Source organism: Saccostrea cucullata, unplaced genomic scaffold (genome assembly GCF_032062105.1).
Source record: "Saccostrea cucullata isolate Sc308-1 unplaced genomic scaffold, CSIRO_AGI_Scuc_v1 ctg673, whole genome shotgun sequence".
Lineage (NCBI taxonomy): Eukaryota > Metazoa > Mollusca > Bivalvia > Ostreida > Ostreidae > Saccostrea > Saccostrea cuccullata.
Genome location: NW_026929332.1, coordinates 1 through 144,179, shown reverse-complemented (window position 1 = coordinate 144,179; position 144,179 = coordinate 1). Strand labels below are relative to the sequence as shown.

Below are 144,179 nucleotides of genomic sequence, written 5' to 3'. Positions count from 1 at the left end.
TTTTTAAAATTTCAAATTATCAATAGTTGCCATGGAAATAGGGGAAAAGTTTGGGGCGACATACGCTATTGCTTGCAATAGCAGACTCTTTAGTTTATTTTCCTTTTAGAGTTGAACGGGTATCACAGTACACAAATTATACAGCACACCTTTTTTTACAATCATTTGTTTGCTTTTATAATGAAAAATTATGGTTGCATAACCAAAAAGAACTACAATATATTGTGGGTAAATTATTATTTGATTAACAGAACTCAAATGGAAACACAAATTAGGCTAAACATATTGAATATATGGAACTTATGTGGTGAAAAAGGTGTCATAGGAATAAAATATCTCGTGACAAATTTTCGATAAAAATACGGTGGATGGGATAGGGATAATGAAATAATTAATTGATTTGAAAAGAATAATTTACAATACATCTTTTAATAGTAATAATTTTTTTGTCAAAATGACTTCACATTACCATCTGCGTGTTTAGAAATGCTTAAAATAGTGTTAAGGATGTTCTCATACCTCTATCAATGCAATTTGTATTTAGATATTCGACTTAACATGAATGTCAACTTAATTTATAGTGAATGTTACAGTGGTTGTTACATTCCATTACTGTACAGAATAGAAATGACATTTCTAGATGTAAATAACCGTGTTCGAATTAATTTGTTGGCAAAGAATTTAATTTTTCTTCAGATTTCTGATCTCCTTTTAACGACTTCTGTGAGGTTCACTGCACATGAGCCTACATTTTTCATAGTTATTTTTATAGAAAACAATCTTATTTTAAAAATGCAGGACGAACAAAACAATATGCATTTGTATTTAGATAATGGATAAAATCTTCCATATAGCAGCCAACCGTCTTTTTCACATTGACGTAATTCAACAATATCTTTCACATCCCAAAAACATAAAAATATAGTCATTTGAAACGTCTGTCTATTAACAAGAAGTTTTAGTGCAAGCTGATCTTTCTTTCCATGTATATATTATCATGGATCTTTGTTTAGAGAAAGAAAGAGGAACAAGATAAGAAAGAAGATAATGTAGTATATACTTTTCTGAAAATAGTTTTATCAATTAAAAATTTTTGTTGGTCTTTTCTTGTTTGTTTTTGCAATCAGCTTGGTAGTCTTTGGTAAGGCAGGAATTTCCAAAAGTACACACATCTTTGGCGTAAATTACTATTATGCTTATAAGTTTTATATATATAACGAATTTATTGTAATTCAACGAAAAATAATATCTGCTGTTGATATTAACTCAAATGTTATAAGAAAGTATTCCAAACATCACGTGTAAGAATCGATTTAATTTTATGATGTTAACATTTAAAAGTCCACATGCTTTTTAAATTAATTATCATTTCCCTTCCATATGATATGTCTTTAGTTGAATAGCTATCTAAGCAGTATCAGATTTAGTTTCCATCATGAATTTCACTACTGTTTAAAACATAATTAGTAATTATGTAGATAAACAATAGAGATGTCCATGGAGGAAAATTAATCTGCAGTTGCTTGAATAGCTTAGTAATTATGTAGATGGCATAAAAATAACATAAAAGGGTGTTCAGAAATTTTATTCCTCATTTCTCTTTCATTTTCCAAAGAAGATATTTAAAAATTGTCATATTTCACAGATCCTATTCTTGCATTTGATAAGGTTTTGAATCAGTAAGGGGAGGGCAGGTATTAAAACAGATGATGTCAGAGCAGAAAAATCAGGGATACGGCATATTTGTTACTCAAGTACTCAGGTAAATAAATCCTTTCAAATACTATGCAAAATTTATCAAGTCAGTGAAGAATGAATTATGATAAACATATTCTAACCTTACTGATACCAAGCTCATCAGTTCTGTATAATGCAAGATAAGCTGTGAAGAAACAAAAGTGAAAAAAAACTATATTTTCAAACAAAATGACCAGCATTTCTGTCATTTGGGTGCTTTCAAGAAGACAGAAAAACCCGATAACTTCCTGCTGGAAATGAATTGCTTAAAATCTAAAGCAGAATCATTTGATTTTGTCGGACTGAAAAAAATCATCTGTGTAGTAAAAAGTTACTTTTACATTTTCAAAAAATATTTCAATATGGAACGAACTTTCTTACCACCCCTAACAATGAAACTCTCAAAATTACTTCCCCTTTCTGAATAAAACACAGATACTTTGCCATGGATTGCTATGGATTGAATAGAAAACAGATGAAAACATCGGGTGCATGATATCTCCTTCATCAGTTCTATCTGTGCTGCTTTGCACAACAAACAACGGAATAGAATTGCCCATTCTTTATCATTAGCAGCTCATCATATTTTTTACCTAGCTGATGCCTCTCATGCTACAAATGATATCAAACCTTCATAAATAAAACAAATTATTCGGTACGCTATTCGATTTGCTATTTTTTTAATCTGATTCGATGCGATATTGTTCTACATACGAACAATTTCTAAAACGGGACAAGCTATTTACAAACGAGTTGACGAAGCAGAGATGTCAAAAGTTTTGTTTTCTAGGTCAATTAACATTTCGCAAATTCCATGGTCGACAAGATGTCCTTGTCAGCAAATATAGTAAATAGATAAGGAAATGCGAAATAATGTCATTTTAATTTTTTTTTCTCTTGATATCTTACATTATTTAACGCATCTTTGATAGATATCTTCGATATATAAATTTGAGTTATTGAATCTCATATGACAGAACCCATCAAAACTAAAAATGAAAATCTTATTTCATTCCTCGCGCTAATTTCATAATCATTTTATGATTTCACTTTCCTCTGTCTTGAGTATATCAGTTTTAATCATTTTAACAATGTCGGTATTTTAGCTGGAGGAGAGTCTCTTCAGCTTTCCGACGCCTTCAACTCCTAGCATCCAGTTTTTCCCAGTGTTTTTCGGTTAAAGAAAAAAGATTTAATGGAGGGCAGTCGAAAGAGTTGATGTGAATGTTTGGTAGAAAGGCTTTACAATCATGCGGTACGATGAGCCAGGTGAAATTTTGCTCAAAAATTAGATACAGGACACATGTATGCACGGATGGGACGAACAGTGACGTAAGGTTGAAAAGCCCACAAATCAAAATTGCGCATTTAGTTTAGTTTAGTTTATGCGTGAATGTAATAATTACAATTTCCGACTTTATTATTAGCGGTTTCAGTGATACTTTACAGGCGATTATACTTTAGGTAGGATGAATAGCCAATCATGACGTGACATTGTAACGCGCAAATTAAGCGTCATCGACACGGTATCTCTCTAATGACAAATAAGAAGTTCCACAGAACCTGAGATTTTCCTTTCCTTTACATAGGCAATGTATACTCCATGGAAATTTGGTCCGCTGTGCCTTAATTGAAAGAAATTCAAATTGTCTGTAAATGTTGAAAAACGATGCGTATACCTCCAGTGCATCAAATGGTGTTAAAAGATATGGTGATTAGACCTTCCTCATAGTTTGTCCCGTTTATTTTGCTTTTAACCACTTTCCCAACATGAGGTCATATATTTGATGGTTAAGTATTTAAGTGCACAGTAACCAAATTATCTCTATGACCAGTTTTCAAAATTTTCGACCAGACAGCAAACAATCTTAGCATATTTTGTTAACCTACATTTATTTTTCATTTCAGTATAAAATCTATCATTAAATCGAATGCTGAATGACGGTTTTCACAATCATTTAAAGGCAATTATTTACAAAGAGAGTAGTCTACCAATTTTTCGGTTTGTCCGAACACGACCAGGTGCACACCAAGCATGGGGATACATAATCCTGCATGGAACCTAATCCAAACTCTGATGTTTTTGTAGATCTTTGGTTTACCTGTACCCAATTTGCTCTGTATCAAAGGACTTTAAGGCCTGATAACAGTTCAAAATCTCCGTATGTCATTGATGCATTCCTACGGAAGTCCATTTAGGACCTATAAAAATATTTTTGAAATTTGATATAACGAATTGTCGAATTTGTTATAACGAATTTAATTCATTATAACAATTTCTTTTAATTTGTTATAACGATTTTAATCTATTATAACAGATTTGTTGAATTCATTATAACAAATTCTTTTATTTGTTATAACGAATAAAAAAATCGTTAAAACGATTTCAAAAATTTGTTATAACAAATTAAATTCGTTTAAACAAATTCTAAAGTTTGTTATAAAAAATTAAATTCGTTTAAACAAAATCCAAAGTTTGTTATAACGAATTGAATTCGTTTAATCAAATTTAATAATCAGGGCCTATAGAAAAATATATATGAATTCGATATAACGATTTGTCGAATTCGTTTTAACGAATTTAATTCGTTATATCAAATTATGGAATTCGTTTAAACGAGTTAAATTCGTTATAACAAGTTTTAGAATCTGTTAAAACGAGTTTAATTCGTTTTAACAAATTTTTGAATTCGTTATAACGAAATCAGCAAATTTATTATAACAGATTAAATTCATTATAACGAATTCAAAGAAATTGTTATAACGAATTAAATTCATTATAACAAATTCGACAATTCGTTATATCGGATTCAAAAATATTTTTTGATAGGTCCTAAATGGGCTTCCGTACATTCCACTTTCAAAGCGACAGTCTGATAAGTCTAAGAAAAAGAAAATACAAATTGTTAGATTTTTTCTACGGAAGCCCATTTAGGACCTATCGAAAAATGTTATTGAATCTGATATAACGAATTGTCGAATTTGTTATAACGAATTTAATTCGTTATAACAATTTCTATGCATTTATTACAACGATTTCAATATGTTATAACAAATTTGTTGAATTCATTATAAAGAATTCTTTAATTTGTTATAACGAATTAAATTCGTTAAAACGAATTCAAAAATTTGTTATAACGAATTAAATTCGTTTAAACAAATTCTTAATTTTGTTCATAAAAATTAAAATCGTTAAAACAAATTCCAAAGTTTTTGTTATCACGAATTAAATTCGTTTGATGGAATTCAATAATCAGGATCTGTAGAAAAATACATATGAATTCGATATTACGATTTTTCGAATTCGTTTTAACGAATTTAATTTGTTTTGAACATATTTTATTGTATAAACAAAAGGATTGGAAACAAGTTCTTTCAACTTACGAGTTCCTCTCCTTAAATATAACTATGTGTCATGCAATTAAAATACATGTAGTACATTGAGATATAAATACAAAAGAGATACAAGTGAAATATTTGTTCAGAAATATAACAATTTAAAATCTACAAGATTCGTCAATAAATTTATGCACAGCAGCAAAAATATATGTGTTTGTTTCTACAGGCAAATTTACATCAACACATAATAACAAATTTGTGTCAATATTGACCAATTCGTCAAGTAAAAATAGGCGATTAAAAAGATTATTCCTAGCGTTTGGATAATTTCTGCAGGCAAAAAAGAAATGATAAACATCTTCATACTTTCCACATGAACATAAAGGGCTATTAATAATATTTCTTTTGTGTAAATCATAATTAAGTATACAGTTGTGTCTAAGTTTAGTATGGATTATATTTGTATAACGTTTGCCAAATGAAAAATAGATTGGGGGATTTTTTACTTCTGTAGTTAAGTTTTTTCGAAACGCATTGAGTGAGATAGCTTCCCTTGTTTCTGTCTTCAATAAATTCCACTGTTTCACAGCGTCAGGAATAAAAGATCTTTTATATAATTCTAATCTGCATCTTGGGGCAGCGTATTGTTCCTTATTACGGGTATTATATTTTGAAATGTTTTCGCGCTTGTTTGGAACAATGTCATTCAAATATTCAGGTACACTACCATTATGAATTTTGTACATCGTGGTCATTTTTGCATTATAGCGCCTAACTTTCAATGTTTCCCAGCCAGTTTCAGAGTAAAGTATTTCTCTTGACACAAAAATTGGAAGTCCTGTAACAATTCTAGCTGCAGATAATTGAACTCTTTCAAGCTTTTCGGCATCATTATTAGAGCAGCCATCCCAAACAATTGAAGCGTATTCGAGCGAGGGTCTGATAAATGTGACATACAATTTTGAAAGATGTGTCCTACCGATTTTAAATTTAAGTTTTTTCAAAAGCCCAAGTTTCTTATAAGCATTGTTTACAATGCTATCAATGTATTCTGTCCAAGTAAGGTTTTGTGATAACAATAGACCTAAATGACGATGAGCAGGGACACATTCCAGTCTGTCACCTTTAAAAAATAATTTAGGCATAACAGAAATATTTTTCTTATTGAAAAAAATAACTTTCGTTTTGGAAGGGTTGAATTTTAGAAGCCACTGATTTGACCAAAGTTCCGGTATATGTAAATCATGATTTAAATTATATTCAATATCAAGTATGTTGTATGAAGAATGTTGAAGAGAATTGTCATCAGCAAAAAGTCTACACAATGTTAACATATTTACAGCAACATCATTTACATATATCAGAAATAAAAGGGGTCCTAAAACGGAACCTTGGGGTACACCTGCAAAAATATCTAGTTTTGATGATAACAGATCTTTATACATAACTTTTTGTGACCTTTTACACAAATAACTAGAAAACCACTGCAGAAGATCACCCGATATACCGTAAGTTTGTAATTTAAAAAGAAGTCCTTTATGCCAAACTCTGTCAAAAGCTTTTGAAAGATCGCAGAAGACCATACAACATGATTTACCTTCATCAATATTTTGAACAATACTATGATACGTTTCTAGTAATTGATAAACAGTTGAATGACCTGGTAAAAAACCCGCCTGATATCGATAAAACAAATTGTTACAATGGAAATAATTGTACATATGTTTAAAAATAATTCTCTCCATAATTTTACTAACACAAGATAGTAACGACACAGGTCTATAATTAGAAACTAAGGAGGGGTCATCGTTTTTAAACAAAGGAATAACATGAGCAGTTTTCCAAAAAACCGGAAACTTTTTTTCTGATAGGGACCTATTAAACAGCAGTGTAAGTGGTTTAGCAACAGTATAAATAGTGGATTTTAACATTTTGTGACTAATACAGTCAGGACCTATGGCTTTGTTCACATTAAGAATTGATATAATATCAATTACTTCTTTTTCCTCAATAACAATATTACTGAATGTGTCGCTACACAAACTGTACATGTTTGGCAAAGTTTCATTTGATTCGTCAATTGTCGAAATGGAAGAAAAATATGAATTTATTGCTTCAATCTTATCGATATCAGAATAAGCAAAGTATTTTTCGCCGTTATCATTATGTATTTGGACTAGTGGGATTTCGTTGGACATTTTCATGTTGAATGTGTCTTTCATTAACTTCCAGTAAAGTTTGTTGTTATTTTTGCTTGAATCCTCTAAAGATGTATCAATATTGTCGTAATAATTTGTTATTGCATATTTTTTCATATTGTTTACTGAATTTCGGACCTCTCTGTATGCGGCAAAATCGGAATCTTTTTTAGTTTTGTGTGCTTTCTTATGAAGTCGATTTCTAGTTCTCATTGTTTTCCTTAGAAGTGAATCAAACCATGGTTTGTCGCGAGGACGTATGGTTACCGTTTGTTCAGGAACACATTCGCGAGCACACGCAAGATATTCAGATGTAAAATTTTCCGTTGCTATATCTACTGACTGAGCCTCGTTTATCTTTTTATTCCAATCACAATTTTCAATTAAAGAATTTAGTTTAACAAAGTCAGCTCTTTTATAAGCCCAAACTTTTCTTTTGTAAGATCGATTGTAATTTATGTTAGAAGAAAGCGTTAAATAGGTAGCTCTGTGGTCACTTATGGAAGAGTCCATTACTAATGTACCCGATTCGCGAACTTGGATATCAACTGAAGTGAAAATTGGGTCAAGGAGCGTGCTCGACGTGTGTGTAATTCTTGTAGGTTGGTGGATATTATTAACAAGGTTATGTGTTGAGATAATTTCATGGATGATATGTGTTTGTGGAGTATTAAGGAGATCAACATTAATATCACCGACTAAAATTATTTTATCCGATTTTTCACTCATTTTGTCAACACACCATGAAAGTTTGGTCCAAAAAGCACTATCAGAGTTCGGAGGACGGTATACACAGCATAAAAAGATTTTAGAGGTATGGTTATCAATTTCAATACAAATACATTCAATGTCAGAGGGTTCAAAATCATAGTGTCTAATAACACGTATTTGACTAGAAAAATATATCATGACACCTCCCCCGAAACAATTCCCAGTGGCGGATTTAAGGGGGGGCGCACCCGGCGCGCGCCCCCCCTAAAATTTTCAAAGTTAGCGTAAATCAAATATGTTTACTTGGTAGACCTCATTTTCACCCTTCAAAATCTCTAGAATCCAGGAGCTTCCGGGGGCTTCGCCCCCTGGGCCCCCACCAGGGCTTTGGTAACATATTTTGTTGCATTTTTATTAAATTAAACTACACTGCCTCATTTAAACCCTTCAAAATCTTAAAATCCAGGAGCTTCCGGGGGCTTCGCCCCCCTGGGCCCCCACCAGGGCTTTGCCCTACCCATTGGGGGCCTCAAGGCGGCCCCCAGACCCCTTGCCTAATTTTGGCGCCCCCCCCTAACTCCAAAACCTGGATCCGCGCCTGATTCCTATCTTTTCGTATTATATTACAAAACCCATCCAAATATAAGTCATCATTATTTACCGTTTGGTCAAGATGGGTTTCGGTAAAACATAAAATATCGAAGTCATGAACGAAAGAGTTTAAGTGATCTAATTTGTGTCTAATACTACGAATATTAAGGTGTAGAATGTCAAGGACATTTTCAATCGGGCCCGGATTGACCTCAATATCGCCACATGCCAATAGAACAAATGTGAAAAATTGTAAATGAAAGTTGATGTACACAGATTTTAGTGTAATAGATGTCAAGCAATGAGCAAGTTTCTAAAAACATTTTTCATTAGTTGCAAAAAACATGCGCATGGAAAAAACGACCATAAACAGGTTTTTGATGTACATCTGCCAGATAAATAAAAAAGACCGATTGCAGCACGATATTGTTCAATGGAGTTACCCATTATCTACCTTGTGACAAAAGTATATTTTAAACAAAAAGCTGCAATCGGTAGCTGCTAAATTTATGACACATTCAAAAACTACAGTAGCTGAATACATATATTTGTTTGCATGACTAAGAAAGTTTGAATATAATGCATAGTTCAAAAAGTTAACAAAAAAATAATAGAAAGGATACATGTAACATAAACACAAAATAAACAGGAAAAACAAATGGAAAGCGAATATGTACATAGAGATAACGTGAATAGTAATATACTGTACACCTTTGTGAATAAAAGAACACAAAAATTGTGTAATTGTGTTGAAAAGGTTTAACATTGTGGTAAAACTGTAAAGGTACACATTAGTAGAAATGGTATCTTCACAAAAACAAGTTGCGGAGTGCATATTCAAAGTAACCAAAATGTATATACATTGAATAAACAAGAGATGCAAAAAATGCATAGGGTATAGGGAATTGAGAAGTTGTGGATAATGTTGGTATAATATGGATCATTAAAAAATAGATTAGATTGTAGCTTTTGTTATGATTGACATTTAATTTTTAAGGTCATATTGAAATACTTGTCAGAAAGGGTCGAACGTTTGTCATTAGAGGATTTTTAGGGAAAAACACCTACACAGCCTCCTGAATTTCATGTCCGAATTTGACTAAGTCTGATTCGTCTCTGATGTGATGGTACTTATCGCGATTGTCTTTGACAGTGATTTTTCCATTAGAGGATCGGGCACTTTTGAGGTGATTTTTACGGCACAGTTGTCGGCACAAAAAGAGCAGTCTGTCGCGAAATTTTGTCAAATCCTCGTTGACCGAAATTTGCATTGTTTCCTCGTTTTCGCGAAATTTGCTGGAGTTTCTAAGTACATGAAATTTAGTGTCAACAGATTTCAAGCGAGCTATAATTTGGCGCGAGCTATAATTCGTTATAACAAATTATGGAATTCGTTTAATTGAATTCAACTCGTTATAACAAGTTTTAGAATCTGTTAAAACGAGTTTAATTCGTCTTAACAAATTTTTGAATTCGTTATAACGAAATCAACAAATTTGTTATAACAGATTAAACTCATTATAACGAATTCAAAGAAATTGTTATAACGAATTAAATTCATTATAACAAATTCGACAATTCGTTATATCGGATTCAAATATATTTTTCGATAGGTCCTAAATGGGCTTCCGTATTTTTCTTTGTGCAATGGTAATAAATTGTAATTTATGTCATAATGTTAACTTTGTTTAAATACTAGTAATTTAAAGGGTAAACTTCCGAAAAAAACTACAGTGTAATCGTCTATTTGTTTGTATAAAGTCACCTTTGAGATTTTTCATGATCACTCAGGAGACGCAACCACTTGTCGGCGGAGGGCTACAAATTTTAGATTTATATATGGCACTAAGGCCATTCATAGGGGATCTTCTTCGTTTCAGCACCTACTGCAACACGGGACCTCGGTTTATACGGTCTTTTCCGAAGGACTGGAATCCACGTCAAGTAGAGGGATTCAAATCCGCACCGTAAGGATCACCTCCTCACTTCACCACCCTACAGCAAACAATCCAGCCACTGTGCCATATGGGAGAGTCAAGTATTCGTAAAATTAGTACAAATTTTAAAGAGTCAATTTGAAATGTCAATCTGAAAATTAAATTTATGATTACATTGGTCGGATTAATTACCTCTTCACCACCAAACAAGCTCATTTACTTCCAAGTGTTTTTTTTTAATTGATTATGGCTTTGAAAGAAATCTCGGAAAGTCAATTATAAAATCTCGCAAAATAGTGGCCTACCTGAATTAAAACACAGAGACAAAATCATGGACACTATACCATATATCTTGTTCAATGTACTCCGGTGTCTTAATTTCTTATGTTTTATGATGAAGAAGTGGGAAAGGAGGAAGGAGAAATGTTTTGAAACATTGTTTGACACGCAACAGAGATGTTATTTCAATTTGCTAATGTTTTCCAATGAAAATCCTGAAAAAAATATCTAATCAAGCAAATAGACATGTACTTTTAAAGGTTTTATTAAGTAATAACCAAATATGATTTGTTTTGTCTTAAACAAAAAATACAGCATGAATTTATCAATTTACAATATTCATTTTTAGCTCACCTTTATGAAGTTTATGCCTTCGGCATCGGTGTCCTAGATTTAAGTTTTTGATACAGTTTTCTTTTTAGGTGCTTCTATGCCCTACATTAATTAAAAATGGAAGATTATTCTAGTGTATTTCATTGTACTAGAAAATATTTCCAACGCTGTAATTTCAACAAAGGAATGACCAGGTTTGGAGTAGTTAAAGTTTTTTGTGCAAGTAAAAGTTCTGGCACAAGTCTCATTTTCCAGTAACCATCGTTGAAAGTTATCTTCATATCCAAAAAAGAAGCCCGCTTCCTCCCAACCTTCTTTTTTTTTTGCTGATTTCAGTCGTAATAAGGAGTGTTTTACCTTAATACACGAAGAGGCGAACCAGACAGGCGACTTCAAGCTTAACAACACCGGTTCAGCTTTTCTTATTATGTTTTATGATGAAGGAAGTAGTGCGAATGATGAGTAAAATATATAACGTTCTTTTACACGCGACAAAGGTGTTAGTTAAAACCACTCTTCGTTTTTAGATAATAAACTAAACTAAAATAGAAGTCGAACAAATAAAGATGATCGCTGGTTGATCTTGTCTGTTGAAGTTAGGGAAATCGAGAGCAGGTGACTTGTTAATATTTAATATAATTATATTAATTAAAAACGTTTGAAAACAACAAACAACATTTATTTGTTATAACAGTTTTAAAAATTGGCGTGATACATTCATTACCATAAGATATAAGTTCAGTTTATTCTCCCAAACCAAAATGTTGGTAAATGGGGTACATTAATAACATATATACACTTCAAATAAACAGGACAGAGGTATAAAAACTATAAATATACAATACAAAATATGGTCCAAAATTTAAAAAAAAAATGAAAAAGGGGTAAAACAAAGAAAGTAATATATTAAGGAGGATAGACAGTGTCATAAACTTTTAAAATAAACATGCATAATTTTTTTCAGGATTTTTTCGTTTTGAGTTGACATAAGTTACAATTATGGATCATAACATTGAATAGTGAACAAGTGATCAACAGATGAATCAGAAAAGAAGTACGGATTTCTGTTGTAATATAATATTTACTAAAACAAAACAATATGATTCAGTTATAACGTAAGTTCTTCCAACTTGCTGGATACTTTTAAAATAATATCTTCAAAATAAATACGAAAATTCGTCAAATATTTAAGAAGGTTGGGTGGATATGACTAATTTTAGACTATTAAAATTTGAAAAAAAAGAGATTTGCATAAAAAAGGAAATCAAAATTAAGATTTAGTGAGCTGGAAGCAACTACATTATCTACATGTATCATCATGCAAAGAATTTTATGGAAATACAATCAGAGAACGTTTGCTCCCGTTACGGTTTTTTTGTTATTAATTGTTAACTAGATGCTTTGATAGTATTTGACTATCACCCATTCTCAATATAAGGGCACAAATGCCTCTCTGATTTTTTAAAAAATGAAGTTCAAGATAACAATTTTTCTATCAAATACTTTTGAAAGAAAGTATCTGAAGATTTTGTTTCCAGATTTTTTTTCATCAAATTAGAATACAAGGAATAATGACAAGACGATAAAGTAGAGGGTGATTTTATTCAGAAATGTAGCTTGAAATGTACGTTACTCTTTCTTCAATGTCCAAAAAGATATGTCAAAAAAAATGTAGTCATTAAAATCACAATTGGAATATCTCATCTTAACACCGGCACATCCTACCAACTCTGTCAGCAACATATTTTCTCGGCATACGAACGTGCGTTTGATTTTTCCTTTTAAAAAAAAGGTTACTTTTTGATCCAGATGTATAAAAACATTTTTTAAATATATGCTTTAAATTCTTCTCTCTGTTTTGTTTAGAGCGATCAGTTTGGAATCTTGTCATTTTCCATAGATACTGGAACCTAACATGTACATTTAGTAAACTTCTATTTTGTAGTTACTGTCTTTTTTAACATATATCCATGCCGATTTAGAAAACTACGTAAATGAAACGTACATTTCAAGATATATTTCTGTTTAATAAAAAGCTTAAAATTCATCGTTTTGTTTCAGTTTATTCCAAACAATTCTCTATGTAATCACATTGTGTTATATGTCACAATCACCACTATAAAGACACGATTGCCTCAGAATATGAGTAGGTAACGTACATTTCAAGCTTGTAATAATATGTAAATTAGTAATAAGAAAATATTGAAAAAAAGCAATTATTGACATAAAAATCATTTCAATGAAGCGTTTTAAGGCAGTAATATAAGAAATCATAATATAACAAACGAGGTTATTTGTCATCAACTACATGAATGTCACGTCACTTCGGTAACGTTCATTTCACATATTATTGGGGAGTCTCCTCCACCTTAGTTGATTACCATTCTTTTGTGCTGTTTCGCTGAAATTGACACCGGTCATAGCCTAGTTACTTCTACCTGTGTGCAAGGGTACAGACAAAAAAAATATAAGAGTCAGACGTTTTTTGCTATGATCTAACAAATGTTCGTGTTTGGCCATTGAAACTTAACATAAATCTATTCCGAATATATCCATCGACAGTTTGTTAACAATTTCATTTAGTATGTTGCAACATCGTTTTTCAAAACACAAACATACGTGCTTTTCAGCAGATCTGGAAAAATATAACCCAAAATGCAATGATTCAAACAAAACTGAGTATCGTGTGCCTTTCAGTATTTGAAATGTACGTGACCGTCTTGTGTTCTGGGTTTATTTGTTCTGTTTCTATTTCTTTTTTCTTTCTTTTTTTTTTACCAATTATAAGCCTATGCATACCTTGTTTTAAATTATCAACAACAATTAAATTAATATTGACGAAAAGTCGCATATTAAAAGTAAACAAACTGCAAAAAGGTTGCCAAAGATGAATTTAAGACAATTAGAAATAAATTTTCTAGCATGTGGTAACCCCTAACAAAAAAATACTATAGTTAACTACAGTTAACTATAGTTTACTATAGTTAACTATAGTGATAACTTTGACACTTTGAAAACTTTGATTTACTTTTGTGATAACTTTGACACTTTGAAAAACTTTGAAAAACTTTGACGAAAACTTTGACACTTTGAAAGACTTTGGCGAAAACTTTGACACTTTGAAAAACTTTGACGAAAACTTTGACACTTTGAAAAACTTTGGCGAAAACTTTGACACTTTGAAAAACTTTGGCGAAAACTTTGACACTTTGAAAAACTTTGGCGAAAACTTTGACACTTTGAAAAACTTTGACAAAAACTTTGACAAAAACTTTGACACTTTGAAAAACTTTGACAAAAACTTTATCGAAAATTCTGATACTTTGAAGAACTTCGGCGAATACTTTGACACTTTGAAAAACTTTGACAAAAACTTTGACACTTTGAAAAACTTTGACAAAAACTTTGACACTTTGAAAAACTTTGGCGAAAACTTTGACACTTTGAAAAACTTTGGCGAAAACTTTGACACTTCGAAAAACTTTATCGAAAACTTTGATACTTCAAAAGACTTTATCGAAAACTTGGATACTTTGAAAAACTTTATTGAAAACTTGGATACTTCAGAAAACTTTATCGAAAACTTTGACACTTCGAAAAACTCTATCGAAAACTTGGATGCTTAAAAACTTTGAAAAAGTTTATTGAAAACTTTGACACTTTAAAATACTTTATCGAAAACTTTGATTCTTTGAGAAACTTTATCGAAAACTTTGACTTTCTGAAAAACATTATCGAAGTCTTTGATACTTTGTAAAACTTAATTGAAAACTTGGATACTTTGAAAAACTTTATCGAAAAATTTAACACTTTGAAGAACTTTGTCGAAAACTTGGATACTTTAACACTTCAAAAAACTTTATATTAAACTTTGACACTTTAAAAACTTTATCGAAAACTTTGAAAATTTAAAAAACTTTATCGAAAACTTGGATACTTTAACACATAGAAAAATTTTATCACCAACTTTGACACTTTAATAAACTTTATCGCCAACTTCGAAAATTTAAAAAACTTTATCGAAAACTTTGACACTTTGAAAAACTTTGGCGAAAACTTTGACACTTTGAAAAACTTTGGCGAAAACTTTGACACTTTGAAAAACTTTGACAAAAACTTTGACACTTTGAAAAACTTTGGCGAAAACTTTGACACTTTGAAAAACTTTGACGAAAACTTTGACACTTTGAAAAACTTTGGCGAAAACTTTGACACTTTGAAAAACTTTGACAAAAACTTTGATACTTTGAAAAACTTTGGCGAAAACTTTGACACTTTGAAAAACTTTGGCGAAAACTTTGACACTTTGAAAAACTTTGGCGAAAACTTTGATACTTTGAAAAACTTTGGCGAAAACTTTGACACTTTGAAAAACTTTGACGAAAACTTTGACACTTTGATTTACTATAGTTAACTATAGTAAACTATAGTTAACTATAGTTAACTATAGTATTTTTTGTTAGGGACAGTCTAAAACATTTACGAGGATTGGGGGTGCATTTAGATGGATTTATGTGGCCAGTTGTCAAATGGATTGTAACGATAATTTTGTTTCGCTCGTGTAAACGCAATTCATTGACTAAAGAAAAAAAATGTCAGTTAGAAATACGTAAAATGTACGTTACCATACGTAACGTACATTTCAAATATAAAAATCAATTCTCTTCCACAAGCGTACGTTAGACACACAATATATTGATACTATTTGAACTTGCATACCGGTATCAGAAGAAATGCATCATACAGGTTTCGTATTCAGAAATATATACCAGGTATCGAAATTATATTACATATAATTGACCTTAATATATTTTTTTTTCTTCAGCAGAAACGTTTCTTTTCAATAGTTTTGGGATTTAGCCGACCTCCAACCTTTGAAACTTTCCTTTGTGTACACATTCGAGTGTGTGAAAGTATGAGAATACATGAAAATTCGTGCGAGGTTCACTTAATTTGAATTTCATGGTAACGTACATTTCAGTCACGTACATTTCAAATGATCACTTTTCATGTAAAAAATAATTTTTAATTGTGTTAAGCAAAACGTCTTTGCCAGTTTACAGGATAAAAGGGGTTGCTTATTCAGAGTCGTCTCATATTTTCTACTTAATATATATTCTTAAAGGAAGAATATAGGTAACGTACATTTCTTTCTTATCTCTGCGATTGAAAATGTCTTTCATTCTGTAAACATATTTATGAAAGTTGCTTAAATTGTTCAATTTCATGTTACATTATCTAAGTAGGAGTAATTAATCCTTTGAAATTTCAAATTTAGCCCAGCAATAAATAAAGGAGAACAAAACTATCAGGTGCATAATCTTTGTGTTTGCTTCTAATGTGGTTGAAATAGAATTAAGCGACAGGGACATTGCACATTAAAAATTATTCATTATCACAAAGAAAATGTATTTATTGTTATGAAAAGAAATATATATGATACAAGGTTTAACTTATCAGAAAATTTTTACTTGAGAATCAAAACTATATATGACACAGAGGGGATTCAGAATAATATTTGCCTCGGCGACAGTAACGTACATTTCAAATAGGCTACTATATTTGAATTTGGAACTCCTTAAACACCCTTTCAGATCGATAATTATATGAATTCTTATTCATTGTTATATGACTATTTATAATGTTGATTTAAAAATTACATCAGTGGTATTTCTTTTAAATGAAAATGAGGCGACATTATTTGAGCCCTTATATTGAGAATGGGTGTATACAATACTTCGATCTCTTTTTCCTTTATTACAAAACATATTTATACCGTTAATACTTGAATCATGATATTAAACTTGGACATGTATATATATGTATTGACAAAGTCTAGCTGAGATTCTGGTTTGAGCTGACACAGGCGACCTATGCCGCTCTAGTCAAAGTACTTTAATTAACTGACTTTAATTGACTTTGGCTTTGTAAAATATACATGCCTGGACATAGTTTAAGTTCCTTATTTATTCACATGCTATAATAATATCTGAACATTAAATCAATATACATAAAATTTGTTATTAAATTTATTCTAGGATTATATTACTGTTTTATAAGACCTTTAGTAAAACGTCGACAAATATAATCAATTGATTTATCATTCAAATTTTCATTATGTCCGAGATAAACTATTTATGTACGCTTTTCACTTATATAACTATATGCTGTAATTTATCGAGTTAAAACTAAAGCAATTCTATTATAGTCCGAGATCGTGTCATTATTGTTCTAAGAAAACCTGTTTATTATTCCCAAACAAAATAAATCAATAATTAGGTAAATCTTTATCAAGTTTGTTTTCTGCTGTATCAAAATACTCCATATCTCGGGTGAAAATTAGATAGGGTCTTGAGATAAGTTACAATATTTTAGAAGAAGATTACCTATTCTCTTAGTTATTACACAAACCGTGTATATTTAATTTAATTGTCTGTTGCTTAACACCGAGTCATCATTACAGCGCCAAGTAAACATTTTTCGGCCAACCACAAAAACAATCTTTTGCGTGACAATGGGGTTGTAATCCTAAGAATTGCAACTGCTATTATGACAAAGAAGAGGTTAAAAAGTCAATTCAAGTCATTAGTGACAATGGGGTTATGATTTATGTTTTATTAGTTAAAATAGGTAATGAAAACTAACAATACAACTGAAAAAATCCATCATCAGTGTGAAATATATGAAGATAACGAACAGTATTAAAGCTCAAAAGTCCAATAAACAATACAAATCAGGAGCAGAGCAGACACGGACCCCTAAAACATCAAAATTTGGATCAGGTGCCATGGAGGAGTGAGCATGCCAATAGGTAACATCCTGGGTGTATTCCTTGTCATGAGCGATAAAAACGGAGAAAAATAGACAGTTCAGTGTGTAAAAATGGCATAAAAAATTATATGGGAATCGTCAGTCAGCTTTTGACTTAATGATAAATTGTATTTGCTGACAAGGTCGTTGTATCGACCATAGAACTTAGGAAATGATAATTTTAAACAAGACTGCTGATATCCTTTTTTTCATCAACTTGTTTGTCATTAATTTACCTCGTTTTAGAAATTGTTCATACGTAAAGCAAGCTCTTGTGTATCGAATCAACTGAGAGAAATCAACCCCGTATGCAGGAGATGAAGGTATATTCCTACATAAGTAAGGGCAGTTGACGATTGAAAAGTTAAAGTCATCACGTTTATCACAAAGCTTGGGTGTTAGATTACCATTTTGCTTCTTGTTTGAAACAAAGGAAAAATCAATTGAATTTAATATTTTCTGCAAATTTCAATTGATGCATGTCGTTTTAACCAATGTACTTTTCCTACAGATAAGCACTATGAATATACAAAAATTTAATATTCATAACACTAAAACAATTAGAATTGAATATTTTTCTGCTTTGGAAATTTGTTGAATGAAAACAAATAAAATAGATACTGACAATTTAAAAAAAACTACTTTCAAGATAGTTTGGAATTCATATTGATTCGCTGTGATTTTATCTCTCCTTTAGTGGAAATGGTGAAAATCACAACACTAGTTAATTTCAAACCCCGGCCCTTAAACAATAAAAATGAAAAAAGCGAACTAAACCCTTGAAAAAAGTGAGGTGGCTTTGGGTGTCTAGGAGATGTAAACTTCTCATATCGACCAGCCACGTAAATCGTAATCCTTTTGTATTGATCATGCAGGTAAACTGTATGACCCGTGGTTAAAACTTATATACCATTAACGGTCTTTGGAATGAAGGCACCAGTCAAAATTCGACTCCAAGTTAGGTTGTATTTGTAAACGATGTCATTATAGCGACTTCAGACTTTGATACCCCTTATTTGAATTCCTAAATTTAAAACTTGGTCATGCAGAAACATTAATTTTCTCGCATGGCGAATTAGTTTGAAGGCATATATATTAAATAAAGTTAGTAATGGAATTTTGCTAATATATAAAAATGAGAAGTTGAAAATAAAAACAATCGTCGCTTTGTTTTTTTTTATAGTAAAGTTATAATTTTGCTATTCACGTCTTTATTCAGTTAAACTCGAAATTTGAAACAGATGTACTAGACTCTGTGGAGTCTTCTATTTGAGTCACGGAGATAATACGATATTTATGAAAATATTACGTTTATTTATTAATAAAATGACACTGATATAACTAAATTTCAATTGAAGTGCACAGCATATTTTTCTCCTGTTGCCATTTTAGATAAAGGTCAATTGGGTATGCTAGTCGTCATAGAAACCTGATACTGCATCGGGAAATTCCAGGATTCTGAATTTTGTGCCTTCCTCACAGATTTGTATTGATTATAGATTATTTCTGTAAGATCGACCAGTGTTTGTATTTATCATCTTTTTCATTTTAAACATCGGACATATATCTCTGTCGGAGGAAAGTCGGTCTCCCACGATACTATTCGTTTGGTATATTCTATGAATTTGAAAAGATAAACAAATCTGGCTGACACGACGCCTTGTGTCAAAAGGTGTCATCGTGGGGAACCTATAAGGGGCTCAGAAACGGTGCCTCTCGGATTCTCCCTCGGGGTATTCACAAGTTATCATATACAGTTATTAGCACATAACCAGCTTTGGCTTAAACACACCATACCTTCACTAAAGAAAAGGATGAAGATAACGAACAGTGATCGGTCTCAACAAACCTTTGAATAATATAAATCTGTAAAGAAGGCATAAACACGAACCCCTTAAAACTCCCGAGGTGGGATCAAGTGTCTAAGCGGAGTGAGCATCCCTTGTCGACCGGTCACGTCTAACGTAAGCCCTGTGTACGTATATGAAACATTCCGTTGTCAAATTCAGTTTGAAAAGAAAGGCTTAACAAGTTCACGAAAAATTAAAGTCATCTCGTTTGTCATCAGAAAATCATTGTTAGTTGACTCTCGAACATTGCTTGTTGGTAAAAGGGAATTTTAAAATTCTTATCAGACAGATATATAAATAAGAAAGTTCAAACGATTAAGTAAAACTCACACACTTTGCAAAATTTTCAGATATGAAATTAAAAATACATTACTGCAAACTTTTGTTCTGTAAAAAAAATTCCAAATGCTTTGCGAAACATTTATTCAGTTAGAACCAAATAGAAAGCTGAATGTTTAACCTTTAATCTCATAAATGTATCAGGTGTTCAGTAATTATTTCAATGAATTTTATCCTCCAAAGGGAAAGAATTAGATAATAGAGAGCATAACAATTTATGGACGATTAGATGCTTTTCTCTGTGTGCAACAAAAATAAATCAATAATGTTACGATACTTTTGTGTAGTATAATTATATAATGCTATGAAAAATAACATCTAAATTTTTTTAACGTTTGTCCGATTGATACACAATTTTTACTTCAGGGTTGCATAAATTGCACGAGAATAGGAATACTAATTCCGAGATATCTGTTACAAGAGACAGACAGTTGGGAATGAAGATATAATGGAGTGTCGTTATTTATGTCAATTTTTAATTTTGAGCAATGAGTTCACTAAAAGATACCCGCCACCTCGCATATCGATATAATGGCCATTTTTTGTTCCGGGAGATCAAAAATAATTGTCAGATTAAAAATTAAATTGGAGGTGTACAGTGGCATTATGTAATAAAGAATCTGTGAAATTATTATTTAGTAGTTTAGAAGGAGTTGGTGATAAGAGATGGATACCCTTCAAAATTATAGAAAAACTGCCTGTGTTCATCTTTTGCTCTGGGAAACCCAAAACATGTGTTTGATCAAAAAGTAAAGTAGGAGGTGGATACTGGAACTATATTACAAAGATTCCGTGAAAGTCTCATTAAATTTCATTTAAGCATTGAATTCATATTTTGGATGTCTTCGGTCCTATAACACACCTGGCCGTGCCGACAAATTGAATACCGCGCGTTATAACACACCTGGCCGTGCCGACAAATTGAATACCGCGCGTTAGCGCGGTATTCAATTTGTCGGCACGGCCAGGTGTGTTATAGGACCGAAGACATCCAAAAATATGACTTCAATGCTTATATTTACATTCTCTAATTTTCCTTCTTCATAATTGTTATTTCGTTAATCTTTAATGTGAATTTAGCGCCCTTCTAAACTGCCATGGTTAATAGATGTAAGAGCCGTTTGTGACGTCAAATGACGTTAAATGACGTTGCAAAGTTAAATTACGCAGACAAACATTGCGATGAAAAAAGTGACAAATTAATTCTTAACGCACATTACGTTAATTTTTACGTTAATTTTGCAGGGTTATAGTTTTTCATTAAATTGAAATAAAAATTTCACATTTTGGTGTTCCTAGAGTATTGAAATTGCATATATAGTTCCTACTACGTATTCTAACGCGCGGTGACAAGGTTTGGCGTGTGTTATAGAAATTTGAACGTCATGGATTTCTAATGGATTTCATAAGGAAAATTACATTGAATGTAAATATTCGGTGGTAAAAGAGAAGTTGCGGATAAAAGACAGGTACCCCAAAGCGTATCAGACGGGGGTACAGACAAACATTGGACGGACATCCCGATCACTATATACCCTCCCGCTTTCCAAGAAGGGGTATAATGATCACGGAAATCTTTAAGTTAACAAGTAATAGTCTTGTTCTTTACAAAATGTAAACATATATATTTTCGGTAATATATTTTCGGTAATTGTCATAGTCCAAATATGTCAAAACGTAAACATCTAAGTGTTATGTCTTGAATCCCAACAACAGTTTTCTAGTTGCTTGCTTATCAATTTCAGCAATAACTATTACCCCGCTCTGTTGTAAAAAAAAAAAAAACTCTCTTAATGGAAATCTCGACTCATCATTAAACATGATCTCGAATCCCTTATAGAGGTACAGCTCTGTTTGGGTCCCTGCAACCAAAGATCTTGTTTCTGCACCACAATGGGTCCTTGTACATTTGTTTAATGTACACATCTTTAATACATGTATTATAAAAACGAAAAGTTGAAAAAAGTTTCATGTTTCTGAATGCAGAATATAGTAGGAAAACCTTTTTCAATGGGGAGAGGAAATCATTAGCCATGCCTTCAATTTCACATTTAGATGTATTGACGAAGTTTTGTCAATTATTGATAGTAATTTTCATTCATATGTCAAAGCAAAAAAAGGCAGATACAAATACGGGCTGCAGGCTACATATGGATGTTTAACTGACCATAAACGAAGGACAAGCTACATGTAACAACTAAAATGAATGACAAAGAATACGAGTTCAGCTTTTTTTGTCTTCACCTTTCCTCAATTATAAAGTAATATTCTACTTTCACCTCTTTAATGTGATTATGTCTTCGATTTTATTTCGAGTCAAGAGCTTGCTCTGAGTAATAAAATTGTCTTAAGCGAGACAGGCTACTAAAGGATAAGGATGATGCTTGCAGGGAATTCTACAATTTTGTAAATTCCTGGAGTTCAAATGACATTGTATGCTAATATAATCTCTCACTGGGTCGTACTTTCACGGACTTGTTTCATACTAAATGATACAAAGGCATTTGATTTCATTGTTGTTTTGACCAGATGTTCTTAGTCAATTCATAGCTAGTCAACAGGGAATCTTACTTCCCAAAGAGCACCTGATCCCACACCTGAAATTTCCAGGGGTGTTTCTGCCCTCTTTACCAATATTTATTGTTTTTTTAAAAATTTTTTTGGATTGATCACTTTTATCTTTACCCTTTTTTTTACCTACAATTCTAAAAAGTTCAGCTCTTTGTGAACTAAACAAAATTCTGTTCAATAAAAATGCAATTGTACATGCTCTAATTGAGTTGATTTTTTTTGGATATTTTATAACGTATAACAATTATTCTTTGAATCCTTCTTGAAGCTCTTCTTCAAGTTTAGGTATCCATGTATGTATACTCATCTATATATATGATTGTATATTGTTTAACGTACCTCTCTTTTTTCACTCATATGGAGACGCCACCACTTGCTGGTGGAGACATAAGTCCATATATAGAAGATTATGGCATATTTATTAAAATATTAAGAAATTGGGTCTTTAACTTTACATGAGTCGACGACTAACAATGCTAGAAACTTAGAGTGCAAGTCATTCTTAATTCTGCATTGTATCAAATTAAACTCATTCCTCTAGAACATAAAACATCAATAGTACTTGACATTTCCAGTCTTTAATTAAACGTTATCGTTACCGACGAAGGGCATTTTTAAATAGATTTGGAAAAAATAGAACACAAGAAAAAGAGGAAAAAAAACGTTTGTGAATATTTCCAAATATCTTTAGATCAGAATGTTTCCAATAAAATATATAATTGTCCTTGGCAAGAGAATTTATTTGAAGTATAAAGCTTGGAGCAACAGACTCCATGTCTTACCAAGTTGCATAATGCTAGATTTAAAAATACATCTTTGCTTATACATAAAAAGCTAATAACTCATTAACGAATGATAGTTCCTGTAACAGCTTTTGTAAAAATAGATGAAAATTATTAAACATTAAATAAAAACCTTAAATTTTTTTTCAGGAAAAATGTATTTAAAACTTTCACAAGCACAAGAAACCCTAGGAAAATGATTTCTTTTGTCTAGATTTTGCTTTTTTCCTAAGTGTACTACAAAATAGGCAGGTTGTTCCCTAGAAAATTATTTCAGACATATAGGAAAATTAACAGATCTTATAAATTCAAAGAATCTCATTCACTGAGTTGCTTTGAAATCTTCAATCTTTGGATATTCATATTCCTCTTTCACAATTGTCTGAGAATCGCAAAGGAAAAAAAATATTCTCGTGAAAGGATTGTTTTTTTATCTGTCCATGCATTAATTTTTCTGAAACTTAATACTAAGGTGTGTATGAAATTGATATGATAAATCACATTGTCATGAATTTAATAAGTCAGATTTCTACGCAACAATACAACAAATATAGCATATTGACATTATATGGTTTCTACATTTGAAGGGGAACAAAAAAACGCAATAGGCAAAGACAGGAATTGAGAGGTCCTCCACTTCGGTCAATCAATATTTAATTTACCTCGTGGTTTACAATGATGATTTGTAGGTATAGTTGCAAAGACATGAAAGGCACATAAAAGCTGAGACAATTTTGTCCTCATTGTATTCGACCACATTGTCTGTTCACTAAGCGTTTAATCATCTTCAATACTCTCTGATTACATGCTTTCAAAGTTTCTTTCCAAATTAGATGAAAAATTATCATCAACATTGTACTCCTGGTTTCTAATAACAAGAGGGAAAAATAGATGTCTCAAAGATGTTATCAAGGCTGATTGCAAATTTGTACCTTTCAAAATGTCACTAAAGCATTTCTAGTCATTAATTGTCTGTTTTTGAAAAAGAAAAGCTTATAAGAATCGCTTATTTAATATTATATGGCATGTCTTTTAAAAACAGACAAGTAAATTACCGAAGTGATAGAAGAAAATCATAGCTACCTTAGTACTTTTGTTAATTGAAATACAAAAATCACAAGGCTCAAAACCAGACAGAAAATTAGAAAAAAGGAATGGTTATAATAACATAGTCGTACTTTCAAGCTTTAGGTTGCAGAATATTGTCCATTAGAAAGCAATCCTTTATGCTTTCCAAATTTGCTTTGCTGTTATTTCACATGATATATATTTCATGTCTAAATTTACGAGAAAAAAAATTTGGCTGACTTTGTGTTTGTTAAAATTCAAGAAAAAAATATTTAAACATTTTATGAAATCGCCTTGTTGTTATGGCAATCAAGCAAGTACGAGGGTTTTCCATTAACTTCATGGACAAAGATTTTTTTTTTTAAAATAAAAGGTTCTATAAATACTTATCGTACACCAAAATATTTCTTATGAAATTCTAAGTCGGAATTGTTTAACATTTTTAATGAGATTTATTATTTTTGTGAAAATCGGGGTCTTTAAGGGTCTGTGGAAAGTTTTAAAAAAAGAAGCTATATTTAGATTTCTTGGAGTTTGGCTGTATGTAGACGATATGGAGAAGTGTAGTTACTAGCTCTTTTTTTTTTATTTTCAGCTAATCAGCATCCAGGAAGACTTTCAATGAACGAAAATGTTAGGAAAGAACGATCGATAGCTCAGAATCTTATGTAATGCCATAAGAAATACCCAAGTGAGATGTAAAATAAGCATTTTCCTAATTTCGCGATTTTCTACAAATGAAGTTCACATATGATGTCATTTAAGTTCTTGACCCTGCATACAAAATATCCCACGAAGAAGGTTAAAATAAAAAAAACACTGATCGATCTTTAAAAATCTCCACACAATAGAAATATTGAAGAAGGCACGGACGCCCGGAATCTTCAGAGGTGAGACAAGACACCCAGAAGGAGAACACCCGCCTTTACCTCATTGACCGGCCACATTCGTCATCAGGCTGAAGAATCATTCTGTAGTTAAATTCAGTAAAAAAAAACAAAACAAAGGCCCAACAACTGGCACAATTCACCCGGAACAGGATCCAATGAGAGGGTACATCTGTCAATAAGGCCATAATAACGACCACGGAACTTACCAAAACTGATCCCAAACGAGGTAGTTTGAAACCTGTGACATCAACCCATCCTTCAGTAGCCTGCATCAGTTTCGAAACTGATTGCAGTCTAAGCACTCTCACGAGCTGGAAGACGCAAGCACCTCATGCAGGTGACAGAGGGACAGTATCACACAAACACTTGCAATAAAATTCGAAAAAGTAAAGACTGGTCAACTCGTCTGACATGCAATTTAGTCATAAGCTGATCTTTATCGTCTATAATCAGTAGAGCATGCTAAAATGTAACAGATCTAACAGACTCTGTGTAACCTTTTACCTCACGATGATTGAAACATATCGAATAGTAATATCAATAGAAGTAACTGTTGTAAATTCATTATTCATCGTTGATATATAAAAATGTTGAGTTGAAGGCCACAGCAAATACCATTTTCTTCTCATGAAGAAGCTTTTGAAACATGTTGCTTCATGGGAAATTAAAAACAGTTTGGATAATAAAGAAGCGCAATTTGTGCTCATAGGAATTGTTTGAAGTAATGTTTTCCGAAGACAACAAAAGAGGAAAGCTAACTTTAAAAAAAAACAACTTCAGAGTAATTTGATGTAGATTGAAAGTGATTTTCACCAAAGCAATTATGTTGATGACAAATATAAAAGAAAAACTTCCATTTTTGTTGAAGAAGCAGTTGACAATGAAATCAAAAAGCGTAGTTTTAATTTTTTATGAGAAACAAGCGCAGGGGATAGCCGCACGTTTTCGTGTTACTGACTTTTGAAAATTTCTTTGGAGTTTTTAAGAATCATCATGTGATTTTTATCATTTCTAGATTGTGCTAGAGCACACTAATCTGAAGTTTCTACTTTAAAGCAAAATGTATGGAATAGAGATAGGGGCTTGGTAAAGACATTGCTATATATATATTATCATTTTAAACAAAATTTGAGTCTACATCAGGTAAAAAAAAATCCAAAGCAATCGAATAACCATTGTTTGAAGATTTCATTTAGAAAATCTACTTATGAAGGTATTTGAAATTTCATAATCATGAGCATTAGCATTAAAACATTTAGCACACACATTACTTAAATTTCGAAAAGTAAAATAATTCCATGGCATGAAAAAAAAGCTAAAATTATCTTAGTTTTTGTAATGTTTATATGCATCCTTATTGTTAAATATAAAAATCAATTTATAGATAAGATATTCTTAGGAATTATATTTTTCATAGAAATGCAAGAGAATTATTGAATTTATATTATAAGCTCAACATAAAGAAAGAAATTGGTGCAAAGAAAAAAGAATCTTTCTTTGAATAATTTTAATTAGTTGTTCTTCTAAAACTCACTTAATTGACGAAAAATTCAATATAACATTGAAATGAAAAAAGCTTTGATCTTGGGGGTAAATAAAGCTGATTTGAAGTAAATTGATTTATTTCAAGCGCATGAAAATATTAACAATACATAATCAATAAAGGACATTTTCTTAACGTTTGTTTTCCATCTCCATTTATCACAACCTCAACAGTGAAACGGTATTGTCAACACTGTAGATGTAAGAACTGCTTGATTCTTTCCTTTCATGATAAAGATTATGATAAAAAAACATTGATCGATATTTAAAAATCTACAAATAATAAAACACGGACCATCAGCATTTAAAGAGTTCAAGAAGGAGTAGGCATCCCTGTCACAGTCCAATATTAGAATGAAAAAGTCAGCTAAAATTCGTCCGAATGATGTTAAGAATGCTGAAAGAAGATCTCGAATTACAAAACGCTGACTTTAAACTTGGTTGTTACAATCCCTGAAATATCATTTTATCTGTCAGCAACCTGTCATTGGTTAATTTTTTTGGTGAGGATGCTTTAGAGAACCGAATAAGATAGGAGACGTTAACCCATTATGCAAGCGGAATATTACTACATAAATAAGGCGGAAAAAATATGGAAAACTGAGGTTTGTCATATTATTTAGATGTTAGATGACCTTTTCGGTCATATCACCTAAATATGAAATAAATGTGACAGACTTTATTATGTTTTTTAACATGCCCGAGTTCACTGGAATACAACAAATCATATGTATTGAAATTTCTATTTTTGGTTGATAAAACGCTGTCAGCATAACTGATTGTTGCTACAATATGTTTTCACCTTATGCATATGAAATAATATGTTGTATGTCAACGTTTGTTGGAAAACCTTTTTGCATAAATAATGTTGTCATTGAGGCATCGAACTTCCCATGAATATCATTTTTAGAGTACCCGAACAAACAATACATCAGTAGGAATAATAACATTCCTATCTATGGTCAATCTTATAATGACCTCTTTCAGTTTTATGATAGCATTTTCTACAAGTTGTAAATAACAAGTATGTATTGAAATTGTTATTTATTACTATATATTTGATTGATATTTTCGAAACGCTGTCAGCATAAAATGACTGTAAATCGGCTGTCTAGTTGAAGGCTACAATATTTTGTGAAAGGCTATTGTGATCAGTAATAGTGAACAGATTGTTGTCTGGGAATATTTTATTCGTGAAAATGATAATCGTTGCTGAAAAGACACAAGAAACACGTCCGAAGTTTGATGATAAAAAGTTGGAGGAATTTCGGTCGCTGGAAAGGGATGGATGGATCCGATAGGAATTTGCAATTTGATCAAAAATATTCCACGGTTTCAGTAACTAAAGGCATTTAATAAAACACTGAACACAATAATTGAACTACAAAACGCTGTTTTGGCAGCTGTTCATGTCTTTTCCAACCACATTTATCGTTAAAATTTAAAGATAAAATAAAAGTTTATCATGAAAATTTAACCAAAGGTCTATACAAAAAATAAGGATGAACGTTAGTGCAGCTGACAAAAGTGAAGAAAAATGTAAACAAACGCTAGGCTCCTAGTTTTCTCTATGTACACAGGTTGAATCGATTGCCCAAAAACTGTATGAAATACTTGTTTACATTTTAAATAAAATAATTATCATTTTACTTGCTTGTTTTGTTCATTTTTATACATGAAAAGCAAGTAGAGCAGGTCATTTTATAATTTATGTACCGGTAGATATTATTGCGCCGTGTGATTAGGTCACGCATTGACCTCTGACCTCTGACAAACTTCATACAGAAATGAAGATATTTTCTCTCTGTATGTTTATATAATGGAGAGATACCACAAATGTATATATGCATTGGTATTAAGGATATCCGATCCTCCAGGAAGGATAACTCCAAAAATCAATATTTTATTTGAAGATTGAAAATGAAATTTTTTCGTGCAACAATTTTCATGTTATTCATCTTTATAAGATTCAAGGTTTTTTAGAAGTCTTAGAAAAGGTCTTATAAAAGTTGACATTTGTACCCTATAAAAGGGAAAAAAATAAATACAGTTTTAGAGAAATAAGATTTTCTTGAATCCTGCCTTAGATATCAATGCTTATTAGCATGATATGAAAAAAGAAGTGTTTTGTGGTGTCTTGCAATGATAGCAAAAGCCTTTTACACTATGTATTATAGAGTACATGTCGGAAATAGAGGACAAAAAAAAACCCAAATAAGTATAAAAATCACGACAATTTCTCTGAATGCCTGGATACCTATCGTTTTTTAACCAAAAATATATTTGTTGATCAATTTGCAATTAGAAAATGCATTGCTGATATTCCAATTTGCTTTTCCTGCAAAAATATTGGAGATTTGACAATTTTCCCTATATAATATGATTAACTTTAATCTTTAACTTTAAACAAATAATGTGGATAAATTTACATTACTTTGTGGATTCAGAGATATTTTTATGAGTATTTTTGATTACTTAACTGCTAATTTTATAAACCTGAAGATCGGACTACCTTAATGAGATTTATCAGTAAACAGAACAAGAACAACAGAAATGACCCACATTGGATGCTTATTCCTCCGTGGCTCCTAATCTCGCATCTGACGATTCGATTTCAGAGTTTCTTAATTGTTCTATTTACAATGAGTTTGTTTTATTGGACTATTGAGGACTCTTTATATTCATATTTTATTTCTGAACTCTACGTTAAATGTTGATATGATGGTAACTGCAACTCACACAGCAAATGTTTGTGTACATTACCTTTACAGTCCTTTCTTGACATTTCATCTTATTCACAAAGCATGAAATGAAAATGGTGATAAGAAACAGAAATCAACGAGATACAATACAAAATGGGAGTAGAGCAAATTTACAGATTTGAAATATGTGTTATATTCAAGGTCAGAAGTTTCGAAGAAAGCCAAGACTATTCTTTCATAACGGATTAAAATAGCACTCCATTCGCAATGAAAAGAATTGCCCACGTGTCGCAGTGGTTAGAGCGTCCGCTCTCCTAGAGTCGCGAAGTAAAGAGTTTATCCTTACGTCACGGGTTCGCCAGAAAAAAATATCCCTCACTGCTCAATGGCCCTGACTGCGGAGCATTGGACAAAAATTTGCAGCTCTTTATCGGCAAGTGGTGGCGTCTCCATATGAGTGAAAAATTCTCGAGAGGGACGTTAAACAATACACAATCAAACAATCAGCAATGAAAGAAAACAACATTTAAATTGGTTAACTCGCCGAGTACCCTGTCCAAGAATCTGTATTTGGTTGATCAGATAATTTGGCTTAGTTTATTTTCAGGTCACATAATTTGGGATGATAATTGTCAAAATAATAATAAAAAAATAACTTGCATTGATGAACGATGGAGAGTAGGATCCAGAGGTCATTGGGGATTTTAGTTCCTCCCAGACATCGCACGATAATAAAGTTTATCTGATTCCAAATTACATCGTAGATTTTACTGTAGAATATTTCTTTTATAGCTTGATATTTTTGTTCAAATCTAATAATATCGTTAAATCCATCTGCAAAAGACAAGTAAACAACTAAATGCCACTTGCTGAGTTCCTGGGGACATTAACTGGTCTGTTATTGTCACGTTAAGGCTATATTTGGAAATTTAGTAAATGCTTATAAAATTATAGCAGGGGGTTTTAAGTGATAACTTAATTATAATTTTCTGTTTATGATATACACTCGTAATGCTGCATCTTATGACGTTTATGAATTATAATGTTCACCAATGTTAATTCGAGCTGAAATTAGCAGTGAAATGAGCCTGTGAAGTAATAAGCTGAGATTTTTCAATAACTTTTCTTTATTTTCTGAGATTTCATAACACAAGATCGCACAAAACAATACACCACAACGGTCTATGACGGATATGCTTTCCAAAACAGTTAAACAAACAACACACATCAAAAGACGTTTTTGTGGATTTCTTAAACAAACTCAAAAAGTTGAGGTTAGTCGATATATTTTATCAAGTTCCTCGCCTCGCCTACAACTGAAAAGAAATCTTACAATGAAAAATTCATGAAAATTACAACACAACTAGACAATATCATCCTAAAAAAACACTATCAAATGTGTTGAAGTCTCGTTAATGGACTTCATCTTGAAAAAACACAACACAAAATTTAACTGTGTAATCAGTAAAACAAAATAACAACTGTTTTGTTTTATCATGTATTATAAAATTGTTTAAAACAGAAGTTTTTCCCAGCTTTTACACGTCCTCTTGAAGAGTTTGACTCTCCTTATCGACGTATAACCCGTCTCCTTCATTTAAAGAACTGGCACTTCCGTTTTTTGGCTGGTGGTTGACATTTTCAGCGGTAGTAATCATAGTTGCCATCTCAAATTTTTCGGCTTTTTTCTTATCTTCTACCGATGTCTTCTTCTTTTGACTAGATTTGGGGAAAATGCTGTTCTCATGACAAAGGCTCTTATTTACATCATTTGATGACGCACACTGAAAAGCCTTCACAAAACTGCGACGAAAATTTTCACTCAGAAAAGCGTACAGAAGAGGATTAAGCATACTATTGGCGAATTGTAGCACAGTTAGTCCATTAAAAAGATAGATTTCCCATTCCTCTAGTTCACGTTTTAGGAACGTTAAATTTATCTGAAACACCCAGTATGGCAACCAGCACACTACATATACTGATATCACTGCTAAAACCATTCGTGTGACTTTTCTATGTGAGCGTTTTCGCTCCTTTGATTTGATGGCCGGTCCAACGTTTTGTAAACGTAATATGACGGATATATAGAGAACTGATATCAGGGAAACTGGTATAAGGAACCCCAATAGAAATGTGTACCACGTGAACGCTTTGTCTGCTGGAATAGCCTGACCTTCTGGCCACATTATGGTACAGGTCTGATGACTGGTGTCCGAGTTGGCGTATGTGTTCGAATATAGAATAATTGGGAGCATAATGATGAACGAGACGGACCACATAACAAGACATACAAGAAAAGCAATGGTTGTATTCCGATACCTGGAGGACCTCACTGGATGACATACGGCAAGGTATCGGTCAGCGCTTAACGCAGTAAGTTGAAATACACTCGCAAAGAAATTGATGGAAAATAACACAAAGTAAATTTTGCACATGGCTGTCCCAAAAATCCAGTGTTTTATGATTGTTGTCACAATAAGAAAAGGTAAACTAGCCAGAAACAATGCGTCCGAAACAGCAAGGTTCAGGATGTACAAATTAGTGACTGTCTTCATTTTGGCGAATCTTAGCACAACATATATAACAAGCCCGTTTCCTATTAACCCTACCACAAAAATTAAAGAATATGAAGTCACTAATATGACAGTCTTTGCAGTAATTGGAAAGATGCCAAATGAGGTGGTTCCATTTCTGGTATCATTGACGTCACAGTCATAGTTCCACTCCGGTGTAGTTGCATTAAGCATACTCTCTGTTGTTATGGATGATAACGTCTGCAATGTTTCAGCCATTTTGCATGGGTAATATTCACTATCATGAACTATACTTCTTTATCCATACTTCAAAAGATGCGAATGCAATCTTCTTTCTCGTCAAACTGTTTTGAAATTTATTGAAACAGGTTTATACGACTGGATAAGCGGTTGTTAGTTCGTGGCCTGCAATGTAAAAACAAAAGATACTTAAACAGTTGTCATAAATCATCATTGATAATAAATGCAATTCAGTCAAACAAAACCCATATTTTTTTAAATTTTAATTTCGAATAAGTGTATGTCATTGAAAAGTTATGTATACTACTCCTATGTGTAACTTATGCAATGTTTGAGTGGCACTCGATCATGAAATGCATTTCTTCTCTTTAATAAAATGCTATCCAGGAAAATCATAAAGGTTTGACAATGTTCTAACATTTCAAACTTCTGTGAGCAGGTATGAAAAGAGTTTCGTTCATCTCAAAACGCAATGTTACAAAATTGCGATTTAAAAGATTTTGAAATTGAAAAAAGTATTCTTGCAGCATAATGAAGTATGTATTTAATGCCACATTTAATTCTTCGTTATCTTTGTTACTTTCCTAGAAATGTGTTAATCTATGACACTTCCGTGCAGATTGCAGTAAACCGGTCATGTAGAATTATATGCTTCAATTTGCGTTCTCATAGTTATTAATACCTCAAGATAAGATTACCTGCCAACCTTTGAAGCTAATTCCATAGACATAATGATCGATAGTTCAAGTATATCACACAGATTAAGACAAAAAGGGAACTTATAATTATAAATCTAAGTAGGATTTATTACAACTACTGGATTTTTACCAGATATTGTGCAGGCACTGATAGAGTCTGGAATACTATACATAATAAAACTAAACTCATCATGGACTGACTGATTGTTTGCATGTTCATTTACGATTTTCACCAAAATGAAGACAGGTACATGTATGTACCGGTTAAAGGCATCAAATCTAGACTTTTACTCAGCTCTAAGGGACATTATGATTAACACTGAGGGCTCATTATCGTACCAACGCCTGTCGTGACACGGGACCCCCGTTTTTAAGGTCTCATCCAAAGGACCGCGACTTTCACTTAAAAGGAACTGTTGCTTCTTACTTTTCATCGACTTAGGTCAGTCGTGACTGAAGTTCGGACTTACGACCTTAAGACCATAGAGTAACTCATCAGTAATAAACATGTACATGAAAAGTCGATGATCTTGATTTATTTATATATTACTAGTTTTATGTAAATAAAGCTTATGTGAAATAAGGGCTTGATTGATAATATTTTTATTTTTCAATACACATAAAAATAGAGCTATGTATAGAAAATATTGTTCCGTGTGTTTCCATCACGATACTACCTCTAAGTCTTAGGAATTTTTACAAAATAAAATACTTAAACTTAGTTTTTAGTATAACATGACAAGAAAATGATATCAGTAAAGCAAATAAGTTTTAATGTGTTGTTTTTCTAGAAACTTGTCTGATTAATAGCTTTAGAAATATATACCAGTGATTGAAAAGATTTAAGAATCGAATTTTTTTTTTCAAATCGGAAAGTTAACTCGTAATATTTTTAGATTTTCTGTAATTTTACAAAATATGCTAGCCTTTTGCTTTATTGAATAATAGCCTGAAACTAAAAGGAAAAAAAACCGAAAGAAATTTTCTGCCTCAATTTATTTGGACATTATACTTTTTAAATATGCATCTAGTAGCTCATTTTACAGTAATTTTGCATAAAAAGGCAAGCGTGCATGATGAACTTGGTTTATGGAATACATCAATTTTGAAAGACTGTCAATTCTAACCCGTATTTTTCAAAATTTTCTTGCAGAATTTACATATGTTATTCATCAGCTGTTTCATTCAATTACCAGTCAAATTCTCATTGAATATAAATGAAACTTTTTCCATCATAAAGAGATATTTGACGGATAGGTTTCTAGTTAACTGTGAATTTTGTCATGTTTCAAGAATTATTTTCCTTTATTCTGTTGCATATCTCTTCGAACATAGTTTCAAGGAAGAAAAATATAAATAAATAAAAAGCGTTTTCTGAACACATTCAATTTTTAAACCGATGCAAGCTCCCGACAAATACGTTGATATCAGAGGGATTTCATTAGTTTCGATAAAGTCAGTATTTTGTAAATTTTATGTTCGTTTAAATGAACTTGTAAGGAAATGCAACTTTTCACTTGGCGGTATTTTACTTTAACATTTCACACAAATGTTAAGGCATTTTATTTTTAACTTAATTTGACTAAAGAGTGTTCATTTACCCGATCAATGCATAAGGTTTGTGGCGAGTGCGGCTAATCGACTAGAGATGCTTACTTCTCCTAGGTACTTGATGTCACCTTTTTCTATATTCTGTGATTCATGTCGTTTTTTGATGGATTCCTATTGTTTGAAAGATTTTTTTTTTTCAAAAACAACCCTGTTCATAATCTTCACTTATTTCATTATAAGAATCAATTATTTCAATGTTTGTTTTTTGTTCCAACAATAATCAAAATAATTACATCCAATGTAAATAATGTTCATGTTATTGGTATTGATACATCATGGTCAAGTATCGAATCTATCATTTGACTTTTCACTCATATTGAGACGTCATCACTTGCCAATGGAAGGCTGCAATTTTAGACCTAAACTCGACACCCGAGGCAATTGTGCAATGGGAGATCTTTATCGTACCAGCACCTAATGCGACACATATATCTCGTTTACTCGGTCTCATCCGAAGGACACATCTAAATTAAACATCCGGCAGAAATTTCGAACAGCTACGTAAGTGCTAGAACCACAGCGACTCGCAGGCAGGAATAAGAATTTCTACCATTTTAGATGCATATCCATTTGAAACGTAGACAATGAAAAATTCAGTGGTTAATATTAAGTCAACTCAGGTTTTGCTACACTAGTTTCGTAAAGCGTGATGAATTTCTTAATACAAAATCTGGAACAAACCTCTGCAGCACAATTGAAGGTTAGAAATACCAGAAAGCCCCAAAGGAGCAATTGAAAGTGAAAGTTTGCGAATTAATTTCCGATTGCTTCTAAAAAGCGAACTTATCAGGGCTTCCGAGTCTGTGAAGTTGCAGAACGAATACGTGTTTTCCCTTGATTAACAAGCCCATTTTGTTGCGATGCCTATCTGTTTGAATTTATCACCACTGTATAATTCTTTTAAGGCTCATCCTTTAAGAGCCCTTTGGGAACTTCTATTCAGTATTGAAAAAATGACAGGAAAGTATCAGTTGATTTAGATGCCCGTAGCTGTTTATCATAAAGAAAAAACATGAAGTCACCCAAAGATCAAAATAACATACAAACGACCTTTCATCACTTTGTTAATGTTTTGCCTGACAGGACAGCATTAGCTTTATTTGCAATTTTTGCAACAGTTTAAAAGGTATGAAGGTGTTATTTCGGAACGAAGTTAAGTTATAAATCATAACAATGTTAAATGATTTCTTTTGGTCACAGATGAAAAACTTAAAGGTCATCAGGCTGAGACGATAGTTTGTAAAATAATACTGATAAAAACTTGTTGGGAGACATTGTGATATTTTAAGAGGAAGTGAGGAGGACCAAACACTAATTCAAATTTTTTTTTGTAATTGTGTAAGATGACGTTCATGTATTTCAAGCATCTTAAACCAATCATCAATATCAATACTAAAATCTCCGGATTGTTTAAACAAAATTAAAAATTTGTTGCTTTAAATACTGTAAAGATATGAGGTTCCATAACAATATTTATCTAAAAAGTCATCTTTTTTTCATTAAAAATGGCAAAAAATAAAGCACTTTTATAAAATTTACATAAAATGAAAATTCTAAAAATGATTTCCTTACCGTATTAATTTTTTTTGAACCTCAATCGAAAAGATGTTACGTCCTCTCTAAATTAAGAACGCATACCATAAGACCAACTTTATTAGTAACATAACGGTTTAGTATCAGAGATACAACAAGCGGCGGTGTAAAATCGATTGCTATTTATAGTGGAGTAAAATGAAACAACAAGAAAAGGTTGCAATTGGTAGGCTAGCTATCTCATCTTCATTTTATTTTAATGAAAGCATTAATTCAAGTGAAAAAGTAAAGAACTAATGAATACAATTATTAGAGGCGCTCATACTAGTACTAATAAGAAACGTTAATGCTATTAAAGGTATAAGGTACATGTATTCTTTAAATGCAAAAAATCGTGAAAATTTTCAGTGGAGCAAAAACATATTGTTTGATTTTCATTGATTCACACACCTTTTTCAAAAAAACTACAACCCACAGATAATGGCTGGAGGGCTTAAAAAAGAAACTTAAGGACATTCACCATGAGTTCAACTTCGGATCAGAAATGTTATTTAACATGGCAAAATCCATTTTTTAGTATTTAGAATTTGTTTTGTGGATCTCTGCTGTTCTTAATAAACAAGAAAGTATATTATTCTAATAACTTCAATAATAATCATCTTAGACTTTGGTAGTTGGATTAATTTTTTTTTCTGTGATGATTGTATATGTCTCATTTATTTTCTCTTTATTTTACTCTTGATTGCGTTTTTGATACTGAATTTCGTCATAATATTTCAATATGTTCGTACTGAAATATTTAAGCTATTTGTATCTTAAGTAACAAAGACGAGTTCCTTCCGAGAATAAAAGAATCTTCTTTGTGTTCTCTGATCTTTTCTTTAAAATCAAAAGTAGGTGTTATTTAGCTGTTATTTATATATCATGAATGTGCTAATATAATAAATCAAAGGTTTCTGATTGTTTCCCTGCCATTGATTTCTTTATTGTTGTTGATGTATTTTAATTAGAATATCCTTTAAAACCAATAGGTGATAATTGATGATTACATAAAACCATTTTAGTAAAGTTCCATTAATCAACTCCTTCGAAAAATGCCATTTCAGATTGCTTGTTAGTTATCTTTAAATGTACAACATTTAACTTACTTGATTGCAAGTACCTTTATTTTACAGAAAAGGAAGAGAAGGGAAATCTGGATGTTTGCCACACTTCTCTTGTTTTTTTTTTTTTTACACTGTGACAAACATCACTTGTATTCAATAATGTGAAAGGCAAAGAAAGGAATAGTCATCGAACTTTTATCTTAAAACAATGCAAATATATGAAGAAAACATAAACACGGACCTCTAGAAATCCCAAAGCGTGGAATTCTAGAGATAGAATCAGGTGTCCAGGAGGAGTAAGCATTCCCTGTTGACCGGTCACACCCGACGTGAACCCTATGTTTTGACAAAGAGAAGGAAATTTATACATTTAAAAAAAAACGCCTAAAAATAGTTACGAAAAAAGTAAGCACAAATACGACCAAATGCTAGATAATATTTGCCGACAATATTTTTATAACGACCAACGGATTTACAAAAAATTGAGGTTATTTAAATCCCCGTAACATTAACTTATCAGTGAGTAGCATACTTCACTTTATAAGGTTATGGTACTCAGAGCAAGCTCATAAGTAGCGAATAAGATGGGAAACATAAACACCATAAGCAGGTAAATTAGGAAAGGAAATATGAAACCAGAAGTTATCTCATTGTGCAATTTAGTTGTTAGTAGGCCCTTATCGTTTATAGTCAATAAAATAACCAAATACGATACAGGCGTGGTAGACTCTGTGATGTTTTTTTCAAGTTCATTGGGATATATCAAGTCTATATATGAATAAAAATAACTATATACACATGTATATCTGATTAATAAAATATCGTCAATATAGCTGAATATCGTATGGAAGGCAAAAACAAGACTAGTGTTTTCTTCTTCTTATGTCAATTTTTTTTTTATTTTAATAAAATTATGCTTCAAAAGCATGTTTTAAAAACAGATCACCTAGTAAATGAACATAAGCACTGCCCATTGGAATTTCAACAGTTTGTTTGAAAACTTGGTTTGGGAAGAATAAGGATATTATTGTTGTCAATGAATAAAGCCAGCATCCTTTTGATACCAGATTCAAAGTAAAATCAGGATGTTTTTAACAGTGTAAATTTTTTGATTTCAAATCATAAGATGTGAAAATATTCTAAGTTTCGTTTTTATTGAAGAAGCAGTTGCCTATGATATCATTTTTCTAAAACGAGGTAAATTATTGACAAACAAGTTGATGAAACAAGAATATCAGCAGTCTCGTTTAAAATCATCATTTCGTAAGTTGTATGATCGATAGTATGATCGATACAATGACTTTGTCAGCAAATATAATTTATCATTGAGTCAAATGCTGACTGACGTTTTTCATACTAACTGTTAGTCCATTATTTAGACATTGAATTGACGACGGATTTTCCCGTTATTCCCGATCATGAAAAGGGGCACAAGGGGGGTGTGACCGGTAGGCTGGGGATGCTCACTCCTCCATGGCACTAGTGATCCCACCTCTGATGTTTTGGAGGTCCATGTTTGCTCTGCTCCTATTTTGTATTTTTAAATTTTTTTAAAACTAAACTTTTTATCTTGAATCCATTTGTTATTTCCATATGTTTCATCAAAGGTTTGATTTTAAGTTATCGCTAGGAATGCTTGTATAAAATATTAAAAATTTGTTAGTTTTGATATCATAGACTTTTGAAAAAATTGGTGATTTAAAATTTTTTTAAAGTTCTTTAGAATTATAGCAATTAATATTTTTGTAAGAAAAAAAGGGTATGGTAGATTATCTGCTTGACCTGTCAATGTATCTATGATAAAGTACATATATACACCGTTGAATCATAAATTGATATTACGCATGCGTTGAAGACGTGTGAAAGCCCTAAAATAAGAATGAAATACACAAAACAATTCCTCATTAAAATGATTCAATGATTCATTGTTATTATTATATTTGATTAACCTGTGGTTTTCCAATATATAAACAATGTTAGTATTTACTTAAGAAATATGGTATCATTTTTAAACATCCATCGGAATATAATTACACATTGGTCACGACATCAAAATTCCATAAAGCCCAAATGGCTTTATGGTGAATTTGAACTCGTATCAATCCGTATTTATAGCCTGATAGATGTTTTTAAAATGATACCTTATTGTAAACTTATATTTAGATTTGTGACTTATTCATATTTTATATTTGCCTGATTATGACTTTTATTGTGTGAAATGTATCATACTGTTATAGATACGCATTGCTTTCAGTAGTGTTACATGTGTATATAAAGGGAAACAATTGCATATGTAGATATAAGAGGAGAAATATTTATAAAAATATCCAAGTCAAATTCTGATCCATTTGTAAGATATAAACAATAACATTCCTTGGGATGACAATCTGTAATATCTAAAATGAACAGTTTCAAGCTTATTACCATTTACATAAAATAAGGTCGTTTTACGTTATGCAAAGAATCCTTAACAATCCATCAAATTTTCGCATAATTACAACTTTCATGGAACCTTCACTGAAGTTTAAAAAAATGATTGATAAGCCTGACCCGTTATTGTTCCTAGCCACAAAACGTAGCGTACACGCAAAACAAGAAAATCCTCACTGGTTATTATTTAATGAGACTCAGTGCTTTTGCCAAAGGAATCACAATTAAACTGGTTTCGGTCACAAGTTGATCGTCTTTGACGATACTGATTTTGCAGTCAGATTTAAACTTCAGAAAAAAAAATAAAGGGATCCATGTACGTTACAAAAACTTTTATTATTTCAGACTAAAGGAGATTAAGCTTTATTGTAAAAGCAACACAATGCAAACAGAAACGGATGTAATTACAGGATCCATCGGCGAAGAAAAGTGCAAATGCACTTAGGTAGTATTTATAGTAATTTAAAAACAATTGAATATCCACTTACGTAGTATTAGCAGAATGGCTGGAAATGTTGCGCGAGATACAATAAGCGTTCGGTATTTGAACTTTAAAATGTAACATCTTGCTAGGTTAAATATCTCCACCGGCAATTAGTGGCGTCTCCATATGAATGAAAAATTCTCCAGATGGACATCAAACAACAAACATTCAATCATATCGTATGGTATATAAAAGGGCCTTGTTCTGTAGGTCTCCTTGGTTGCCGTTTTTATATATATTGTTAGGCCATTATTTGTATGCTGTATATCTACATATAAATTCGTCTACACTATCTTCATGGATATCTTACGTTGGATGTGATCGACTGATTCGAGATGCAAACAGATATTATTGATACTTTTGTAACATCAACGTATTTTTCAATAGACTGCTTTGATTTAGGAATTAATTGTGTGCAAAATTGTGAAACAGCTAGGAGATATAATCACTATAAGGAAGTTAAAAACGTAAATACTACGTAAATAAATAAGGAAAATTGTAGATAGAAATGCTGAACTAAAACTCTACTTATGCAGCGATATACCTTCATACCCTCATACGGAGTTTATATATCTCAGTTGATTCGATACGCAAGGGCATGCTCTACGTATGAAAAATTTCTAAAACGATGTAAATTATTGACAAACAAGTTGATGAAACAAGAATATCAGCAGTCTCGTTTGAAAGCATCATTTCGTAAGTTGTATGATCTATACAATGACCTTGTCAGCAAATACAATTTATCATTGAGTCAAATGCTGACTGATGTTTTTATACTAATTGTTAGTCCATTATTTATACACTGAATTGACGACGGATTTTTTCCGTTATTTCCCGAACATGATAAGGAGTACACGGCGTGTGTGACCGGTCGGCATGAGATACCCACTCCTCCCACACCTGATCCCACCTCTGATGTTTTGGAGGTCCATGTTTGCTCTGCTCCTGTCGGACACTAAACAATTACGTGGATTTATGTTTCTGAAATTCTTATATTATTAACCTTTTTGCTAAAGCAATCTTATAATCGACAAAAATAAGATGGTAATGAAAAAAATGAAAAGAAATTTTAGACACTGATGTATATGGTTGGTTTGAATTTACAAATATCTGTGTTCAATTTGACGTTGTTTGGAGAGGTGTGTTGATTAAACAGGAAAAACTGTTCGCCATTCACACGTTTGGAGAACAGAAAAATAATTGGAGAAAACAAATTAAATAGATTTGCCAAATATAGTGAATTATAAAACATAGACTCATACTTGATTAAAGAGATTCTGTCAAACAATAAAGATACACAGAACTTGTATCAGTTTTTGACCTATATCTGTGTTTGTTCGTGTGTAAAAATCAATTCAGTAACATTTCTTTCAGTTTTACAAAAAAATATCACATCAAAATTCCAAATAAGATGAGCCAGATATTCCAAATAAGTTTATGCCTTTTCAGAAAATATAACAGTAATAAAAATATGACCATCAGATATGAATTGAAGGACTCCATAGCGATCCAGTTGAAAATAAATATTCATACTAGATTTGATACAATGTTCAATGTCAAAACATGTATTGCAAATGAAGTGATAGATAAATTAACTACTCACTTACGTGTCGTTCTCATTCAACTATCTATTAACAATTTTTTAAAGTTCCTAAATGAGAAAATTCACTTAACTTTTACTGTGTATGAGAAAATGGCATGTTTAAATATATTTCTGGAAAAAAATTCTACAAACTGAAAAACACCCTCGTAATGTTTAAAGGTCACGTTTTTGATGCTGCAAAAATGTGTATCGGACTGTCGGATGTTTTACTACTGCTATTTAGAGTGATTGAAATTATCTGAATCCAGAAAAACAACTTTATTTTGAAACTTGTAAAAACCTCAAATCAATCTATTGGGTGTTTTGCAGACATATCAAGTCTTCTATCCTGTTTATTATATTTCCCAGAAGATCTCTGTGATTTTTGCTCCTGTTATGGAGAAAATATAGACATGTATTATACATTAGAGGGACATCCTAAAAACGTTTTTCAATTTGTTGACAGCTTATTAGAAGTGTATTCCGGGATCTTTGTTACAAGCTGCAATCAGGCAATAGTAATTCGGTTTAAGCTCTTCGTAGAAATGCTATGCTATATCCTTAAAATAAGATTCAGGGAATGATTTCATTCGAATATAGCAATTAGTATGGTTGGAAAAAAATCGCTCAACAATCCATTAAAGGCAAGCTGATGAAGCGCAAAAATGAAACAAGGTTGTAATTAGAAACGCGGTAGAAAAGCCTATGGACATTTAGTCACATGTGAAATATCTGCCAGTATTTTTTTTTATCTCAATATCAATTTTAATATGATAGTTACGTAGTTTCAAGTTCTTCAAATTTTTGACAGAAAGTCATTGGATAATTTTCAATTGATATTGAAACCTGGAAACCTATTGGTAGGGACTTCGTTTGTGATAAGAAAGCATGGGCTGAACTCTTGTTAAAGACACCTCATTCAACCTTAAACATAAACAAAGGAAGTGAATTTTTCAATTTCAAGGAATCGAAATTAGAAGTGAAAATCAAATATTTTTCGGATGAGTCCTTACAAAAAGAACTCCCTAGGCCTTTCACTTTAGACTTTACATATAGTGCGAAATGTTTTTAAGATTTCAAGGCGTTTTTCACGATTTTTTGTATTTTACGTGCCAGCAATACGTCAGAAATTATCATTGAAATAATTAAACGCCATTATAAAAAAAAAATTACTCAATTTTTGATCCTGTAGATGAAATTGAAAATAAAACATGAACACAATGCATCTTGATCTCACAAATATCGCTTGAAAGAAAAAAATCACTCCAAATTCGATACAAACATCTCAGGAGAAATTTAAAATGCTTGAAATCAAAACAAGCCTAGATTGATAAAATGTTTTCTCCAGAAATCTTATATTATAAAATAACAATAAATCTTTCTTAAGGTGACTAGAAGTGCACTAGAAGCCTTTTTTTGTTGTTACATATAAAATAAGAATTTAAACATTAAATTCGGTTTACTTGATTCAAAATCGACCCGACATTGCCGACCCCAGCTGAAATAGGCGAATTAACATTGTGCATATTTTGGACTAGATGACATGCTAAAGAACTCTCACTGATGAATAGTACAATTTGAAGCCCTTGCACGATATATTGAGGTAACGTCTCTATATAAGTAAGGAATTCTTAAAAGGATCTTAAACAACACGGAATACAGTTCAATGTATAACGAATTTTCAAAGAACTCTTCGGATAATCTTCTTATCATAGAAAAGAAAGAATATATAATATTTTCATAAGAATTAATTTAGTCACAAAAACGTTATTCAGCATCAAACTCAATTACCGTATATAACTAATTTTTTAATGTAGTTTTTAATTCGTCGATTTATGGTAATAATCTCATACGTTAAAAGAAAACTCTTGCTGTGGCCTTCAACTCGACATTTAGATATATCGACGACGTATTCTCAGCAAATACAATTTATTATTGAGTAAAATGCTGACTGAAGTTTTTTCGCACTAATTTTTTGTCCATTATTTATACACAGAATTAATGACGCATTTTCCCGTTATTTCCCGATCATGACAAGAAGCACACGGCAGGTGTGACGGTCGGCAGGGGATAGTCACTCCTCCATGGCACCTGATTCCACCTCTGATGTTTTGGAGGTCCGTGTTTGCTCTGCTCCTATTTTGTATTGTTTTATGGACTTTTAATCTTGAATACTGTACGTTATATCCATATGTTTCATTCTTTTGAAAACTAATAAACCAGAAACGTATAAAGGTTCAATGAGTGCTTATTATTCGATTCGATGTGCATAAATTTTTTTTCACCCGAAATAAGAGCTTTTTGTCCTTATCTGATTGTAGTGCATTGACTACAATGCATTGTGTTTATTATTATGAAGCCAGATAATTATTGATGAATCTACTGGTAATCATGAGTGATATAAATAATAGTATCCTAACTTCAATTTTCACCAAGGCAAATTCATTTTGAAATTCAGTTTCTCAATTTCAAATATACGTTATTGGACGTTAGAAGTAGTTCATAAAGTAACTAAGAGGCTCAGTCTAATATAAAAAGCAAAGCACAAAGATATTAAACATCATAGACATCCTGTTCAGAGTTTCTGTAAAAATACATTAAGATTCCTCAAAGGACCCGCGGTGCTTTATTTTGCTTTTATGTTCACCAAAGGAGATAAATAATTGGAATGTCAGACAGTTCAAATATGAAAATAAACCCATAACAAAACACAGGAATGAAATAATAGAAGATCAGTCAAGAATGGTGATTTGCTTGTCTTAAAGTGTGGCCGAGAATTGCTGGAGATTTTTATCAAGGAAAAAGTTATTCCAACAAATTAAGCCCATTGCCATATCTGGATATTGATAGCAAAAAGAGCATAAAATGCAAATAAAATAGCAGTTGTTCCTCTCCTGGGTTTGACTCTCCTTTAACAAAAAAGTCGGGAAAAATGCCCCAAAACTATGTACGTCATTATTCTTTAATATTTCTTTAAATGCTAATGAATTAGAAATTTATCCAAATGACCAATTTAGGGACCATGGTGATATGAAATTGTATTTTCATTACTCCGCACTAATTCAAAATCTTTGAAATCATCAACAAAGATGCGGTACCAAAAATAAATTAAATTGAAAGAATGTAAACGGAGGAGATATGGCCATCATTAAATGACAAGTGAAACAAAGTTGAAAAATAAGCTTTAAATCGATAAGCCATGTTTTATTATCTTGTAAATTTAAGATATACAACACTACGTGATGTTTTGTAATTAATAAAGATTTATTTGTTAAGAAACTTTAAATATTATATAATTATAATCGATAATCAAGAGCATGCTCTACGTATGAACAATTTCTAAAAGGAGGTAAAGTTGATGAAACAAGAATATCAGCAGTGTCGTTTAAAGTCATCATTTAGTTAGTTGTATGGTCGATACAATTTATCATTGAGTCAAATGCTGACTGATGTTTTTCATACTAATTGTTAGTCTATTATATATACACTGAATTGACGACGGATTTTTCTGTTATTTCCCGATCGTGACAAAGAGCACACGGCGGGTGTGACCGGTCGGCAGGGGATGCTCACTCTTCCATGGCACCTGATCCCACCTCTGATGTTTTGGAGGTCCGTGTTTGCTCTGCTCCTATTTTGTATTGTTTTATGGACTTTGATATTGAATACTGTTCATTATCTCCATATCCTTCTCCGTCCTTTTTTTCTCGTCACCAGATGTAAAGTCGACAAAACAGTTTTCAATTTTCAATGTGAATATTCCTCCATTATAGAAAACAATGATAGTTTAATTAGATATAAATATTGACGATTAACAGAAATCATTGATAAACTTATTTTTATTTGCAAAGTCTTCATTTCAGTCATTTTTGAGACAAATGTTATCAAAAGTAGAATCATTATATTTATAACAAGAAATCCAACGAACTGTTTGCACACTTTCTAAAAACTTCAATAAGCAGAATGATGAAAAGGAAATTCATGCTATTTTTATTTTGGGCTATTTCAGTTTGGAGTTTTAAATCAAAATAACATGCATTTTTAATGAACTCTCTAAAGGTTAGAGTTTAAAGTTACACTGTACTAGAATACCTGGATATGTTAGTGCTTTACTATCGATTCCTATCACACCAATGCATATTTTAATTCCAGCATTGATATTAATTCAGATAATGAGCTACAAAATCTATTTGCAAGAACACGTTCAAACGATTTGAAAATGCCAGCAATTTTGATACTCTGTAATTTCAAGTCAATTTTTAATTTTTCTCTCTTTCTCTCTCTCACCAATTATCTAATTCGTTTCGGTTTTCCAAGGAAACATGACATTTTTCACTGGATTTGGAACCTATTTTCTATTACCAATCAATGAAATTCAAGTACCATTTCTAAAAAAAATACAATGCATTCTTTTTTCTAATTATAAACTAAAATTCACAACATCAATCCTCAGAGAATTGAATATCTAACAAAGTGTACAGACCATTAATTGTAGTGTCTTTCCCTCACGCAGGGCTAGATGTGTCGTAGTTAAAAACGAGACATGGTTAATGAGAAACTACTGGGAGTCGATGCACATTCTTATTCCTTGAAATGTAGTGCTATCTGGAAAAAAAAATAACCGAAGTGAATATTGAAATTGAAGATTTTACACCGCTTCAGGGACTTCAGCTATTAATTTGTAACACTGTAGTCCTGATGCTCTTTTTATATCTTCTTTATAATATTTATAACTTAAACAAATAAATTGTTATATCCTTATGAATGTAGCGGACACTAATTAATGATTGATTGCCTTTAAAAAACAAAACAGTTTTCATGAAAGTTTGAACACATTAAAATAGTTTTGATAATACAAAGAGAAAAAATACACATCTTAGACATATTTTTGATCATTGAAGCCTTTTATAAAACCTTTTTCAAACATGAGCTTTAACTTTATTACACCATCTCAACTTAACAAGTTAAAATTTGTGTACTTGAAAATTATCAAAATAAAAGTGAAAGCTAGTAGTGTTTTCCTCGAGTGACTAAGAAAAATGCAAAAACATGAGCTTCGTGTGGTACATTGAATGCAAGATTGTGCTGAAATGAAACTGTAAGGCTGAAAACATGAATGCTTTGTCAGTAATATGAGTATTTTTGTTTTTAAAAAAATGGCGATTATGACCTTAAAAATTCTAACAAATTAATTGTCTTAAACCTATTTCAGCAATTACTTTTTGTATTAAAAAAAGAGAAAAATCATAGTTAAAATGGATAAAACTACCAAAAGAAATGGGAATTGCAATATGTGAAGTAAATTCGAAGAACATGAGCTTTTGATAATGACTTGCAAAAAAGAAATAGTTCAGATGCATTATCACTCAAAGGCAGAAAGCATATAAGAGATAAAACAACACTTTTAAAAAAATGTTGATCACCATTGAGACAGAGACAATAATATTAAGATAATCACTATGAATTGAGATTTTACCAGATGTTTTGATTATGTTTGAATTTTCAGTTATCTACAAAGACAACATTAATACTAAATTTTGAATTCAAGAATATGTTAATAACCCATTCTTAATATTGAAATAAACTTGATCAATGATAAGAAAGTCGGTTGGTGATTAACATGCAATAAAACTTCTTTATTGTATGTACCGTGAAAAGTAATGAGAAGGGATTACTTTCCTGTTTATTAATTAGATAGCGAGATGAAAACATTATCCAAAGCTTTGTTGAGATTGATTTATTGTAAAAAAAATTATCATATACATGTCTCTACTTCTCAAATAGTATAATAGTTTTCAAAATCAATTTAAAGCTGAAGAAAAGAATGGTGGACATCCATAGTCATTTCTTAATTTCAGTTTATCCAAATAAGTTCAAATAATCAATGCAATACAGCAGAAATTTTCACTTTAAGTAAAAAAATAATTACAAAAAGTACATAGGAGAAAACATCCCCTTTTGACAGGTCACAGCCGCCACGAGCCTAAGTATTAATAAGGAAGTCGAAACTTTACGTAGTCAAATTCAGTACAAAAACAAAGGACTGGCCTTTTTCAAGTCTTTCAAGTCAGTAAAAATACGACACAGTGTTAGATTATTTTCGCGCACAATTCAATCATTATTTTATAATAATATCAATTTGGTATGTTTCAGAACTTAAATTGCGCTTCCTGAAGTTTTAACTTCTTTACTTAGTGATAGTAAGCGTAAAAGTTTAATACAATAATGTATTAGAATGTTCGTCAACAGTGAATTTGTCAAACAAAAATGTGTAGGCTTTGCAATTGATAACACTCATATATACATTTAGCACTTTCTAGAATATATCAGTTTGTTAATAGCTTAATGTCATACAGAAAGACAAACTTGGTATTTTAGGAAGATGAACTTGGAAACAAATTTGTCTTAGGAGCTACAGCTGTTGATTTGCGACACTTTGAGCATCTATACGTTTACAAGAACTTTACTTTGTACGTGTATTATAATTTCAGAATAAAAATTACATTTTCAGTAAAATAAAAGTGGTTGTGATATGGAAGACCTATGGTTACTGCATGTGAAAGCAATTCTGAGAAATTAAGCAAACTCGTCTCAATAGTGAAATTTACAATTAGAAAAAAATACTTGCCACAAAAATTAGTAAAGTTTAAGCACATTGAGTTAGTCTTAAAACAACTTAATTTTTCACCTCATCTCTCAGTATTTCGATAATAATTAATTCGTTTCTTACTTCATTAACCAGAAACGGTTCGCGACAGACAAAACTCTGACATATTGTTTGTTTTAAAAACTTGTTAGATGGCTAGAATCTTGATTAATGCTCCAGAGCATGTACATGAAAAGCGAAATCGAGATATCATTTGCATTTTGTTAGCTGTAATAATAATAAATAAAATTATATAGTGTACTTATGACTTAACCTCTACAGGGGATGCGTGCTCCTCAAATACACCTGATTCCAACTATGATATTATGAAAGGTACTCAGGATTAGTATTGATTCAATGGACTTTTAGTTGTTTACTGTTCGTTAACTTCATTTTTTATCTTATATGTTGTGATTTGTTTTAAGGTTTAATAATCATAATAGCCTCTTATGGCCTTCAAAAAATGTTTGATAAGAGAAATCAATCATTTGTCCTTCAATATACATGTGTCTTGATTGAGAAAAATCAATATACAAGTGGCTGGAGAAATTATCATTATTTTTAATGACAAGAATGTAACAGATACAGTTGAGTTTATCAATATGGAGCAAATGAAGTAATGATATTCAAATACACAGAGATTTGTACTTTTTAATTCAATCAAACATTTGGCTTATATTTCATCTGAAAATCTCATATTACTTCGTATATGATTAATTTATGATCTGGTGTTATCATGATTAACGAGATCCTCTACAGTGTAATATGTCACAATTTTTACCTGATTTTTTGTCGAAAATATGTACCGAAGACCTAAATTTTATCGAATAATATCTTAAGCAAAAGACATTTAAAGTCTGATTTACCATTTTTAACTGGCTTTCATAATTATTATAGAGTAGGAGATTTCTTTGATTTTGAAAGCATACTAACGTTTTCAACTAAATTATTTTGAAAAAAAAATATGTTAACCTATAGAAAACGATTGAAACTATTTTGTTTATTTTAAAAGTACAATTATTCACAAATATTAATAATACAGTTTGGATTTATTTTAGTTATTATGATAAGCATTAAATCTTTGATGTTCTAATCCCTATCACAACTCGTTCCTTGCTAAAATAATAAAATGCTCTTAAAGTAAATTCTGACGACAGTCAAAATTCTTAGAATGAAACATATGGAGACAACAAACAGTATTTAAGATGAAAAGTCCATTAAACAATACAAAATAGCAGCAATTAAAAGCTTTTTATATTGCACTAACAATCATGACTTAATATCACTAAATGGGTAAAATATGTCTTGAAATTATTTACTAGTTTTTGCGATGCATATGTGTCTCAAGTGTACACATAAAATTCACAAGATAATGGATAAAAATAAGTTCTTAATATGCAATTCCTCCACAGAATTGATTTCGAAAATATAGCCTTGATTTTTTCAAAATTTTGATAATAAAATATTAGCCAAGGTTCTGAATATGGTATAGAATAAATAAAATATTTAGAATGGTGAAAAACAGTCGGTTCCGCTCACTGACAGACCTCTTTCGTGTCGTTTGACTTTATTTATCTTTGATATCCTGGTCTTTTTTTGTACTTTTGTGAAAGACCGACTTCTGTTCGATCGGCCTCAAAATGCTTCAGAAAAACTTAAATTTTATTTATAGATATTTTATTCCTCTAGATCTGATGTACAGAGGACCAGGTAAAAGGGATCGCGATTTCTTATCCATACAATGTCATTTTACTAAAAAAAACAAATTAAAAAAATACGTTCAAGATTTCATAAAAATAAAATTCGGACACTTTCAAGTCTTGTGCCTGGTATACAACAAAACTGCTCTCAAATTTTACAAACATGTACTCTGAAGATTATATTAAAAGGATACTGTAGCTAGTGACAATATGTGTGACAATACATACCTTCCAATACACATGCAATTTCTATGGGCTCAAATAGTACACCTATATTCGCTAAATTAAAATAGAATTAAAGCCGAATTCGATTTCAAATATCTTTCAAAAGTAAATTAAACTGTTTCCTTATACTTGTCATTGATTATATCGATTTCAAATATCTATATGCACAAGAAAAAAAGTACATATAGTAACTGTTTAAATGTCCAAAAGTTCCACTTGTCATTGACTTATATCAGTAAAAACAGTGAGTGAACTTTTGTTTCGATTTAACAATGATCAAAAATTTTTATTTATCATGTGCATAAATTGATATGTCAGACATACTTTTGGGTGATACATCCCAATTATATCGAAATAAAAGACACAGCAGTGTTTGGAAAGATAATTGAAATTTTTTTTCACATGAAATACATTTGCGTTTGCTTTTCCCTAATTTTTCTCCTAGCATTTTTTTTGGTTTCTGGACATATATCAAACCTTTATTTCATTTTTCTTTTCTGTTTTTTAACTTAACTTATATAGTGTATTATTATTATCGGACGGCTACAGGTAAATTTTTAGTTATAGTGTTTTAAGTCTAGTTACATGCAAAATCTTATATCGATGCAGTGTTTGGAAAGATATTTGAAATTTACATGAAATACAGACTTCCAACTTATTTGATACCAAAGAAGATGTTCTTATTTGATACCAAAGATGTTCTGTGTAGGATAATTTTTAATCTGATGTAGGCTTCTGACAAAAAAGTTGATGTTACACCGTTTTGATCGGCCTTGTTAAAAGTCAGCAATTCTTAAATTCTAAAGTCGTTATAACTACTTTTTTTTAGCTGATCTCTCCTACAATTGAATCATGTTTAGCCCGACATATTCATGTGACTTAATAGGCCCGTTGTTTTTATTCTTAATTTGTCCAAGGTATGTTACGTCTACCTTATCAATACAAATGACCAACGGAAAATGTGTTCAGTCGACGTGGAAAGTTTTCTCTACTTTGTCAGCTGCCCCCCCCCCCCCGTCCAACGGAGGGGGCTTCTTTTATCTCCTTTCATTGATTCATATTTTTTGTAGTTTTATATAGAGCCAACGCTTTTTGTTATCTTTTATTACTTTTATATTTGTTAAAACATTAATGCCTCGTTTTAAAAGGGAAAAAAAAACTTTGTTTCATTGAAAAATAAAGTTAATGTTGGTTTTTAATTTCTTTTGCTTCATGCAGAAAACAGTGTATTCTTAAACCCCCCAAAATATCATAGTTTATGTTTCATATATTTTCCTACTTTCTTTTTTATTCACGCTGGTAAAGGAGAAAAATGGCAAACAAATCAACATCCTCCTCATGACATATAGAAATGGGATCCATGTTATAAATATTGACTAACTGTGATCTCCAACTGGACTTAATGATTAGTAGCACAGTGGGTAAACCCAGATGAATGTTATTTTTCCGAAGAATCGGATGAAAAGTAGGTGCTGGATTCCAGTTGTGATAGCTATGTTATGTAATCAATAATCAAGTCATCATTCAATGCACTAAACAGCTACAGACTGTATACCCCAAAAGAAAGAGATACATGCATTGAAACACCAAGAGAATATTGTCGCAAAATAATTTGACAGGGTATTGCTTGTTAGCTGACATCCAGAAAAAGCAATTGCAGAATAAGAAAATATTCCGTAAAAGCCCTAAGGAACTTATTTAAGGGAAGTTCAAAACAGAATCAATCTGCCTTGATATAAGGAACGGAATCTCAAGCAGGCAGCTGCTAATGATGGTAATTATGACTCAGAAATATTTTTTACAAGACCCATATTTCAGAAACAATCATTCTGCCTGTTTTCATGCTGTGCATTATTGATTCCTTTCATTCTATTGATGTCAGTGTGTATCAGTAACATTTTCTGAATAGTAAAATACCCTTGAGGCACTTTAAAAAATCAACATTTGTGAAGTATGTGATTTAATTTTTTTATTGAATGGTTTATACAATGTCTGATTATTTAAACCTAATGTTAAGGAATCGCAATCGCTTAGTTTAAATATGGATAAATACCTCCTTTTGCTTTAAAAACGATCGATGCACTTACCATGAGTTCAAAAAGAAATATGCAAAAGTGGGTCCGTTACATACTAGCATAAAATTAGTAAAATGATAATTTGATGTACCCGTTAGAAAATATGCAAAAATGGGTCCATTACATACTAATAAAAAATTAGTGAAATGACAGTTTGATATACCAGTTAGAATTCAGATAATAAACTTTATTGGTTTTCGTTTCTTTAGGACACCCTTTTGATTCGAGGGTTTTGCCTCCTAACATCATCTCTGATGTTATCTAATGTTCGCGTTTTACCCTATTCTTGATTTCTTTTCTTTATTTTTTTTGTTCTTTATTTACATTTTAAAGGTTTTATGAAAATTTTTAACAATTCATATATATGTAAGTAAAGTTTAACTGCCACATTTCTTTTCAGTACTGTCCAAGAAAAAATATTTTGATTATTTGTTGCACTCATTACTGGGATCAGAAAAAACAACAGCATCGCGTATATCGTTCCCTATAGTACAAGATAAATTGCCTAGATTTATGTATGAATGGTACTTATTGTTTGGATATTTTCCTCATTTCAGATATGCACAATTTTGCACAACCTTGTATAGAAGGGCTACATTTTTAAATATTGTACGTAATTGAAGAATTAATCAAATCATTTTTTAATTTGCTGAAATGTGTATACATTAAACAATTTATTAATGTAAATGTTTTTGCTGGGTTTTTTTTTGTTTAGTTTAATTATTATTATTAATTAAATGGATACTCCTCTGTAAGTACGTATTTATTCTATTTCATATAAAATGTACAGTTCAAAATAAGTTTTATGCTTTTACAAAGTATTACGTTTCAACTTATTTTGTAACATTACAAATTAGGAGCAGAGCAAACAAGAACCTCCAATATATAAGAGGTAGGATCAGGTGCCATGGAGGAGTGAGCATCCCCTGCTGACGGGTCATTCCTGCCGTGTGCTCCTTGTCAACATTGGGAAATAACTGGGAAATCCGTCGTCAATTCTAACAATAAGTGTTTGACTTAAATAAATTGTATTTGCAATCATTTTACATGACTAACAAAAATGATTATTTTAAATGAAACTATATTCCTGTTTCATCAACTTGTTTGTCAAAAAACGTCAGAAAGCATTTGCTAACACATATTGTGCACAAGGGAAGTTGACGATAGAAAAGTTTAAGTCATCACATTTATCATACTGTAAAATATCCAAATATGAAACAGAGGTGTCAGACTCTGTGGTATCTTTTATCTCAAGCCCACCAGGATATATCGTATCAATGAATACAATGCACTAGAGCAAAAATATAGAAAAGCTTGGCATACCTGAATTTTTTTTGCAAGTATATAGGAATATGCATTTAAGTTCTTGTATTTTGTTTTATCGCCAGGTAAGGAAAAAATACAAGGTTACAGGGACGAGTTTATATTAATTTTTAGAATTTTTTAAAAAGTTTTTTTTAGATGTATCTTATTTTGGACCACATTTTCTCTCATTATACCTTGAAAAATTAACAAATTTACATGTCGTAGCAAATATATCTACCTTTCTAAAGACAGTATGGTTGTAAACACAGTCTAAATAATTAGTCCTTGTCGTCATTGATTTTTGCACGTTTAATATTGTTGAAGAGTCCATTCATTTTTCAAATATTATTGAAACTTAAATTCTTGCCAGTATTAACAAGTTAATTAACACGTTAATTAAACTTTTTTGATAACTTGGGTGTGGAATCTTTAATTGATGATTAGAAATAAAATCTTGCACGATAAATTCAAAATATGATATATGCTGTTGATATAAAGAAGAATGATTTGTCTACGTAATATTATTTTACGTTTTTATAAGGAGCACACGGCGGGTTTGAGTAGGGGATGCTCACTCCTCCATGGCACTGAATCCCATCTCTGATGTTTTTGGAGGTCCGTGTTTGCTCTGCTTGCGTTTTGTAATGTTCAGATGGTCTTTGAGCTTGAATGCTGCTCGTTCTTTCCAAAATTTCGTTGAAGGACAAGGACATGCATTTGGATGGCTGCATCCTTTTAAAAACCTCGAAAGAGCTATAAATTTTCTGGGACTTTATTATAGCATTTTAATAAGGGACTTTATTATAGCATTTGCATAATTATTTGATCATCTTGATTGATTTGAGTGACACTGTTTTTAAAATCAAAATTTGATGATGATATAGCAAATCATTCTATTTACTATTTTCCGCATTTTTGAAAGGGAAAAAAAACCCGCAAACTTTCAGATGAAATATGTTTCTAAATCAGTGTAATTAAGAATATTTGGTGAATATGCCTAGATATGATATTCCTCAAATTTCGCCAAAATTTATTTAAAAATGGAAATCAGAAATTTTTATCCTCTTTGTCTCCATAAAAAAATGATTTCAATGCAGTTAAATCATGCTCAATACAGGATGCTTACTCCTCGTGAGCACCTGATCACCTCTGGAATTTCCAGGTTCCGTGTTTTACACCCATTTAACAGTTTTGAATTGTTTGTAGATATCACTGCGTGTTATCCCCACCTTCTTCATTCTGAATATCAAATGATAACAAGATCAATATCTGTGGTTAAATTGTTATCCCATTCAGAATGGATAATTCAAATATGGTATTTCAACATCATCCTTGAACTTGTGTATTCTCTATTTTTATGCTTACGTAAATTTCTTTCAAAGATGCTGATGAAAGAAGGGATGTGCATGTGGGGTGTAGGTTGTGATACCTAGGTTTTTCATCGATATTTTTAAAAGTTAAAGATAACGAACATTATCATTCTCAAAGGTCCATTTTAACAATATAAATCAGGAACAGAACAAACGCGAGCTTCTAAATACATCAGAGGTGGAATGAGGTGCTACGAAGGAGTACACATTCTCTGTCGCCGGAAGAACAATTCGTTTATTACAAATTTTATGATGAAATGAATATAATTGTGCTTTGATCGAATGCCACTCCAGATATGGCCGATGGGTGAAAGTTAAGGCTTCTTTCTCCCCCTTCGTTATCAATCAAAGTTTTACCAAAAGGCAAGCATAATTGCTGCCCTATTCGTATTTTGAATAAACAAAAACAAACAGAGTAAAACACTTTTGTCTTACTCAACCTCGTTGAATAAACATTATTGTAATAATAAAATATATGTACGAATTAACTGACATTAAAGATCGAATAAAAGTTCAAGAGTTCAAGAGTTATTGCTTCTTTCAGAGAAAGATTGCAGCTATATAATGTTTCTAGTTCATACATCAAAAACAGAGAAGATGCAATTCCTAAAAGTGTGAAATCCGATTAAGAGAACATTTGATGTGTTTTAAAACAGAGAACGGTCTTTGATCGTAACAGTTAGATAAACCAGCTTTAACACTTAATGGGGAAATACTCACTTTAGTGGAATGGCATTTCATCAAGCCGATTCTCCTGTTCTTTTTTTCTGAAACGACAACGATATATTTTGTTAACTCTCACATCAAGTTTTATGTAAAGTTATTTAGGTGTCATATTTAAGATAAGAATCTCGCATATCGAAATGTTAGTTTTAAACGAATGCGCCAACCATACTGTCAATATTCTGAACGGGCAAGATGCCTCTGACGTCTTGTTATCAAAGTATTTTATACCATAGGCCGACTTTCATCTGAACAAACGAGGGCAACAGATGTTGTAGGATGAAATAGATTAATCTCACTGTGTAACTATCGGATTTAATCTAGTGATAGTCCCAAAATACTTCCACTGAAGGTTAAGTAATTAATATACCTGGGTGCCTCATCAAATGGCGAGAGTTTTCTTTTACTACTTTGAATATCAATGATGCTTAGCCCACAAACGTATCGTAAAATTGAGAAAGATTACATCACAAGTTTTCTGAAACGAATTTAATGATCTTTTATGTTAAAACAAATGAAAACAAAAAAGTGCAAACTTTTCATTGAACCATCAAGAGTTATTATGAGAAATGTTTTGCAATTAATTATAGAAAAATATGAATAACATTTCACAAAACACCCACTTCATGACACAAAGGACTGAAAAATTTTTATTATGAAAACATAATCTATATTATAATAAACATGATTGATTCTCGTATAATTAGAGAGTGATTTACATTATTTAATTATTTCTTCTTAATTACTTCACTGTACCACACAATCCAAATTATTAAAAAAAGCTTTTACATAATTCTCACGTACTTTAGGTTCATAACGTACGAAATAAATATTGAGGCAAATATTCGAGATAAAACCTTGGCTTCAATATGTTCAAAGACAGTTGAATATCGTTCACATTTCGAATTTGCAAAACCAATTAAAAGCTATTGTTTGGTCAAAGTTTGGGCTAACTTTTTTCATTTCTTTTCTTAGGCCTATGTCATTGTTCTTATAATATCGGATTACTTTATTTACCTGATCAGTCAAAAGACTTATGGCGGAAAAAAAGCTCGATAGGGCGCTCTTCTCTTACATGAAGGAATTGTTCCATCCACGGTGTTTAATTATTTTTTTTCTTTAAAAATTGATAATTTATAATATTTGTAAGCTTGATCACTGGTTGTCATCATTATTATTCCAATATGACGCCGACCATTAAATGATTTTATCACAAGCATTACAAGATCTATTGTAAACACTGAACACTTCTAGTGAAAGAAGATGTATCCTTGTCAAAATTTTCCTTTTCTCTCATTTCTCGAGCTCTTCTATAACCCTTTATTTCTTTAAGGTTCGAAGTATTTCGGTGTACAGCTTATATCTGTGTAGATGTATGATGCATTGCCTGGTGGCGAAAATTATTTGAAATGAATGCAACTCTGACACGTAGGAGTTAAAGTTACATCCACTTTTCTTAATCCAAAAAATAATTACTTCATGAATATAAGTGATTTACAGTAATGAAATGTTTGGAGATAACGAACAATATTCCAGCCCAAAAGTTCAATAAACATTACAATACAGGAGCAGAGCAAACACAGACCTCTAAATTATCAGCGGTTGGATCAGATACCATGGAGGAGTGAGCATCCCCTGTTGACCGGTCACACCACACCTATCGTGTGTTCCTTGTCATGATTAAGGAAAAAAAGGAAAAAATCCGTAGATAATAATATAGTTCAGTACAGTAACAAATGTTTTGATTTTTTCACAAAAGAGAAGTGTTTTCTCTTTCCCCCTACTTTTTATTCAACCCCAAACCCTTAAAGATGTGAAAATGTTTCGTAGAATAAACGGGAAAGGACGCACTTGTTATGTTATATACAGTGGCTGTGAAGCATACATCCTTGTATAAACACTCCATGCACTTCTCCTAGTGTTTACCTATCGTAAATATTAACTGACAAAGATACAGAACAGGTTGTTCTGTCTGTTATCGAACGAGAAACATTCTATCTGAGGAAATCATTATCCCTAATTACGCCAGATACAGCCAAAAAATGAAAGTGTTATCTTTACAAAACAAAGAAATATTCTAAAAAGAATGCTATATGATATGTTTACATTTCAAAAGATCGATAATAGCATTATTAAAAATGTCCTTCGGTAATTCTATCTTTCAAGGGTGCAATTGCACTATAGTATTGAATCAAACAATTTCAAATAGCTGTAGGTTACTTGATTTTCCAAATCATGTAGATGTTTTAAGATACTAAGTTTTTTTCCCCCAGAAATTCACATAGAAGGATCATGTGTGACCTACTAATGAATTTAAATATTAAGCAAACATGGAGTTTATGGTGGCCCCCAGCGCATTTTATGGTGAACAACAAATGCAAAATACCCTAAACTAATATTAAAAGAATTAAAAAGAAAAGTAAAACTGGCTTTGATTCCAAAGTTCGATAAGTGATGAGACAATATCGATTCTAAAGAAAAACAAAAAGGTTTTTAGAAAGATAATTAAGAAAAAAAACATGATATGCCTTCCCTCTTTTAAGATGGATACATAAAAACTAACTGTTAAGATATTTGTACGACATTGTTATATGTATAATTAATTTCAGGGGAAGAACGTAGTATACACAGACAAAGAGGTTCCATCTGTCCTGACAGGTTTACAAACCTTATGCCAATAACTCAACAAAGAAGAAGTATAGTGTAGGAATTTAATTTTGTATATTATTGTATGTCTCTTTGTCACGTTATTATGTAAGATATCTTGTAAAAGTGCAGACTTGAGAAATGTTGGCTTGTTCTGTTTATCATAAGTAGGGATACTTTTACGTCATATCTGAAAGTTAATCTAAACCACAACAACGATGTTTCAACAGCATATAAAACAAGCGTTATTGACTAATGAAAGGAAAAATCTTGGAAAGAGACATTACTATCCCAATTATTGAAAATGTAAAAACAATCTACAATTATTATCAAGGTATATATTCATCATACCCTGTACGGCAAACTTAATGTATTCTTTCAATTTTTTTTATTGCTAAAGTTCTGAGCACTTTGTAGTCATAGTTTATGTACTTTTATTGAACTGTTTATCAAAACCTAGTTTAGCCAAAATGCTATGTTTCAGTAGGCAATCATTATGATCAATTTTATATGTTTGAAAATATAATCATAAGTTGGATTGTTATTTTGATCAAAACTTTCTTTGGTTCATTGATTGTGTGTTGTTTAACGTCTCTCTTGAAATTTTCTGTCACTTGCCAGTGGAGAGCTGCAAATTTTGTCTTAAGTTAAACCTTCGGGTAAATGGAATTGTTATAGTATGAATTAGTTACCTCGTTTATTTAGCATAATTATATGCAGATTTATACATATACCACCCAATCCTCAATTTTCATCTTGTCCCCTTAAGAAAAACCCCACAAATTACAAATATTTCGTCTGTGATATTGTTTATGGTATGGAGAAAATTTAAGTCATAGTTTTCATCTTGTCTTAGATTTTGTCTTGCTTTCCGTACGAAGTAGATAAGCCTGCTGTCCATGTTCATTGCAATTGTACGTGCCTAATCATTACGACATATTTTTGTATTAATTTTCTAAATTAAAGATTTAGTGAACAACAATCTAATCAGCATACACCGCTGAAAATCTGTCCTTTCTCCGCACGTTTTAGATATAAAATGGATTTAAGCAATCTTTAAACGAAAAAAGTATTTTTTTTTTCCTTATACTTTGATAAAAAGAAGGAAAAAAACTATTTCTGTATAAGTATCTTTTGCGAATTGGACATAATAAAGGAATATATTAAAGAACGATCAAATTAACCTTTATGTTCCTTAGTTCTCCTGCCAAACGACTGAGCTTGTTTTTTGATAAACAGGCAAAAACAAATAACATCATGCTGAGAGCTTAAATATGTCATTTATAAAAGTCAATTCAATAAAACACAGATTTCAAAGTTCAGAATTATTTTTAGAGTATTAAAATATTAGTCAAAATATTACACAATCTGACCCCCAGCACCATATATACATTGTAACATGATGTACAAATATTACAAAATGTATTTGTTATAGCTATACTTATTCTTTTTTATCATAATAATATTAAACCCTGATTCTTTCACAAGGTACAATATAAAGCATATTAAAGGTTGACCCCCTTATAAACATCATAAGTTTGGAAGACATATACAAAATGCTCTAAACTGCTGCCTGTCATCAAAAAAGGTTCTAGAAAACAAAATAACAAACAGCCAATAACAATACAATCGCGCAGGCATTAAATTGAACACAACTATTTCTCTCACCGCTGAATAATGGAAAAACCATATATAAAAAGCAACACTGCTTTATGTTGAAAAATCATATGGAAACCTGCTGTTGTAATGCACAAATTGCGGAAACAAAATAAATGTAGCGGAAATTGTTTTTGTAGTAACCTAATACATGGATTTTCCATTTATTACAATGCACAAAAAGTTTACTTGTTCAGTTAGAACGTGAGGTAGAAAATAAGTACTATAAATCTCTTTTAAACCCATTCAAACACTATCAAAAAAGATGGGTAAAACATAACAACAAAAATGAGAGAGAGAGAGAGAAAGAGAGAGAGAGAGAGAGAGAGGTGGATGGTGGGTATCATGACTGAAAATTTATTCAGCAGTTTTTAATAAACCATACTTTCTCTTTTAATAAACGGATCAATAATGATCACGTGATGGATTTTAGAAAATTTGCTGATTGGTTGAAAATTTCCATATTTAGATGTAGGAAAAGGGAGTAAAATTAGTTCAATAAAAAGAACCGAACAGCTGCTTAGTATAAAGCTATGTACAATACAGACACTATTATATAATAGCATAATAAAACAAGAACATGTCACATAAATGAAATTATTTGCAATAATTACTATTTTAATCTAAGGTTTCAAGCTCAAAAAGATTTTTAGCTTAGCAAACATTGTTCAACATAGACGCAAGATGGTTTTTAGTTAAACCCACATGAAATCTATGGTTCCAAGGCCCAGACATATTTCAAACTTAGCAAAGTACGACATTGACACAAGAGAGCTTAGAATAGGCCTTCAAGTCAATTTCAATAATTCTATGATTTCAAAGTTCAGAAGTATTTTTCAACTTGGAAAATATTGTTCAAAGTGGATGCAAAAATGGTCCAAGTAGGACTGTCTGACCTTCAAGAGACACCTTACAATATATACTTCTTAACTGACCTGCAGCAAATCATTACAAAATGTATTTGTTATAGCTATACTTATTTCCTTTTTATCATTATTAATATTAAACTGATTTGTCTTACAAATACGAAGAAAAGCATCTTGAAAGGCAGGATTTTTTTAGTAACTCAAATGCTTAACCATATCGCAGGTTTTAATTATTTTCTACTAATCAAAATTTGAGAAGTTAAAATGCAAGAGACAAAACATCCGTGGAAGCATGTGACCTGCATTTACCCGGGATATATTCTGCGTTTTTTCCTGCTGAATAATGGTTAAAAGAATGTTATCAGTGGTAAGGGAAATGGTGTATGCGTTGTGGGTGTTCGTTTTGTTAAATAAAGAACATCATCTTACTATTAAAAGAGCCTTCTGTTGTAATGTAACACAAATAGAGGAAACAGTGAAATACAGTCATTAGAGTAGCGGAAATTGTTTTTGTAGTCATAGAGAATTCAATTAAGAACTATTTTCTGTATAACATGATGCGGAAGCTAACGTGTTTTCTGTTCAATCTCTTAGAATTGATCTTTTCGATAATATAGGGTAAAAAAATCGAAGGTCATTTAATCAAGAACAGAGTCAAAAAATCAAATCAACTATTCTTGCCACCGGAGAGAGAGAGAGAGAGAGAGTACAAGTTTAACATGACTGAATAATTTATTCATCTGCGCTGTTTTTAAATATTAGCTTAGTTTTATCATCCTCCTTAAACACTAGAGAACTATTTGAATCGATAAATTATATGCATTTTCAGGAAATATGGAATTTTATTGAAAATAAGGACATGATAAAGTCAGGAAAATTTCACAATGACGTCAGGATATTAAATTACGACTTTGCTATGCATAGTGACACTTCTTCAATTCAGGTATGCAGCTGAAATTAAAAAGATCCTGGGGTTCCAAATCAGCAAATTAAATATCTATGAAGTCTTTGGAGACCTGTTATACAACAATCTATTGGAGTTCCCATGGGAACGCAATGTGTTCCTTTAAAAGCTAATATGTTTTCATTTTGATCTGAAGCAGAATTTATTCAAAATCTTTTTCATCTAAGAAAGAAAATCTTGCTGTGACCATTATCGCAACCGTTAGTAATTCGACGACGTGTTATCAATAAACAAAAGTTACTAACACTTATATATCGATTCGATATATCCCAAAGAATTTGAAAAAAGTACCAAAGCTTTTTGAGCATCTGTTCCACATTTGGATGTTTCATGACCATAGAGACGGTAATAGCCACCCAATAGACGTAATGACAAACGGGATAACTTCAGCTTTTCCATGATAACCTTATAACCTATTTTATTCATTAGCAATATTTTAACTTCACTTGTTGCTTATGGTGTGTGTCTGTCACATGATTTGAAAGGCAAGTGAATGCTCTGAATAAGATCAATTCTTATAACGAGGTACGATCCAGACAAAACTGGATGTATTATGTCAGTGTTTCACAACTTCTGCGGCCGTTATCATGACCTTGGTTATTGATAAACCTTCATTGGGGGCGGCGTATTTTGTCTGATGTTTTTGCATTATTCAATTGTTTCAATCGTAACTGACGCAAGGAAAAAAATTGCTCTGATTACTATTAGCTATATAGTTAATAGGCACTTGGTAAAGGAGGTAATACTGCATATACAATTTATAAATATAAATTACTAACGTAAAACTTTTTAGTGTTTAAGTAAAACAATTTTTCCAATACAAAAATGGTATATTGCATTTGAATAGGTTGACATACATTTTACTAATTGATTTAAAATTTTAAGTAAATGCATATTATTTTTTAGGCCTTATCTTTGTTATTTCAAGTAAAAAATGAATTCAGTATTATTTCATAGAACAAGATGAATTTATCCTGTTTATTTAACAATACTTATATGCAGTGTACTTATCCTTATCATAAATTCTTTGGAAATCTGCGACCAAGGTACCTGGATCTGGAGGAGAGAACATCCCCTGGCGACCGGTCACACTCGCCGTGTGCTCCTTGTCATGATCGCGAGAAAAAAGGAACAATTTTGTCGACAGTTCAGTGTGTAACTAATGGTCTTACAACTTGTATGAAAACCGCCAGTAAGCATATGGCTTTATGATATATTGTATTTGCTGATAAAGTCATTGTATCAACCATAGAACTAACGAAATGATGACTTAATATTCTTGAAATGATGACTTAAGATTCTTGTTTTGTCAAATTGGTTAACAATAACGTACCTCATTTTAGAAATTGTTCATACGTAGAAAATGTTCTTGCGTATCAAATTAACTTAACTGAGAAATATAAACTCCGTATGCAGGTGGTAAGGGTATATTTCTGTGTAAGAACGGGAAGTTGACGATTGAAAAGTGAAAGTCATCACGTTTGTCATACAGTTTGTTTTTTAGATTGCCATTAACGTCTTTTTCTAGTTAAATATCCAAAAATGAAACAGAAGTGTCAGACTCTGTGGAATGTTTTATTTTCATCTCACCGAGATATATCTTGTCGACATAAGAGTAGAAATAACAATTTTTAATTGGCAATACGTGTTCGATACATCCAAATGTCGAGTTAAAAGCAAGTGTTTTCTTCTTTTCACGTAGAGGATTTTGAACAAATTCTGCTTCATACAAATACAAAAAAGTTCTAAATAGATCTGCTAATAACAGGGTGCAATTTCTATCCATGGGAATTTCAATAAATTGTTAAAATACCCACCAAAACCATATAGATATTGTCAATAAGAAACCCAAGCATCTCTTTAATATCAACTTCCGACTACTTTTCTGTAAAATCCGAATGTTTTACCAAAGTAATTTTGCAAATGACCAATAACAAGTAAGTAAATTTTCGAGTTTTTTTATTGACAAAAACAACTGTCAATGATGTCAATAAGCATGGATTTTAATTTATCATGGGGAATGTTTGTATATAAAGTTAAAAATTTTAAGTTCTTATGTTGTTGATTTTGATAATATTTTGTAATTTCAAGATTTTCAAAAGTTCCTTTTGAATTTTTTAGTATCCACATCTGATATAGACCACTTCTCAAATATACTGTTGCAGAGTACTCCTGAAGTTTCTGCTTTGCAATTGTTGATATTTAAGAAAGGAGTAAGGAAAGAGACTTGGAAGACCATTTACTTGAACCCGCTACGTTTTTTTTTTTGTAATTAACAATTTTATGACAGGGCAATATAAATTAATGGCAGTTCAAGGAAAGAACATTGGTGTCTCTTCAAGATTCAAAAAAGTTAATAATGATGAGTTGTACATGTACCGCCACTAGCATCATTGAGTGATTGATTGACAGGATATCGTTTAAATGCCATCAAATTCTTCCAAAAAACAGGGAATGTTGTATTCTCTTCCGAATATGTACCAGATAATGATCCAAAACAATCTGGTACAACCAACGTGAGTTTGATTTTAGCGGTGCTTCGCGAATTTATTACCCGCGGATTTGGGGCGTGTTGGCAATTCAAGACGAAGACTGAAAGCAATTAGATAAAAACAACTAATATAAGAAGACGAAATAGGGTGGTCTACAGAGCGGGATGTAGCTTGATTGGGAACAGACGGCTGAGTTTCCAGAGTGATTGTGCAAATATAGTATTTTAATGTATTAGGCGACTGTATTTCTTTATGGGCATATAGGTCTCATATATCCATGCCAAACACCTTAGCTAAGACAGGTCGTCATAAAGAGTAAAAAATTATGTATCAGAGATATTTTATATTCTGTTTTCAAGAAATAAATTTGATGCTAAATTGATACAAATGAAACATGGGAAAACATGAAATGGTGGAGTCTAACGCGTGAAAATTGTTGAGCAGCCACTTGTCATTTATTATCGTTAATATAAGTACAACGATTTACCATATTTAGATGCATTACTTGTTTTGGTTCATGAAACATATGACGATAACGAACAGTACTCAAGATCAAAAGTATTAAATTTCAATTCCACTTCTCCACCTTAAATAAATCATTCAAAACATATATCGAAAACAAGCAATTTAAGAAACACGTCACTGGAAGTTTGTTCTTTAATAAATATATAATCTCTGTGGAGTATGACTTTGATTGTCACAGAATAAAGATTCGTCACTCACCTTAAGTGCCGAGTTATTGTTTAATTTGAAATCCTTCAGCGGTATATGTTGACGTCTATATATGAGTGGAAAATTCTCGAATGGTACCGTAAAAGTACATCCAACATTAATCAATTGTTCTAGTGCGTTTCTCTTTTTTGTAATAATTACCTTTTTATTTAATTTAATCATTTGCATTGCCAATTTTTCATTTAAAACATTTGAAACACAGTTCTTTAATGAAATATGATAAATTGTCAGGTGTCTTTCCAAAAAACCCAACGTTTTATTACTTATAATGTTTATAGTTGTTTTGAAATATTTTTTATCAAAAGAAAACAGTCATGAACAGCTTTTGCATTTATACATAAAATTACGCGTATATTCCTTTATATGTACATATATTTACAACTATAAAAACGCAAACCATCTCATCCTCCCCATTGAATACGCAAAAGGCATTAAATGTCTGTTTTATATGCACATGTGCCTGTTGATAAACAAATAAGATAGAAAATAGTGATCAAGTTCTAAATTTCATGCTAATTGATAGCAGAGCTAACTTAATCAAAAAGTGGAATCACGTGTCATGAGGAGAAAAACCATATAGACTAGTTAAAAAACTTGCTTTGATGCCTATAAATTTTAGGTACACCGCGCTTTACAAAACAGTTACTCAAAGCACTAAATTTAATCAAAGCTAAAGATATCTTAGTAGATTTCGCCAAAATACTATACACACTAACTTAAATACATTTACATTGTCAATGGCTTGCCTCAATTAATATCTTGGTTGTAGGAAGTGCATAGCATCGCGCATCGACTCAACGGGGAGACATTACCTCAATGTGCAGGCGATTGACAATATGATAAAAAAAAAAAGTCATCACGTTTATCATAGCTTATTTTAACTCGTCATTTCATTGCCATTCTTGTTTTTATTTAATAAAAACGTCCTTATATGAAACCGATGTGCCAGACTTTGTGGTGTCTTTTAATTTAAGTTAAAAGGATGATATTAATTGAAAATTAATTGAAAACCAATATTGTTGATAAGTAATAAAATGTCAGTATATTGGCAGTTCAAATTGAAGGCCACCGCAAAAGACAGATATCTTCATAGAAATCTATTTTTAAAAATCCGCATAATATATGTTCACAGGTATAGTAGAAATAAACCCTCAAGTTTCTTATGAAAGTAGAGCAAGTTAATGCTGCAACAAAATAAAATCTATTTGCTGACATAAAACCTAGAACAGTGTACATGGATATAACAAAATAAAATCTATTTCACTACTATGAACTTAAGACGGATTTTTGATACAAAATTGTAACATTTCACATATAAGTGTCAAAATTCAGAATATTCATTTCATTACTATGAACTTAAGATATCACTTTTAATTACTGTCCTCTAAATATGATACCATTTCATAATTATGTAGAACATAATGTAATGCATATTGACATACGACAAATGCACTATAAACATTGCATATAATTTGAATTTTCATTGCAATATATACGTATTACATAAAGATTTAGATTTTAGAGGTTAACTAACATTGTCTTAAGACTGAGTTTGATAATTACAGCTTTGAAATAAGGGTACCAAGCTTGTTTGATAAATCGATTTTGCTCGATAAGCAATTTTTAGCGATTTTTTGACATAATTTTTTGCTACTTTATTCCAACTACGTGAGAATTTTTTTTACTGAAATATTTTGTTGCTAAAAGTTGTATTTATTCAAATATAAAATGAAACAAATATCAGCAAAATTTATCAAGAAATGCATGTCTGACAAGAACTTCAAATGGTATCATATATTATGGGACACTGTATCACCCCCACCCACCTCTCATATTTTTATAATGGCAAAGTCTAATTTTTGCTTTTGGAGACCCAAAATATATGTCAGATCAAAAGTAAAATTGGACGTGCATATAGACATTATGTATATAAAGAATACGGACATTATCACTATTTTTTTTTTCAATGGTACAAGAGGAGTTGCGGATATGAGATGGTTACCATTCAGTATTAAAGAAAGAATGCCAGTGTCCATGTTTTGCTATGGGAAACCGAAATTGTTTTCGGATCAAAAATTGAACTAGAAAATGCACAATGGCACCATGTAACAAATATTCTGTGAAAGTCTCATTATTTCATTCAGTGGTATAAGAGGGGTTGCGGATAATAGATTGGCTCTCCAAAGCGCGACAGATGGTAGGAAATCTCGTTCACTATACACCATCCCACTTTCAAGCGGGATCATAATTATAATAATCTTATATTATGAAAAATTAAAGTCAATTCGGTCGTGAGGTGAAAAGTTATCAATGAGGGAAAAATAAATGAGAGAAATGTTATTGCAAATTATTCCACTTGTCAAAATTCTCTTGGAAATAATAAATATTCATAGATCATCACAGTTTATCAGTCTTCCAATTTCTGAAATGAAGAAATCATCAAAGTTTCATCATTCTGATTTACAGTTGACCAGTTAGTTGTTCATCTTTTTCTTAAGTTGAAATATATGGAAATAACGAACAGAATTAAAGATCAAAATTCCATAAAACTATACAAAATAGGAGCAGAGCAAACACCGGCCTCCTCAGAGATCAGATTGGTTAACGAAATATTGAAGAAGGTCGTCGATAGATGCAGTTATTACAAAGCTGGATTTCCCCCCCCCCCCATTTTTTTGGATTGTTTTCTATCTTTTACAGGAAGTTTGATCCCCATTTAATGCACAAATAATGGGCATTCACATTATTTTATGAATTAATTTCAACATTCAAAGTGAAATACACAGTAATATCTTGATCTGCTTTTTTAAGATACTAATTTTTCGTAGAGACCTTGTGGATAACGCTCCGATAAGACTTTTAAAAATCCCCGGATAAATATGTGATTATTCAAAGAGACAGGAATCCAAAATATGCTAACGTCCGATTAATTAGCGAATTGAGTTTCTATTTTACAATACAATTGGTTTTTCAAAGACTCAGAGAATCAATTTTGATACCAAAAACTCTGAAACGATAAGTATACATAATTCTTGTATATGTCTTCTCTTCAGTAATATACATGCCTCATTCTATAAAGCTACCCATGAAACGGGAAAATATTGTAACTCTTTGTGGTGACATTTTTTATCTTCGAAATACTTGTGAATACACTGTTTAAATTCCATTCAGCTTGGGAGGATGTCCGGCAATTTGATACTAACTTTAGATCAATAGAACAAACGAATGATGGGAAAATGACAGATATAATTCGAAGGTAGATTACAGCTGTAAAGTATCATCCCTATAGTTTGCCGGAAAGGAAACACGTCGCCAATTGCATTTTTTTAATGTTACAAAGTAATGTTTCATCATAATTCAATATTGTATAATAAAACAATATTTTATGACAAAGCATTTATGAAAAAAAAAATATCAGACGTTATTTTTATTTTGCATTGTTATTTTGAAAAGTCTCCAATAACGGAAAAGTGTTTCCTTTCAACATAAGATATAAGCATAAGTTCTGGTCCCTTTACGAAGTTTAGATTTTTTTTTTTTGTTACATGATATTTAAAGTAAAGTTAGAATACACACAGTGCTATAAATAAAACAATGTATTTATTATACCTGCAGAATTTATATATCGATGTCATACAAGAATTCTGAAATATTATTTTTATAATGAGCATACTTGTTCTTTTATTCTGAGTGTGTGTTTTTATAGAAGACCGAACAATGTTGCTCTCTGAAAAAATGCAATAAATTGTTGTAGTGACTTCACAAGGATAGTCGCCTTAATTATATTTTCACACGGTTGCAAATGTTTGGAAAGTCACCTCAAATAGTATTCCGTGCATCTTGAAGTCATATGTTGTGATACTAATGTAAAATATGATTATCTTATTTATGGGATCAAATTTTAAAGTTATTGCGACTTATCCTTTATACAAAAAGCATCTTACCTTTGCTAAGCCAATGATGTTCAATTACAGTGGAAGATCCGATTAAGCATCTTCTGTTGGACGCTCAGCTTCACGTATGAATCTCTTCGCCAGCAGACGAGAGCTATATCTAACCGTAGTGATGAGTCCCCGTTGGCAAGTGACGTGCGCGCGCGATTCTTCCGCTTCAGTTCATAACCATCTTGTCAAATTCCCCACCAAAGGCAAATCGGCATGCATAATTCTCTGACCAGGAGAAAGATGCTCCTGTTAACTGTTTCGATTGCATGCCAATCTCCTGTCAAGTTTTAAGTTCCTTTGGGGACAGTGATTTTGTTTTCTAAAGCAGATTTGAAATGACTTCCACAGGATCAAAATAATGTAATAAATGCTCCTGAAATAGAGAAAATAGCCACATATCCCTGATTCAGAAAAAAAATCTCACTGATTTATTCACTGTATTTCTGGAATGGTACCCAAAATATTTATGTGTAAAACATTACATTTGATATGTTTCTGACTATGAGTTGTCCAGTGCAAAGTGCAAAGAATGCTTGAAAAAGATAGGTCTCTTATATAAGACTATATTTTAAACTTTGATTTCGTAATGTTTTACGTAATTTACCGTCCTTTAAAACAATATTCTTCTAGATATTAAAATTAAGCTAACAACTTCATCACACGACAATATAAAGTCACATTATTCAACATGTATTATTATACAAGTAAAGGAAGGACGACTACCACATTCGAAAGTACATATCAAGTTCTCGGCAAGCAAATTATGTATCTTTGAACAAATAAAACTATTCTTATCTTCTTTATTAATACCTTTTTCAAAGACTTAGGAAGGGTTATCAGAGAGTTTGTGGACTAGCGATATATAATCAAACCGCTTAAGGTACATGACTGGATTTTCACACATTAATTTTAAATATTTTTGCGTGTTTTCAGTTTAAAGTTTGAGAAACATGGTTTATTTTCAGAAAATAAGAACATTGTAAATATTTCCTTTAAAATACAACGATTTTAAACAAATTCAGATCTTACATCTGAAGATTTATCACCCCTATAAGTTCCAAGGGAAATTTGAAATCACAAGATTTTGCCAAAATCAACAGCTTAAAATTTTACGACTTTCAACTTTATACACAACCATTTCCCAAGATAAATGAAAGTCCAGGCTTTTTCATATCATTGACAGCAGCTTTTTCAATAAACGCGGAACTTGTAAATTTACACACCTTGTTATTGGTAATTTGCAAAATTATTCTGATAAAAAAAACCCATTCTGATTGTATACACAAGTACTTTGAAGTTGACATAAAAAATACTTGAGTTTCTGTTTGACAATATCTATGTGTTTCTTGAAGACCAAGTCTTCAAACAATCTATTAGAATTCCCACGCGTACCAATTGCACCCCCTTATAAGCAGACCTTTTCTGAATTCATATAAAGCAGAATTTGTGCAAAATTTTATTCGTGGTAAGAGGAAGACTTGCTGTGGCTTTCCTCTCGACATTTAGATATATCGACGACGTATTGTCAATTCACAATGGTAATTTTCATTCTTATGTCGATACGATATATCCCAGTGAGCTTGGGATAAAAGATACCACAGAGTCTGACACATCTGTTTCATATTTGGATATTTTACTTGAAAAACACGTTAAAGGCAATCTAACAGCCAAACTGTATGATAAACGTGATGATTTTAACTTTTCAATCGTCAACTTTCCTTACTAATGCAGCAATATACCTTCATCACCTGTACACGGAGTTAATATATCTCAGTTGATACCATACGCAAGAACATGCTCCACGTATGTACAATTTCTAAAACGAGGTAAGTTATTGACAAATAAGTTGATGAAGTAAGAATATCAGCAGTACCGTTTCAATTCTTCATTTTTAAGTAGTATGGTCGATACAATAACCTTGTCAGCAAATACAATTTATCATTGAGTCAAATGCTGACTTACGTTTTTCATCCTAATTGTTGGTCCATTATTTACACACTATAAGTCATTGTAACCCTTTTTTAAACGGTACAAATGAGATTAGGTCTTACAACATTCCGTTGAAATTCTCAAGGGTATCAATTGTACACCGTTGTAGCAGACCTACATGTATTGTTATAATCATATGAAACAGAATATATTCAAAAACTTCAGGAAAACACTTGCTGTGACTTTCTTCACGACATTCAGATATATCGACAACGTTTATCAAATACCAGTAACAATATACTTACTTCCATTCAATAGTCGACTTGATATTTCCAAGTGAGTTTGAAATAAAAGATTCCTTCTAGGGAATAAAAAACCGGATCTCTAAAATTCGTACATATATTGTCGGTAAGACTCTTATTAATCTTTTAAATATAACTTCAAAATACTTGTTTGTACATCCGGAATATAATTTAACAATATAATTGGCAAAATCACAAATGACAACCTTGGTATTTCCAAGCTCAATTTGTATTTAAAGAAAAAAAGCTTTTTATGATGTTAAAAAGACTAATTTATCGTGTGGAATGGTTTTATAAAGTGCTGAAAAGTCGTAGGTTTTCATGTTATTGATTTGGGGTAAAATTTTATGATTTCAAATCTTCTTAAAGTTCCTTTGGACTGTTTAAGTATCCACATCTTATTTGTACCACTTCTCTTAAAATATTCTTCTTTAGCTTCTCTGTCACTGCTATAATATTTGATTGAGAGGCGAGGAAAGAGGAAAATCTTTGTTGAACATTAACTGGAACATATGGAGATAACGAACAGTATTCAAGATCAAAATCCACAAAACAATACAAAATAGGAGCAGAGCAAACACGGACCTCCAAATATCAAAGGTGGAACAGGTGCCATGGAGAAGTGAGCATCCCCTGTTTACCCGTACACCCGCCGTGTGCTCCTTGTCATGATCGGGAAATAGCTGAAAAAATTCCTCGTCAATTGAGTGTATAAGTAATGGAATAACAATTAGTATGAAAAACGTCAGTCAGAAGCCTCTTGAATTGTACCTCTGTTTATGAGGATTTTCGAAAATAAAATTCAGGAATTAGGTATTCGTATGGTACTTCAAACTCATTTTGATCGTCCGTGATATATATTAAAGTATTTAAAGCTAACATATTGATTTAATGAATGTCCTTCTCAGAAAAAAGGATATAAGTTGAATTAACAAATGCAGAATTAAATCATATTTCCTCTAAAATACAATTACAATAAAGAACTCCACAACATGCTGGGACCAGTACAAACTGAACGTGAAATCTGTCTGAATCTTTTTTTCACTTCTAAATTACTGAAGAGAGAAGGATAGTTCGTTTTCATAAATACTGAATTGTGTATGTATTTTCTAATAATTTGAACTATCTATTTTGTCAAAGTATGTTTTGCTTTGTCTTATTTGTTGTTTATGACTTGTTTGTTTATTTTGTCATATCATGTTTTGCATTGTCTTATTTGTATGTACATATAGATATGAATTGCTTGATTATTCTGTCATTTATTTTAGTAAATAAATGACCTCTTCTATTCCTCTACTTAATGTTATGTCTTGTCTTCACTATGGAGGTTAAGTTATTCAGGTACCCATAAAGAAGCACATAGTGGATGCGACAGGTCAACAAGGGATCCTTTCTCCTCCATGGCATCTAATTATCTCTGATGTTTCTAGAAATTCATGTTGTTCTGCTCCCACTTCGTTTTCTTTCAATGTTTTTGAATCTGGTTACAGTTCATTATCTCTGTATGTCTTGATAAATTATTTTCGCAGAAAATGTACTTTGGATTTTTAAAAAATATTCTATTATTTTCAACTGGAGTTATCAGTTTTTTTTTTTTAATCTATCTTTTTCAAGTATTCATTTGGCTAACCTTATTACAGTAGCTGTACTGTATACAGCTCATGTTTTATTGCATAAAACATACATGCATTAACAAACGTCAATACTAAAAAGATATACATAGAATTAATTATAACATCCATCTTAACCATCATTTTTTAAAATTAAATTGCAGCTTGAAAGGATAGCAAATAAGATATTGATTCGATATGAACTTGAAAGAAATTGCTGCTTCAAAAATATTCCATTTTAGTAAAATATATCCAAGGGCGCCTTAATACGATATTGTACTGCTCAGCATCAGGTGGTGTGAAATCATTTAATAAGTCTTTTCATTTCTCCATTTTGATTCACGACAAGAGACTTCCGGCAAATCACTTCCACTATATACCGAGGAACTCTGAATTGATTTTTGGACATTTCTTATCAGAAAATTAACATTCTTTTATTTTTATTTCGTATTTCATGGATATATTTACTTAAAAAATCGAAAGTCTGCATCCTGGAACTGAACAAGAGGGTTCGAATGAGAGAATACCCTAACTGTTACTATCTTTAACTAATATGTAATTTCATTATTATTTTATTATCACTTTTAGCTGTTATTGTCAAAGGATAGGTGATTATTCATTAATTATGTTCAGTCAATGTGTAAAAACTATTATGTTATCAAACAAAACACCATTAATCAAAATGAAAAACGTGGTAAAATTAATCCGATCGACTCAAATTAATTTCCTCTGCACATATGTGTTGTACTGCTATTTAATTAAAGTAATTTTGACCATAATCAAATTAAATAAGCAGAAGAAACGAACACTTATTAGGAAATTGTTTGTAAAGTACATTAATTTTTCAGGTAAAAAAGGAATGTATGAAAACAAGGAGCTACACTTTATGCTTCAAGATGTTGTGCATTTTGTACATATATCATTTGTGGAGGAGAATTCTAGCATTAACAAATACTTCTGTTTACAAAGTATACAAAGATTATGGTAAACAAAGCAAAGCTGACATAAAATAATATGACGGCTGTAAAACAAGATTCACGAGGAAAACATATGAATGTGGAATAAAGAATATGAAAAAGGAATTTAACATTTGTTTTTTTTCTTTAGCATCATTATCAAGCAATTTCTCAGGAATATACCACATTTAAATAAAAACAAAAAGATAAAGTCACTTAAGATTATTTTTCTTAAACAGCATGCGTACATTTTATTCAATCAAAAAGGGAAGTTAAGAAACGTAAGACTTATTAAAGCGCAAAACAATATATATGATGCAAGTTTTAAGAAGAAATAAACGCGAAAAAAATGATGTTTCATTGGTGTAGTAGACAAGCATAGAATTATCAATTTCTTCAAACAATCTAAATATTTGAATTTCACTTTAAATAAAAGTCAAAGAACAAAGATTCCGAATAAAGAATTAAAGGAAGGCACATTTAGGATTGTTACTATTTTTACCTTCGTTATAACTCAATTTGACCAACCCTAAAATATTTGAAAATCAAATCATTCGCTGAAAAGTAAAGCATGATTATAGTTCTCTAATTTAGCTCATTTATAAATAAAGAAGCCCAATGTAAGGTCATATATCTTAAAAAGTCTCTGTATGTGTAATTATAGCTATTTAGTCGCAGCATGATGCTTTCTCAATTGACGGATAGTATGTAGCAGCAAACTTAGATGTCACCTCAATATCAAAGCATCAAAGGTTCCTTTATAATATTAGATTTGCTTTGAACTCAGTATAACGTCTTTGATCTAAATTGTCTTATGCCATCCATTTCTGATGATTCTAAAATAATGCTTGACAATGGCATATATAGAAAATTGAAATCTAAATACTTTTCAGTTTCATCTCTGAATTCGCATTGTCATCTGACATAAAGGATAGAACAGAAAACAATTTGGACAATCATACCATGTTCAAACAGAACAATTTCACAGAATAAAAGGCAAATAAATGGAACTGGTGGATAAATACTTGCATGTCCAAATCGTTCAAATATGCACTAGTCCACGGGATTCATTTTTAGCAGATTAAAGAGAAAAAAGACAAGATAAAATTTAGTTCAAAGCTGGTACTTTTGATCTAGAGATGGGAATCTCGATCGGTTACAGTATGACGTGTTCGTGCTGAAATAATTACATTGAAAACTGTAAATAATGACGACTGGAACAAACATACAAGCAACCCAAAAAAACAACAACAGATAATGATGATTATAATGATAAAATAAACCAAAACAAAGCAATTATCTTGTTATTTTGCAATAATACAATAACTGACAAACTTAACATCCAATAAGAGAGAGAGAGAGAGAGAGAGAGAGAGAGAGAGAGAGAGAGAGAGAGAGAGAGAGAGAGAGAGAGAGAGAGAGGATGTGTTTATGTGTGTTCTGAGAATTTTCAACTACATGTACAGTATCTACAGTATAGTTACCTTGTATCGCCTATAAACCATATATTTACCACAAGTTAAATATTCAGGCATAAAATAAATTATTTTATATTTATATTATATTGATATTAGTAAACATTTAATTAATACCTGAAAGAATGTATAAAATATTTTGATTCTGGATTTATTTTTATGTTTTTGTTCTTATTATTGAAAATGTTTAACTCATAATAGACTTAGTAGCACTTCAAATAATACAAAAGAATATATAAATAGGCATATTAAGCATTTTTTCGACTTTAATTGTTTTATGTTTTTGCTCTGGAGTTAAGGAGTTGATCCTTACGTCACGGGTTTATGGAACGCCAAATAAACATATATTCAAATATTTGTACCTACCTTCAAATAATTGTACCTATCTTCAAATGAATTGTACCTATCTTTAAATCAATTGTACCCATCTTCAAATGAATATAGATAGGTACAATTCAATTAATACCTATCTTTAATTCATTTGAAGATACAATTGATTTGAAGATAGGTACAAATGCAATGAATTGAAGAGAGGTATAATTGATTTAAAGATAGGTACAATTGAATTGAACCTATCTTTAATTACTAAGATATTGGCAATAACAAATACTCCCTTTATCATACGTCATTTCCGATACGTAACAGCTGGCGCAAAAGTTAATCGGAATCTTCATCTGGCTGGAATACAAGATATACGTACATGATATACATGTGTATTTTTATAAGTATATGATGCTTTTTTTGCACATTTTGAATTAACCCTTATTTCTCCTTTCATTCTTGTTGTCGTCGCTCAGTAGGTTCTGTGCGTTTCCCTCCATACTCAATATTCTCTCAAAGGGAGCGTTCATTATTTACCAACAACATAAAATGAATTGAACCTAGGTATAATTGAATTGTACCTATCTTCAAATCTTTTGTGGATATGTCTTAATTGAACCTATCTTCAAATCAATTGTACCTATCTTCAAATCAATTGTACCTATCTTTAAATGAATTATAGATAGGTATAATTGAATTGAAGATAGGTGTAATTCTATTAAAGATAGGTATAATTCATTTGTACCTAGGTATAATTATTTAGAGATAGGTATAATTATTTATACCTATCTTCAATTCAGTTGTACCTATCTTTAATTCAATTGTACCTTTCTTCAATTCATTTGAAGATAGGTACAATTATTTGAAGATAGGTGCAATTATTTGAAGATAGGTACAAATATTTGAATATATGTTAATTTGGCGTTCCATACGGGTTTGAATCCCTCTGTGGGAAGTGGAGACCGGTCCTTCGATTGAGACCGTATGTACTGAGGCCCCGTGTCGCAGAGGTGCTGGCACGGAAAAGATTCCTCACTAATCAATGGCCCTAAGTGCCGAGTATAGGACAAAATTTGTAGCTCTCCGGCTAGTGGTGTCGTCTCCACATGATTGTAAAATTCTGGAGAGGGACGTTAAACAATATACAATCAATAAAGCAATCGAACCTGTGAAATAAATATCAACACCTTACTCCGCGATACTACATCACACTCTTACAGTATATACCACTGCGCTTCGCAGAAGAAAATGTTGGACTTTGTACATGATGTTATTTAAACGATGATATTTATTACTTCGAAAGAAGAAAAAAACAAATGTCATGCATTTAATGTGAGTGCACATGGCAGTAGGAACCGAGAGGGATGGCACGGGAAATATATAGAACACTATCTCAAATATAGCTACTATACTATATGCTTGTGCCCCTTAAAAAAAAAAAGTCCGATGACCCTTTTGATAAATATACAATTTTTTCACAGTGATATTCATTGCTGTAAGAATTTTTAAGGGTAATAAATCACAACTGACAAATAAAAAGGTAAATTTTGTTACCTGTTAACATGAATGATTCATTTTATTACATTCTATTTATATAACCTATGGGATTGAATTTTTGCAAAAACGTCTTTTTTTAAACTGTGAATTGTCATACGATTTTTCTTAGTTTTGTCATCAGAAGACAGTTTTGTTTACACATGATTACTTTTGTTATTTTAACATTTTAACTTTTCAAATTTTGCTTACATTTGAATTTGCAATTGATTATTTTTAGCATCAAATTTTCAAATTTTGCTTGCATTTGAATTTGATTATTTTTTAAAATTTAAAAGGAATCCATTTTCTCTCTTGTAAATGGATTAGCTTACAAAACTATCCAGATTCATAGAAATGCATACTACTTTCTAAATAGTGGAGCTAGCGACAAAGTTTAGATCATAAAGTGAAAATCTTGAGAATCAAATTGGTTCACTGGTTTCCTCTGAGGAGTATGACCCCTATTTATATTGTTATCGCAAAGGCAACATCAAATCAAAGGTCACATTGGACGAAAACAAACTTTGTACATTGGAACCCTAAAAACCGTAAATTATCCCCAAAGATATCGAGGTCTGCTAGAAATAAAAATTGTTTGCCCCTGACAAGTTAATCTTTTCACTATTTTATATTCCTTGTTAATTTGAAATATAAAACCGTTGGAGCATAACATACTTTTTGATATTCGATTATTACACTTCTTTTTCTCTTAAAGTTGCCCTTGTTTTACAGGACTGTTTTGTGCTCTATCAGATAGTCCTATCAGATAAAAAAAATTATCTGTTAATTCATTCTAGTATACCTTTTTATAAAATCTTAAATTTCTTATAAATTATGATGCAAACTATTTTTTTTTTTAAAATATTCCTGTAACTGTAATGAAGTACTCTTTTTTTCTACACCTTTATTATCGAATTTCGTCTTAAGGTACACATTCTGTGAACATTCAGTAATAAATCTTTAAGACAGTTGCATAAAAAAGGATCAGATACCAAATATTGACCAAAGCATGATATATAGTTTTATATGCCCCTCGTATTGGATACATGCATTCACTGATTTGATTGTTACAGACAGGAACTTCACACGCTACGCCTTTATTAATTTAATTAACAATCTATAATTCCAGAATAGTCATTTAGGTGTCATTAATTTTGACATTAATGTGTGACAGTACACCTGGCAGTATTGACTAAACGCGTTATAAACCGTGCATATGAAGGCCAAATATAGACTTTTATAGAAAATTAACGGATCTTTTAAGTAAATTACGGATAAAAAGTTTTCTTATGAGAAGAAATATAATATTACAAATGTAAAACAATATTTTTGTTTGGATAACTTTGCTAACTTACTTCCCGCAAGACAAGCTCACTTAAAAACTTAACAATACCAACGATGACTGTTAGACAATTGTATTGAACATAGCACTCTAATGGATAAGTAGACAGAATTACAGAAAACGTTTTCACGATATTCACGATTTTCATGTAATATCAGGATATTGAAATTGCGATTTTACTCCGAACTTTCAATCTTACACCAAGACCTACATGTAGATACTTAATGCCATCAATATCATATAATGATTTACCGGTAGCCAAGAAAAAATTGAAAAATGAGTAGTGAATTATATCAGAAAAATGTAAATTAATCCAGTCTTCTAGCTGTGAAAGAAGTGACATTAAGCATGTACACGATGTACTGATATTTTTTTGTTCCCTCACCCAAAGAGCGTGGGCAGCTCAATCAGAGAACGGTATGTACCATGATATACCTAACTACTCCGTAATTAAAATAAGTTTCAAATTTCTTAATCCAAGCAAACTGGTTAATCTGAACAACAGATACAGATCCTGATATTATCTATGAGAATGCTAAGAGAATGAAAGTAAAAAAAGGGGAATAAGTAAAAACATTTTAAAACAAAACTTTTGTTAGTTTCCTAATAATTATTCAATATCGATATTTTATTTATATATTTGTTTCTGAGTGCAATCTCTAAGAATGTTTTCATATGACCACGTAATTTGTATAAAACGCTGAGACGCTTTTAAAATTATTTTTAGTACTAGAAAAAAAAGAAAAGGAAAAAAAGACAAGAGGGAGTGGGGAAATGAACTTACAAGTTTTACATTACATAGCTTAAAACTTTGAAGCGTCGAAAATGCAGTTAACGATTCAATTAATATTCAAAAGTTCATTTGTAATAGCATTTTTAACAAAGTTAAAAATTTGAAGAAAAAAAAAATTTGATTATATTCCGGACCTATCACAGTATTTGAAACTTTAATTGATTTTCATATAAGTCTTCGAGACTTTTCTCTCCTTAGACCTTCAGCTTCAAGATGTTGTAAAGCTTACAATGTTTAATGTTAATGCTGGATGTGCTTCAACTTCTATGAAAATAACAATCCTGAACATCTTTCTGTCTAAACTTCGTGACAACTCTCGTTAAAGTAACATTCTTAAAATAAATTATTTTACACTTCCATTAAAGTGAAATTTTAGTGGAAGCAATAATCAAATCAAATCTTGGTATTCAGTGCGCTTAGTTGAAGTTCATGGAGACAGCATTTCTTAAATTAACATACATAATAACAAGAGGTACTGTGAGCACTGAGCTCAGTAAATGATACCCCCGCCTCCCATATGATTATAATATAATGGCAAAGTGCATGTTTTACTCTGAGAAACCAAAAATAAGTGTCAGAGTAAAATGTAAAATAAAAGTTGCGCAATGGCATTATGCAACAAAGAATCTGTGAAAGCATCATCAAATTTTATTCAGTGGTATAGGAGGATTTGCGGACAAGAGATGGATATCCGTCAATATTATAAAATGAAAAGCAGGTCAATGTTTAGAGATGGGAAACCCAAAATATGTGTCTGATCAAAAAATAAAATAGGAGGTCACAGTCGCAATATGTAACAAACATTCTTTGGAAAGTCTCATTAAACTTTATTCAGTGGTATAGGAGGAGTTGCGGATAAAAGATAGGTACATTGTACCCCAAAGCGTAACAGACGGACGGACGTACAGACAAACCCGATCACTGTATACTAGTACCCTCCAACCTTTTGAGCGGGGGTATCATTAAAGTTTCAAGAATCAGAAATAGGTATGTTCCCAAAAGGCTACTTTCCAAAGACAAGTTATTATCACAAGTAATAAAAGAGCCCTCTAAGGGATAGGGAAAGATTTACCTGTGTTTATTTGGATATACAATATCTGATAAATAAAACTAATACAGTAAACTTCATTTCAGTTTCTTTTTACTACAAAGCAAAAAGGGAAATATAATTAAAAGATTTAAAATTATTTCTATTTTCATATCATTTTTTTCCAATTATCCGAATGCTCTGACAAAATATATTTAGTTATGTCAGTAATAGTGAACTAAAACAGTTCAGAAAATGACGCATATGTTGAATATATTTTACCAGGGTATTAAAACTAAGTTTGATTATTTCATGACATTCATGAAAAGTGTATCCAATCCACTTAATTGAGCGGTAAAGTTTGGAATAAATCCTTTTTTGCTTCAAAAGTGCAATTTGCACTTTAAACATTATTAGCGTAGGCTAGTAAATGCTGCCCACAGGTTCTGTACGTAAAATCATTTCATTCAAAAATCGCTTATTCATAATGAAACAAACTATTTTTCAAGCAAATTCAGAACGAACAGAAATAGAAAAGAGACAAGGGAGAACCACTATTCCAAAAAATGTTACCCTTTAAATTTCTATGTCCATTTTATTGATCTTGATACATGGTCATGTGGTATTCAATTACTTGTTATCTGTTTTCAGCAAGACTTCTGTACATGCATGAAAATAATCATCTAAATGACAACGTTTTACACATATACATGTATGTGCAACATGAACCAAGCGATAATTTACGTTTTAATTTCTGCCCTTACTTGTTCAGATGAAATAATATTAGTTCATAGATCATACAATGTCGTGACAAGTATCAGTCTATAAACTACCTTTGTACCACGTATGAGTTCCTAATCTAATTCCATCAATAATGAAAAAAAATTAGATCCCTAAAATTCCATTGAAACAAAACATATTTTGAGCAGAGCGAACATGTAACTTTAAAACATCATATAAGGATCAGATGCTATGTAGGACTAAGTATCTTTTGATATATACATGTATCTTTTTTTAATTTATACAATATTTATCACAGCTCTAGAAGTGAATAAGATTGAGCAGCAGACTCGGCCTATTTTAGCCCTTTCTCTTATGTATATCAGGCAATAATTATATACGAATTGGAAATATGAAATGAATTCTAACCCATTACTTTGCGTCTAGTTTGAACCTAAGTGTAGTTCTTCCAAATCTTAAAATTTGTTAACTTCCATAATCAAAACCGACACGACGAACATGAAAATCTGAGGAGTTGTAAAAATCAGATGAAGGAACTTTTTGATTAAAATCACAAAATTTTATCAAATTCGGTAACATCAAAACATATGACTTATCAAACCTTTCTACAACCATCCCCTAGAAAAAATGAACTCCATGATTTTTGACACTGACAGCTCCTTTTTAAATAAAATCGAACTCGTAAATTTGCCTACCTTGTCACTGTTCCATTGCAAAAATATTTTGCTAGAATACAATGATTAGAGAAACAAGTTCTCTGAAATTGATATTTAAAAGATGTTTGGGATTTTGAATGGTAATATCTATGTAGTTTTGGAAGACCAGTTCTGTTTTACAATACGACAGAATTTCCATACGTACCATTTAATTTGTGTCCCATAATTAGAAGACCTCTATTTGTATTCATACAAAGCAGTATTTATTTAAAATCTTATTATCAAAAATACGAAAACACTTCCTGTTGCTTTCCGTTCGACATTTAGAAATATCGAATACATATTATCAATTAACAACAAGTATTCCCATTCATATGTCGACTTGGTGTATTTAAGTGAGCTTGAAATAATAGATACAGAGAGTCTGACATATCTGTTATACATTAAATATTTTACTGAAAAGAGACGATAGTGGAAACCTAACACCAAATTTTAATGATAAACGTGATGACTATTACTTTTAAATCGTCAACTTGTAATCTTACAAATGAAACAATGATCACTTGCAGGTTTTATATCTCTCAGTTGATTCCATACGAAAGAGAATTTTTACACAATTTTTTTTTTCAAAAATGAGACAAGTTATTGACAAACAATTGATATTACAAAAATATCAACTGTCTCGCTTAAAGTCATCATTTCGTAAGTTCTAAGGTCAATGACCTTGTCTCAAATACAATCTTACATTAAGTAAAATTCTGAATGACATTTTTCATACTAGTTGTTAGACCATTATTTACACACGGAATAGTCGACGAATTTTCCCATTATTTCAAGGTCATGCAAGGACCACAGACGGCTGTCGTGATGGTCGGCAGGGCAGGGTCACTCCTCCATGGCACCTGATCCCAATTTTTTTCAGAGGTCCATGTTTACTGTGTTCCTAGTTTACATTGCTTAAATGTACTTTTGAACTTGAATGATGTTCGCTATCTCTATATATTTCACTGATTCATCGAGGAATTAATTTATTCAATAAATATATAAATATGAACACATTGAAAATCGTTGTTTTTTTTTCATTTTTCAACTAAAAAACTACCTTCGACGGTATTTCAATGTTAAGTAGTTTAATTGATTGATTGATTGTATATTGTTTAACGTCGATTCGGCAATACATGTAGTTCAGTCATATTTCGGCACCAATTTAATTGATAATTTTTAATATTAATATTTATGTACCTTTCATGTAGTAGGTAGGAGGTGAACAAGAACTAATGGAAGCAGAATGTCTGAAATTATTACATAAAATATATTCAAACAAAACTTCAAACCTCACAATCTCCTGATTCCTCTTCAAGATTTATAACCATGGGATAAATACAAAAACAAAATGAACAAAAAGAAGTTTTCTTTTTGTATATAAAATTTTAACAGTTTGACTCACACTTAGAGAAACAGATTAATTTATCTTATATGCAATAAACATTTATTTGGTTCTGTAAAGATTCTAAATAGTTCTTTTAAGTCTACTATTTATCTACCCCTCGGTGCTTATCATACGTTTGGAGCTGTGAAAACATCAATGATCGATAAAGAATCTTTAGATTGTTCGGTAGAACGTACTTCAGATATATAGCAGCTGTTTATTTGCTCAGAGGTAGGCATGAAAGTGATAAAATATTGCTTTCAACATTTTAATTAATTGTGGAGAACTGGGATGTATCTAACATGTCATTATGCATGTTATGTTAAAGAAAAGTAACCATTAGTTTTTGAACCCCAATGAATGGAACACTGCGTTTATTATCGTAGAATAACAAATATATATTGTACAAATAGTTAACCGGACAACTTCTCATGAAAATTCAAGATGCTTTCAGGAATTAAATTTAATGCATAGATTGCTTAATTTAAAATTATAGCAATGTGTAAAATGAAAATTGAAAATAACTTACATACCGGTAATAAAAAGGGATCTTAATATACAATACAAATTAAAATTGTCACATTTTGTTTGATTTTCAAACAAAAAAGGTTTTTAAGAAGTTTTAGCGTCTCAAATGTCGGTACTATTGTGTAATTTGAATTAAATGTACACCTACGAGTTCTCTTGTGAATGTCGTTCTATTACTGAGTATATTTTCTGTGATAAAAGGATACAATTCTCTGTGAAAAACAAAACCAATTCAGAATTCTGAATAGAATCTAAGGGAAAAATCGATTCTGTCTTTTTCTGGAGTTTGCTGAAGGATTCTGGCATCGGTGAAACACCGTTTTATCAAATAGTTTATTCCACCTTTAAAATAACATTTATTTAAAAAAAATCAGAGTCATTTCTATTCCTGGCCTCTAGGTACAGATATTCTTTAGGAAAAATGCATAAATGGGTTCTGACCAATTTAATTTTTAAACTCGAAAACATGGAATATGAAAAAAGGTTAGATTTATGTTAGACAATTAACTTTACCACCCTCCTGATACTGCATTGCAAGGTATTATAGTATTTGATATGGCTTGCAAATGCTGATCAAACCTCAAAATCTTGTGAATACGAGGTCTTACTGCTTGGCACAATGCCTTTCGAACCAGAAAGCTTTCTTAATTGACCTTTGTGATGTTTTCTTTTCTGGCCCTTTTCATCTGTTGAATTCTCTTTGGAAGCACTGCTTTGAATTTTTCTGAAGGATCACTTCTCTATTATTTCATTTGTTGCCTAATGATCAAGACAAAGCTTGTATAACAAACTGATTATAGTCTTTGAATGCTCATTATAAAATCTGCATATTAGAAGACTTTGCCTTTAATACCACGTCTGTTATTCCTACTTATACTAACAATTCTCTTCAATGGAGGGAATTCATTATGTTTCATAACATATAGCATGTTCTTGCGTATTGAATCAACTGGGTTATATAAACTCCGTACGCAGCTGATAAAGGTAAATTACTGCATAAGTAAGCAAAGTTGACGATTGAAAAGTTAAAGTCACCACGTTTATCTTAGAGTTTCATATTAGATGTAGCTGATTGTACACGTGACTCTACGTCAACATGGCCAACGACAACAAAATATACCAGTTTATCCATCCCCAAATTAAATCATTAAATGGTGTTCCGGGGGGGTGGGGGGGGTGGGGGGTCGTTAATTTGCACTTTAGTGATTTTTATTGACATGAACTATGAGAGAAATCTCTCCTCGTTATCTTCACCTTGTAAAAAGACTTATGTTCCTGACTATATTCAATTCAAAAATACACGGCTGTATTCATACATAAATGAGAAGATTTTGAATATGCATAAATAAATTATCAATACATTGAGTCTCTGGATTCTTATCTGAATGTTACAAACAAGTTTTTAACCCCACTCCGATGGTATAATTATTATGAAATGAATACTTGGTCTGTATAATTTTACACAAATCAAGACTTATTAAATATGCATATAAAACAGACCAATTAAACAATACAAATTATGATAAGAGCAAATAAAGATCCCTATATCATCAGATGTTGGATCAGGTGCTATGGAGAGATTAGCATTCTCTGTCAACCGGTAACACCTCTTCCTGGTCATGATAAAGCAACAGAAACAAATTATGGTGTAACAAGATGCGTTTGTGAAACACTATTGCCCCCGTATGGCAGCTTATTGCGAGGGTTGAAATTTCTCAAATGCAAGTTAAACTCCAAGGTCAAGGTCAAAAATCAAAATTTATAGTACCCGAAGGAAGGTCTTGTCACACCTGAGAAATATGGAAGCCTTAGCACTTAAAGTTCAAAAGTTCTGGTTAATGTTTAAGTTTTTTTTTCAAAAGCGCGTCAAATTCTAAGGTCAAAGTCAAAAGATCAAATGCTTTATACCCAATGAAAGGTCTTGTCACAGTAAATATATATTTGAAGTATGAAAGCCCTAACCGTTTTCGAAATTGTTCGTACTTGTCGCATCCCTCTGTGTATTTAAAGATCTGAAACTGAAATTTAAAGATCATTTTTACTTTAATTCTAAAACAAGACGGGCAATAGAGATATGTAAAGAAATAGAAACATAAGAAGTTAGGGAAAGATATATTGACCGTTTTCCTATAATGTGTTTTGTCTAGGAGTTATTCCCCTTAACCGCTATCTTGTAGGGCAAAGGAGTGAATTTACCTCTATGAGCAACCAATTTTTAAACATGCATTCAAGGAATATATGGGGGGAAATATTTACAATCTTAAAATTATGTGAATTAAAAGAGACCTGAACAAACGTATATATATTCATATGAAAAAAGTGTTAACTTTACCTCAGTAACCAGTTTAACAAATTGAACTTGATTGAATAATGAGGGGATCTGAGAACGTTGACCTACAAAATGGCTGCCATGAGGAATAACTCTTGCTTAAATAGCCTCAAAAGAAACCACTCCATACTAATTATATTTATTCTCTTTCAGTTGACTTGGTCTTTTGCTGAGCTCGTAACTCTCTCACGATTTTCGGGGAAAACAATATTTTCTAAATATGCAATTTTCGATTAATTGTTCTGTAATCACTGCAATTAAAGATAGATAGACGAAATCCTAGAGGCTTGCCGTCATGTCTCATAGTCCAACGACCTTAAGATCTATGACGCTATACATGTATCTAGGTGTTGAAAGGCGACACCGACTTGCTTAAATATTTTCTGATTTGGTTAGAAAAGCCAATATCACCCAAATGTAACTGTTTATATCATGAAAATTGATCTCTTAAAGCTTATCAACTTAAGATCATAGATGTTTAGTTTGGGATAAATAGTTACATTTTCTACTCCTAAGCATAAGCTGTGACACCTTAAACTAATGACTTTTGCGACCTGAAACATGAGTGTGTACGATGCAAATGTGCTGATCAATGGCAGTTTTGCAATGGCGCTGTATGTAATAATATTTAAAATTGTTATGTAACATATTTATTACACGGCTTCTCGGACTTCGGCATAGGGTAACATAACACTACAGGGGTTTCCTGTCATCTTAGTGCAAATAATCTAGTATGTCATCCTCGAAGCCATGTGATATATGTACACTGTCAAATCATAATGACATAAACTATACGGGTCATTTTCAAAAAAAGTCTATTTTTTGAATGACATATTTTTGAAAAATGAAAGTGATTTTACTATGATTTTTTCAACTTTATTTGAATGATATAGTAATAAACTCCTAAAATCCACTGCATTGCATAAAAGAAAATATTTCTTTTAAAAAATATTGACATTTTATCTTAGTCATTTAAATTTTAATGTCCTTCCTGTTACTTTCATAAAAAGAGCTGTAAAACTCTATTTCAAAATTTTTATCAAATAATCTTTTGTATATCGTCAAAAAATGAAAAAAATATCATTGAATGCCAAGATGTTTGACATTCATTTAATATATGAGCGTTTAAAAGCATGTCAAACTACCATATACCAAACAGAAGCAAAATCTATGGATTTTTCTTCATGAAAAGCCTTATTGCTGAATATGTATATGCTATAGTTGAAAAAAACATTCTTGTACATTATTTTTGTGATTATAATAAACAGTTACAGAAAGTTATTTAAATAGGTGCTCTGCCAAAGCAATTTAAACTAGGAAAATACACTGGTAACAGTAAGGACTCGGGTAACAGGAAGGACAAAACAGTAACAGGATGGACAAAACAGTGTAAAGGATGGACAATGAAATCTACATTTTAAAGAAAAATTGACTTTTTTTTAAACTTTATTGGTTAGGAAAAGAGAAATAAATGTAGAATAAAAACATGATTTTGTCAAATCTGGCAAATTCGAGACAATAAAAGACATTTATGTCCATCCTGTTACGAAATTTAATTGTAAAGTGCTATTAAAATATTTATCACTTCAATTTTTGTTTATTAAAGGTACTCTATGCTGTTGCAAAACTAAGAATTTTTCATAATTTTAAGAACAACAAATGATAAAACTTAAATCAGTATATAAATACCAGGATAATTTGTCCCTCCTGTTACAATTTCTGTCCATTCTGTTACAAGAGTGCATATCTTCACATGGTAATATTTTCCCTATCATTTAAATAAGCATGTTATAAAATTTTTGTTAATGTGACATGGTTTTACAGTTAAATTTTACTCAGAATGCATATAATATTTTTTATAAAACACCTGGGAGATGATCATAAAATAACTTATAAGCTGTATGACCATGTATATTAACCAACGGGAAAAAAACTTTCACTCTAAAAAATGTTTTTCCTATTTTTCTGATCAAAAGACAAAAAAGTAGACATTTTTTGAAAATGACCCATATACACACTGGTTTGTCGACGGATGATTATTTCCCTACCATGACAAGGAGCACATGGCGGGTTTGACCGGTCGACAGGGAATGCTCACTCCTCCATGGCATCTGATCCAATGTCTGAGGTTTTGGAGGCCCGTGTTCGCTCTGCTCCTATTTTGTATTATATAATGGATTTTTCAGCTTGAATACTGTTCGCTATCTCCATATATTTCATTGCAGAAAATTTACATTGTTTGTAAGGGTTAACTTTTACAGGAAGGTAAACCTATCAATGGAGAGACTCTATGCTGCCATTTCTCTTTGTATAATAATTCCTTACGAACAATACATAATACTATAAGTACTCGTATTATCCAAAAGAGCCATAACATCATTGAGGGCGATTAATTGAAGGCTGCCTTGTTCGGGAATCATCTTGCGTTTTCTTTTAATTACCCTTGATCATACAAAGGAAAAATGAATATTAATTTCTGGTGTTGAAATGTTAATTTTAATGAATTTTAGCCAATGAATAGATAACGAACAGTATTCAAGCTTGAGGTCCATTCAGACAATACAAGTTATTAGCAGAGCAATCACAGACCTCTAAAACATCAGAGATGGGATCAGGTGCGGGTAAACCCGCCGAGTGCTCCTTGTCTTGATGGGAAAGAAAAAAAGGAAAATAAAATTCTTTATACAATTAGTATGAAAATCGTCAGTCAGCATTTGGCTTAATGATAGTTGTACTTGCTGGCAATGTCATTATCTCGATCATAGAACTTGCAAAATGATGACTGTTTCATAAGTTATGCTTTTTAACATTTTAATTTTCTTTAATAAAGGACAGTCTAGAAATTTTAAATGACATTTAATTTTTTAAAGTCCAATCAAAACCGTGAAGAAAATATATAGCAATCCATCTTTAAATTAAGTGGGTATCTTCAAAGTAGATTTTATCCTCGTGATTCAAGTAGAACAAAAAAATCTAACAAAACCATTTCTTTTAAAATACAAACCAAAGTGGCAGACGTAATATCTTCCAAAATTGCCAATAAGCATCTAATCTTCTCCTTTTTCACATTTCTCTTAACGAGGCTCCATTACTTTGCATTCTTTTTGTAAAATAAAATGCCCCTTATCTTTCAGGCATAATATTTAATCGTCAAAATTTATTATAAATATGCAAAAAAATGGTTCATATTGCACAAATTCAAAAATGACAAGCTAAAACAATTCAAACGCATTTCAAAATGAAAAGGGCATAAAAAAGCAATCCAACACATTGCCTAATTGCACAATAATAGTGTTTTAGTTTCATCAACATATTCATGTATACATACTTTTTATACAAGCAATTATAATTACTGATGTTCGAAAACGAACGTTATAACAAACAATACAAAACATCTTCATATTTTCGGAAGAACAATTAATAACATTAAATTATCTTCAAATGAAAGTAACATAGTTATCTACACTAAAAAAAATTTTTATTAAATCTAAGAGAACGAAAAAAAAGTAAGATTTATATATCCCTATTGACCCAAAACCGGTTTCAAAAGAGAAGCATTTGAAAATTTGAAGCGTTGTTAAGGATGTATTCTTCTGATACGCGGAAAAAAACGTGCATTAAACTTTTCAAATGCTTATATTTTTCTGAAAGTGTAATATCCAAGGAATAATTTAAAGACAAGAAAAGTGTATGTTAGTGTTCATCTAAGAGAGGTTCAACCCTTTGAACATAGGCCAAAATAGAGCATGGGAAATTTCCTTAAAAATGCTACTAGACAATAAAATACCTCATAAAACTTAAATACAGTGAATTAAAACTTAATTTGGCTTAAATTTACTTAAAAGTATTGCAAAGTTGATTTTTTAAACAAAATATGAGCAAATAAATACCAATTAGATAACATGTACCCAAAAATGTTGTTCACCCATGTCAAAATTAGGCACATTTTTCCCTATAAAATTGCTCGAAAAACCAAAGAAAAACATATTTCTACAATTAAACTTTTTAAGAAAATTGTTGTACAGTTTCTTTAGGTATTATGGCTTCTTTTCATAGCATGAAAAGTAGGGGTTAGTGCACATATAAGAAAGTTTTGATATTTTTTATATCCCCACCCCATATTTCTTTTTCAGCATTTAATGAAAATAAATCAAGCATTTAGGCATCAAAGTATGTGTTTTATTCACCAAATATTCAAAATTAGTGTGATAATTTCAGGTAATATTTACAATTTTGTTAGGAAAAGATTTTTAAGAACAAAAAGTAATCAAGTAACACATTAAACTTCACAATAGTCTGTTGGATGTCCTCTCTTTCTCTTGGCCTGGGGGTTCCAGATTGGGTCCTGGTTTTTGGTGTTGGATGGTGGCTTCACAGGGATTAGTCAAATCCAGTCCCACTTTCTCAATCTGATTTTTATGGTTTTCTCCATCTGATTTTAGTGGTTCTTAAACTCTGCTCTCTTCTAAAAGTCTTCATTAGTGATTCTTGTGAAAACAAGACTTACCTGTAAAAAATTTTTTTAGAAAAAAATTAGATTATAATTTACTGGTAATATCATTATTCAAAAAATGGAAAATCGTTGTTTTGTCTATCTGACTTTGTTTTTATGAACCCAGGCCTGTAGTTTAGACTAAAATAATTTCTACATGTTCCATGATGTTTCAGAAATATTCCATTTTTTTAACCCGCATAGGCCGCCATAGAATGAAGCGACCTAGTTTCTTACCGAATGTTAACAGCTAAAATTATAGAAGTTATCTTATTATTTCCTTACGGTATGTCTTTAAATTTAAGATAGAGATTCTGCATTTACAATATCAAAGGTAATTTATCATATACTAAAAGCTAAGTTGTAATAAAAAAGATAATACGAATGTTGTCGCCTGCACGCCTCTGGAGACCTTAGCCCTAACGTTACGTAGGCCTACATGTAACATGTTTATGCTATGTTTGAGTTTGCGATGTGACAGTATAGTATGTATTTCAAACCTTGGTATCTATAACACATAAACATTGCTATTTTCAATCAGTTTGAAAGCAATGTTAACCTACATTTTCGCTTTTCCACTGCGTCAACACACTTCGGCGCTCTTGGCTGGCATGTTTGGGTACCGCTTTCGAGAATGTTCCTGTATGCTTAATTGTGATCTCGACAATTTTTTTAATGTTTTAAAATTTCTGTCGGTTGCCTCTTTTAATGGAGTGCCATTCGGCATTCCTGTCGCTTTGAAACGGGCGATCCCGTCTTCTTGAGTCTTCCCCTCTCGAAGTCGATTTCACTTGTCGACTTTCTTAGGCCTATGTCGTAAATATCGTAATTTTGCACACGTGTTGGTCATTTATAGAACATAGAAAGATTTTTTATTTAAAAATAAATATAGTTAAACATATAAATCATAAAAACTTTAAAAACTTCTTTGTAAATTGTTATCAGTTTGAATTTTACGACATGTCTAAGTACGAAGACCCACTTGGGGTAAATTGATCAGAAGAATTCATCCTTAAAAGCATGCATGTTAGGAGATATTTTGAAAGAAAAAATGATATAAACCAAATGAACACCTTTACCGAGTTATGTCTGTAATGATCTTTATTAAAAACGAGATCAAAGGTAAGTGTAAACCTGTGAAACGTTAATTATTAAAGACCAATGTGTGCATCTTTTAAAAGGGTGCTGGAGACTGAAAACTTTATTATCTCAAAGGTAAAATCGTGATAAAAATGATGAGCATGAGTTCATAATTACAAACATGCAGAAAAATGAGTAGTCGAAGAAGAATCACCTTCCTTCGTGTTTATCCCTGCAAATGTTGTGTAACTGGTATCCTTATAATATACTAGCAATACAGAAAATGCTTCTATTGTATATAATAAGAAATTCCAAAATTCACGGTAATATATAAAAACACTTAATTATAAATGGCAAGGTTATTATTCATAAAAAAAAGACAAACCACTATCTATCATTTATATCTAAGAAGGATGTGCAACGTTGTATCATTAAAATTGAAATTTTACATGTTCAATGGATGCAAGAAACTGGTAGACAAATCAATTTTACGTCAGGCACATGGACAAGCAGACTAACAACTTTGTAACAATTAGTACACACATTCCCTTTTTATCTTTTATATATTCCTTTAATTTACTACTGTAATTAAGTAGTGACGACAAAAAGAAACCTTTATAAAACTTACTGGACAGTATTGAAAACAAATGGAAATGGAGAAAAATGTTTCATGATATTTTTTTTTAATTCTCAAGTTCACATGAGAAAGGAAAGGCCACGGTGACAATATGGTCTTCGTGTTAGGATCTTTTGGTAAGTACAATTATAGCTACCACTACTGCAATCACAACTAGCACGCTAATAACTATTATAGCGATGGTCAGTCTGCGGTTAGAGAGTCTATAGCGCCCTGCCAGAACCTTATTTACTGCCTTCATGTTGTCTCGGTATTGCTGCGTCTGGAATTTGAAACAAAACTTATTAGTGATTGCTTATCAATCATTAATTATGAATAAGAAACAATAATTGTTACTTATCAAATAAATGTACATGAACTGTATTTGTTCATATACTAGATAATGAATATATTGATTCTGCACTGTACAGTTTGATTGAACTTATATTATCCTATATCAACTTCTGTCTTATGAAACAGAATTTGCCCAGAATCTAATGCATTAAAAGAATAAACACTTGCTGTGGCCTTCAGCTCGAAATTAAGATATATCGACGACATACTGCCAAATAACAATATAACAATGGTAATTTCTATTCTTATGTTGATACTGTATATCCTGTTAAGCTTGAGATAAAAGATACCACAATATCTGAAGCATATGTTTCAAAGAACAAGAGCCACTTTGGGCCTTATTTGGCCCTGAGAATTTCTGAAAAATCAAAACCGATCAGTTTAGGTTGCAAATGCAGTATTTATCACTTGGAGTGTTGGTGACCACGTATCTATTAATCGTGACGTAATTTCCCATCTAGTCAATGCATTATGACGTCATAAAATGCGTCATTTTCCTCATATCCTGTAAATTCCTTTGAAAATAACTTTAAGTTGACGCATTTTTTCAATATTTCATATAGAGCACAACCTCTGATCCAAAATATGCAAATACAGAATGAAAGCTGTTTCTGAAGATCAAAAAACATGTTTTATTTTTTTGGATCCTGGGCTGTGCTCATATTTTAATTCTTTGCTGAAGGTAGTCAAATACGCATATTTTCTCCAATTTCAAAAACATTGCAATTTCTCATACCTGTTTTCCAATATCTGGATTCTCAAAAACGAAATTTTATTATAGAAAATGAATGCACCAAGTGTTTACTTTATTTTGATATATGAAATGGGAAAGACGGTGTTAGTTAATTAATTGATATAAGTACAGGGCCATTTTTTGGATAAGATGGCTCTTGCTCTTTGGATATTTTACTTAAAAAAGACGTTAATGGTAATCTAACAACCAAGCTTTATGATAAACGTGATGACTTTAACTTTACAATCGTCAACTTCCCTTATTTATGCAGCAATTTACCTTCATCACCTGCATACGGAATTTATATATCTCAGTTGATTTTATACGCAGGAGTATGCTCTACGTATAAACAATTTCTAAAACGAGGTAAATTATTGACAAAAACAAGTTCATGAAACAAGAATATCAGCAGTCTCGTTTAAAGTCGTCGTTTCGTAAGTTCTATGGTTGATACAATGACCTTGTCAGCAAATAAAATTTATCAATAATTCAAATGATGACGGACGTTTTTTATACTAATTGTTAGTCTATTATTTATACACTGCACTGAATTGAGATGGATTTTTCCGTAATTTTCCGATCATGATAAGGAGTACGAGGCGGATGTGACCGGCTGGCAGGGGTGCTCACTCCTCCATGGCACCTGATCCCACCTCTGATGTTTTGGAGGTCCGTGTTTGCTCTGCTCCTATTTTGTATTGTTTTTCTGGATTTTTGATCTTGAATACTGTTCGTTATCTCCGCATTTTTTATGCATAAAAGTCGGGAAAATTGAACCTATATTCTTGGTTCAATCCTAGTTCCACACATTTAAATCATATCATAAAATTAGGATGCTTCATTATCAATGCATTTTGAAAAATTTGATCCCCGATTGTAACCTCACTCGTTCCTTATAACCCATATTACGAAAATATGAATTAACAGATCATATAATGTTATATACAAACCTGTTAAAGTGTGAAAAAACTAATGTGTATTTTTTCATCTTCTATTTATTCCAGTAAAATCTTGATATTGTCCTTCTCCAAAGTATATATCAAATCAGCTTTTACCATATTTATGTCAAGAGTACTTGTGTTTATTTTTTTCCTATGAAAAGAATTGCTTAATACATGTATTTGTATGAGACATCCATCCTAATTTTGCCTAATCTTGACAGTTTTACCTCCAAAGAGGGCATGATTCGTCATTTCTTCAAGCATGGACTTCTTTCAGCGAAGAATACTATGGGCTAAGTTTGGATTAAATTGGACTAGTGGTTCTTGATATAAAGAAAATATGACGTCATTGCCACCTATTTCGACATTTGCCATAGAGCCGCAGAGTAAGTTGAACTTACCCTGCGGATTCAAATCCCACAGAGGGATATGGAAAGCGGTCCCCCACTTAAAAACGTACAAACCGAAGGCGCCTTGTTCTTGGCGCGAAAAAGTTACTTCACTGCTCAAAAGCCATAAGTGGAGTAAAGGAGTAATTTACAAACCTCCACAGGTAAGTGGTGGCCTCTGGATATGAGTGAAAAATGCCCAAAGGAACGTTAAGCAAACATACAAACAACAACAGATAAAGGACAAATTTCGATGAGAAAAAGTACAATAGAAAATCTTTAGAAATATGGGAGTAGTGTTAATTTATAGATGTTACAGAATAAAAAGACTCAAAAGAGAAGCATTATTTTTTTATGTATGAAAAGATTTCATTTTCTTCAAATTCTGATCAAAAAGTTACTCATTCTGAAAGAATTATTTTTATCCACACGCCAACAGGTTTCATGCTAAATACTGTGATGAGAATTAAAGAAGGATGAAACCAAAAAAAATTATTGAAAAATTATCATTAGCATACAATAATATTTCATATGTTTGGCAGTTTATTATCTAATATCAAGAGGAAAATATTTCATTTCCATATGCAAAGGTAAAAAAATGCCTTTTCTTCTAAAGTGTACAATCAATTCTTAAGATTAACCAACAAAGGGACTTCAACCTTTATAGAGTGATAAACTAAAAACTCATTTGATCCAATCTCATATTTGTCCTTTTCTTGAACTGCAGACCATTTCTTATATCAAAATCAATACAATAATAATACAGGGTGAATTTGAGAAGACAATATAAATGTATATAAAGGACCTTTGTACATCTGACACCTGTGATTGAATGCCTACGATTTATTTGCCAAATAACTATGTGGCAATCACCTGGCTGTGGTCCTTCAAAACACAGGTTTCTTTTAAGATAAATCATCACGAAAAGAAAAAAAAAATTAGTCTGAGTTAAGATATGCTTTTGGCTAATCCACACTAACATTTCATGTTCAAAAATACCTACCTGCATGCCTTCAAACATTATAATAATTGTTCATACAAGAGAATTGAACTTATTCAATGCATTCAGATTTGAGATCAGAAGATGATTCACGAATGCATTAGGAATAATTTTCTAATGTGAAATTTAAAGGATCTGCAGTTTTTTTATAAGAGGAAAATATACTATTGGGTCTGTTCCTACTTGTATGTAGATAAAATTTTAAAAAATAATAATAATAAAACCTTTACATTTTTTGTCAATTTCCGACACTAAGACTTCTAAATGAGCTTTGTAAGTTCAAAGAAGTAATTAAAAATCTAGCCTCTAACCTTGCTCTAAGCCTTGATGAATTGCTTATTTTTGGAAAATTTCTAAAATTAAATATTTATTTGTACCTTATTTGCCAGATTTTCAGAGGAAGCTGCCAAATTCGATAGTTTGTCTTTTCTTTCATGCAAGAGTTCGATATTATCATTATGGCTGGATTCGTTGTTGTTTTTAGTTCTTGTGACGTGTATCTTCGGAGACTTTGGCTAGAAAGAGAATACATAATCATGAAAGAAAATTAAAATATAATATTGATTGTGAAAAGAATATTTAAATGCATATCATACATGTTTGTCAAATTTTCGATTGCAGAGAGTACAAAGATAAATTACATTTAGTATCAAAGTTTGCGGGCAATAAATTCTCAACAACTCTAGAATAAAATTTATATTTAATTTACTGAACTGTATTACTGATCAACTCTGTCGTATACAGGATGGAATTCTGCCATTCATTTACCGAAAAGTATTGTAAAAGTGACTGAATGATTGAGTCCTGCCATTCAGTCAGCTTTCCTGACCTTTCAGTGACTACTGTAAAATCAAATATTTTCAAGGGGTCTAATTTTCGTGGTTTGAGGAAAATATATTGCTTCATGGGGATTTGATTTCGTGGTTGAAGAATATTCTTCAGTACTAATATATGTAAAAAAAAAAATTGCATTTCGTGGTGTACATAAATTTGAGGGTCTCTTCATACCTTGAAATCAACGAAAATTAACCCCACGAAAATTAGTGATTTCACAGTATTTGGTTGACTGAAGGATTGAGTTTCAAAATGTATATTATTTTCCTAACTGCAGAGTCAGATCAATTTCTACATCATCTTGTAACACACAGATTCTTTGTCTTACATAATTCTGTAATTGTTTCCTCAAATTGAGCAAACAAATAAGGTAGTACTTAAATATTTTTCAAAACGCCTTTCTTTTCCCTTAACAAATAAACTGTTTTTAACAGACTTGCTTTGATATTTTGACAGTTATGAATTAATTATAATAATTCAAAACTAATTTTGATTTCTGGTATGATGATTGAATAAGGTGATTTCTTCACTATAGAACTGAAAAATTAAGCATTAAATTATTCTGGATATCTTGTTGAACGCGACAACCACAGTGAACCAGAAATACTGAAAAAGTCCAAGGGTGATGGTCGACCAATCCAAACCTCTGGATGAATCTTTGGGAATTCAAAATGATATAGAAATTGTCATTTTTTTTATATTGATAAAAAAAATTATAAAACCTCTTTCTCCCAGTAGCGTTTTTGGACGCATTATTAGCAAATTCTGACCAGCTGCCATTGCCTGTAACGAACTAGTTAAGCTTTCTTTTTAAAGAACAATCATCCCTCTAAGGTCTTCTGTTAATTCTTCTCGTTATTACCCGAGAAATTATTATTATTTGCCAACAGCTGCTCATTCTATTTATATAACTTTCGATTTCTGCACGTTCCATTTTATTCATAACCGATGTCTCAAACAATTAAAGGTTTCATTCATTCTGTCTAAGGGGATGTAAACTTTCTGACATTATTTCCTCCCTTAAACCTTATCTACACGGGTTATGATTGTTTTCTTATACAGTATCTAGATTTGAAAATATATTGGTGGCTTTGATTTGCTCTACACTCAATATACAGATAATTCTTTATAAAATTTCTTACACAATTGGTACATACTTTATCAAAATTAGGCGGTACAAAAGGCTATTTTTATTAACTTTTATGGTTCACTTGATCCTATGTATCATTTTTAGCTCACCTGAGCCGAAGCCTCAAGTGAGCTTTTCTGATCAAAATTTGTCCGTTGTCTGTCGTCGTTGTAGTCGTTGTCGTTGTTGTCGTTGTTGTCGTCGTTGTCGTAAACTTTTCACATTTTCATCTTCTTCTCAAGAACCACTGGGCCAATTTCAACCAAACTTGACACAAAGTATCCTTGGGTAAAGGGGAATCAAGTTTGTTCAAATGAAGGGCCACGCCCCCTTCCAAGGGGAGATAATTATGAATTTGTGAAAAATTTATGGCATTTTTAAAAAATCTTCTTCTCCAGAACCGCTGGGCCAGGAAAAATGAAACTCAAGTGGAAGCATCCTCAAGTAGTGTAGATTCAAGTTTGTTCAAATCATGACCCCCGGGGCAAGGGTGGGGCCAAAAGGGCCGACCCAAGTTTTACATAGGAATTATAGGAAAAATCTTTTAAAATCTTCTTCTCCAGTACCACTGGGCCAGGAAAGATGAAACTCATGTGGAATCATCCTCAGGTAGTGTAGATTCAAGTTTGTTCAAATCATGACCCCCGGGGAAGGGTGGGGCCAAAATGGCCGACCCAAGTTTTACATAGGAATATATATAGGAAAAATCTTTAAAAATCTTTTCCTTCAGAACCACTGGGCCAGGAAAGATGAAACTCATGTGGAATCATCCTCAGGTAGTGTGGATTCAAGTTTGTTCAATTCATGACCCCCGGGGCTAGGGTAAGGCCAAAATGGCCGACCCAAGTTTTACATAGGAATATATAGGAAAAATCTTTTAAAATCTTTTTCTTCAGAACCACTGGGCCAGGAAAGATGAAATTCATGTGGAAACATCCTCAGGTAGAGCAGATATAAGTTTGTTCAAATCATGACCCCCCGGGGCAAAGGTGGGGCCAAAATGGCCGACCCAAGTTTTACATAGGAATATATAGGAAAAATCTTTAAAAATCTTCTTCTCCAGAACCACTGGGCCAGGAGAGATGAAACTCATGTGGAATCATCCTCAGGTAGTGCAGATTTAAGTTTGTTCAAATCATGACCCCCGGGGCTAAGGTGGGGCCAAAATGGCCGACCCTAGTTTTACATAGGGATATATAGGGAAACCTTTTAAAATCTTCTTTTCAAGTACTTCAAAGCTATGATTTGTGATATTTATATGGAATCATCCTCAGGTAGTGTAGATTCTAGTTTGTTCAAATGATGAACGCCTGGAGGGGGGGGGGGTGGAGTAATTTCAAGCCTGATGTTCTCAGGTGAGCGCTGTGGCCCCTGGGCCTCTTGTTGGTTTTAATATAACAATTATCCAAAGGAAATCTATTTCACAATAAAAATACAAACAATTTTATTTTATTTGCGGGTCATAATTTGACAGTTTGTTCTTTAACTTTACAGTTGGATATGTATCACAGTTATTCAAGTAAATGCTACTCTATCATTACGTATATTTATTTTTATTATATGATTGAATAATTTCTCTCTCTCTGACTGGATGAGATCCAACAATGTTAGAAAAATACTACGTTATATTGACCTGCACGTGACCTTCCAGGTCAATACAAGGACTTATTGCAGGTCAATATAATGAATCACATGACCTTCCAGGTGAACACAAGGAATTATTGCAGGTCAATATAAGGAATTATTTCTGTTCCATATTTCCCGTAACAGTGTGTTCTTGATGAAATATCTCGTTAAAACTTTCAATTAATTGAAAGCTTCTTGTTGAAATATCTCGTAATAACTTTCAATTAATTGAAAACAACAGTCTTGTAGGAATTTGCTATCATTTAATTATGTTCCCCAAACGAAGTTGGGGAACATATTGTTTTTACTCTGTTTCTTATTATTATTATTAAGGTCTTCCGTCTTCAGCGGAAGACCTTATTGTTTTTCTTCGGTTTCTTTTTCACTTTTATTATTAGGGTCTTCCGTCTCCAACGGAAGACCCTTCTATTATTGTAATGTTTCTTTTTCTTATTATTATTTTTTTTCCTACACTGATATCTCAGTAACGGTACAGTGGATCTATATGAAACTTTCGGTGATGAAAGGAAACATTTATGGCTCAATCCGATACCTTCACTTTTTTTAATTTTACTTCCGGTCGTGAAATATGACGTAATTTCTACAATTTTTGTCCGTCCTTCATTGAGAATACTACGCAAAATAGAGATTTGAAATTTTCAGGTATGATTAAATGTGAACTCTACATTTGTAACAGGCTTTTAAATTTTTAAGAAGTTTTTTAAATTTTTCAAATTTTTAATTTAAATTTTTCAAAAAAATTTTTTTAATCCAATTTAAATTTTTTTTATATCATCAAATAGATCTTGGCTAGCACTTTCCAAAAATGTATTTGTTTTGTATGTGAGTACAAAAATGAACATTTTATAAGCTCAGGTGTGTTTTGACATTAGAGTGCAAATGTACTTTTAGAACTTTTCTTTTAAAAATTCATATCTTTTTTATTTATTGACCGATTTCTAATTTTTTTACACCATCAAATACATCTTTTCAAGACCTTTCCAACGGTATATATCTTTTTATTGTACGTGTAATAATGAAGAAAATATAAGCTCAGGTAAGTTAGCCTTTCATTTTGACAGGACATGTCAAATTCATTATCAAGGATCCTTGCGGTTAGACGGTACTCTTTAGATCTCTTTGATCTTTGGTGGAAATCCTTTGATGTATGTAAAACGTCATATCTCGCTCATTTCTTGACCGATTTTAAAAACTTTTAAACCATCAAATAGATCTTTTCAAGACCTTTCCAACGGTATATATCTTGTGATTTTTAATGCACTAATTAAGAAACAATTACCTCAGGTATTTTAGCATGCTGTTTTGACAGAACATGTCAAACTCATTGTGAAGGACGCTTGCGGTTGGTGAGAATGACTGTACTTTATGATCTTTAGCTTGTGTCCTCTGATATACACAAAAATTATTTCACAGTGTAATAGGAAATTCTCAAAGGTCAAATATAATGAAATTGAAACAATTTAAATTTTTTAATTTTGTTTTAAATTGCTTTCTAAGGTAAAATAAGAACTATTATTGCATATTTAAGGATTGAAAACATAAGACCACATAATTGAAAGGTCAAAAATTGTGACTTTTAATCAATTAAATTTTTTCAAAATATTGAAATGGTTCCTAAATGATTCATCTGCATTTTAAAAGATCGATAACAACATATGGTGATTTTTGAAATTTTTCAAATGACAAATAGAATGCAATTTAAATGGTTTAAAATTTTCAAAAATTTGAATTGCTCCCAAATGTCGAATACTTCATTTGTATTTTGACGGATATAGAAGATCATACAACGTGTTTTGAAATATTTCAAAGGTCTAATAGAGTGAGTTTTAAACAATTTAAAAATTTCAAAAAAATTAAATTGCTTCTAAATGTAAAACCAAGTATTATATATGTATTGTGACAAATAGATAACAGCATACAATGTGTTTTGAAACATCTCAGAGGTCAAATAAAGTGTGATTTAAACGATTTAAATTTTTCAAAAAATTTAAATTGATTCTAAATGTATAATCAAGTACTATATTTGTATTGAGACAGATGGAGAACATCAGAAAATGTGTTTTGAAATCTCTCAAAGGTCAAATTGAGTGAGATTTAATCGATTTAAATTTTTCAAAAAATTTAAATCGCTTCCAAATGTAAAATTAAATACTATATCTGTGTTACGACAGAGGGAGATCAATTTACAATGTGTTTTGAAATTTCTCAGAGGCCGAATAAAGCTAGATTTAAACGATTTAATTTTTTCAAAAAATTTAAATTTCATCCAAATGAAAATTCAAAGATGAAATTTGTATTTTGACAGATGGAGAACATCAAACAATGTGTTTTGAAATCTCTCAAAGGTCAAATTGAATGAGATTTAAACGATTTAAATTTTTTGAAAAATTTAAATTGCTTACAAATGTAACAAAATGTACACAAGTGTATTTTGGCAGATAGACAATGTGTTTTGAAATCTGATATAGCGCTTGATATTACATTTAGAAGCAATTTAAATTTTTTGAAAAATTTAAATTGTTTAAATCTCACTCTATTTGATCTCTGAGAGGTTTCAAAACACATTGTATGATGTTCTCTATCTGTCGCAATACATATATATTACTTGATTTTACATTTGGAAGCAATTTAAATTTTTTGAAAAATTTAAATCGTTTAAATCTCACTCTCTTTGACCTCTGGGAAGTTTCTAAACACATTGTATGATGTTCTCTATCTGTTGCAATACATATATAGTACTTGATTTTACATTTGAAAGCAATTTAAATTTTTCAAAAAATTTAAATTGTTTAAATCTTACTTAATTTGACCTCTGAGAGGTTTCAAAACACATTGTATGATGTTCTCTATCTGTTGCAATCCATATATAGTACTTGATTTTACATTTGGAAGCAATTTAAATTTTTTGAAAAATTTAAATCGTTTAAATCCTACTTAATTTGACCTCTGAGAGGTTTCAAAACACATTGTATGTTGTTTTCTATCTGTCACAATACATATATAGTACTTGATTTTACATTTGGAAGCAATTTAAATTTTTTGAAAAATTTAAATCGTTTAAATCTCACTCTCTTTGACCTCTGGGAAGTTTCTAAACACATTGTATGATGTTCTCTATCTGTTGCAATACATATATAGTACTTGATTTTACATTTGAAAGCAATTTAAATTTTTCAAAAAATTTAAATTGTTTAAATCTTACTTAATTTGACCTCTGAGAGGTTTCAAAACACATTGTATGATGTTCTCTATCTGTTGCAATCCATATATAGTACTTGATTTTACATTTGGAAGCAATTTAAATTTTTTGAAAAATTTAAATCGTTTAAATCCTACTTAATTTGACCTCTGAGAGGTTTCAAAACACATTGTATGTTGTTTTCTATCTGTCACAATACATATATAGTACTTGATTTTACATATGGAAGCAATTTAAATTTTTTGAAAAATTTAAATCGTTTAAATCTCACTCTATTTGGCCTCTGGGAAGTTTCTAAACACATTGTATGATGTTCTCTATTTGTTGCAATACATATATAGTACTTGATTTTACATTTGGAAGCAATTAAATTTTTTTTGAAAAATTTAAATCGTTTCAATCTTACTTAATTTGACCTCTGAGAGGTTTCAAAACATATTGTATGATGTTCTCTATCTGTCACAATACATATATAGTACTTGATTTTACATTTGGAAGCAATTTAAATTTTTTGAAAAATTTAAATCGTTTAAATCCTACTTAATTTGACCTCTGAGAGGTTTCAAAACACATTGTATGTTGTTTTCTATCTGTCACAATACATATATAGTACTTGATTTTACATATGGAAGCAATTTAAATTTTTTGAAAAATTTAAATCGTTTAAATCTCACTCTATTTGGCCTCTGGGAAGTTTCTAAACACATTGTATGATGTTCTCTATTTGTTGCAATACATATATAGTACTTGATTTTACATTTGGAAGCAATTAAATTTTTTTTGAAAAATTTAAATCGTTTCAATCTTACTTAATTTGACCTCTGAGAGGTTTCAAAACATATTGTATGATGTTCTCTATCTGTCACAATACATATATAGTACTTGATTTTACATTTGGAAGCAATTTGAATTTTTTGAAAAATTTAAATCGTTTAAATCTCTCTCTACTTGAACTCTGAGAGGTGTCAAAACACATTGTATGACGTTCTCTATCTCTTGCAATGCATATATAGTACTTGATTTTACATTTGGAAGCAATTTAAATTTCTTGAAAAATTTAAATCGTTTAAAACTTACTTAATTTGACCTCTGAGAGGTTTCAATACATATTGTCTGATGTTCTTTATCTGTCACAATACATATATAGTACTTGATTTTACATTTGGAAGCAATTTGAATTTTTTGAAAAATTTAAATCGTTTAAATCTCACTCAATTTGACCTCTGAGAGGTTTCAAAACACATTGTATGATGTTCTCTATCTGTTGCAATACATATATAGTACTTGATTTTACATTTGGAAGCAATTTAAATTTTTTGAAAAATTTAAATCGTTTAAATCTTACTTAATTTGACCTCTGAGAGGTTTCAAAACACATTGTATGATGTTTTCTATCTGTTGCAATACATATATAGTACTTGATTTTACATTTGGAAGCAATTAAATTTTTTTAAAAAATTTAAATCGTTTAAATCTTACTTAATTTGACCTCTGAGAGGTTTCAAAACACATTGTATGATGTTCTCTAGCTGTCACAATACATATATAGTACTTGAATTTACATTTGGAAGCAATTTAAATTTTTTGAAAAATTTAAATCGTTTAAATCCTACTTAATTTGACCTCTGAGAAGTTTCAAAACACATTGTATGAAGTTCTCTATCTGTCACAATGCATATATAGTACTTGATTTTACATTTGAAAGCAATTTAAATTTTTCAAAAAATTTAAATTGTTTAAATCTTACTTAATTTGACCTCTGAGAGGTTTCAAAACACATTGTATGATGTTCTCTATCTGTTGCAATCCATATATAGTACTTGATTTTACATTTGGAAGCAATTTAAATTTTTTGAAAAATTTAAATCGTTTAAATCCTACTTAATTTGACCTCTGAGAGGTTTCAAAACACATTGTATGTTGTTTTCTATCTGTCACAATACATATATAGTACTTGATTTTACATTTGAAAGCAATTTAAATTTTTTGAAAAATTTATATCGTTTAAATCTCACTCTATTTGGCCTCTGGGAAGTTTCTAAACACATTGTATGATGTTCTCTATTTGTTGCAATACATATATAGTACTTGATTTTACATTTGGAAGCAATTAAATTTTTTTTGAAAAATTTAAATCGTTTCAATCTTACTTAATTTGACCTCTGAGAGGTTTCAAAACATATTGTATGATGTTCTCTATCTGTCACAATACATATATAGTACTTGATTTTACATTTGGAAGCAATTTGAATTTTTTGAAAAATTTAAATCGTTTAAATCTCTCTCTACTTGAACTCTGAGAGGTGTCAAAACACATTGTATGACGTTCTCTATCTCTTGCAATGCATATATAGTACTTGATTTTACATTTGGAAGCAATTTAAATTTCTTGAAAAATTTAAATCGTTTAAAACTTACTTAATTTGACCTCTGAGAGGTTTCAATACATATTGTCTGATGTTCTTTATCTGTCACAATACATATATAGTACTTGATTTTACATTTGGAAGCAATTTGAATTTTTTGAAAAATTTAAATCGTTTAAATCTCACTCAATTTGACCTCTGAGAGGTTTCAAAACACATTGTATGATGTTCTCTATCTGTTGCAATACATATATAGTACTTGATTTTACATTTGGAAGCAATTTAAATTTTTTGAAAAATTTAAATCGTTTAAATCTTACTTAATTTGACCTCTGAGAGGTTTCAAAACACATTGTATGATGTTTTCTAGCTGTCACAATACATATATAGTACTTGAATTTACATTTGGAAGCAATTTAAATTTTTTGAAAATTTAAATCGTTTAAATCCTACTTAATTTGACCTCTGAGAAGTTTCAAAACACATTGTATGAAGTTCTCTATCTGTCACAATGCATATATAGTACTTGATTTTACATTTGGAAGCAATTTAAATTTTTTAAAAAATTTAAATCGTTTAAATCTTACTTAATTTGACCTCTGAGAGGTTTCAGAACACATTGTTTAATGTTCTCTATCTGTCACAATACATAAATAGTAATTGATTTTACATTTGGAAGCAATTTAAATTTTTTGAAAAATTTAAATCGTTTAAATCTCACTCTATTTGACCTCTGAGAAGTTTCAAAACACATTGTATGATGTTCTCTATCTCTTGCAATGCATATATAGTACTTGATTTTACATTTGGAAGCAATTTAAATTTCTTGAAAAATTTAAATTGTTTAAAACTTACTTAATTTGACCTCTGAGAGGTTTCAAAACAAATTTTATGATGTTCTCTATCTGTTGCAATACATATGTAGTACTTGATTTTACATTTGGGAGCAATTTGAATTTTTTGAAAATTTTAAATCGTTTAAATCTTAATTAATTTGACCTCTGAGAGGTTTCAAAACACATTGTATGATGTTTTTTATCTGTCACAATATATATGTAGTACATAATCTTACATTTGGAAGCAATTTAAATTATTAAAAAAATTTAAATCTTTTAAATCTCACTCTATTTGACCTCTGAGAGGTTCCAAACACATTGTATGATGCTCTGTATATCTCACAATACAAATATAGTACTTGATTTTAAATTTTGGAAGTAATTTAAATTTTTTCAAAGTTTAAATCGTTTAAATCTCACTTTATTTAACATTTGAGCGATTTAAAAAACACATTGTTTGATGAATTCTATTCGTCACAAAAATATAGCCCTCGATTTTTAAAAGAAATTAAATTGTTTAAGTGATATTTTATTTGACCTTAAAGAGATTTTGGAACATTAAGTTTTATGTTCTCCATCTGTCCAAATACAAATTTACACAAATCAATATCAATTACCTAAAAAACATTATTCTGAATGAAAATCCCAGTCAAAATCTTATCTCATTTCATCAAAAATTGGACGGAAGACCCACTCGTTGCTCGCAACGAGATCGTATCTAGTTATTTTTTTTTTCTTACCGATTTTGTGCACGCGATTTCTCGAAAACGGCTCAACAAAATCTTATGAAACTTTCAGGACGTATGGAACATCACTTGAACCTTATGCGTTATTTTCCGTTTCGATGACGTCACTTCCGGTCTAGAGATATCGTCGATTTTCTGATTTTTAAGGGTCATTTTGTCCACAATTTTCCCGAAAAACGGCTCTAGATAGAAACTTCAAACTTTGAGGCTAGGTAGAGCTATGTCTGGAGAGGTGCATCAGGTATATCAAATTTACCGGAAGTGACGCTCGTCGGCGCTCGCTATGGCCCGAAAATAGACCTATCACAAATTTCAAAATTTCTCACACCTTTTCTTCGATATCTTTTTACCTGAAAATATTTTGTGAAAACGTATAGAACAAAAGAAGTGCAGAATTAAAAGATCTTTCAAATGATATCTCAAAAAAAGGGCTGGCCCCTAAATTTAAGGGCCTAGAGGGGCCAACAGTTTTTTCTTTATATCTCAAAACGTATTGAGAATTTGTAATACGTCAAAGAAGCAAAGTTGTTAAAAATGACAAGCTTAATCTATTGAAGTCGTCAGAAAACGTCCGGCGTCGTCACTTCCGTCCAAACCGGAAGTAGTCGAAAAACGCGTATTTTTGCCGTTCTTGACAAGTTTTTTGGTAACAAATGTCTCCAGAAGCAAAAAAATAATTTTTTCGTCCGTTGTCGTCACTTCCGGTCAAAACGGAAGTAGCAAAAAATTGCTTATTTTTGCATTAATTAACATAGCGTTAAAGGATTCAAACCATTTTTAGGCGTTATTTCTCATTTTTGTTAAAAATTAATACTACTTCCGGTCAAACAGGACGGAAGACCTACTCGTTGCTTTGCAACGAGCTTTGCTCTAGTTCTTATTATTATTTTTCTTCCTGGGAAAATTTTGTCCGCGAGTGATCTTGTAAACTACACATCTGACTTAGGTGAAACCTTTTTAGGGTAAGTAGGCATGTTATGTAGATTTGCGGAATCAAGGTCATTTTGCACGCACGTGCTTGCAAGAGCGTGCACGTGCAAAACTTAAAATGACCAATATAAAGTGGATATAACCGTAACTTTTCTATTTTGTGACGAAATGTTTTGAAACTTATAATGTAAGGATATATTAGTAGTAAGCACAAGATGACATGGTCAAAATAGCAAGATCGCACGCGCATGCAAGTGCGCTTCGCTCTGATTGGCTGAAACTAAAGTCTCAATATCTTTTTTGTTTTTTGATAAAATCATTTGAAATTTTGAACATAGTCATATATTAGGGAGATCTACAGCCTGTATCATAAGATTTATCATGAAAGCATGTGCATGCACATGAGCTTGCAAGAGCTCGCACGTGCAACGCGAGAAATGTCCAATATAATTGATACAGACGTAACTATTTAAATTATTGATGAAATGCTTTGAAGCTCATATTATAAGTATATATTAGAAGCATAGACAAAATGACATGGTCAAAAAAAGTAAGATCTCACGCGCATGCACGTGCGCTTCGCTCTGATTGGCTGAAACTAAAGTCTCAATAGCTTTCTTGTTTCTTGTCATAATCCTTTGAAATTTTGAACATAGACCTACATTATGAAGATCTACAGCATGATGTATAAGAATTTTCATGAAAGCATGCGCATGCCCGTGTGCTGCAATCTGATTGGCTGAAACTTTAAATGGCTATATCTCCTTTGTTTTTTTGACGAAATGCTTTGGAATTTAAAACATAGTCATGCATTAGGATATCCTACAATATTATATAGAAAAAAAATCATGAAATCACGCGCATGCACGTGCGCTGCAATCTGATTGGCTTAAACTTAAAATGGCTAAAACTCCCTTGTTTTTCAACCAAACAGGATGAGATTTAGAACATAGATAGATATAAGGGAAATCCTACAAGAAGGTATGGTCATCATGCACGTGCACGCACGTGCGTGCATTTGGAACGAGTGAAATAAAAATACATTTGAAAGAGTGATTTTTCATACTTTTGGACCGAATGTTTTAATATATTGTATATTTAAATATGTAGATAGTGTAGACAAGATGATATGGTTATAAGTTATAATATAACGCACATGCATTAACATGTGCACGGGTGCAATGCTAAAATTTGAATATAATTGGTATCCTTCTGAGAAAACGTTGTTAAAGTCAAAAATGCACAGAGTTTGTCTTATTTAATTAAGCTTACAGGGAATATGGCACAAAAAAGGAGTTGGGGGGCGTTTGGGGAACATCTGTAACGGTTCCCGTTACAATTAGCACTAGTTATATAATAAAACAGTAATTGTTGTTTTTTGAGGTCAATACGATGATTTAGCCACCTTCGAAGTACAATATTCACTTCGCCCCTCGGGCTCAGTAAATATTATACTCCTCAGGTGTCTAAATCATCGTATTGACCAAAAAAAAACAGCAATAATTGTATATTATACACCACTTTTATATAGCGCCTTGCATGTTGTATTTCTTAGCCTAATACTAATTGGATAGTCAGTAAACTTCAGAAGACATGGATGAGGAATTACCTTGTGGATTTCAATGAGCTCAAATCCTTCATCTGTTTCTTTAGTCTACAAAGATTTTTATTATACTATTAAATGAGTGTATTGTTTACAGCATAGGATATAAACATTTTTTGAATAATCAGCATTCGTAAAAGAAAATGTTTTGCTTACAATGCCCTTTTCACACGGATAGTTAATTTGCAATAAATTAATGTAATCAAATTCAAGGTAGATATGCTGGGTCTTTTTTTTTTAAAAAAAAAAAGGCAAAACTACAGATATGTTACCTCTATTTCTATTATCTCAGCTTCGTCGTCGGATTTCGTCTGTAAACAGAAAAGAACAGTACTCTAAAGAACGTAACATGCGAGATAACTCTCAAACATCCCTAAAATATATTTTATGAATTAAAATAGGGCATGTAAGTGTTCATTAATGCTAAAATGTATTTAAGAAATGCAAGATTTTATTTAAATATTGCATGTAAGTGAGGCTAACATCGAAGGTCATCATCAGAAGATTGTCAAACTAGGCGCAGACGAGGGAGCTATGGTTTAGAGGGTGAAAAATCAACGTTACCCACAAACGCATGCAATAGCGATATTTATTACTTTATATTGAATGTTTCAACAATATACATAACAGTGAACCTTTCATACATAAATTCTGCAAAGTCCATATTATTTTTTGAATGAATCCGTCTTCAAGCAATTTTGAATGTTGCACATTAGATCCCCTGAAGGTTGTGGTTCCATTAGTCAAAGGGTAGTATGTGATTCTAACAAATGTTCTCGACAAATACTATTCAACTAATGCACATGAATATATTAGATAAAATTATAACTTTTAAAAAGTTTGTCCAGCAGTTTTTAAATACTTTTATTTTAAATATTGTAATTTATATCTAACGTGCATTGATTGTTAAGAGATGAAAAACTGAATCAGATACAATTTACAACAAACGATCCAGAAACTGCTTACGGCAACATGTGTGTCGCAAATCTTTACCATAGCAAGTAGAAATTAAAATCAATGCTTTGTACGGTGTTAGTGTTTTTATGTTGAGCGATCGAGGACAACTTAACATTATCGACACCATTAAAAGATATATAACCACGATAGCTTTTAAACTTAGTTTTGGTTTTAAATATTAAAAAGTGCATGTCATATGAACCAATCAAGTACAAATTTATATTTCTCTCATAATAGGTCTCAAAACGTGACATTTGCACCAATGCCTTATCTACTAATTGTTTTCACTTTCCAATCGATTACTGACGATTGCAAACGCACATCTGTTTGCGAAAATCTATAATAACTGTATTCTTCGGCATAACGTTGCTGTATTATTAATACAGCTATTATGCAAAGCAAATGTCACGATATCGCAATGGCAATACTGAATTACATGTAAATAAATATTACAGAAATTCATCAAAATATCAAACAGGAGTATATATTGTAAGGAAAATTCAGGGGAAAATATTCATACTGGTGCTAGAAATGTGAAAGTGAAATTCATGGCATAATTTCATATAACCCCCTTTCTTGTTTGAAAAAGGCTTGAAGATTGAATAGCTACCAATGAATGGAATGTCAAAAAAAAATCCCCTTAGGCCTTAAATTGACCAAAATAAGTGACGAACGTGAGTGTTTTTTTTCAAGTTGAATGAACGATTAGACACATACATAAATATACATGTAAAGGCCTAAAAAGAATTAACGTGCTAAGGGACGTTACTCTGACACAATATATTTTAGATCATCCATCGATTTTGAGAGATGTAAAGACGAGATGTAAACAAGTCATACATACCTTGTGTAGAGCCATATTCTGGAATATTTTTTCTGGTCTCCCGCATTCCGGGGTCCAATATTTCCTCTCCCGACCCCGACGGGAACTCTTTGTAGTGAGCAGACGATCAGATCAATTTCCTCACGTGACACTCCACTGCATCTTGGAGCGGGGCTCCAGAAGTCGTTGTGTGTGGATACGGTTGACTGTCTCGCACGATTGAATATCTTATCTGATTGTACTTCCGTATTAGATTTCACACTGACTCTTTTTTTCATCAGTTAATTTATTTAAATATCAGATGCTTTCATTGATTTAAGGCATGTATTCTGGTAATTAAACTATAGTGTAAATCCCCTTAGAACGCTTTAAAAGATAAAAGTGTCTGTATAGTACTTGTACAAGGTAGGCTATTATCTTCCGTCATTTTATACATATATCATTCTTCCTGATAAGAAGTTTTTGTATAGAAAGCAGGTGTTTTGTTTACCGTATGGCTGAATACGGAAAAAAGACTATAATTGATAACTTTCAATAAATTGATACGTTTTAAATTACATTTTAGAATGCTTGTAAATAGATGTTTTGGCAATCATTCTTGTTATTTACATATTCTAATAGTAATGCCTATATTTGGTGGGGAAAATGTCACAGTATCTTCTGTATTTTATTAAGCAAATCTTATAAGCTTCTGCTAAATCTTATGTAAGAAGAATATTTAATTTTCATGTAGAGAATTCGAATTAAATGAGATCAGAATTTTATTTTATCCATTTCTCGCCGATGCAAATTGACCTTAACCAGGCTTAGACAGATTAACGACAAAAAAATATATTAACTGTATATTACATGTACATGTACATGTAAGCAATGTACAGTGAAGTGTAACACAGGCTCATAGGAAGCAATTTCAGTTGGGCGGGGGGGGGGGGGGGTCATATTTTATTCAATATCATCTACATTTACCAACAATTCCTTGACTTGGCCAAAAAAAAAAGGGGGGGTGGGGTGCGGGGTCACCAGTCTTTTTATTGAGAGGGCACGAGCATATGGTAGAGAAGTTTATTAAGTAAAATTATTCACCCACCCCCGTTCCTACTGCCATGTAACTTTACGTTTATTAAGTGGAAACGAGGATAAAATGCGTTTTATTGGAGCCAAGAACAGAAACTGTTTGCCTGATGCCATAAAGCCAAATGCAAACACTTTTTTCCATAGGAATTTTTTACCGGTTCGGTACATCCCAAGATTCATCATCCATATCTTGTTTATACTTCATCTAACGAGTCAAAAAATGGTCGGTGGGGTGGAGCTATACTTTTGTTAAAACAGTCAGCGGTATATATCGAGCAGTATTTGATATTGTTTTTGGTGAAGTCAGCGGCATTTGTTCAAGAGAAGGTTCTGGTGATGTCGGCAGCATTAAACGGCATTTGTCTAGTAAGAGAGAGTTTCTGATAAAGTCGGCGACATCGAGCGGCATTTGCTCAACACAGAGCTTTTGGTAGAGTTAGCGGCATTTGTCCAACACAGAGCTTCTGGTAAAGTCGGCGGCATTAATTGAACGTCATTTGTTCAAGATCGTGACTTTTTTCATAAAAATAATGAGCACTTCAGAACTCATATCTATTACCTCTCCCTGCCGAAGAGTGCAAATACACAAAAACGTGTTACAATCTTATTTTCGTGTAATTTTTGTTATGATACTTTTATGAAAAGTTTTTCTATTTTATTTTTAATTTATTTTTCACCTTAAGGTCATTGGCAAGGCAGGGTTTCCGGAGAAAAAAGGTTTATTACATAGGTTTTTCCATTTATAAAAACAGTCATTGAGAGTGATCTCCCGTTTGGAATTCTCTAGGCGGTGGAAATAAATAAAGCGTTTACAGAGGTAAACAAAAGCACATGTGTTTTTAAACGGATAGAATCAACAATAATGCAAGAAAGAGAAGCAGTGATAGCTTTGTATACATTGTGTAAACTAAAAAAGCAGTCAACAGGTCGTCATTTACCATAGTTCTGCTGGGAAGGGCAAAGATGCGACATGTGCTGAAAGTGGCGAAAGCTAGGCTGGTAACCGAATAAGAACAGTTCTATAGGTCATGTGAAGGAGGCACCGTTTAGTAACTACGAATAAAAGTTATAATAAATCCATACAAATATATTTATGACAATTTGTTTCCAATAACGTAAATTACATGATAGAAACTCTTGATCATTGTGAATAATATTTAGATGCTAAGGGAAGTAACTCAAATTAGCTAACAGTACTGGAATTTCTGTGTCTTGTTTCTATATTTTGCATTTTCAGCCAAAATATAAACATGTCATCGGATATAAGGATACAACAATGTATTTTATTCAAAGCGTCTTTGAAATAAATGGGTTTTAGAGAAATCGTATGATTAGAAATTATGCAGGTCCTTTTTATCGACATTTTACATAGGAAATGCATTGACTTTGATTGAGAATTGTGAAAGCATTGATTCGACATAATCTAAAAAGGAAGGCTGGCTTGGTGGGTTAAATGAACTAGAATTAAACATGTTTGGTACCATTAAACATGTTCAAAAATTCTTGAAAATTTCTATACTAAAGCCAGAAACATTGCCAATGTCCTAAGAAGATGTAAAGCAAGCCTTAAGACTAAACCATGTAAACGAGTGTATACATGTAATGTTGCCTTAAGACCAAGGATACCAGAATCTGAAATAGCTACCAATAGGAATACTTACAGTGTATAATTGACTGAGCTAGGTTTACTTTTCTATGTATGAATGATACTGTATAGATATTTGTTTTCTTCAAAGACAATCAATACTTGCTTTTAAAGTATATATTTTCGAATTCCTCTCTCTTTTGATTATATTTTCGTTACATATAGACAAATGCCGCTTAATCTACCAGAGGCTCTGTGTTGGACAAATGCTGCTCAATGCATCTGCCTTAATCAGAAGCTAAATGTGTTAAACAAAGTCGCTCAATGCCGCTGACATTATCTGAAACTCTTCCTTCGACAAATACCGCTCAATTCCGATGATTCATCAAACAAACTTTATCAAGTACAAATGCCGCTCAAGACCGAATCACTAGAGGCACTCTCTTTGAGAAATGCCGCGTAACCTCGCTGACTTTACCAGAAGCACTATCATGGACAAATAACGTTCAATGGCTCTGACTTTAAAAGAAGAATATCTTGGAAAAATGCCACTCAATATAGCTGACTTTACAAGTAGCTCTCTCATAGACAAATGCCGCTTAATGTTGCTGACATTTCTCCCTTGGGCAAGTGCCCCTCAAGGCCGCTGACTTAACCAGAAGCACTAACTAGGAAAAATGCTGCTCAGTGCCGCTTAAGTTATAAGAAGCAGCTCTGCCGTGGACAAATACCGCTGGCTTTACCAGAAGGGTTGTGTTGTATTGACTTTTTTTAAAATATTATTATTCAAAATGTCTTACCAAAATTTTTCTAGAAGTACGTACTGTCATGCATTTCTAGAGGGACGTACTGTCATGCATTTCTTAACTCCCATAGTTGGCTAGAAATTGAAGTAGATTTTCCTGACTTCTTTTATGAAGAATTGTATATTGTTTAACGTCTCTCTCGAGAATTTTTCACTCATATGGAGACGCTACCACTTGCCGGTGGACAGCTGCAATTTTGTCCTATATTTGGCACTTAGGACCATTAAGCAGGGAGTGATCTTTTTTGTGACAGCACCTACTGCGACACAGGACATCGGTTTTATACGGTCTCATCCGATGGACTGGTCTCCACGTCCCACAGTGGGACTCGAATCCGCGACATAAGGATCAACTCCTTGGCGACTCGAGAGCAGACGCTGTAACCACTGCGCCACGTACATTGTAGGCGACTCTTTAATGAAGGAATAGTCGCCTCCACATTTACGTGAAAGAATAATATCATTAAATACTTATCTTATGAGTATTTTTATGCATTTTAATAATTATTTTCTCGAATAATACGTTATACGACAGCGCTCGCTACTCTCTGAATAAAAAAATGGTTATTCTGTATGAAGTTTTTGTCATTGACAAATTGCAGCTTAACTAATAATGCGAAGTGCGTATGTACATTAAACATGAAATTAAGAGTCTTCAAACTGATAAGGCGCCTGCATGCCTTACGTATAAACAATTTCTAAAATGAGGTAAATTAGTGACAAGTTGATGAAACAAGAATATCAACAGTCTCGTTTACAGTCATCATTTCGTAAGTTCTATGGTTGATACAATGACCTTATCAGCAAATACAAATTTATCATTGAGTCAAGTGCTACTTCACTTTTTTCATACTAATTGTTAATCCATTATTTATACACTGAATTGACGACGGAATTTTCAGTTATTTCCCGGCACCTGATCCCACCTCTGATGTTTTGGAGCTCGAGGTCCGTGTTTGCTCTGCTCCCATTTAGTATTGTTTTAGGGACCATGCAAAATTTATCACAATGATGGGACCAGCGCAAAATAAATTTCTCATTCAAAAAAATCACATGTCCCATGGCTTTTGTATTTAAAAAAAAACTGCCCCATGCCTTTAGATTTAAAAAAAGTACTGCCCCATGTGTACGTCTTGATGTAATGTGAGATTAAAAAAAAATCTTTTAAAAAAAGTAGATGCTAGACATAAAATTTTCATTTTGTGACCCTTTCTTCTTTTCGTTTAATAAAAAATAATCTTAGGATAGTAATTAAAAAGCGAATAAAAGCACTAGGCTTGTTGTATTTGATACACATCAATATATCTAGGATTGTTTGAAACAGATCGATAGAATCGGATTCTCCGGAAATACCGGTGTATCCTGTTTTAAGCAACAAGAAAATGACACCTTTTAATGTAGGAGTCTGTATATATGCTCCCTTTTCATATAAAATTGATATTCAAGTGCTTTAAACATTTTAATAGGTCAACGCGACCTTCAAAGATTATATATATATATATATATATATATATATATATATATATATATATATATATATATATATATATATATATATATATATATATATATATAGGGTAAGCTTTAAGGGCTCTATTCAAAATGTACCGTGTCTAAACACGTTCGTACTTATGTATCTTAGATGGATTTCTAACATTTAATGTCATTAAAATGATGTGTTCGTATGTTTTTGTAAGATGGTCAATAGAGATCGCCTTTTTTTGAATAAGTTAATGGTATTGTGATGTCATTTTGCGTTGCGTTTTTATCAAGTTTAGACACGGTACATTTTGAATAGAGCCCTTAAAGCTTACCCTAACTTTATCAGTCTACAAAATGTAAGATGGATTGATTGTGTATTGTTTAAAGTCCCAATAGCGAATTTTTCACACAAGAGACACCACCGCTTGCCGGTAAAGAGAGATATACTCGGCACTCAAGGACATTGAGCAACGAGAGATCTTTTTTGCCAGCACTTACTGCGACACGGGACCTCGGTTTATACGGCCTCATCTGAAGGACCAGTCTCCACGTCCATCCCACAATGGGATTCGAACCCGCGACACAAAATGTAAAAAAAACAAGAGGCCCAGGGTCCACATCGCTCACCTGAGCAATTGGCTAGAAAAAGGCACATATCAGATCAGAACTGAAAGTTAACTGAGGGCGGGGAGGGGGGGGGGGGGGCTTGAATTTTAACACCCCAGGGGGTCATGATTTGAACAAACTAGAATCTACAATACCTGAGGATGATTCCCTATAAATATCACTAAGCATGGATTTGAAGTACTTAAAAAGAAGATTTTAAAAGGTTTTCCTATATATTCCTATCTAAAACTTTTATCGGCCATTTGGCCCCACCCTACCCCCGGGGGTCATGATTTGAAGAAACTTGAATCTACACTACCTGAAGATGATTCCAGATGAGTTTCATCTTTCCTGTCTCAATGGTTTTTGAGAAGATTTTTACTATATATTCCTATGTAAAACTTTGATCGGCCATTTTGGCCCCACCCTACTCCCGGGGGGTCATGATTTGAATAAACTTGAATCTACACTACCTGAAGATGATTCCACATGAGTTTCATCTTTCCTGGCCCAGTGGTTCTTGAGAAGAAGATTTTTTTAAAAAGCCATTAATTTTTCTCTAATTCATAATTATCTCCCCTTGGAAAAATGCGTGGCCCTTCATTTGAAGAAACTTGAATCCCCTTTACCCAAGGATACTTTGTAGCAAGTTTGGTTGAAATTGGCCCAGTGGTTCTTGAGAAGAAGATGAAAATGTGAAAAGTTTACAACAACGACGACTACAACGACAACGACAGACAACGGACAAATTTTGATCAGAAAAGCTCACTTGAGCCTTTGGCTCAGGTGAGCTAAAAACTAAACAAAATTAAAATGTAAGAAATTACATTAAAGTATTGGATTGTTTATTTATAGATAAAAAGCAGTGTAAAGAGTCAATCCACTACTATTTTATTTTTAATAAATAGAATGTTGTATAATGGATTATCCTCCAATGTGTCATGTGCAAAAAAGAAAGCTATGAACTTTATACCTTGTTTAACCAAATCAAACAGGATATATAATGACTACGGTCATTCAATAAGTAATGCAATATACAGTATATCATAATAAATGTTGAGGCATTTGGTTTTATTTTTTTCACAGTTGAAAAAGTTAATATTAAAGAGCTTTGATAACTTTGCTTGATAAATAACAAAACAAAGGTGCATTCTTCATAACCAAAAAATAAGATTAAAAATAGATAATGTAGAATCAAAGAAGAAATTGCCATTTTACTATGATAAAGAGATGCAAGCATGATTTATTTGTTTTCGTGTATTTAAAGAGGTCTATTAAACCACAAATGAAAGACTAGCAATGGTAACTTAAAAGTTCGAATTGCACAAAGGAAAGTTAAACAGATTTACTGCAAAGGGAGTCCAAATATAGATGACCAAAGTATTGTTCCTGTGTCTGACAAGACAGCTGCATGTATTTGAACTTTTTCCATCACCCATATAAGCTAGATCTCACCCATTGTGAGATCTTTTTATTCCCAAAACACATAAAACAATCAAAAGAAGATTTTACAATCTCAGATACATGTTCATGAATGTTATGGTTTATGATGTTCATCAGTGTCTTTTGGACATTCCTGAAGAGTATGCTTAGGTTTTCTGTTCATGGATACATAGACCGAAGACGTGTCAATTAAGGGTAACAGTGAATGACTTGAAGCTATTAAAAAGAATCAAGAATATGTATAACGTACTTTTCTTATTTCTAGATGACATTTTGCATTATTTATTAAGCGACCCTCGAACCTTACAACTTAAGAGATGTAATGAATAATGCAACTTGTACTTGTGAATAATTACAGAATAAACAAATGGTAACAAATGATGTTGGGATATTCCGTCAAGAACGTGGTCATCCTAAGAAATAAACAAGTAGTATCACAGTCACGGTCAGGACTATCCCTGTAATTGTCAGAGCTATGGCGCAGATCAGTTTCCGGTTTCTTCTTTTCATCTTCTTTTTTACGTTTGCTGCACATTTAGCAAAGGAACTGGACTGAAAAAGACAATTTTTTTTTATCAATTTGTACATCATGATTTTAAACAGTCATTTTACATTTTCCCATCAAGGTGTTTTATGCATTAGAGGATATATGTATGGCACGCCAAATTCACAAAAATGAGATAATCATAGTTTCACAATCGATAAACTAGGTTTATCGGTTGTAAACTATAGTTTACAAACCGTAAACTATAGTTAACAACGTTAATCTATATTTCACATCTGTAAACCATAGTTAACGCGATAATCTATGTTTCACAACCGTAAACTATACTTAACACCGAAAACAATCATTTGCGATTGCAAAACATAGATTATCTGATAAATACAGTTTCACGATTTGTAAACTATAGTTTACAAACCGTTAACTATAGTTAACGATCTGATAAATATAGTTTCACAATTTGTGAAACTATGATTAACAACTCTTAACTATAGTTTACGATTGTAAACTATAGTTTACAAACGTGAATCTATGTTTATCAACAAAATCTATTGTTAACGCTTTATTACAGACAGATAAACTTAAATTAACATTCGTAAACTATAGTTAACAACCGTTAAATATAGTTTTATAGATGAAAACTATACTTGACGAATCTTTAACTATAGTTTACGGTTTGTAAACTATAGTTTACAGTCGATAAACCTAGTTTATCAATTGTGAAACTATGATTATCTCATTTTTGTGAATTTGGCGTGCCATATATATGCAGCAAAAAACTTGTCTGATATAATAAGCACTTTTGAAACTACAGGTACTGTGAGCAATGAGCTGACTAAATGATACCTACGCCTCCCATATGGTTATAGTGGCAAAGTCCATGTTTTGCTCTTGTAGACCCGAAATGTATCAGATCAAAAAGTAATATATGTATAGGAGGTGCACAATGGCAATATGTAATAAGGAATCTTTGAAAGTATCATTAAATTTTATTCAGTGGTATACAAAGAGTTGTTCAATGGTAAAAGAGGTGTTGCTGATAAGAGATGGGTACCCCAAAGCATAAGAGATGGGTGGACGGACATACAGACAGACGGACGGACATCCTGATCACTATATACCCTCCCACTTTTTAAAATGGGGTACAATAAAGAATAAATGATAACAGTAGAAGCACCAACAAATTCCTGATTCATCATTCAGACTTACCAAATCCTCCAAATGACCAGACCTCGACTCCAGTTCCTCTAATTTTTCTCCTCTTTTTGCCACCTCTTCTACGTTATTTCTCATGATGTTTGTAACTTCTCGCACCTGACCACGCAGATCCTCCATGTTTGTCTTTTTCGTCTGATTTTGCTGCTGCTTTTGCTGTCCTTCTTGAAGTTGTGGCGGGCTTGGTGCAGGGGTTTGACTTGTTATGGAGGGCGCACTGGATTCCATGGTGTAAAACACAGTTGTGCTGTTACCCTGAATAAAAATAAACGATCAAAGAGAGATTCAACACATTGATTCAACACATGTAGTACAAACATGAAAGACTAAATAAATGAGATATATAAGATGTCCGATATCTTTTTATTCTTCTATCGTAGAAATCAGAAAAAAAAATTCTCAGAAATATCAAAAGTGATTTCAGTAGAAATATATTATATCCTAAATTCTTGAAATTAAAGGTGTTATACTTTCGCTCAAAATTATATAAATACTGTTTTATCATTCAAATAAAATATCATTTAAAAATTCATTTTTTCGACGACCATACTTTTTTTTATTGTAAAATCTGGAAACTATCCGTGTGACAGTTTATGGGGAAGATCACTTTTTGGAAGCAATCTGTAGACTTTTTGTGTGCATATTGTGATACAAAAGACACTGCTTTTATCAAAATGCACAAATGTTACATCTAGGGACATATGAAAGAAAATTTGTATGGAATAAATAGATGCTTTGATTGATTAATATTTCATGTGTTGTTAAGGTCATATTTTGAAAACACCACGGTAAAGTTAAATTTGTATCATCTGTCCTTGAGATAAAGAGAAAAATGATGAATTTGGCACCATTGGTGAATTGAAAGAAGCATTGATGAAAGGGAAAAATTTTTCAAGTATGATATTTTAACATAAAAATATATTCTTATTCTTATCCATGAGAAAAAACAGTGCATACTTCATTGGCTCTGTATTCTTTTGAGTTTCCTGTGTTATTGTGGTGATCAGTAAATCTTTCTTTGAGGAAAACTTTGGCCCTTTTTGCTTTCTTTTTTACAAACGCAATTTTTGACTCAGACTCTTCTACTGATGATGTTAAAGGTTTTTTCTTCTTCCGTTTATTTTCAGGCTTAGGACCAGCATCAGTTTCTTTCTAAAGATCCACGTGAAAGTAAATATATATAATTAATTGTATAATTAATTGTATCCATTTGATAGACTTGTAAAATGATATTAACCTCTTATAAGTACTTTACTTGTGAAGGATTTTTTATCAAAAATATTTAACGCTAAAAACGTCAAATTGCTTTGCAAAAACATTAAAAACATAAAAAATTAAGGCATGTCTATTGCTTGATTTTGATTGGATTGGATAATACAGCTTTTGACCAATATTTAAATTTCAAGGCACGCTATGTTTTTGAAGGCTAGAAAAACGTATTACAACTATAATGTACATGCCCATAAAAGTTACCACTTTTTAATAAACACAATGCTAGTAATTACTCATTTTCAAAAAATATATTTCACGGAAATACTTTTTCAACTACCCTGCCTGTCACTATCTCTTGATTTCTATTCATTTTTTCAAAACACGTTGTTTGATCTGTCAATTTTAACTTAATAAATAACTTACTATTAATTCTGCCTTTTCGGTTACTGGTAATGCTGACGACTTTGTAGAGCCAATACCATCTGATGATGGCCTCAGTTCCTCTTTCATAGGAGTTGTCTTTTCCTTACCAATGTCCTCCAGTGATCGACTCTTTGTCACTTTGGACGGACCATAAATGTTAATATCATCTAGGAGTTTCTCAGTTTTTTCTGCCTTTTTGATATTTTCTTCCATTGATGTTTTGGCCTCTTGAACTTGCAGACGAACCTCGTCTGAGACATGTCTTTGTTTTCTCCTACGACCAGCTTCTTCTGAGGGTGTTTGGCTCTGGATCTGCTCTGCATTGCTGATAATATTAAGTTTCTCAGTATCCGAGAATGCCACACCAGAACGATTTCTCCGTGATTTCTGAAATAATTTTTAGTCATAATTTATGTTTATATCATGTAAATACTAGTATTAAACAAAGAAGAATGTAAATGTAAAAAGAATACATATATTTCAAAATGTAAATCGTGATAGACAATATGTGAATGATCCTTTTTACCATTAAATCTTTTATTTGTACATACCATAGCATTGTGCCTTTGCAGTGGCTGAAAAATAGAAAATTAAAGTAGCTTATTAGTCCTTTTTGTATGATTAAAGGTATTTTAATGATTCATTGCTATAAGAAAATAACTAAATTGCCATGGGAACCGGTGGAACTAAGATAGTAACCCATTGCCCCCAGTAATATTGCCGATATATAAAATTCTATATTAACGTTTGCTCCTTTCATTAAGATTGGATAGGATGTAAAATTTCATTGCAAAAGCTCAAAGGCTTCTCGAGATATCATAAGGAAACGAAAGCGTTACGCACAGACAGAACTAAAAGACGGATGGACAGACAGACTGAAATTGATATCCCCCACTTTCAGCCGGGGACAAAAATATCAATGAAAATTCTTGTATAATTCAAAGTAAAATCTACAACAGTAAAAACTTGTTTTGGAATAAGTGTACAACAGTATAAATAGACATTAAAATGTAGCACACAGTTTCAGGTTTTACGGAAGTACTTGAATTCTTCAACTTATAAATGTGTGTGTATAATCTTAATGCACATTTAAAAAATCATTTTTTATCAGATATTCAATCATGTCAAAAGTGTGGATTTCATAATGAACATTATTTTATCAACTGCCCATCGTATAATGTTTTTGGTAAAAAAATTAAATGATATTGATGTTGTTTTTGAACTTGACGCTCTACTAAGAGGAAAATCTCAATACTCTTATCAAACAAATTGTCAAATATTTTCATATGTACAAGAATTTATTAAATCTTCTAAAAAAGACTTAATTAGGGACACTTTTATATTAAATATTCTATTAAATGCATAATTTTTTTTCTGTATTATTTTTAAGCTTATGTAAATAATATTTTTCATTTTTTTTTAGATATAATATTGATAAATAATACTTGATTGTGAATCTTTATTTTTCATTATAATTTTATTGATTATCATGTTCATTTTTTTCCTAAATTTGTATCTTCCAATTATACAAGGAGAGGGTCTCTCCTGTTGCCCTCTCCTGATTGAATTATACTCAATAAAATATGTTTAAAGTAAAGTATAAATGTGTGTGTATAGCCTAGAGGTGTATAATGAACTGTTTTTCTTTTGTGTTTGGTGTCTCTGGTTAACCCCCACCCCTATTCCAGATTTTGATGAATACTACATGTACATATTTGTTTTGTACTTGTTTTTTTTTGCTTAAATACTCATTATTTTTCCACTGCATTTTTATCAATTCCTTATCTCCAAACTCTCTCCTCCCTCTCACCCCTTAATCCTCCTCTCTCGTCTCCCCACTTTCTGTCTTTCTTCTCCCCACTCTCTCTTCTCTCTCCTCCGTCTCCCCTCTCTCCCTCCCCCACATTCTCTCATCTCCTCTCCCCACGCTCTCTCTCCTCTCTCCCAACTATATTTAGAGGAGTATGAGAGAATTATTTTCTCCCCACACCAACCAGAAGTATCTCCCCACTCCCAGCAACAGTAGAGATTGGAGGAGGCGTAGATATGGGGCAGTTTTCCCATAATCTATGACTCCTCCTCCCAGCACTTTTTCTCTCACATCACTCTTTCGCTCTTTCTTACCATTTCTTTCTGTTTTGTTATGTTCCCAGCACATTTTCTCTCACATTACTCTTTTTCTTCTTTCTTCTTCTTCTTCTCTCTTTTTTTGTCCGGAGGACCGGGCTGCTCTCCGATGTACAAAACCTTTTTAGTGTTGGTGTATGTAGATTTGCGGTCAAGGTCATTTTGCGCGCACGTGCTTGAAGAGCGTGCACGTGCAACACGTGAAATGACCAATATAATGTTATTAGTAACTTTTCTTTTTTTGATAAATTTTTTACGAGATACATAATATATTTACTTTCAAAAAGTGAATCTTTAAAAATATACATGTTTTTCATATTTAATATATGAAGTTGCTAATCATTTTTTATCAAAAAACGCATGTGCGCGTGCTGCAATCTGATTGGCTGAAACTTTAAATGGCTATATATCCTTTACTTTTTGACATAAAAACTTTGAAATTTAAAATATGGTGTTTTATATTCCTAAAATTGAAAATTAAATACATTTTGAAATAGCTGCTGCATGTGTGTTGCAACTTCAATTTATATTTTATGCAGCCAACATTTACTAGATCATGGAAATGAAGTTTAAAATGGTATCGTTTTTGTTTTAAAAATACACTTGATATTTATCCTTTTGGACGGACTAATATATAGTATATTAAAATATATAGATAGTGTAGACAAGATGATATGGTCATCACATCATTCACATGCGCTGGGGTGCAATGCAAAAATTTGACACATTGGTATCCTTTTGGGAAAACGGTTTAATGTCAAAAATGCACAGAGTTTGCATTGTTCACTTTATATATTTCCCGGGCGACAATTGATGGTTACCTCAATGTTTTCTTGATCTTTTTTGTTTTGATTTGCATTTCTCCTTTACAACACTTAACCTGCTAGATTGGTAGAAAACTTTATATACGGTAACATTATTAAAAGATAATAGTGTTTTTAAGTCTGACAATACTATTATCGCCAAAATTTACGGTACTGTTTAGTTAGATCAAAACTAAACCACAAACAATAATTTTTAATTATGACTCTGCATATTATTGAAAAAATTAATTTTCCAAAGAAACATATTTGTTTATTTATAATCACGAAATAAACCACAGAAATTTGCAACGCATACAAAACGTTTACCCTAAGAATAGAGCAATTGAACCACTAAAAGTGCCATGGGCGCTTCCCATTCCTATTCATACATTGTATGTATATATCAGATTTTCAGTTTAAAATTGATTTGCAACTTTCATTGGTAATTAAAAAGACTCTGTACATGATAAAAGCCTACATGATTATTTACGTATAGGTTGCAAATTTTATTTTACTGTAATTTAATCATATGATATGTGAATATAAAACTGAATTAAAACACTCATATCGATAGTGAACATGTCACTAAATGATTCTAATTCCTTATGTCTTTGGCGTGCATGTTTCTGGTCATAAAGGATTTTGTTATATGTATTACTAGTATTTGGTTTATTCTACTGATGATTTGGTGTTCACTAAATCACCTCCGGTGAAACACTGCCGCCTCTACCTGATATTTCTGAATGGGGTGTCAATTGGTTGGTTGTTGGATCAATCAATTATAGAGGTTTTTAAATTCCAAGTCATTCTTTTAAGTACCGAAGTTATGGAGAACGCGAGGGTCAACATTTAAAAAAAAATGTTTTACGGTAGATTCAGAAGAGAAAAATAAAGTGTGTGTGTTTTATGTGCATGTAGTTGCTGTGGGAAGGGGGTGGAGGGGGGTCATTCAGTCGACATAATATGTCATGAAAATAAGACTGCATTTTATTATATTCTAAAATTATGAATTATCCAAAAAGCATATAGGACAGATGATACAATTAAAAAAAATCACCTTGCAATCCGAGGCAGATGCAAATTCAAATAACATCCATTACCCCCTATAAATATTAGATATAGAAAGATACACATGTAATAGGTCATATTTCAAGGTGATTTTTTTGACCGGGAACGTGTGGATGAAGCATAATAACAGATAAAAAAAATATAGAAAATTATATAACAATTATAATTATTTAAAAAAATCATAGGAGTGGGGTGCATCGTAAAAGGAGGGTCCTGTCCACAAACACCCGCGGTATACATTTGTAAAGGCCTAGAGATGCCAATTACAACTACCTCGCCTTTGTTTTCCTGGTTTCGACACAGGCTGGACCCCCCCCCCCTCCTTTCCATTTTTTTTCTTAACACTGTTTACATCTGGGGTCGACAAACCTTTTTCCTATTTTGGTAATCTAATAAGCATTTATTAACTTATCAAATAAATAATCACGCGAAGTTTAAGAGAGGTGAGGCGGATAACAAGAAAAGAGTTGCAAGCCAATTTCTCTCTTTTTATGTAAGAGTCGAAAATGATATATTTAAAAACGGCTTATATATAGACAAAAATGTTGCATTATCGATATCAAGTAAAGTTTATTAGACTACCAAAATAGGAAAAGGGTGTGCCGACCCCATATTTAAAAAAAAAAATGAAAAGGGAGGGGGTCCAGCCCCCAAGTGCCTGTGGTTTGGATATAAAATGCACTTGTCCTTCTTTGTTTAATGCGAGACAAAGCTTCTGAGACCAGCCCTGGCTTTATTATGTAACCGTTTTTCTTAAAATCTGGCACCTCATTTTTTTACGGGACGATCTCTCACCCTCTAGAAAAAAAATAAGGAAGCCCTGTCAAGAGAAACAGTTACTTTATTGCATTGTCTTTGAAATATATATGTCACGGGTCTCCCAATCTCAGGGAATAATAATGTAACACAGTTCCTCAATAAAGGTTCATATATTTATTGGATGACAATATTTGCAGGAACGATGATAAATGAAGTAATGAAGTACAAACGAACGTACGAATGAAGGTGACCTGCAATGAAAATGACGCATTCATACAAATTCACTCACACTTATATTTATTTAATTAGAATAGTTTAAAATAAGAATAAGACTTAGTATTAATTTACTTTTACCAGTTACACCATGGTACTAAGGTTCCGTAAGTGAATTTCTTAGACAAACTGCTATAACATCAATAGATTTCTCGCAGGAGAACTTCTATTAGTAACTAAATGTATCGTCAAGATTAAAAAGGAATAGTCCGTGCATAAGTATATATACCAGGACTCACACATGCGTGCATAACTACCACACCCCACACATACTGGTATTACAACTCACACCTAGGATAATAATAGACCACAAGACAATCACGTGACAACCAAACACTCACGTGACACGGAACACCGGACAAACCAGAATACAATACAAACACGATGACAATGAATGACCAGGTATGAATGAATGAATGAAAGGAATTTACTACAGCTATCTTATTTACTACATAAATACCTAGGCTAGCTGTACTAATCTTAAATGAACTAAATATTCTAAATAAAATAAAAACAAGTAATTGTCACCCTGTGACATATATCTATATAACTGATCGAGTCTAATACAATTTTTAGAGACTTATTACAAAGGAAAATGAATGACCTGCACATATGTAACAAGTTGTTTTGTGTATCTAAAACAAGGGTTGGTTTCCTGTTTTATGACAGCACGTCTTTTCTGCCTAGGTTTTCCCGGTCTGATATTTTTGTTGCATGTTTGTAATGTACGATATTTAAACGGAAATGTTTCCGTCGAGACTGCGATGAGAATATTTATTTTAACTTCATAGAGTCAAAAAATAGTGAATAGTAATTTTTATTTTACGTCAAGGCTTTCATTAGAAAACTGTAAAATTGCACTCTAAAATTCCTTTGGAAAGTCAGGATACTTTCCTGTTCTTTGAAAGTAATGTGTATTTGCATGCAAAACTCATATAATTCATATTTATAAAAGATAGTTCCCATTGGCGTTTTATGAAGAGAATTACTTTTACAATCGACGACTGACTTGTACAATTTATACAGAGACAAACTCTAATTACTAAAATGTAAAAGTCAGCTGTCAAATGTAAAAGTCTCTTCATAAAACTACTTTAATATGTCGCTTGATATCTATATTAAGGGTAATTACGCTACAAAGTAATATCATCCAAAGTAAGAAATTCTATTGACATACATTAGACAGTTGAAACTGCATATAACTCGAAAATACAAATTTCACTGTTCATAAACAAGGCGAAAAAACTTACCATTTCGAAGCATGTTTTTGAATTATAATCACTAAGTAACGTTACATTACATTATCGTTATACGAATATTATATAAGGACGTTGTAACATTCATTTGTTGTTTGCATCCTGTATGGTTCATCGAAAAATACACCAAGTTGTCAACTTCCTTTTAATAAACTATTTTAATTAATAATCCTTAAACAAGCAACTTTCAGTGTATGATGGATGCTTGAAGGGGTCAAAATTGCCTTGAATAAAAATAACCAGGAAACATTTCCCATCCTGTGGTAGAGGGGGCTTCCTGTGATTCAGTAATATTTGAGGCTGATAAAAAAAATCTTTTTAATTTATGAAATAGATCTATAACACTGTAAGTAAACATATTTTAATCTGAATTTGTCGACTTTGAACTTATAGATTATCCAACTTTGTAGGATTCAGTTTATAGAATTGTGACCCCTATAGAATAAGAACGCCTTTGCCTGTTAAGAGTGTTTTGTACAACACCGTCATTACATTGTACCCGTTGAATTTTGCCAATGTGATTTTTCAGATATTTGTTCTTTCTTTGAATGAAAAGATAAAAAAAAAGAACAGCAAAAAAAATCCACGAACAACACATCAGTAAAAAGGTCATAATCGAGTGATTAGCAGAAATTCTAGAGGTGAGATCACATACCTAGCACGAGTAAGCATCACTTGTTGATCAACCAAAACGGCTGAACTCATGAGCCCGAAGAACTGATCAGGAAGACTGAATATTCCGTAGTCAAATTTAAGATAAAACAAAGGCCTAACAAATGATATAAAAAACGAAAGCCAAAGACTAAAATTTATCTCGTTTGTCATAATATATTTTAGTTGATCCTAATCGTCTCGAGTCAGTTAAACAGTCTAAATATGAAAGAGGTATACATATACATGTACCATTTTTGTGATTTTTTTCTTTTTTTATAGACATATTAATTGAAATAAAATTTGATAACTGATAGAGGAAGTTTAACTGAATATCGATTAAAAGCACAAAACGAATGCTTTCTTTTTATGCATACTTTTATAAAATTGTGCTTTAAAGTGTTTGGCACAATAAGTGCACGTAAAACTTTAGTTGGTTGTTGGAAAACCTGTTCAAAAGAGGCTACATAGATGTTGTCAATAAGGAACTCCAACATTCCTTTATTATCAGGTAAGGTATCGAAGTAATTTAACACAGTTTGTTGATGACCAAACGCAAGATACAAAAATATCAAATTTTCCTTTTTAATTATAAATTTGATGGAATCAGCTATATATTTTTGTTTGTAAGGATTTTAAATGAAGATAAACATCCAGTATTCATAATTTATACCATTGACGCGTATTTTAGAAGTATTAAATGGCGATTTTTTTTCCAGTTCTTTAACTACCTCTGTTTATTGAAAGAGGATATTTATATGGGTGTCATATTTTCTTATAACTTCTAAATACGATAAATATGAATATTCATATTATCTATCAAACATCTGACAAAATCGTCGACAGATTTCAAATTTAAAAATTAGCTGTCCTTTGTCATTTTCCTTTCAATACTTCGTTTGCAGCGATGAAAAAGGATCATGGTCCATGATCTAGAAAATATATGTTTTTAAATGTTTCCATAGTCTGGAGCTATAAAAGGATCTATTTATCTATCCTCTCGTATTCAAGGAAGGAAACTGTCTCTTAAAGTTATATGCAATCTCATACCTTCATGACTTATCACATAATTCACTTTTTAGAACATAAGTATAATAAATATGTTGGCTTTTTCAATCGCCAAAGCGTTTTGGATTTTAAAAACACTACTTATATGAAACATGTATCCCCTAAAACTTTAAAGGTGCTTACATTTGATTTACTGGTCATATCTTCGGATGAATTTCGACTTCGCCTCAGAACTTCTCCATTTTGATTCTGTTTATTTTCGTTGTCTGCACGTGCTGGAGAACTGCATAAGTCATCCTTACCTCCATATAAACTTGGAAAAGAATATATATCAATCTCGACAGGAGACATCAATGCAGATGCTTTATTTTCCAGGCCTTTAGATGGTTTGGAAGAGGTTTCTTCATTTTTTGGTGAAACATAATAATCAGTTCCTCCTGTGGTCTTCAATGTGGATACACCTTGTTCGTTAATTTGAATTGTCGCTACACTAGAGGAATTACTGTTGTCTATTTTCAAAGGGGTCGATGGTGCAAAAGTTTCGTTACCTTTATTTTCCGATATTTCAAATTCCGTCACCGATTTTCCGGAAAACTTCTTTTGATCATTTGATAAAGTTTCTCCTTGGTGAACTGTTTCCACACACTCTTTACAATTTTCTTCGGTGCTCCTTTCTTTTAGTCGATTATCGTCCGAAATCTGCTTCCTTTTCCTCCTGTAAACCACTTCCTCTGAAGATTGGCTTTGATTCTGGTTCATACAGCTTAACATATCAGTCTGCCCTTCGTCTGTTGAAGGACCAGCAGATCCTGATGTCTAAAATATCATAAGAATAAAATTGCTCAGATTATTGACACATACTATTTATCTGTTTCAAGCATTGAGTTTCGTTACTTATTTTACCTTAACTTAAAAGAATACGTCTCATTCCACAAGAATATTCTTTTAAATCTTCACTGTTATAAATATTGGAACCCCTTTTCAATGATTATGAGAGTTAAAAACAACCTACAAAATGATGATGTGAATTGCCCCTATGAAAGGAAAGTACGAACAAGAGGAAATTGTCTCTGCCATTCACAAGTTCAACCAAAAGCCCGTATATCAAACCATCCAGTTTCCTCATCATTATTGCACAAGATAAAAAAAATGTACCAGTTTGAACTTAATTCTATTAAATCAGTATAATTCTTTCCCTCAAAGTTTTGCTTAGGTTAATTTAAACAAATCAAGACCTTTTCCTTTAAACAAACTGAGACCTTCAACAACAACATTTAAGACATAAAAATGTAATTCAATTAAATGATATAATCGACAAAACTGCATATCTGTGTTTAGTTACTGAGTATGTTTTACTGTACTATCAGGCTGATATTTCTCATAGGAGGCATAAAAGAATCTGCAGGTACAATGATGCAATAAAGAAACAATATTCTACGTTTGCATTTACCTAACCTATAGAATGGAGAGAAAGGTGAAGTTTGTGGTCAGGAAATATATCTATACACACACATACTTCAAAATTGACATCAAAGGATGCCTGAGTTTTTTATTGTCAACATCTGTGTAGTTTTTGGCGATAAGGTTTTTTTTATCAATCTGTTGACAGTCCCATCGGTACCAGTGGATCCTCCTTAGACGAAGACCTAATTTAGTATTCATATATAGAAGGCGTAGCTCATTAAAAAAATTGTATATGAAAAGAAAAGTCTTTTGCTGTGGCCTTCAAATCAACAATTAGATATATCAACAACATCTTATCAATTGTCACGCCTGCTTGATATTTAGATGTTTTACTAGAAAGAGACGTTCATGATTACATATCAAAATCTATCTGATAAACGTAATGCAAAAACTTTTCTATCGTCGTCTTTCCTCGTTCCGTAGTAATATACCCTTATAGTTTATGTCACCCGTTGATTCATTACGCAAATGCATGCTCTACATGAAAAAAGGTAAGCTATTAACAAACAAATTGATGAAACAAGGATGAGAACAATCTCATTTAACAGTCAACATTTAGCAAATTATATTGTCGATAAAATAACTCGTCAACAAATAAAATCTGTAATTAAGAAGAATGCTGACTGGCGTGTTTCATGTTTGGGTCGTTATTTGTACACCAATTTCTCCATGGATATTTTTACTTCAGATCTTATAATGCAAAGGGAGATTGAGTCAATCAAAATGAAAACTGGCATATTCGAAAACTCTAGCTACATGAAGTCAAGTAGTGGAAGCAAAATTGTGTAAACAGATCCGCATTTCAAAGTTGAAGCATGTATCCCTGCATAGACTCAGTAATATGTAATTTTTTTTAAATTGCTGTTCAAAAACTAAACAAAATCCTTTTAACTGAGAATGATAAAAAAAGATTAATCAAACCTTTGTTTTATTTATTGAAAGACTATATGTATGTATAAAATCTACAGCATTACAACCAAGAGACAAATAAACAAACAAATACTTATATAAATTGATAATTTTATCTGTTTTTATGATTTATGACCATATCTGTTTCTGTGGTTTGGACCAATACTTTAATAATCAAATCCAAATCAGTTCTTAATCGAATCAAGAAAGATTAAAGGCAAACATTTCTATATATCCTTTTGTTATAAACACAGTTTTTACTTTTCAGAGGAGTTGAAACTAATTATTTATAAGTTGAAGATGCAGTTGACGGGCCATCATTGTACAGCAAGTTCCTGTTGGGTATGGGAGAGGTGGCTGTTGGTCCTGGAGTTGTTTGTGAGAATACACCACCAAAGTACATAAAGGCGACAATACCCCCTAACAGGAGTATACAAATTACGGTCAGGACGATGATACACACCACCTTCCGATGACGAGAACGATATTTTTTCATTACGTGGGTCGAAGTTATCTTAAAGGACTGCGACTGCAAGCAAAGGAAATATAGACAGATATATTACACAGAACGATAGCAAATCAATTTTCAAAGTGTTCCTTGCTTTTATGAATCAATTTCAAAAGATGTCTAGTAATGTTATGCTTTTTTGATAACATTTGACTTATAAGATTGTCATCTATTTCCTTTGCTTACGCGGAATCAAGAAATAGCTAATAAAATAATTATGAAAAATGACAATTTTATTAATTTATACCTTATATTATGTATATGTATGACATTTGTGTGAATGATTTGTACATTTGTGACAACTTACCGATAGCTCTAACTCTGATGTCCTGACCTCCAAGGTATTCAGTTTTCCTTCTCTTTCAACAACTTTCTCGATGTTATCTTTCATTATTCCTGTAACTTCAGTCACCATCTTTTTAACTTCGTGGATTTTGTCCTCGTGTTTGGATTCAACTTTTTCGACCAGAATGTTAATCTTTTCGTGCTCTTTATCCGTGAAAGCCATAGCCTGTCTGTTTCTCTTTGACCGCTATGATTGAAATTATAAAAACACTATGAAAGACATTGATATTTAATTTCAAGTGTTTCTTAGTTAGAAAACATGTACAAAGCACCCAGCAAGTGATCAGAAAAACTGTAGATATGGATAAATGAACCTTACCATCGCATCTTTTCTCTTCAGCGACTGTAAAAGGGTGAATACAGAATTATTGTTTCTACTACAAACTGATAATAATCTTAGATATAAACTGTCTATGAAAATTTGTTATATGTGTTTATAATCAAAAATTTCGAAAAATTATACATGCAACAAAAACCATAAAGAAAAAATCTTACCATTGTGTATAGCTTTTTTATTGTTTCTACACATACGGCCTGGTTTATTTACAGATTTATTTCATGTAAAGTTTTACAATGTGTTCTTTATTTTCTTCATCCTTTAGTCGTATCCTCAGTTGAACATCCTGTCTCTAACCATAAACAGACCCGACGTTGCACATGATGATAACTGAATACAAAGCCTCCATTTATTAACACAATCTAGTTGGGTTCATATAATATTATCCCCGTTTCTGGAGAAAAAAAAAGTGAAAATGAAATGTGTTGGAAATCAAAAGTCCATTTAACATCACAAAATATTACAAATTATAAAGCTACTTTATTTATTCAAACAAAGTCTATATAGATTTAAACTAGCAGAAGTATTAAAATGATTCAATCAAAAAGATATATAACGTTAAATCAATTTTCAATTTCTCGTAGATCTGCAAACTTTTATGATAATGTCTTCCACCAGATATAGTTAATTAAAGAGAATATAATACAAACATTTGTATGTTTTTAAACTACATGTATCTATCATTCAATCGTTTATTCATAAGTAAACACCCGGTAAAATCTTGAATAACGAACAGACAATACTAGTATTTACATTATTATGTTTATAACAAAAGAGCGACAACTTTCATCAACAATAAATTGTTGATAGACGACAGAAGCGTATCTAAATTGTGTTTTTACAAAGCTTGCAAACGACCATCTCTCTCTAAACAAAGAAAACAGCATTTTATTTCTTTATATTAAGATTTGTAGAAATTTATCATTTAAAGATAGCGAATGTAAGATAAATACAAATGTAGGGAATTATCGATCCCTCTACTAAACTGATGACCAACATTGAAATAGAAAAAAAATATTTGATAAGTTATCATTTACATCCACTAAATATTTTCTCTTTTATTTCTCTTCTAAAAGCGATGGAAATATGCATGTATAATAAACAGTTCAAAGAAAATATATCTTAAGTCATGTTTTTTTTTTTCGTTCCTCAAGATGGAGACTAGATTTGGAATTCACAATGTACAGCTTGTTGTATATACTAAATTTCATTATTGAAAATAACAATGAAGAAATTACACAACTTTTTTTCCAAACATTAAATCAAGGATTTAACATTGTTATTGTCGAATACGTACACCTATTGGTATTATAATTGCAAAACTTTCAATTTCCGAAAACTTACTAATTTCATCAATGAGGAAGACGGTGATGGTCATCGGGTTACTGAGAAAATACATTCATTTCACAAAGTATATTGTCTTCTCTTTTTATGAATGAATTATTTTATAATCCAAATTCGTCAGTTTGAGAAATCGAATTTAATTTTTTGTTACATGTATTGATCTATTGTCTTTTTTGTAATATCGTATTTGTTTATTTTCTACAGATGCTGGTTGAGAAAGAAAAGAAGATGGATAATTCAAAAGAAGACCATTATACAGATAAAGAAATGCTTGTGAAATATTTTCATTTAATAAATCTTTTTTTTTTCTAAGTACAGTTCATGCTCGAAGAAGTGAAATATGCGACGATGTGTATTTGTTTTTTTAGTTCTGTGTAGGAAAATCTCTCATGCATGCTCTGATCCTCCGATGTATATGGTTTCAGTTTTTGGCACTTACACTTTTTTCAACTTTTTTTTCTCTCCATTTTTTCATGTTTTATTTTTATTCAAATATAATTGCAGACTTTGTATATAATTTGTAGAAATGTTTATTTGGTGGGTTAAAATTGGTACCTGTATGTACGGAAAGGTTTTTATGAGAAATCTATTTTTTGAATATGTTTAACTCAAACCTCATCAATTAACAAATTTGCTTAAGTTTCATATGCAGCTCATTAAACTGTTCATATTTCCATTTCTATTTGTTTTCTCTGATAACTCTTTGAAAGTTACTTGAGTTGATTTTTTTTAACATTCCACCGGAGTGTAAATTTCGCAAAGCGTTAAGCAAGGAGCTGAGCAGGCCTGATATGCATGTAAATCCCGTGCGTCTGTGTTTGTTTCTGAACGCTAAGGAGACCTAATGTATATGTAAATCTCGTGCGTCTGTGTTTGTATCTGAACGCTAAGGAGGCCTAATGTGCATGTAAATCTCGTGTGGCTGCCTTTGTGTTTGACGTCATTGCATGGGCGCGGACTATTAAAATTGGCATGGATGGGCAATCTTGTGTAATTTAAATCTATTAGTCTACATTTTTAAAATCTAAAACTACAATTTTGTTTCATAATGAAATGGAAAACATGTAAAGAATCAGTGTCTAGTTAGTAGAGTATGCCAGGGACATCAACGATAGTTGGAAACGTGGGATAATTTATGCATAAAGGGCAAAGGATCTTTAATGTAATGTAATGGGTATGCTTGTATCTTTATTTTTGTAATTTTCTTTTCCTTCTTATAAACATTGGAACAATTTACCTTGGTCAAAAATGTCTTAATTGTATGTTGTAATTAAAAATGCAAAGTAATTGTGAAGAAATAAAATTGTTTTTAATCACAGTGACATAGTACATACACTTGCATCTAGAATATCTATAATGTGGGCTAAACTCAATATTCTGCTATAAAAAATGTAACAATTTGTATAATTTTTATCGAGTAATGCAGATTATCATTATAACAATTATCCCTAATGTAATCAGAAATGTGAGTATAAAAAATGGCACAGGAGGATATTTTATCTTCTTGTTTTTCTCCTGTTCCGATGTTATCACAGTTGTCAAAGCATGCTTCTGAAATAAACAAATTCCAACGTTATTGAATACAGTTTTTTCAGGATGTATAAAATCTGAGAGTATTATTTTACAAATATTTCTTTAATATCCCCATATTTTGATTTACCAGATCATCTACTTGAGTTGAAAGCAATGATACTTTCTCTTCTAGATTTTTAATTTTTGTCAGGGTTTTAGCAGCTATGTCTTTGATTGCCACTTCCTGCAGCTTAGAGTCGCTCTTTAACGTTGCATATTCCTCTACAGAATTTACGGTATCCAAAGGGGAATTCTTAAATAGTAAAAGAAGACAGGAAATATTGACAGCTTTAAATTGAAAGCCGCATTTCTATATTTATATTATTGAAATAAAATGGGTGTTTAATGTTGTTTATTCTATTTCATTGACAAAAATTCTGATGATATTCATTGCATTTCCTATCCATGATTTATGAATTCAGTGAAAACTTCTTACTTGAATCATATATTGCCTAAAGAAATCGGTTTCATCAAGTTTAAGGACATCTTTATTTTCTTTTATTGCTTTTTTAGTCGAACTGTTGTCCACACCGCCCCTTTCTGGTTGCTAAAATATCAAAATATATTCTAAATTACCGTAATCCACATTGCATAATGCGTAAAATATGCATAATCATAACCTGACCTTCTTGCTGATCATAATAAATTTGTCATATTTCTTTCGAATAGCGTTTTTTGAAATTTTCAAACAATCAATACTCTAAAAGTACAGGTGTGCAAGTTAAATAGAATTGACAAAGCAACCTACAACTTGTATTTAATCTTCGTCATACTTAATTTTTTTTATTTACCAAAAAACAACATATATTGTTGTTTTTGCATTGTAAAATAATTCCTAAATTGGAATCAGAGAACATTCATCGTGTATTTATTTCGCTCTATTCAAGAGATCAGGAGAAAGAATAAATTATTTAAAGTAGATATAAATTTGTTTTAAAACATCAAATTAAAAAAATATATCGCATTCATAATCAAACAAAATTGACTCTTACATGTTATGCATACACAATACGTAATAAATTCATATATACTAATAGCAGTAAATAATTTGTATTATATCCTTATGACAAATGCTAAAAAATATTTAATTGATCCAAAGTGACTGATATCTTTTTTTAACAAAAACAATGTAAACTATAGGATTGTAATTCGCTTATACCGGGTTATTTTCTGAATCTTTGTGACTCGTCTTGGAGTCTGTCAAGTCTCTTGTCGATTTCTTTAGCCTCTTTTGATCTTGTCTTTTCTCTATTATGCGACTGATGTTTTCTTGTTCTGCTTCTGAGAGAAAAAATGCACTTCTGTTTCCTTTCCTTTTCTGTAATCAGCAGGAGAATAATTTTAATAAACACATTAATATAAAACAGCATAGTCCCAAAGTTTTAGACTAAAACACTCATGGAAGTAAGTATTGTACATGAATATTAAGGATGTCGTTTACTCAGGTTTCAGAAAACAGAAAGGACATTTTATAAAGTGTAATATGTTAAATCAAAAATTGCTCTAAATGGATAAAATAACTAAGTTTTTACACAATATCAATTAAAAAATTTAATTTTTATTAGCTGAAGATAATATAAGGGAACAAAAATCAATGGTACTGCAGAGGAAATTGGGACTAAATTTTTAATTTTTAATTTTTGTCAATTTTTTTTTATTTCTTGCAATATTAATCACAATATTAAGATTACATGTATTTGTAATCATCATTTTGCAAATATTATTTGTGTTTAAGCTCATAAATTATTTCAAATAATTGAATGCTATGTGATAAAGACATTCAAAAATATTAACAAAAACCATTCCAAACAACATATCTCAATAATTTGATCATTGACCCCATATAATGTTAATACCATGAAAATTAAGGCAACGAAATTAACTTCATCCAAATGATAATATAGAGTTCTTATCAATCAGATATTTGTAATATTCGATTAAAAATGGTGGGAAAAATATAAATATGACAGAGGAAATTCGGACTGTAATAATTATCAAGTTTATGACCAAAACTCTAATCGTTTCTTTATATGAAGCATTTTATATTGCTATAATATTTCTTATTTAAAGAGTTTTGTTGCTTGTAATATTTTGTGAGTGAAGAAAAAATTGGTCATAGTGTGAAAAATTGAGGTATTTCCCGCAAAATACTCAGGATGAAGGGTAGGTCATCGACCTAGTAATTTGAAATTGAAATTTAACAGTGTACAATGTGAATTGGTGGTTTTTCGTTCTTATCAGTGGAATTTTTAGTCCTCTGAGTAAAGGTATACCTTAAAGTCAGTTTGTGTGTCACAATAATATTATTCTATGCTTTTTAACTGAAATCTTGCTAAAATTTGCCAATAAAATATAGATCATTATGTTAGCCTAACTGGATATTTATCAGAGCCCAATTTAATTAACTCTTTTTCATTAAGATGAACAAAAATATTTGCAGCGTAATTTCTAATTTGTGTGAAAAGATCACATCAAAATTGAATAAATTTCTATCTTACCAGTTCTTGTCTTTTATTCTGAAAAAGAATTGTGTAGATTAAAAAATGCATTAAACCGTTTAATTTCCACAACATTTATGAACATAGAACTGTACCTTCATTTCTATGTTTAAAAGTGAAAGCCCATGTGCCTTCCATATGTTAGTTTGTTTTCCGTTGACATTTTCAGTATTATTTGCAAAAACCTTTTAAAACAACTTTTCACACCAAAATTAGGCAAATATACAAATACGTTTAGTGTTATATACAATAAATCTTGTAAACTAAACAAATCGTGAACATGGCAAAATCCCTGACCCTTAAAAAGTTAAAAACCAAATAAGGAATCTGATGTCGGAAAGGGGGCCGTGTCCTCTGTATTGTAAAGGTAAAGGGAAGAATAGATTTTTAGTCTTTAAACTAAATGTATGGCCTTGCAATTTTAAAGAATCATGCCAGCCAGAACAATAGATAGCATTTGCAAAAAAGTTCATCAACTTTCACGGTTAATGTTGATGTTACAGATAAGTTGATTTTTGCAAAATCTTTGATCCTGACATACTGACCTCGTTCTCAAAATCAACCTTTAGTTGAGTTGCATTTTGTTTATTATACGATTTCATGCCATTTGCAGGTCATTGTTTTTATATTTAATTTGGTTACAGCGAAATAAAATAAAATATCCAAATATAAAAAAAAATAGTGACATCAAAAAGATGCTTAAGTTTCTGGTTGACAATCTATATGTTAATTTGATAGACCAGGTCTTTCAAGAATCTATTGGAATTCCCATGGGTACCAATTGCGCCCTGTTATAAGCAGAGCTATTTTGTATTTACATGAAGCAGAATTTGTGCAAAATCCTATACGTGAAAAGAAGAAAACACTTGTTGTGGCCTTCAACTCAAAATTTAAATATATGGACAACTTATTGTCAATTAACAATGGTAATTTCCATTCTTATGTCGATATGATATATCCTGGTGAGCTTGAAATAAAAGATATCACAGAGTCTTAAACATCTTTTTTTTATATATATTTGGATACTTTATTTCAAAAAAGGCGTTAATGGTAATCTAACAACCAAGCTCTATGATAAACGTGATGACTTTAACTTTTCTATCGTCAACTTCCCTTACTTTTGCAGCAATATACATTCATGACCTGCATAAGGAGTTTATACATCTCAGTTGATTCGATACGCAAGAACATGCTCTACATATGTACAGTTTCTAAAACAGGGTAAATTACTGACAAACAAGTTAATGAAACAAGAATATCAGCAGTCTCTTTTAAAGTCATCATTTTAGTAAGTTCTATAGTCGATACAATGACATTGTCAGCAAATATTATTTATCATTGAGTAAAATGCTGACTGACGTTTTTCATATTAATTGTTAGTCAATTATTTATACACTGAATTAACGACAGATTTTCTCAGAGTCGTTATTTCCCGGTCATGACAAGGAGCAAGTGGTCCGGGTGTGACCGGTCGGCAGGGGATGCTCACTCATCGATGGTACCTGATCCCAACTCTGATGTTTTGGAAGTCAGTGTTTGCTCTACTCCTATTTTGTATTGTTTTATGGACTTTTGATCTTGAATACTGTTCGTTATCTCCATTTTTTTCAATGAAAGGAAAATATAATGAATCACTGGTTTCGCCCGTTATGCAAGTTATTCCACGTTTCCAGCTATCGTTGATGCCCTAAACACCCAATAAACAAGACAGTGATTCCGTAAATAAATCAATGTGAAACGACACAGTGAAAAAAGAAATGATAGGTAAAGCAAACCTTTGCGATCCAAAAAATTAATTAAATATCCAGAACATACGTACATGTATTATTCGAGTTTTTAAAATTAATTACTACACAAGCTTCATTTTTGAATTCTATAAATAAGAATCTAGATGATGTTTCTTACCATTGTTGCATCTTAAGGCAGCCATAGCAAATGTCAACACACCGTATTTACAACAAAAATAGAGTCATGGATGTAACAGCTACTGGCTTCCTAGGCCTAATTTGTGACTAGTATAAACATCCTGCCTCTTGTCCTACTTGTATGTTCAGAGGAAATAATATTACGAAATTGCATCGCTGTGAATTCTTTAAGTCGCATTGAATAAATTTAAAGTAATTTCAGAATGATAATTGGGAAAAGTAAAGAAAATCATCTAAATCAGCAAGCTCTCAAGCAAATCAGCTTAAAGTTTCAACATATTAAGACCCCAATTTTAAAAAAAAATACATGTACATAACATCGATCATGGAAGCATAAAAATCTATAAGAGATACATATACATTTTATAGCTATAAAAAGAGTTCTTTTCTTCGTTTTGACTTCACTTTACATGTAAATGTAAACTTTGTATAAATGGGTTTTTTTCTTTGGCCAAAAAATGTGAGTTTATGATTAATTTCTTCAAACATTCTTAAATTACAAGTAAGTGTAAATATCAAAGCCTCAATTATTTATGGTATGCAATAGAAAACAATTTTCAAGTTCACAAACTCGGCAACAGAATGTATCATTAATGTACAATTTTCATAAAAAGTGTTTCATTGTAATTATTTTAGCAAATACATGTATACGTATGTCAATATTTCCCCTTCTACTGGATAGATCATATAACTTGCTAAGTATTTCTCGAGGTTAAAAAAATCTGTTTTTGTCCGAAATTTATATTAATTTCACTCTCCAGTGAAATTTATTGTATTTATTTCCATTCCTACGTTAATTCGATATATTCTATATTCCTTTGAACTCGAAATAAAGGACACCTTTCTGAGTCTGATACAACTTTTAATAGTTTGGATTTTTTTTTTACTGGAAAGAGATGTCAATGTTAAATGAAACCAAACAAAAACACTTACGATGATATGACGTCTTCAACTTTTTTATTGTTAAGTGAACCATGATACATTCCTTGCCTGCGGATGGAATTTTTAGTCATCCATATGATTTCATGAGTAGCCTGCCTTTTTACATGCTCAAAAACTTTCATGACAAGGGGAACACGGCATGTTTGACCGTTGAATGCTTCCACATCCATGGCACCTGATCCCATCTCTGATATTTTTAGAGGTCTAGGTTTGCTCTACTCTTGATTTGGATTGTTTCAGTTGACTCTTGACCTTAATGACTGTTCTTTATCTTTAAATCTCATACAGGTAGCTTGAATCTCACTGACAGGCCAGTGGTTATAAAAGTAAAGTGTGGAATATCTACTTTTCGCAGATTCTCCTCTGTCGGGATGAAAAAGTGGAGGGGAAGGGGTAACAATATAATGGAAAAAGAAAAAAAAAATCACCAGATAACGAAGAAGTTTTTAAATAATCTCTTCGTGGTAATTTACTGCTGTTCAAATTAAGGTCTTTCCACCCTTACAATTTTAATGGTTAAAAGTACAAAGATTAAATTTATTTTCATTTAATAACGTTTAAATTTATCAATCATTTCCAAAAATGCACAGGTCGCCATATTATTTAAGATGGGAGACGTAAATAAATAAAAACATATGTCAACATTAAAAAGATTGTACATTTTTTGTTAACAGTATCATAAATATTATGTAAAAACTGAGTCAAATGCATAATTATGATGCTTAAAGTTCCTACTTGCTACTTATAAGATGCATTTGAATTGTGAATATCAGGGAAACTATTTTTCATTAGAAGTACAATAAAGAAAATGCCCGAATGAAGCTACCTAAGCAGGAGTTATTGACCTTGTCAAATTTTTTTTTTAAGATTGAATAATTGATTCAATAGAGGAAATACGCATGTTTTTAAATTATTTTACTTAACAATATTTATCATTACACCTAAGGAAAATCATTCTTCCAAAATATATTGTTCTATTGGATATGAATTGAATTTAATAACAGTTTTTGCAGAAACCTATGACATCACAGGATGGTGGAATTTCCTTAAACACAAATCAAGTCTCAGTCATATTTAGACTTGTAAATGCGAATGTATGTGTACAGTCTGATTAAAATCAAACCTTCACTAGCTCCTGATTAGCTAGTGAAGGTTTGATTTTAATCAGACTGATATGTGTATTTACCAATACCAGTATATATAGCAAAGGTGTGTTTGATGTGGAAAAAAAGAGGGTCTTGAGGACGTCATTAGGTAGGGCGTACAGTAGTGAGGGTCTATAGGGCGAAACAGTCAAAAGGTTGCGAATTACCGGTATCAACATTTTAGGAGAGGCGATTTAAAGTAAATTAGTTTTAATTTTCAATATTTTCCTTAATTTGATTAAATAGAAATACTGGTAGGTTCTCTGCATTATGATTGGATTTGTTTTTATCAAAGTGTTGTACTTCAGAACTATCCCAAGCCCTATAAATTTGTAAAATGGCTATTGTTTTATTTTATTTAGATATTTTACAATTCTATTTTTCCATATTTTAAGTGTCGACACTAAGCTTCAAATTACTGTACATAATATTAAGAATTTCTTATAATGAAAAGTGAATTGCTATGTAAAATATTAGAAGAAAGTGTACATCTTTCTCTCCTCTCTTCTTCCCCCCTCCTCTCTCTCTCTCTCCCTCTCTCTCTAAAATGAAAAATATTACACCTTCTGTATTTGTTATTCATCATTTATTATATTAAATAACAGAATGTGTAAAACAAAAATAAAGAATTATTAAAAAAAAAAAAATCTTTCCTTTTTAAGCGGAAGCTATTTCGTTCCTGAAGAAATTTCAAAACTCACTCATTTTGGTGTATAATTCTATCAGTTCTAGTTTTTTGTTTGTTTATTTGTTTCCTTTCTCTGTTATCTTCAATTAAATCATATTTCTACTTATGAGATTAAAAAAGAGAAATAAAAAAGTATGAAAAATATCGTCAGTCGGAGTAAAGCATTCTAAATCTCTTTGATTTTATTTCTCATTTTTTTGTTTTTATGTGAATGTCAAGAATACACATACCGAATTATAAAGGTAATATTTCAAACACTTATACTGTATTTGGTACATGTATTAACATTGATTTTTGCATTCAAATCCAATCAAAATTATCAAACTAAGTAATAAACCAAAAGAATTATAACAATTGCAATAAGAAAGAACACCACAGAAAAGAAAATAATTGGACAATGGTTAATCCAGGTTGTCTTTTGTTCTGATGTTGATGTCATTGCCAAACCATATTCCTGAAACGATACAAATCAAAAATAAAAACGTCATTGAAATCTCTTTTTCAAAGTTACTTTTAATAAGATTATCAAGAAGCGTATATTAATTAGTCACCATTACAAATTTTATGATATTGAGTTATAAAAACTGAAAATTAAAAATTTAAGGCAGTTAGTGGATGTATGGAATGTTTGTAATCTGTTTACCGGTTTAGTCTTTTGGGAGCCAAGCAATGACATTTTTTCTTCTTCTGTCTTTGTTTTATCAGATTCCATGTATTCCATTTTATCAGATTTTGAAAAGCCGTCATGGAAAACGGAAGATCTACTTGAATTCAGTGACTCACTGGACACAGATTTAGACAGATCTGATGATGAATTCTGTTCGTCGAAATAATACATGTATGATATATTTAAAATTCGAATAATATTTCTGATGAAAAAAAATTCCAATTTATATCTTTTACTTAACCTTTTTTGATAAGAATTTTTGAAAAGATTCGACATAAAAGATTTTTAAAATCTTCTTTTCTAATCAAATAAATGTTTAGGACCTTAAACTGGCTGCAGGACTCTGTTCCATTTCTAGGAGAATGTGTTTCTGGTTTACAATCAACTATAGAGGTTTCCGTTTCCTGAATCTCTGCTGATCCGATTTCTTCCCCATTTTTAAACTGCCAGAAAGATAAATGAACAATCTCGTATCTTGCTGTAAAAAGCTCAATAAAAATTTTTCTCAATTCATTTATGAGGGGTTTTTGTAGATCAAGTTTTCAATCTAATTAAAATTTGATCTTTGATCCGCTCCAGTTTGATCGCTACACAAACTTGGTGTAGCGATCAAACTGTAGCGGATCAAAGATCTAATTTTAATTAGATTTTCA

At 31.5% G+C, this 144,179-nt stretch overlaps 5 protein-coding genes across 8 annotated transcripts; all 5 read right to left on the bottom strand.

Moving 5' to 3' along the window:
* Positions 1-30,788: 30,788 nt before the first annotated feature.
* On the bottom strand, positions 30,789-69,580 carry LOC134280500 (somatostatin receptor type 5-like). 3 transcript variants are annotated; one of them, XM_062762909.1, is made up of 4 exons: positions 69,242-69,580; positions 55,939-55,985; positions 46,381-46,502; positions 30,789-32,618 (listed from the first exon to the last, which is right to left on the bottom strand). In XM_062762909.1, exon 4 carries the CDS (start codon positions 32,469-32,471, stop codon positions 31,218-31,220), a length of 1,254 nt encoding a protein of 417 aa, XP_062618893.1. In that variant the 5' UTR covers positions 32,472-32,618; positions 46,381-46,502; positions 55,939-55,985; positions 69,242-69,580; the 3' UTR covers positions 30,789-31,217. The 3 variants fall into 3 exon arrangements, with proteins under 3 accessions (XP_062618893.1, XP_062618894.1, XP_062618895.1); XM_062762910.1 differs by lacking the exon at positions 55,939-55,985; XM_062762911.1 differs by lacking the exons at positions 46,381-46,502; positions 55,939-55,985.
* A 4,249-nt stretch (positions 69,581-73,829) lies between these two features.
* On the bottom strand, positions 73,830-140,223 carry LOC134280493 (uncharacterized). Of its 2 annotated transcripts, XM_062762903.1 has the most exons (7): positions 140,065-140,223; positions 138,160-138,177; positions 136,821-136,979; positions 136,098-136,208; positions 135,750-135,914; positions 135,477-135,640; positions 73,830-73,841 (listed from the first exon to the last, which is right to left on the bottom strand). In XM_062762903.1, exons 1-6 carry the CDS (start codon positions 140,065-140,067, stop codon positions 135,500-135,502), a joined length of 597 nt encoding a protein of 198 aa, XP_062618887.1. In that variant the 5' UTR covers positions 140,068-140,223; the 3' UTR covers positions 73,830-73,841; positions 135,477-135,499. The 2 variants fall into 2 exon arrangements, with proteins under 2 accessions (XP_062618887.1, XP_062618886.1); XM_062762902.1 differs by lacking the exon at positions 73,830-73,841 and having other exon boundaries at positions 135,377-135,640.
* LOC134280492 (uncharacterized) lies at positions 91,726-111,159 on the bottom strand. Its single transcript, XM_062762901.1, has 5 exons — positions 110,912-111,159; positions 109,383-109,421; positions 109,117-109,161; positions 96,198-96,335; positions 91,726-92,686 (listed from the first exon to the last, which is right to left on the bottom strand). Exons 1-5 carry the CDS (start codon positions 110,924-110,926, stop codon positions 92,528-92,530), a joined length of 396 nt encoding a protein of 131 aa, XP_062618885.1. The 5' UTR covers positions 110,927-111,159; the 3' UTR covers positions 91,726-92,527.
* Positions 118,160-133,047, bottom strand: LOC134280499 (uncharacterized). The gene is made up of 9 exons (XM_062762908.1): positions 132,904-133,047; positions 132,728-132,751; positions 132,371-132,595; positions 129,366-129,998; positions 121,789-121,812; positions 121,238-121,624; positions 120,560-120,754; positions 119,597-119,857; positions 118,160-118,437 (listed from the first exon to the last, which is right to left on the bottom strand). The coding sequence occupies exons 1-9, from the start codon at positions 132,904-132,906 to the stop codon at positions 118,294-118,296; spliced, it is 1,896 nt and encodes a 631-aa protein (XP_062618892.1). The 5' UTR covers positions 132,907-133,047; the 3' UTR covers positions 118,160-118,293.
* Positions 140,224-143,098: 2,875 nt separating the features above from the next.
* LOC134280510 (uncharacterized) lies at positions 143,099-144,004 on the bottom strand (the record flags this gene model as incomplete). Its single annotated transcript, XM_062762926.1, has 3 exons — positions 143,099-143,313; positions 143,503-143,676; positions 143,850-144,004. Coding segments are annotated over 3 exons (464 nt in total), but the record flags the coding sequence as incomplete, so codon positions are not given.
* Positions 144,005-144,179: the final 175 nt, after the last annotated feature.

Excerpts from the sequence above, each read along its gene's own strand:
- LOC134280500 (XM_062762909.1), bottom strand. The coding sequence starts at position 32,471 with ATGGCTGAAACATTGCAGACGTTATCATCCATAACAACAGAGAGTATG.
- LOC134280492 (XM_062762901.1), bottom strand. Across the intron at positions 109,162-109,382 it reads CTGAGATAATAGAAATAGAG|ACTAAAGAAACAGATGAAGG; the intron begins GTAACATATCTG and ends AAATCTTTGTAG. Across the intron at positions 92,687-96,197 it reads CTGAAAATCTGGCAAATAAG|ACGCAGCAATACCGAGACAA; the intron begins GTACAAATAAAT and ends TTCAAATTCCAG.
- LOC134280499 (XM_062762908.1), bottom strand. Across the intron at positions 132,596-132,727 it reads TGAAGAGAAAAGATGCGATG|CGGTCAAAGAGAAACAGACA; the intron begins GTAAGGTTCATT and ends TTTCAATCATAG. Across the intron at positions 119,858-120,559 it reads AAGAATACAGAGCCAATGAA|GGTAACAGCACAACTGTGTT; the intron begins GTATGCACTGTT and ends ATTTTTATTCAG.
- LOC134280493 (XM_062762903.1), bottom strand. Across the intron at positions 136,209-136,820 it reads AAGATTCAGAAAATAACCCG|CAACCAGAAAGGGGCGGTGT; the intron begins GTATAAGCGAAT and ends TTGATATTTTAG. Across the intron at positions 135,915-136,097 it reads TTAGGCAATATATGATTCAA|AATTCCCCTTTGGATACCGT; the intron begins GTAAGAAGTTTT and ends TTACTATTTAAG.